The 117810-nt window shown below is 40.7% G+C and overlaps 1 protein-coding gene and 1 pseudogene across 2 annotated transcripts; one reads left to right on the plus strand and one right to left on the minus strand.

Annotated features, from left to right (window-relative positions):
- Positions 1–680: 680 nt before the first annotated feature.
- MAP3K21 (mitogen-activated protein kinase kinase kinase 21) lies at positions 681–55140 on the plus strand. Of its 2 annotated transcripts, none has more exons than XM_050769794.1 (10): positions 681–1798; positions 19411–19591; positions 23642–23790; positions 25333–25508; positions 32198–32438; positions 42419–42541; positions 46269–46419; positions 46788–46885; positions 49310–50089; positions 52304–55140. In XM_050769794.1, exons 1-10 carry the CDS (start codon positions 982–984, stop codon positions 52708–52710), a joined length of 3123 nt encoding a protein of 1040 aa, XP_050625751.1. In that variant the 5' UTR covers positions 681–981; the 3' UTR covers positions 52711–55140. The 2 variants fall into 2 exon arrangements, with proteins under 2 accessions (XP_050625751.1, XP_050625740.1); XM_050769783.1 differs by having other exon boundaries at positions 693–1798; positions 49310–50107.
- Positions 55141–116116: 60976 nt separating this feature from the next.
- LOC126944378 (uncharacterized) lies at positions 116117–116182 on the minus strand (annotated as a pseudogene).
- Positions 116183–117810: the final 1628 nt, after the last annotated feature.

The following is a 117810-nucleotide window of genomic DNA, read 5'->3' on the forward strand; positions in this document are numbered from 1 at the left end:
TTGGTGACTTGCCACACGCACTGGCCCAGATCTGGCACTGCGCTACAATTTCTTCTGCAGCCCGTTCTGAGATTCCCTGTCACTCTCCCAGAACTGCAACTCTCCCTCTCCCCGCCACACCCTAAAGCCCCACATCTTCTCGACCCTCTCCCACCGCTTCTTGGAGAAGCGTCCACTCCCTCAGTCTTACTTTGGCTTAATTTAAACTCTCCCGAAAATGTATAGCGGATGACGGCCGACCCCGCCTCCCAGGCCACGTGGGCGCGGCTCACCATTGCTCCTGGGCACCTGCGGCGGGGGCGGAGCGGGACCAGCCAGGCAGGCCCAGGGGGCGGGACCCGCCCAAGGTGGTGGGGGACGGGCCCGGGCGCCAGGGGCGGGACGAGGCTCTGGGGACTGGCACAGAAAAGGGAAGTGAACCTGGCGAGGGCGGGGCGGGCTGGTGCAGTTGGTGGGGAAAGGTGGGGCGAACCCAGGAAGGCGGGCCCATAGGGCGGGCGCAGACTGAGCGCCCGGGACGGGTCAAGGAGGGCGGAATGAACCTGGAGAGGGCGGGGCGGCTGGGGGAGGGGCGGGAAGGCCCTGGGGACAGGCCTAGGGGGCGGGCCCGGGAGGGGGGCAGCGCGGAATGGACCCAGAGGGGGCGGGGCGGCCCTGGCGCGGCTAGGGTAGGGTGGGGCGTCCTGGGATCGGGCTAAGGAGCGCGCGGCGGGCGGGCCGCAGGCCCTGGGCACGACCATGGTGGGACATCGCCTGCGGCTGCGAGGACCTCTGCGGAAGAAGAGGCGGCTGGGCAGGAGCGCGGGCCGAGGCCGGGCCCTTTGGGCAGCAAGCCCGTGATCGCTGCCGTCACCGATCGCGATTCCTTCCCCCTCGCCTTCCCCCGGCGCCGACTGCCACCCCGCCGGACGATGCGCGCCCGGGGCCGCCCGGGAGGCTGAGCCCAGCCTCCCGCTCCGCCTTCCCCGCACTGCTACCCCCATGGCTTTGCCCGGCGCAGAGTGCGCGGCCGACACCCCGGTGTCCTCGGCCCGGGGAGCCCCAGGCGGCTCAGCGTCCTCGTCGTCCACCTCCTCGGGAGGCTCGGCCTCGGCTGGCGCGGGGCTGTGGGCCGCTCTCTATGACTACGAGGCTCGCGGCGAGGACGAGCTGAGCCTGCGGCGCGGCCAGCTGGTGGAGGTGCTGTCGCAGGACGCCGCCGTGTCGGGCGACGAGGGCTGGTGGGCAGGCCAGGTGCAGCGGCGCCTCGGCATCTTCCCCGCCAACTACGTGGCTCCCTGCCGCCCGGCAGCCAGCCCCGCGCCGCCGCCTGCGCCGCCGCCCCCGCGGCCCAGCTCCCCGGTGCACGTCGCCTTCGAGCGGCTGGAGCTGAAGGAGCTTATCGGCGCGGGGGGCTTCGGGCAGGTGTACCGCGCCACCTGGCAGGGCCAAGAGGTGGCGGTGAAGGCGGCGCGCCGGGACCCGGAGCAGGACGCTGCGGCGGCAGCCGAGAGCGTGCGGCGCGAGGCTCGGCTCTTCGCCATGCTGCGGCACCCAAACATCATCGAGCTGCGCGGCGTGTGCCTGCAGCAGCCGCACCTCTGCCTGGTGCTGGAGTTCGCCCGCGGCGGAGCGCTCAACCGTGCCCTGGCCGCTGCCAACGCCTCCCCGGACCCGCGCGCGCCCGGCCCCCGCCGCGCGCGCCGCATCCCTCCGCACGTGCTGGTCAACTGGGCCGTGCAGATAGCGCGGGGCATGCTTTACCTGCACGAAGAGGCCTTCGTGCCCATCCTGCACCGGGACCTCAAGTCCAGCAACAGTAAGTGGGGCTAGGGGGAGGTGGGGGAAGACTACCTTCGTGCCAGCCTAGGGCGGGCTCCACAGGACATAGTACCAGATGGAAAGAGGCGGGAGTCAGCCTTAGGGCGCCAGCAGCAGCTCATGTCCAGGCCTTCAGGGCTTGGAGGTCCAGCTAGTCCTTGGTTATTTGCTTTGGGGCTGGTGACACGCTTAACCTTGACTTGCCTTTGGGTGCTTTTTATAGAAGCTCAGACCAGACTTGCTTGTAGATGAAACATTTGTAAAATACCTGGATCTACTAGAAACCTCAGGGGGCAGTCAGGCCTTTCAATACCAGAGGTGATTCATCTGGGTAGGACTTTGCAAACCGAGGCCTTCTGCAGATTATATGGAACCCATGACGGTCCTCGCCCAGTGGCCTTCATCAAAGTCCTCGAATGCACTCGGGGACGTCAACTTTACAAGTGCTGTATTGAAGTTACTGTTTGCCTATCCAAAATATGACTTTATGTCTCTTACCTTTTCCAAAGACTTTTTTCATTCAAATGTCTCTCTATGGACCGGGCGCGTGGCTCATACCTGTAATCCCAGCACTTTGGGAGGCCAAGGCGGGCAAATCACCTGAGGTCAGGAGTTTGAGACCAGCCTGGCCAACATGGCGAAACCCTTTCTCTACTAAAAGTACAAAAATTAGCCCAGCGTAGTGGCAGTCGCCTGTAATCCCAGCTACTTGGGAGGCTGAGGCATGAGAATCACTTGAACCCGGGAGGCGGAAGTGGCAGTGAGCCAAGATCGCGCCATTGCGCTCCAGCCTAGGAGATAGAGTGAGACTCTGTCTCAAAAAAAAAAAAAAAAAAAAAGTGTCTCTACGTGAAATATGATTTTGTTATTGGTTCAATGACTTCTTTTCTCCAGACGGGAGGCATGGTGTGCACCGTAATACACTTTTGGGTTAATAACAAGTGCATTGTCCTTGCACAGGTACTTGAAACCCTGAAGACCTGGCCAGTGTCATTGATTTTATTTATAAATCAGGGTGGATTTTCCAGATGTCAGTAAAGAACTGACAAATGACTTAAATGCAAATCCTATGAAACTTTGCTGTATAAAAGAACCTTATAGAATAGCTGTTTGATGTTGGTTCTTTAATATTGAAGATCACTTCATATTCTTAGAATGAGATGAAATCCCTTGAAAGGTTTAAGGATGCAGCCAGAACTGGCATTGGCCTACAATAGCTGGAGTCTTTCAATCCTGTGAAACCTGCTAGGACAGGAGCTAGCTCAAGTGAAAACATTGTCCCTAAAGAAGAGTGACAAGAAGAAATTTACTTGAAAATTACTAATGTAGCATTTTCGCTGGGAATTGTAAATAATTGGAATATTATAGCTAAGCATAAGCATTAGGCATTATTTCATGATCCTCCTTCCCCCCAAGTCTCTCTATAACTTAGACTGCATCTGCTTAGGCGATGAGAGCAAAGTCTAACAAAATATGTTATTAGTGGTAGTGGTAGTGGTAGTGGTAGTGGTGTATTCTTAGTACTTTGACAGACCACGTGAAGGACTATAGCATTGCTTGCTTTTGAACTATGTTATAGTAAAAACAGAGTGCAATTTCCTAAAATATACTTTTCTTTCAATAATGTAATTTTTTTCAATAAAAGAAATGTCTGACCAGGTGCTGCCATAGAATGGGTGACTTGTCCACGTGTCCCATACGCCCTCTTTCCAGTGGTGTCCTGAAAGCCTGTGACTGCTGGGAGTTTTCTGCAGAACCAGGTATTTTAAGGACATCAACAGCACCATTCATTCCTTCCCCTGCCTCTTGGTAGTTGCAGCAACTCTGTAACAACACAGAACCCAACATTTTACAAATGTATCCAAATCATCAACACAAACAAACACTTGGGTGGTACTGGTCCTTAGGCTAAAAAGTTAAAGGGCATAGGCCCTTTAACTTTTACATTGTACTTAGTTTTGTTTGGTTGCAATACTTTTCGAAGTTCACACAACACAGGGTAGAGAATGTTTGCTAGTGTTTTTAAAGCATGTTTTAAAAAATGTTGATCCATTCCTATGGATTAACAATCCATAGGATTTATGGATCAAACAACAATCCATAGCAATTAATGCAAATAGTAAATTTTTATAAAGTTCTATAAAAGATAAATGTTTAAAGAACTCCTAATATTATTAAATGGTAAAAAGAACTAACATGACCCTGGAACAATAACTATGGCCAAACAGTCTTTACTGACACCAGAAAAACTTGTATAGTGGAGTATAGACTACTGTATATTCAGTAGATATTACATAATTTGAAGGTGATTACATGCTGCTACTTAGTTTTTGAAAGACTTTTCAGTCTCAGAATAAATTGCCAAACTTCGTGGAGTATTTTAATTTCTATAATTGTCAGGCAAGATTCCCTTTGCTTTAAATTGTTGCACTCTTATAAAAGACTTAATTAGCTAGTCACTAGCCTGGCCAAGTATTTGTTACAATATGACCATTATCATAGTTATTCAATTACTATAAAGTGAAAAGTGTGACTAGGGTCTAGAATGTGCAAACCATGGTACCTCACACATGGTCTTTATCCTGAATGTCTGATTTTATTTGTTCAATGAATAAATGCAGAGTTGACATTCTCTGCTGTATATGAAGCTCTAACTTCTTGTTTATATAAAAACAAGTCATACAAAAAAAAAGTCATATAAAAGTTATATGACTTTTGAGTATAACAGATACTCAATTTCAGCATGTTTTGTTTGACTTTATTGGATATTTGCTAATGGTGGTAGTGAGTTAGTGATAATGTAAACAAGGTTTTAAAAATCAATATTGAATTTCATTTTCACTCCAAAGTGTACTCATGTACCAAAGAGCTAATAGAAGACTACTTGGAGCCAAATTCAGTGGAAATCACTTTTTTTTTTTTTTTTTTTTTGAGACGGAGTCTTGCTCTGTCGCCCAGGCTGGAGTACAGTGGCACAATCTCTGCTCACTGCAAGCTTCATCTCCCAGGTTCACGCCATTCTCCTGGCTCAGCCTCCCGAGTAGCTAGGACAACAGGTGCCTGCCACCACGCCCGGCTAGTTTTTTGTATTTTTTTTTAGTAGAGATGGGGTTTTACTGTGTTAGCCAGGATGGTCTCGATCTCCTGACCTCGTGATCCGCCCACCTCGGTCTCCCAAAGTGTTGGGATTACAGGCGTGAGCCACCGGGCCAGGCCGGAAATCACTGTTTTAAACAAACTTTTAAATTTGTCTGGAGAATATGTTATTCTTGACAGATTTTCTTTTATCTTTTCTAGTAGATCTTCTTAAGTTTTATCATATCTTGTGGGGGAATATCTATGTCTAGATAATAGCTGATATGTTGTGAATGATATAAACAACTTTGTCCTTTTTCTAACAGGTAGCAACAGATTGAAAGTTGTGCCAAGTTAGCAAGCTTTAAGCATCATTTATGTTTTAAATAAATACTAGGCCCTGTAACTCCCTCCTGGATGCAAAATAAGTGGAAAATACTTTATATAAGTCTACCTATATGCATTCCCCAGAGAACAATAGAAAGCAACTTCAGGTTACTGTGAAAATCATCGGTGTTATATGCATTTGCAGAAGAGAAAAACATTGTGGAGAGCTGGAACTCATTTAACACTTTTGGAATGCCCACCCTGTGCCAGTCACTTCTGGGCCTCAGGAACACATGGCAAGCCAGACATCAATGACAACAAATCTGCCATCATAGAGCTTAGTCTAATGGGGAAGATAGATGGCAGTCACGTAATCACAAATAGATTAGTAAGTGCCGTCAAGAAAATTAAGCATGGTAAGGGGTGGAGAGTGGTAGCGTGGAGGATGGGGGTGCTGTTTCACACAGTGGCTCTCCAGGGAAGGCACTCCGAGGAGGGGCCACGAACTAGTCAAGCAAAGACCCAGGCAAAGGAAAGAGGAAGCAAAAATGAGCCTTCCGTATTGGAGGTGTGAGGAGAAGGCTGGTGAGGAAAGGCACGCGTGGGGCGGGCCTGGCAGGCCTCCCTCTGCTGTGCACATGGAGGTTTCACTCTGAGTGACGGTACTGGCCTCTGTGGAGAAGGGACTGCAGTGGGCTCAAGTGATGGCTTTCAAGGTTGTCTGTATGAGAGGGGCACCGACTCTGCCCAGAGTGGTAGCAAGGGGAGTATTTTGCAGAGAGGTTCCCAGGGGGCAGTGAAGATAAAATCTGCAATATAAGAATTACTAAGGATGGTTTGAAATATTAGAATTTCATTTAAGAGTTTTAAACAAAAACTGCAGAAGTACAGGATTGAAATAGGATTGTGTGGCATCATTCACGAGCCGAGGCGGGTGGATCACGAGGTCAGGAGTTCGAGACCAGCCTGGCCAAGATGGTGAAACCCCGTCTCTACCTAAAATACAAAAAGTTAGCTGGGTGTGGTGGCAGGTGCCTGTAATCCCAGCTACTTGGGAGGCTGAGGCAGAGAATTGCTTGAACCCAGAAGGCGGAGGTTGCAGTGAGCCGAGACCACACCACTGCACGCCAGCCTGGGCGACAGAGTGAGACTCTGTCTCAAAAAAAAAAAAAAAAAAAAAAAGATTATGTGGCATCATTTATGGTTTCCTTTTTCTTTTGTGATATTGCTTATTGTGTTCTATTTTCTTTTTTCTTGAGAGGAAATAAGCTTTCCATGGGGAACTGAGCCACAAATTATGGTAGCTACTTACTTTTATACTTTTTATTTCAATGATTAAGTATTTATTATCTCAATGTTTTTAGTCTTTCGGGAATAATTATTATCTATCTACAGTATTATTTACAACTACAACTACATCTACAATAGTTGTATTTATTATGAAATGCCATTTGGAGCTCTTACTATGACAAACTGCAAAAGGAATATAAATTTTGCTTTAGCTTTTTTTCATTAGTACTGTGTAAATAAAAGAACTATCTGAGAAAATGTAATCTCCAAGTAAGATGTTTAAATAGCTCATCAGGGTGATTTGGGGAAGCTATTAATTTCACTATTATCAGTTATAAGACATAAGTCCCCTTCTCTCTTCTGTTGTTATACTCAGGACACGTAGCTTCATGCTATAGCTGCTTCCTGTTCCAGGAGGCACAGAGAAGTCAGTCCGGATGTCCCAATCGTAACTGAGATCTATATCTGCTTTTGAAACAAAGTTAGCAAAAGGTTAGACTTTTAGAAGAATAGCAATCACAGAAGAGTCACCACATCTTCCCCCATCATTTTCATGCTTGCATATTAAAAAGTAAGTAGCTGGCCAGGTGTGGTGGCTCATACCTATCTATAATCCTGGCACTTTGGGAGGCCAAGGTGGGAGGATTGCTTGAGCCCAGGAGTTCGAGACCAGTTTGGGGAACATAGTGACACCCTGGACTACAAATTTTAAAATGTTTTTAAAAATAGGCAATGCCTTATTTTTTGTAGTTGTGAGGGGTATAGCTAGTTAGTTCTGAATTATGCAAACTATCCATATTTGATCAGTTTCGTAATCACTGGCAAGTATATCAAAGCAGGGTAAAGGAGACGGGAAAGTATTTTATCTACTCTACCCATTTAAGAAGGTCATTTGTAAGCCCTGCTTTCTCACACTAGCATTTAAGTGCTAAACTTACCAGAATAGTGCAGCTAAGGGAAAGAGCATTGGCTTTTTTTTTTTTGGTAATAAAAAGTCTTGCTATGTAGCCCAGGCTGGTCTCAAACTCCTGGACTCAAGCCATCATCCTTCCTCCTCAGCCTCCCAAAGTGCTGGGATTACATGTAAGAGCCACCACCTCTGGCTCTATCTAGCATTGCCTTTAAAATCAGTCAGGTCTGGATTTGAATATCAGTATCCTCATTTACTAGCTGTGTGACCTTGAGCAAGTTATATAACTTCATTGAGCCTGATTGTCTTGATTTCTGATACTGTATTCGTTTCTTGGGAGATTTGTCAGAAGTCCTGTAGGAAAAATCTGTTTAATGTTTCCTAACCCATTAGAGGCAATTAGGTAAATACTGGCATGAAAACATATGGCTTTTTCAGGGAACAATGAGTCGTTAAGTGTAACTAGAATGAAAAGTGGAGAAAGGGTTTTTTGTGGGGGAAGGAAACAGGCATTTAACATGTGGTCAGGCAATGAGTGTCATGGATGCCATGCTAAGATGTATGGACTATTTAAGAGACAAGGGAGAGCCACTGATGGTTATTGAGGAGTAGTGTAGTATGGTCTGCTGCGAGAAGACAAATCTACAGACAGAGAAACATAAGCTTGGTGTCATTTGCTTTATGACTGTACTATCATAGATTGTCAGAATGGCAATAATAAAAACTAAAATAATTTACTTAGACATTGGTTTGACCACATCGTTTATCATTTACAATCCAAGCCTACTTTTTAGCATCGCAGTTTGTTTACTGAATTAATTTAGACCACATTTTCTCTCTGATTTCTAACTCCCTCCAAAATTAGGAAATATTCTCTAGCTTTACCATGTCAGGCCGATGATCTTAACTCCAAATGTTAATGACTGTCCCCAAACCCTCTGAGGCTCCCCAAACCCTCTGAGGTAATCCAGGGCTCCCGAAAAGTAAAAGCACCCCAATGAAGGAATTTTAACAGGCAGAAGGTTTTGTGGGGGACCTGGGAGAGCTGTGATGGCATTATTTTGGAGCCTGAAACTTAAATTTGTACAGTTGACTGCTAGGCTATGTAAATTTAGTTTTTAAAATTCATCTTCTCCAAATATTGCTTCATGTTGAGTGCTTTTAACTAAATGATAGTATTAATCATTGCAAAAACCACAATTACCTGTGCACCAACCTAATAGTAACAAGATTAGTTGTCAACATTTATTTAGGGCATACTAGATGCTGAGCACTACTCACAATTTATCCTCATTTATTTGTCACTACAACCTTTTGAGGTGACACTCTAATTATCCCCAACTTACAGGTTAAAAAAAAAAAAAACTGAACTCAATGATTAGTTGACTTGATCAAAGTCATTCAGCCCATCAAAGGGTAGAACTAAGAATTGAATCTGGGACCTCTGATCCTGGAACTTGTGTTTTATTGTCTCTGTATATTGCCTGGATTAACAGTTCTTGTATATTTGCTTTCAGGACTCCCAAAGAGCTTTGCTTTATATCAATTGATATTTATCATATTAGAAATTTAAAATGATACATTTTAAAAATGTTTAATAATATGAATATAACGTAGACTCCATTACATCTTAACATGGCATTTGTAATGGGAAAACTCCCATATTTTCCAAAACAAATTTAATGGGGATGGTGGCATTTCTTTGCACTTGTGGAGTTCACTTTCATGCCAGACTGTGAGAGAAGACAGACGGATGTTCATATCTGCTTCTGCAGTCACATTGTTGCCATCTTAGGGAACCCTGGGGATCCCTAGACCATACTTTGAGAACCTATAGGCTAAATGATTAGTTCTGTTGATACAGACTGACACTCTTTAGCAGTAGTTCCCACACCTATTGTGGCATCAGAATCTCCCTGAGAACTTTTCAAAAATCACATGTTCTGTCTCGTTTTGGGATATTCTGCTTCAGTGAACCTTAGGAATAAGCAATGCATTTTTTTTCCCTAATATTTTATTTTGAAAATCTTGGAATATATAGAACCGAAATCATTTTAAGTGAAAATTAAAATTTTACTTAAGGCTGGGTACAGTGGTTCACACTGTAATTCCAGTACTTTGAGAGGCTGAGGTGGGTGGATCACTTGAGGTCAGGAGTTCGAGACCAGCCTGGCCAACATGGTGAAACCCTGTCTCTACTAAAAATACAGAAATTAGCCAGACGTGGTGGTGGATGCCTGTAATCTCAGCTACTTGGGAGGCTAAGCAGGAGAACTGCTTGAACTGAGGAGGTGGAGGTTGCAGTGAGCTGAAATCGTGCCGTTGTACTCCAGCCTGGGTGATAGAGCCAGATGCTGTCAATAAATAAATAAATAAATAAATAAATAAATAAATAAAATAATTCCCTTAAAATTATTCACTTACAAAAATTATTTCACTTATAATCCTACTGCCTAGATTCTACCATTAACATTTTACTAATTTGCTTTAACATAGATTTAACCCTTAGGCATCCATTAATCTATGTTACTTTCTGATGAGACAATAATTTTTCTTTGACGATTACAGATGATTCAGATATAGAGCAAAGTTTGAAAGCTGCAGTTCTGAGGACCAGATTTGTGGATTCCTTCTTATATGTTATCTGGGTTGATATAGAAATTCTTCCATTGGCTATAGACTATATCCAAATCAAGTAACTATCTGCTGATAAGTGTATGGTGAGTCGTAGCAGGAGCCAGGTGACAGTATGCCTGATATATTCTGCTGTTATGACTCTGAGAAAAGGTACATCTCAGAGCATTTGTTCTTTTCACATTTGAGGACAAATAGTGTTGTTGTGGTAGAAGGTTTGAGCTCTGTCTGACTCCACTAGCTTTCTGAATAGGGTGACGTGACGATTAAGTGAGATAGTGTAAGTCTGGGGTTGGCAAATTTCTCCTGTATAGGGCCAGATAGTAAATCTTTTTGATTTTGCAGCCCATATGGTCTCTGTTTGCAACTTTGTAATTCTGCTGTTGTAGCCAAAAACATCCTTGACAATATGTAAACAAATGAGTGTGGCAGTGTTCCAATAAAACTTTATTTACAAAAGAGGCATTGTGCTGGATTTAGCCTGTGGGCTCTAGTTTGCCAATTCCTCATAAATGTCACAGAATTTGGTAAACTGTAAGACAAAATGTAAATGCAAGCTGTCGACTATATTCATTTTAATGTTTTACTTAGAAACACTTCAAAGTGTTTTACATTTAAAATATTTATGCTTTAAATATTTCCTAATGTGTGTATGTGAACTCATTGATACCTAAACATTTTCTACAACTCTTTGCAGCCTAATAACATTATTATTTTTATTCATTCTGCAAAATCAGGTGTCGCTTAATCAGGTATTTGTTCATTTTAGTTGGAGATGAGAGTCTTTTTAATTTGGCTAACTTGGGTGATTCCAGGCAGCCTGCAGTATGAGGAAACAGTTCAGAGCCTTGTTCCCTGCAGGTGCGCTGAGATCTGTACACTTTGGCAGGCCTGCTTGTGACTTGGGTTGATAAGTTGGGTCAAGGTGAAGGCATAAAGTATTAAATTGCTCTTGTAACTGTTTCACTACCAGGGTTCATTACTGGTTTGTGCATTTTTTAAGCTATTGGAAAAAGAGCAAATCATATTCCATTTTGGAAAGTATCTTGATGGCATATAGGATGTTTGAATTATTACTTCTGAAGATCTGGCTTCACGTGATTTTAAGTGGTTTATTTTGTTTCAGGTTTTCTGTAAATAATGCATCGGTTGTATTAAACATGTTACGTTCTTACTAATATCTTAATGTAGAATATTATGGAAGATTTTTGCCTCAGTTTGCTTTATTATGTACCTTGACCATTAAAATGCTAACATGATAGAAATTTAGAGCTAGACTTTACATACAATGAAATGTAAGTGATTTTCTCATTAAAACTGTGTATACTATGTGTCCATGAAAAGGCTTGTCCCATGAAAGATGGATTTTATTTCAGTATACGAGCAATGTGAAGTTCTGTTTTAGCTTACCACATCTGTTTTTTCTTTACAGAAGCCTTTCTTCTTGTATTCAGTATGCTAGCTCATTCATTTATACAATAGTTACCTGTTGATCATATACTATGTACAGAGCTCTCCTAGGCGCTTGGTATTGAGTAGTGAACAAAGCAGACACAAATTCCTCCCTTAAGGATCTTGCATTCTAGTGATTGAGACAGACATTAAGCAAAATAAATAATAAAATGTGTGGTATCTTGCAGAGTGGTAGGTGCTCAGTATAAAAATTAAAGTTGCAAAGAAGGATGGAAATGTTGGGTTAAGCAGTCAAAGATTGCGTGTCTAAGCCAAGTCTTGCAGAAAAGATGGATTTTCAGTAGAATCTAAGTAAGTGAGGAAGTGGGTCATCTGGGAAAGAACATGCTTGTTACAGGGAACAGAAATTGCAAGATTTCTAAAACAGGAGGCCAGTGTGCTGGGAGAAAAGTGAAGGTGGCCAGAACAGCAGGACATGAGGGAGAAGCAGGGATCCCTCAGACTATGCAGTCCTCGGGGCCTACAGGGTCTTTGACTTTTACTATGACACAAGAGAGTTTTGAACAGAGGAGAGCTGTGGTCTGATTTACATATTAACAGGACTACACTGGCAGCAGTTTTGAAATTAGATGAAGGGGAACCAGGTTAGAAATATGAATGTGAGAGTCATCAGCATGAGAAGGTATGTGAAGCCCTGAGATTGACTGAGATTATCTAGGGAGTGAGAGTAAATAAGAAAAAACTCGACAGAGGTCCAAGGACTGAGTCCTAGTAGTCTCCAGTCTTTAGAGGTCAGGGAGATAGGGAGGACCCAGGAATAGCTAGAAGTAAAGGGGAAAATCAGGAGTGTGGAGACCAGTGAAGAAAGTGTATCAGGGAAGAATGATCAGCTATGTCAAATGCCACTGATAGATCAATATTCAAATAACTGTTTTGCTATAATTATTTTTAAAACAATCTTCCTTTCTTATTCTTCTTCTTCTTCCTCTTCTTCTTCTTCTTCTTCTTCTTCTTCTTCTTCTTCTTCTTCTTCTTCTTCTTCTTCTTCTTCTTCTTCTCCTTCTCCTTCTCCTTCTCTCTTCCTTCTTCCTTCTTCCTTCTTCCTTCTTCCTTCTTTCTTCTTTCTTCTTCTTTTTTTTGAGACAGGGTCTTGCTCTGTTGTCCAGGCTGGAGTGCAGCAGTGCTGTCACAGTCCAGGACAGCCTTAACCTCCTGGGCTCAAGTCATACTCCTACCTCAACCACCCAAATAGCTGAGACTATAAAGGCGAGTGCCATGATGCCCAGCCAATTTTTAAATTCTTTTGTAGGAGGTCTCACTGTATTGCCCAGATTGGTCTTGAACTCCTGGGCTCAAGTAATCTTCCCACCTTAGCCTCCCAAAGTGCTGGAATTACAGGCCTGAGCCACCGCATCTGGCCAACAGTCTTCATTTCTTAATGTCCAGGATCCTAATACTTCTTTAGGAGGTTAGAGGTGAATCGATTTTTTGTAATTAGCAGCTGACTTAGCATGAAAGGAAAAGCTTATAATAATTTGTCTTCTTCATATTCATTCTTCCCCTAAGAGTATTCATTATTAATTTCCTCATTCATTCAACAAACACTTGAGCTTGTTAAAATGCCAGTTGCTGTGCAGTATTGAAAAAAGATTAATTAGGCACAAGTTCTATCCTCAAGCTGCTTACAATTTAATAAGATGAGATTATAACAAGGAAGACAAGATAGGATTTAAGTGTAATGGGCAAGGTACAGTCTAAATGTATTAGAATGCAGAGAAGTAGCTGAGGTTAGGCAAAAGGCAATGGGAAGATGTTGCTTAAAGACTCATCTAATATTGGAGCAGGAAGTGTTGCGATTCCAAAGGCCAATGGACTTGTAAGTGGCTTCACAGTTAATGCCATGGAGGTCTGGACTAAGAGCTCAGTGCTGGTGCCCTGATTGAGTGGAAGGTCCAGTAGGAAGTGTGAGTTTTATAGAGGGCAGAAGAGGAAGGCATTCCATGCTGTAAGGAGGCACATGGAGGTGGGGAGACAGAAAAAGGCAATGCTGTAGTTTTGGGAAATGGCACACGGAATTGTTAGAATATCGGGTTCATTTGGGAGAGTACAAAAGAGAGCTGGGAAGATTACTTGGGGTCTGGGGTGTGAATCAGGAGGCAAGGAAGTGTTTTGAAGCCTATTTTCATCAGTCCTTTCCCATGTCTGCCTGTCTGGAGGTTTGTAAGAATGGGGAGATAATGTGTATAAAAGTGCTTTGAGAAACAAAGTTTTATAGAATGAGATTGAGAAGGGACGGAGGCCAAAATGAAAGTGTGGGCTTTATTCCATAGGCTGGATAGTGAGTGGGGGATATGTGTCTGGAGTGGGAGTCGGGGGAAGTGGGGAGGCAGATGGTGCTGGAGTGAAGGGGAACTGGTGCCGCTGGAGAATGGGTAGAAAGAAATATGAGAAACATTCTATGCTATATGTAAATTTAGAAAATTATCATTCATTCCATATAAATTGTGGATTGTCCTCAAAGTTGAAATTTATAAAGTTTGGTAAAGTTTTTTGTTAATATATTCTTTCACATTATTGCTTTTCTCAACTTGTTTTCTTGCTTATGACATTTTTTTGGATAATACATTTCCAGTTAAAGATTAATCAAAACTCATTTGACTCATTAAATGGAATTTGGACACAGTGATCCCATCAACGTTGAGAACATGGTGTACATAGTAATTGCTTTTTAAAAAAATATACGTTATATACTATAATTCTGAAAATACCAATGTGAAACTTCAAAGGAGCTGAAAAAAATTCAGTGCCTCATGGTTGAATAAGTAGGCTAAGTACAAGGTTGTAAAGGCCAGTTGTTAAAGAATGGGGCTAACGAGGGTCAAAAATCTTGACTGAAGTCACAGGAAAGGGTGCTCAAACAGTTGTTGCTAGGATACTTACAAGAATTTACCATTTCAGTGGCCAAAAAAGTTGGTTTGCCTGGTTTGTACATTAAAATCAGTGGTGACCAGCTAGTGCACCGTGGTTCTGCCTGCGTGAATGACAGGAAGCGGAAGTTGGCTGCCAACCACGTGTCTTTAGGCTGAAACCTGGCAGTGTGCCCCATTATGTTACCTGTTGTGGGACGGGCTATTTTTGGTTTCAGTCACATTGCCCAAAAGATATGGCATTCCAGGAATTCTGCTGAACACCTCTGAAATGGAATCCAGAACAATGGGCCTTTCATGGAACCCTAAAGGGTTGACATTTGGAGTGTGATTTGAACTTCTTTTCTGTGAGCCCACAGTGTGGAGGTACCTGGCTCCTGTGGAAACTTTGGACCGAGGAATAGGGGCTGCTGTTCTGAAACTGTCAGAACCAAGCCTGCTAATATCATACGCTGCCATCACATTTATTTGGGAATGATGTTTGTTAGTGTTTGGTTTTTAGTTCTCACTTTTGATGCTGTTTTCATTATTTAGAGTAGACTTTCTTTGACCTTTGCATCGCAAGGGCTGCCAGCCCTTACTTGGGGTCTGGGGTGTGGACCAGGAGGCAAGGAAGTGTTTTGAAGCCTATTTTCATCAGTCCTTTCTCATGTCTGCCTGTCTGGAGGTTTGTAAGAATGGGGACATAATGTGTATAAAAGTGCTTTGACAAACAAAGTTTTATAGAACTGCAAGCCATTTTGATCGTTAATTTGGGGTCTTTTGGTGGCAGGAACAATTATTGTTTAAAGGTGAAATTAATGGTATTTCTAGAAGGAAAAGATAATGCAGCTGATGAAAAAAAAGCTAATTAATTCCCCTGTATTCTTTTGTTATTGTTTCAGCTTCTTTCTGTGGTTTAAGTACATGGGTTTAAAGGATTGGGGACCTAAATCTCTTTTTCTGTAGGTATTTTTTTTCTTTATACTCATAGGGAATAAGGACCAAGACACAAATATGCCTTTAGCTGATGTGGATGGAACATTCAAAAATTAATCTCACAAAATGAGATTTCTGGTTGCTTTGCCCTCTTCTTATAACCAATAGCTTCTGAGCAGCACAGAAGAGGGCTGGGGATGAACTCCAGCTCTGTGTTTTAGCTCTTTGATCTTGGATAACATTTCTAGGCTCTGAGCTGGAGATTATATTCCTGCCTCATAGACTAGTGTCACGATCAAGTGAAATATTAAATGTGTGGAAACAACTCTGCATAGCCAAGAGTTGGTAAATGGTGGGCAATATTCTTATTATTTGAATCAGTGATAATTATCATTAGCAAAAGATATTCCATTGAACATTGTGATGTACAAGGCACTATGTTAGGCGATATGGAGGATTCACAGAATGCTATAAAATACAGTTCCTGAGATTAAGTAGCTTGTACATAACAGGTAGAGAAGTCTTAGGTAAAAAGATAACTGACAAAATAATGTCATATGTGAGTAATAAATGATAGGGAAGATAAAATCATTCACAATTTTGTGCGATGTTTAGGGGGTTTTTCTAAGGAAGCTGGTCCTTGAAAATCAGGACAGTATAGATGGATAGGAAGAATGAAAGGCTATTTCAAATGGAAGTGGGTCTCTGATTTCTCTCCTCCCTGCCTCTCTCCCCCTCCTTTTCTCCATCTCTCCCTATGTAGTACAGCATTAAGAGTAGGAATGGTAGCATGTTGACCTTACTGTTTAACCACTGTATAACCGTGGGCATATAGCCATCCTAAATCGGATTCTATATCTATAATGGAAATAAGAATAGAACAGATGGTTCTTGCTCTCTAAATTTCAGTTACAAGATGACACGGAGAAAAAAGTTATAACATAACAGTATTTATTCAGTATTGATTGTTTATCTAATAAGCCTTTACTCAAATAACCCTCCACATTTAAACCTAGTCTTGGTTTCCGCCAATTGGGTTCCCTCCAATTACCTTAGCTCCTATGACTGCCTGATATTGTAAATGTTCGACAATCCAATCCAATCAAAATGCACATCCACTGGGAAATCTCAAGCCTTGAAAAAGAGGCAGGATTTCCTGAAGTTCATGAAATTGATTTTGAAGACTTGCTAAAAACACTTTCAAACCCATTGATGAAAGTGTGTGTGTGTGTGTGAAATTCTTACAGATTGCTTACTGTGTCTCAGCCACTGTTCTGAGCACTTTATATGTATTCATTTACTCATCCCTACAATCTTATGATATAGGTACTATCATAATTCACAAGACAGGCAAGGAAGCAGAAGCACATGGGATCCAAGCAGGTGGCCCTAGAGGGCTTGCAGTTCATCGCCACTCTACACCGCCTCTGTTTAGATCAGTTAATAATTGACCAATGACAGGAAATCAAAAGGGAGGAGAATGGGCACCTGAGTAGAGAGAGATTTCCAACGGATAAAGAAAGATCTTGTGAAAAATTAGTAAAAGCTATCAACTAAATGTGTACACAGTGGTTAGGACCATAGGCTCTGGAGTCAGACTAGTTGAACTTCACTGCTCCTTAGCTCTGTGACCCTGGACAGATTACTCAACATCTCTGTTCCTCGGTGTCTTTATGTATACAGTGGAGATAATAGTATCAACCTATAGCACTGTTGTATGGGTTATGTAATTAAAATACCTATAACCTCACCTGACAAGTAGAATATACTCAGAAGTGTTAGTTTTTACTAAAACTAACATTTGAAAAAAAAATGAGCCTCTTTATGATTATGTTCTACAAATCAGATACCCTCTCCTGTCTCTATAGAAGGGATTAGCTAGAGGAGAGAGTGGCAGCCTCCAGCTACATTACAGCCTCGTGGAAAACCTAGGGAACATTTCTGCGTGGGTCTAGGCAGAGGCAGATCAGCAAAAGGGAGAGAAGCTGAAGGTGCTGGGAAGGGCCAGGGAGGAGGGTGCAGGTGAGGTGTGAATGAAATGCTCGTGGATACGAAGAATCAATATCGTGAAAATGGCCATACTGCCCAAAGTAATTTATAGATTCAATGCCATCCCCATCAAGCTACCAATGACTTTCTTCACAGAATTGGAAAAAACTACTTTAAAGTTCATATGGAACCACAAAAGAGCCCACATTGCCAAGACAATCCTAAGCAAAAAGAACAAAGCTGGAGGCATCACACTACCTGACTTCAAAACTATACTACAAGCCTACAGTAACCAAAACAGCATGGTACTGGAAACAGGCAACCTACAGAATGGGAGAAAATTTTTGCAATCTACCCATGTGACAAAGGGCTAATATCCAGAATCTACAAAGAAATTAAACAAATTTACAAGAAAAAATCAAACAACCCCATCAAAAAGTGGGCAAAGGATGTGAACAGACACTTCCCAAAAGAAGACATTTTTGCAGCCAACAGACACATGAAAAAATGCTCATCATCACTGGTCATCAGAGAAATGCAAATCAAAACCACAATGAGATACCATCTCACACCAGTTAGAATGGTGACCATTAAAAAGTCAGGAAACAACAGATGCTGGAGAGGATGTGGAGAAATAGGAACACCTCATTACTGGGCATATACCCAAAGGATTATAAATCATGCTGCTGTAAAGACACATGCACACGTATGTTTATTGCAGCACTATTCACAATCACGAAAACTTGGAACCAACCCAAATGTCCATCAACGATAGACTGGATTAAGAAAACGTGGCACGTATACAACATGGAATACTATGCAGCCATAAAAAAGGATGAGTTCATGTCCTTTGCAGGGACATGGATGAAGCTGGAAACCATCACTCTGAGCAAACTATTACAAGGACAGAAAACCAAACACTGCATGTTCTCACTCATAGGTGGGAATTGAACAATGAGAAGAATTGGACATAGGGTGGGGAACATCACAAACAGGGGCCTGTCATGGGGTGGGGGGCAGGGGGAGGGATAGCATTAGGAGAAATACCTAATGTAAATGACAAGTTAATGGGTACAGCAAACCAACATGGCACATGTGTACCTATGTATCAAACCTGCATGTTGTGCACATGTACCCTAGAACTTAAAGTATAATAATAATAATAATAAAAAAGAAAGCACATTTTTTTTTTTTTTTTTTTTTTTTTTTTTTTTTTTTTTTTGAGACGGAGTCTCGCTCTGTCGCCCAGGCTGGAGTGCAGTGGCGCGATCTCGGCTCACTGCAAGCTCCGCCTCCCGGGTTCACGCCATTCTCCTGCCTCAGCCTCCCGAGTAGCTGGGACTACAGGCGCCCACAACCGCGCCCGGCTAATTTTTTGTATTTTTAGTAGAGACGGGGTTTCACCGTGGTCTCGATCTCCTGACCTTGTGATCCGCCCGCCTCGGCCTCCCAAAGTATTGCAGCTGCAGAGCTACACAAGAGCTCAGGGACAGATGCTGGCATCAGCTTTACTCCTGGGAGTTGCCCTTGTGCATCCTCTACATTGGCAGGAGGCTGGCATTGGGAAAACCAGCAACTGGATGACCGCTGTGTTTACTTTTTGCTATATTTTGAGCTCCAGTAAAGCAATTATATCTCCTACATTATCTTTATTAGTTAAAGAATCTGTAAGCCCTTTCCAAATTTAATGTAAGATAATGTTTGATAATAATGAGCTATGGTAATATATCATCTAATTTCAGTATTCTCCATTTCTGTAGAAAAGATTCTGTACTTAGGTCAGAAAATAATATATTTTTTTCATATCAGGTAAATTTTTACAGACTGCTGATCCTACTTGTAATATCTCAGGAAATGTTTCTTGCTCTTAGAAATCATTTACTTTCTCAGAAAGAGAACTACTCATAAAGAGCATTAAATTGTATCTTAAAATAACTTGTAACTTCAGGCACAAATAACCCACTAAAGACTATAATAGGTGTGCTGTAAGTAAAATGGTAAAATACCAGTTTATTCTTGTTTATTCTGCCAACTGCAGTGAAGATTGTGTTTTACATGCCATAGAAAAATTGTGACAGAAAAATTAAAAGAATGTGCAAATGTCTCTCACTTTTGATTTTTCTTTAGTTTTGCTACTTGAGAAGATAGAGCATGATGACATCTGCAATAAAACATTGAAGATTACAGATTTTGGGTTGGCGAGGGAATGGCACAGGACAACCAAAATGAGCGCAGCAGGCACCTATGCCTGGATGGCCCCTGAAGTGATCAAGTCTTCCTTGTTTTCTAAGGGAAGTGACATCTGGAGGTGAGCTTTTCCTTTTGCAAACATCTGCAGAAACTGCTTGCTATGCTTTATTTCAGTGAGTCCCAAAGTATTCAGTAATTCTCAGCATAAATAGTCTAGGCATTTTTGAATAAATTTTATGGTTTTGATCAAAATAATTGTAATGACAACAGAACAGATAATTTGATGTTTGTATTGTCATATGACTGCATTTCAGAGGAGAACTTCCTTGTTAAATCACAAGTTTAGTTAAAACTAGTTATAATTTGAATTAACACCAAATGCCCAAGATTTTGTAGGATGTGCCAGTAAATTAAAGTGAGTTTTCTGTGATGCAATCATGGCTCATTGTAGCCTCAACCTCCCAGGCTCAAGTGATCTTCCCGCCTCAGCTTCCTGCGTAGCTAGGACCACAGGTGTGCACTACCGTGCCTGGCTAATTTGTGTGTGTGTGTGTGTGTGTGTGTGTGTGTGTGATATTGTTATTTCTTATTGTTGGATTTTTTCTGAATATTTTCCATACATGGTTGCTTGAATCTGCGGATGTTGAGAGTTGACTGTATTATGAAAAAAACTGAGAAACTACCCATTCTTGGAGCTGCTTAGTTGTAGGGTCAAACATCCTTGCATATCTCCATTCATGTACAAAAGCACATTGTAGGACATCAGGATGGGCAAGAGCAGGGCAGGTCATCTCTTTGAATTATAGATACCATTGCTGGGAAGTCTCTTTTGATGATATTTCCATAAAAAAAGTTTCATTCAAAAAGCATGGCTTTACCTATGCAATGCTAGGGATTGGTGATTTGATATTTCTTGATTTTCTTCTCCTTTCCCTTCCTTCTAACAGTTACTATACTACAGAGTAACTGTCTTATGCACTTAGATATTGTCATCTAATTTTTACAGCTCTTATTATCCTGGTTTGGCAGGTTAAGTAGCCGAGGCACAGGAAAGTTAAGAAATTTGCTTAGAGTTGTAAAACTAAGAAGCAGATTTTAGGTCCAGGACTGAGATCCGCGACTCCCGACACCACAGCCCTGAGTCATTACACTTCTTGAGTTCTCAGGAGAGGGCTTCATTATACTGTATTCTACCCAGTTTAAGAGAACAGAAAAATGTGTACTATACTTTAGAAGTAGTTCAATTGAAATAGTTACATTTTTTTTCACACTGGTTTTTCATGGGATAAGCCCTTCTCTCTCTGGAAAAATGATCCATCCTAGATTATCCATTTCCTGAAACTTCCAAGAAGCAAAGTTATATTGCTATTCTTTTAGTTTTGTTATTTTTTTAATAGGAATTTCTTTGAATTTAGATAATTTTAGTTATTCTATGTAAGATTTTTGTTTTTGTTTTTGTTGAATGATCTATGAGTTAAGTTTACTTATTTTTGAAATTATGAAGGTGTCTCCTGTAATGAACTATAATATAGATAATTTTTAAGAAAATTATCAAAAGGAAACACATAAGCTTTGGAAAATAGTGATTTTAACTTTAGCTAACAGTTATAGCATTGTATAATTTACAAGTAGTGCATTATATATATTATATTATATATTTCCTTTTTGAAATAAAACAATATTTTGAGATGGTAGAGCGGATCTCACTATTATTTGATAGAAGAGTTCACTGAAGATCAGTTTTAAGGGCCTTGTGAGTGGAGAAATAGCTAGTGAGTAGTAATACCAGCACTTTCGGAGGCCGAGGCGGGTGGATCACAAGGTCAGGAGTTCAAGACCAGCCTGGCCAATATGGTGAAATCCCATCTCTAATAAAAATACAAAAATTAGTTGGGCATGGTGGTGGACGCCTGTAGTCCCAGCTACTTGGGATGCTGTGGCAGGAGAATCACTTGAACCTGGGAGGTGGCGGAGGTTACAGTGAGCTGAGATTGTGCTACTGCACTGCAGCCTGGGCGACAGAGTGAGACTCCATCTAAAAAAAAAAAAAAAAAAAAAGGTTATATGTAACCAACACATATGAAATAATTCAGTGGCCTCTAAATTTCACATTTTTAAAAAAGTTAAAGCTAACAAGGTTTTAAAAGATTAGGAAAGTGAATAGAGCTTCACTAGTTCTATTAGCAGAATTTAAAAGGAAACCAAATATGACTGTTCCTTTTAATTAATTTTTATTTTATTTATTGGGTGAACAGGGTCTTGCTCTGCTGCCCATGCTAGAGTGCAGCGGTGCCATCACAGTTCACTGCAGCCTCATCTACCTGGGCCTAAGTGATTTTCCCACCTCAGTCTTCTGAGTAGCTGGGACTATAAGCACCTGCCACTATGCCCAGCTAATTTTTGTATTTTTTTAGAGATGAGTTTTGCCATGTTGCCCCGGCTGGTCTTGGGCTCAAGCATTCTGCCTGCCTCACCCTCCCCAAATGCTAGAATTACAGGTGTGAACTGCCATGCCCAGCTATTTTTATTTTTCAAATGACATAATCATACATATTCATGGGGTACATAGTGATGTTCCAATACATACAATGTATGGTGATCAGATCAAGGTAATTAGCATATCCTTCATCTCAAACATTTATCATTTGTTTGTGTTAGGAACATCCTCTTTTCTAGCTATCTGAAACTATATATTATTGCTAACTGTAGCCATTCTACAGTGCGTTAAAACAGGGGTACTTAAGTACTTATTCCTATTATCTGGCTGTAATTTTGTGTCTTTTCTTTTACTTTTTTTTTTTTTTTTTTTTTTTTTTTTGAGTCTTGCTCTATCACCCAGGCTGGAGTGCAATGGCATGATCTCAGCTCACTGCAACCACTGCCTCTGAGGTTCAAGCGATTCTCCTGCCTCAGCCTCCTGAGTCGTTGGGACTACAGGCGCGCACGCCACCACACCTGGCTCATTTTTGTATTTTTAGTAGAAACAGGGTTTCACCATGCTGGCCAAGCTGGTCTTGTACTCCTGACCTATGGTGATTCACCTGCCTTGGCCTCCCAAAGTGCTGGGATTACAGGTGTGAGCCACTGTGCCCGGCAATTTTGTGTCTTTTGACAAGACAGTATTACTTATATGGTTATGTGTTTCAATTTGAAGTCAAGGGCATCATATGGAGTGACTCTCATTCTTTAAATTTACTTAACAAAAGATATCTGTGTGTACTTTATGTTTTGAGGAAGAATAAGGGAAAATCAAGGTACTGACTTGGATAGCAGAAGAGAATAAATATATACAATGCAGAAGGCTCATGCCTATGTCCCTGTGTACTAAATTGAATTTGGGGTATCTCAGTCTGTGGTATGGAAGTGTAGTGAAATTCAACCCTTCATGGTAAACATTCATTTAGAAATCCTCTTCTGTGCTTTTGCTTGTTCTTGTTTGTGGCTGCATCTGCATCCCATGTGATGATGCTTTGGAGAACTCAGGGACTGTAGTTGTGCCTTGCTTTTTATTTCCATTTCACCCTGGCTTCCTCTATTTCAAAAAAGAGACGTATGTCCTGCCAGCAGGTGCAAGGCGGCCCACACTGATGTCTTTCTGTTCTTCACTGTTCAGCAACATGATAGAAACATTAGTAACACACCTACATATAAAGAGAGAGGCAGGAAGATCAACAGTTTCAAAAAACTATTTAAAAATAGTTAATCAACATGATTCCGTGTCAGCCCTGTGACATGCACCATGAGATCTCTGTGGGGCTGTGCTCTTCGGTGTCCTAATAATCCTCAAGAGGTTTTATTTAAGTGTGGAAAAAATGAGATAGAAAGAGAAACAGCAAAATAGCCACCTTACTCCTAAAGTGTGACCTGGTTCTGGACCCTGTTTAATTCAATTGTGTACTACTGTTACGCTTTTCTATTCATTAAGTAGTTTAAATTCCTAGAATGAATGCATACTTGATTTCTGGGATGGAATGTATTTGCATGTGTTTGAATTGTTGACGGGAAGAATCCACCTCCCACTTTGGGATGTCAGCCACTTAGAGGCTTTTCTGGAAAAGAGTGTCCTATTAGGAGTGGATGAAGGTACCGAAGTGTTTATCTCACTAAGTGTGTCATAAGGAAAAGACACCATCTAGCCCATTGAACATATGAAATTCTTGCTTTCTAGCTATGGAGTGCTGCTGTGGGAACTGCTCACGGGAGAAGTGCCCTATCGGGGCATTGATGGCCTCGCAGTGGCTTATGGGGTAGCAGTCAATAAACTCACTTTGCCCATTCCATCCACCTGCCCTGAGCCATTTGCCAAGCTCATGAAAGGTATTTTCTGTGTGTGTGTCTTTGTGGGGGCAAGAATTTCTCATTGGAATATCTTTAAAAAAAAAAAAAAAAAAAACAAGGCTGGGCGCAGTGGCTCATGCTTGTAATCCCAGCACTTTGGGAGGCCGAGGCGGGCGGATCACGAGGTCAGAAGATGGAGACCATCCTGGCTAACACGGTGAAACACCGTCTCTGCTAAAAATACAAAAAAAAAAAAAAAAAAAAAAAAAAAAAAATTAGCCCAGTGTGGTGGTGGGCGCCTGTAGTCCCGGCTACTCCGGATGCTGAGGCAGGAGAATGGCCTGAACCCGGGAGGTGGAGCTTGCAGTGAGCCGAGATCGCGCCACTGCACCCCAGCCTGGGCGACAGAGAGAGACTCCTTCTAAAAAATAAATAAATAAATAAATAAATAAATAAATAAAATAATAAATAATAAAAATAAAAGTAAAAAAAGCAATTTCTGTGACTCTAATTTTCAAAGTAGAGGCCTGGCACAGTGGCTTATGCCTGTAATCCCAGCACTGTGGGAGGCCGAGGTGCGCGGATCACCTGAGGTCAGGAGTTCGAGACCAGCCTGGCCAACATGGCGAAACCCCATCTCTATTAAAAATACAAAAATTAGCCGGGCATGGTGGCGTACACCTGTAATCCCAGCTACTTGGGACGCTGAGGCAGGAGAATCGCTTGAACCTGGGAGGTGGAGGTTGCTGTGAGCCGAGATCATGCCACTGCGCTCCAGCCTGAGTGACAAGAGTGATGAAATTCTGTCCAAAAAAAAAAAAAGAATTAGAAACCTAGTCTTTGATCTAGAATGTCTGGTAAAGTTTTAATGAACTAAGTAGCTTAAATACAATCCAGTTTTATCAGTGACTTATTTAATGTATGAAACTCAAGTGAATAGTAAAAATGTTTTCACTAAGTACATGAGTAGAGTTCAAATACAGTATTGAATTGGCCCCTAATCTCCTATTTTAAATTTGACTTAGTGAACAGAAATGCCTTATGGTCTTAACAGGTATGATTTTGCCAGGACCATGTCTATTTGATCCTTATCTTTTAGAAATTGTTAACTAACTCTTTTTGTAAGCCTCAAGTTACCTTCCTTCATTGTTAGGCTATTTTTTAGAACTTCTCATATGGATATAACATTTTAGAGACTTTGAGTTACATGACTCCATATCAGTAAATCATCTGGTTGTGGTGGCTTAACCCCCGAAACATGGTATCCGTAGTAAAGCATGGGAAGCACACATCTATTTATTAAATGTGGTATCATATAGACAGCAACAGCCTCCTCTAATAGTCATTATTCTGCATGCCTGTGACATGAACACTGTGTAAAATAAACTATTCAAACTATTACCAATGGATTCTTAATATCTCCAGGAGCAGGTACTATAAATGAAGGCTTTCAGTTTGGAATGACAAATTGTTAAGTTGAAATACACTTCCATGTAAAACATTTCTTAGCAACTCTGATGTCTTGGGGATAATCTGAACTGTGTTGAGAGATGGAATTAATGTGATTCTTGTTTATTTTAGAATGCTGGGAACAAGACCCTCATATTCGTCCATCATTTGCCTTAATTCTTGAACAGCTGACTGCTATTGAAGGGGCAGTGATGACTGAAATGCCTCAAGAATCTTTTCATTCCATGCAAGATGACTGGAAACTAGAAATTCAGCAAATGTTTGATGAGTTGAGAACAAAGGAAAAGGTGAGAGAAATTTTTAAATAGCATAATGTACTCAAATTTATGAAAATTGTGGAAAATATGAGGCGAGAAGCACTGTTAGCATTATCTAAAATATTTTTAGATATCAATATTTGTTGATTCTCACTTTCAGGGAAGTTACTCAAAGTATAAAAAGAGAGAGAGAGAGCGAATAGCATAAGAGACACTTTGTAGGCATTAATCAACTTCATTTTTTGTCATTATTTTATCATTTTATTTGTCTCCCTTCCCCATTATCTCTTGGCATGCTGGCATAGAAATTAATAACAGGTGTGTCATAGGCATTCCCTGAAATGCAGAATATTTTCTTAAAAATGTGATTTCAGAACCCGTCTGTGGGAGATTGTTTTGAGTTTCAGTGTTAGGCTGTCTTTCTTACTACAGGCTAGAATAGTGCCACAGTCCTAGGACTCGGAGATGGATATGGCGTTTGTACCCTTGAATGATCCTTTGAATGCCAGGCTAGTGATTTGGACCTTGTTGACAAGTTTTCAAAAGGGGCTCCATGTAATCTCTTGAAGCCAGACATTGAAGTAGAAGCTCCTCCCACTTCCCCGTGCCTTCTCTCCTTCTTTCCCTTATTTGCGATAATGGGATCACTGTTCTCCCAGGTACCCAGTCTCAAGGGTCTTTTTACAATGTTCCCGTGGTTTTCTGTGTGACAAAGACCCTCAGGGGCAATTTTCTGCCCTAATCCCTGCCAACCCCACTCATCACCAGCACGGCTGCTGGAGCATCCTTACTGGACACTCTCTGTCCAGCCTTGCTTCCCTCATCTGCCCCCTTCTCCTTCTAAAATGCAAATCTGATCAGCCTTGCTTCCATTGCCCACTTTTTTTTGCCACGTTCACTCCCTTCCTCCTTACATATTTTGCCTTAAATTTCCACTGCCTCTGTCCCCAGCCATACTGAATTTCTTCCAGTCCCCATGATGTCTTGCTCCTGGCCTGTAACCTTGGCACATGTTCTTTCCTCTGCTGAAGATCCTGTTTCCTCCCTAGCTTCTGTGCCCACTTCATGAGTGGTGGCCCCTCCGTTCTCAGTCCCTGATAGCTCCCTCCCCTACTCTACTCCACCGGGTAAACTGTGGGTGATCGGAGTGTCTTGTGCTTCGCTTATCATGGCATAAGTCATACTGTATTAATACTTGCTAATGTAATTGTTCTTGGTCTGTCCTTTCTGCTAGATAATAAGATAATAAATTCATGAACTATGCTTTTACATTCTTGTTCATTTGCATACACAGCATTGAACACAGGACTCAGCACATGGCAGGTATTAAATGAACCTAAGTACAACTTGTTAATATACTCCTGATATCTAATTTAATCATTGAGATAGTGGCAATTATTACTGTTTTAATGAGCAATTATTATTATTGTCGTCATTGTTGTTGAAAGCAAGCAATGAATTTTAAAGTGTATACATATTCCTGTTATGAATCTTATGCCGTAATAGAGGCATGTGACTCAGCTGTTCCACTTCCGCTTATAGATTCTTCAGAAACTCACACATGTGCACAAGGAAACATGCTTAAAGTTGTTCACTTAGGCATCATTTGTAATACTGCAAAGCTTAAAACAACCCAGATATCCATTAACAGGGGAATAGACGCCTAAACTATTGTATTCTTATGCAATGGGAAAATGTATAGTTCAGTAAGTCCTCACTCAATGTTGTGGATAGGCTCTAGGAAACTGTGACTATAAATGAAATGATGTATAATGAAACTAATTTTACCATAGGCTGATTGATAGAAAGAGTTAAGTTCCCACGGCGTATTTCTGGTCGCAAACACATCTCCAAACTTCGAATTAAAGAACAAAGCCCTTCTAGTATTAAACATTGAAACAAATGTGAGCTATACATAACATTTCAGAAAGACTAATGGCCAGGTGTGGTGGCTCACGCCTGTAATCCCAGTGCCTTGGGAAGTCGAGGTGGGTGGATCACCTGAGGTCAGGAGTTTGAGACCGGCCTTCTTCTAATTAACTTCTTTTAAAGTCATTTTTTAAGTAGACATACAGATAATTCACTCTGTCCCTGAGATTTTTCAGTATTTGGTTACACTGAAAAATGCACAACAGGTAAATGCAACCCAAGACCATGACACCACTAATGAGTACTTGGAGTTCATCAAGGAGAAACAGCAATCCCATCCGCCCTGTTCTGCTCAGACTGACAGAGTGACGTCTGACTGCGAGCATCATGTCTTAAGGAGCCTCCTGGCGTGGCACGGGAGAGGATGGGGAAGCCTGGGAGTCTAAGCCCAGGAAGGACACGCAGCACACAAGGGGGTGGGGACCGCTGGGGCTGCCCATGCGTGGGGAGGACTTTCAAGTAGGGAAAGAAGACACCAGTTGCATGTTATTCCAGAGGGGCTCAGTAGGATTCTGGGTGAATGCTGCAGGGATGGCAAGCTGGTCTCCAAGTCAACGACTTGCTAGCCCTTGGAGCTGGCTGGTGGAGAAATAGACTGCTTGGATGACCGCCTGTTTCCCTTCTCCAGGACGGGACTGAATGGGAAGTCTCTATGGGATTCCGAAAAATATGATAGGCCTCCCCCACCCCCTGCCAGCCACCACCAACCCTTTTGAAAAATATTAAGTCTTTTGCGAATGCCAGAATAGCAGCCTAGTGTAGTGGTAAAGACCAGGAACTCTGAGCCAGACAGCCCTGTTGGCATTCGGGCTCTTGTGCCTGATGGTTTTGAGGCCTCTGACTTTGTTACTCTGTGCCTCCTCATCACTGGAGCCATCACTGCAACGCTGTGTCCTTCAGGGCTGGGGCGGGGCTTAAGTGAGTCCTGTATGCAAAACCGCCAGAGCCCTGCCTCTTAGTAAGTGCTAAATAAGGATCAGTCTCAGAAAACAAAAAAGAAAGTGGTGACATTTCACAGAAGCTGAGTTTGCCTAGCCCAGGCGTTCTTGGAAAACTGGCTGGAACACCACTGACTGGAATAGGTTTGACATCCTGCAGTTCTTTGAAATATTACTACCAATGATATCATTGACATGTTTCTTGGAAACTTTTATGTACTTTGTTGACTTAAAATGATACAGGAAAGACTCTTTTTTTTTTTTTTTTTTTAAGACGTCCCCAAATTGTTTTCAGGAATTCTAAAATTAGGCGTTTAATTACAAAAATGAAAAAGATTTTGAAGAGCAGGAGAAGACTTTGAGAAAGAAATAAAGCTTCAAATCCTAGAATTTAAAATTTGGAAGTGACATTACTCACAATTAGTTACTGGCTAGGTGTGATGGCTTGCAGCTGCAGTCCCAGCACTTTGTTTAGGGCCGAGGTGAGAGGACTGCTTGAACCTGGTAAGTTGAGGCTGTAGTGAGCTATGACTACACTGCTGCACTCCAGCCTGGGTGACAGAGCAAGACCCTGTCTCAAAAAAAAAAAAAATTATTATTATTGTTATTATCTGGAGACAGAGTCTCACTCTGTCACCCAGGCTGCAGTGCAGTGGTGCGGTCTTGGTTCACTGCAACCTCCACCTCCCGAGTTCAAGTGATTCTCCTGCCTCAGCCTCCCAAGTAGCTGGGATTACAGGCACCCACCACCACAACCAGGTTTTTTTTTTTTTTTTTTTTTTTTTTTTTTTTTTGTATTTTTAGTAGAGAAGGGGTTTCACCATGTTGGCCAGGCTGGTCTCAAACTCCAGATCTCAGGTGATCCTCCCGCATTGGCCTCCCAAAGTGCTGGGATTACAGGCATGAGCCACCAGGCCCGGCCTTATTTTAACCTATTTTAATTATTGACAACTGTTTATAAAACTGGAAGATACAGGCATCTTCAGTGAGTTCTTAATTATATGTTGTATTAAAATAAAAGCATGCTTCCAGGGTGGATGTCAGCTCTTTCTCTACTTTGGGATTTATAGTAATTTATTTTTTGGTTGATTTTTGAGCTATCATGTAGTGGTGTCTGTTTTTACTTTGTATTTTATCTTTGTGCATTGCTCCTTGAAATACAGCATTTATGGTATCCTGTAAGCCTTTGGATTTACAATTAAAGAATATATAATACTTTTTTTTTTTTTGGCTTAAAAGTTTCCAGCTGCATCTTTTTTGAAGAAGTAAAAAGCATAGTGTACGTGCCCTATCTGCCTTTCTTGTCTGCGGATTGCTTAAGGTAGGAGGCATGAGACTTGGAATTAATGGTCAGTAACTTGACTGTGGTCTGTGTTATTCAGTAAGCCGTAGCCTCCATAGATACTGGGCCCTCCCTAAACTCCTGGCTCCTTATCTCTGTGTGTCTGTATTTGTGCATTTTGTGCATGCACCTGTCTGTGACCCCCCCACACGGAGGCATGCCACCGTTAATGATTAACAGCCACTGCCAGGGACCTGGATTTGCCATTACCAGAGTGGCCTGTGCCAAGCAATTCAACAAATATTACTGCTAGTAATCTCATCAACCGAAAGAATGTTTCTGTGCTTCATACTTTCGAAGTAGTCAAAGGGTTCTCATACCCCAGTTTTAAAATTTACTTTTGAATGTGTTAATATGTATTCAGAAGGAAGAGTACTTTTGCTGCTTTCTCTTCAATCTTATTTTTTTGTCTTCTGAAGTCTTAGGCAAGTGATTTCTTGTTTATTATTTACAAAGTTGTTCACAGGGATTCATGATTTCACTTGGTACCTGGAATTAAAATTGGTTTTTTATTCAATTACTATCGTAGCAACACACAACCTAATTGGATTTGCTGTTCTGATTGCTTTCTCATGCCATCTCATTTAACAATAGCTAATTGGAATGGTATCAACACCAGTGAAAAGTAATATCTTAACAAAAAGTTTTAATGAGTTAGAAATTGAAAAGTGACTGGAAATTGTCCTCTGCCTCCAAATACACTATAGTAAAATGTCCAATTTGGACAAACTAGTTGAACAGAAGTCACTAGTTAAAAAATGGATTGCAGATTTTTTAACATGTAACATTTTCCCCTTTTTTTCAAGTAGTAAATAATAATTTATATCTGACACAGTGTAATGAAGAAGTACTCATCTGCTGTATAAATAAAAACCAACTGATACATATTAGCTGAAGTGATTTAAACACCATGTGGTCTAAAATAAATCATTTATCCTGCAGTTTTGCTTGCAAAATTTGTTTGAAAAAATAAATTTAAAGAAAGTTTCAGGACTGAATTTCAGTCCACTTTGGTAGAATTACCCCAAATTCATAATCAGTTTGATCTGAATAAATACATTTCTTTATTATTAGCACTCCCTAGTCTCTTCGTGATATTGTCTCATTTATTTGTGGGAGGATGGTCTTCCATGTTTATTTTCTTTATGATAATTGTACTGATAGGCTCAGATTACTCCTTGAGTACGTCTGTAAAAAGTCCAAATCATTAGTAGATTTGAGTTGCATTCTAGTCCCTTGGTTTGGGTCTAGTTTCTTCCAGGAGCCCCAATCTTACTGTGTTTTTCATGGATCAGCATTGTTGAGGTGGGCCTATTTAAAGTGTGGCCTGTTTATGTAAAGTACGAAATGTTTGCACAGTACTCATAGCTCTTAAAGCTCACAGCCCAAAGCTCCACCTGAGAAGGCCTCTGCAGTTTCTAACAAAGATTATGGTATTAGGGTATTCTCAGATTAAATTTGTCTGGAGCAGTGGAAATAAAAGCTTGCAGATGCTTTGATTTTTATGTGAGTGCTTGATTTCTTAGCAGAGTAATTTAGAATAGAAAGTAGGTCAGCACTACAAAGAATATTTATGTCTCTGGTAAAGAACAGAACACTTCATAGAAATGAAATCAAAATGGAGATATGATTTTAAAACTTTGTAGAGTTCTCAGTTTTACTGTATAATAAGTTTTCCTAATAGGAATAAAAGTATTTTTAGTTCTTCGATATTCTCTTTCTCAGAAGTTCAATACTTCAAAAACCAAAATCAAGAGGAGGTCTAACTTTAATCGGTATCATAAGAGAGGAACTTTTATTGGCTAACTCCTGAGATCTGTAATAAAGTGATAATTTCCATGTATCAGTGGGATCTGAAAAGTTCTTTGTATACGGAATATATTTTCCTTTGGCTTGCAATTTTAGAGGTAGCTTCATTTTCATTTCCAACAGGCCTTCAACAGACTCCTAACACCTTAGCTTGAATTCTCCACCAAGATGTTTTATTCCCTAAGCAAAGTTGTAAATACCCTAAGGAAGTTCTAAGTCGTCTGAACTGCAGTCTTGTGTAACTAAAATAATTATGCTTTAGTTAATTGAGCTTGAACTTTTGGCTTTATTTTGAAATGGGTCATTCACATCTGCACTTTGTTGCCCTTTGTTAATGTCTATTTTGTGGGTCAGGTGAGAGATGGAGAGGGAGAAATGTTAAAAACCAAGTGTAGAACATTTATGATGCCTCTTTTAGGATCATAAAACTAACAGAGGAGGATGGCGTTTGCGCAGAGGCTTGGGCTTTCATTTAAGTGAATAATCCGCTGAAAAGGTTTCAGCTGGGATTGTCCTGACTGCAAAGACCTTCCTGCCATGAGGACCTGAGTGACAAGGGCTTGAGCAGAGGAAGAGGGAATTTCAGCTTCTCCTTGTGCACAGGGGTGCCCGTGGCCGAGGGGTTGCCGGTGTAGTGTCATAGACGGAATTCCATTCTTCCTACTGGGAATGAGTCCGATGGGTGTGAATCTTTGTCGCAGGAGCTGCGATCCCGGGAAGAGGAGCTGACTCGGGCGGCTCTGCAGCAGAAGTCTCAGGAGGAGCTGCTAAAGCGGCGTGAGCAGCAGCTGGCAGAGCGCGAGATCGACGTGCTGGAGCGGGAACTTAACATTCTGATATTCCAGCTGAACCAGGAGAAGCCCAAGGTGAAGAAGAGGAAGGGGAAGTTTAAGAGAAGTCGTTTAAAGCTCAAAGATGGACATCGAATCAGTTTGCCTTCAGGTATGATCCTGTTTTCATGTTTTTGAAAGATTTGTGTGTGTCCTTTTTTCTTTTTTTTTTTTAAGTTATACTTTAAGTTCTAGGGTACATGTGCACAACGTGCAGGTTTGTTACGTATGTATACATGTGCCCTGTTGGTGTGCTGCACCCATTAACTCGTCATTGACATTAGGTATTTCTCCTAATGCTATCCCTCCCCCTTCCCCCCACCCCACAACAGGCCCTGGTGCGTGATGTTCCCCACCCTGTGTCTGAGTGTTCTCACTGTTCAATTCCCACCTATGAGTGAGAACATGCGGTGTTTGGTTTTCTGTCCTTTGGCGATAGTTTGCTCAGAATGATGGTTTGTTAATCAGTTTTCTTTGTTTATCAGAACCGGGAAAGAGATGGGGAAGTAACTTTGTAAAACAGTGAATGAATGAGTATCTTCAGTTGTGGGCTTAGATTCATGGTTCTAATGTAATGGCCTAATGAGATTCCATGTAGAAAACAGCGTTAAGAGCACATCGTAGTCACAGCACACAGGGATCTAACTCTCAGCGTACTTTATTGATGGATTAACTGATTGACTCCTTTTGAAATTGAGGCAGAGTCGTATTTTAGCTGAGCGTACTGAACCAACATCACGTGGCATTGTGAAGATCCAAAACAACAAAACTGTTAATATTTCATCGTTAAGTTCATTGCTTCCACAGGGATCTATGATGTCATCCGCTATCTGGGACACTGATATTGTTGTCAGCACTTTCAACAAAATGTATCAAGTCCCCTGAGGTACTTTCCCATGAAGGTTTAAAATCCTTCAGGCACAAAAATCACCCAGTAAATCTAGGGAAGCTTTTTAAAACATTGTGATAACAACATACAAGGATGACTAAATCATTTTAGTAATGTGTTAGGAGAAACTAAAGGGAATAGAAAATCAATCAATATGTCAATCAATCAATACATATAGATATTATTGACTGATAATCAAAATATATCGATCAATAATAGCAGACATATATTGATTCACTAAATTAAGTTCTTTAATATTATGTAGTCTACTTGTTGTAAGGAAAAAACAAATACCTCCACGGTATTTAGTGATTCTTTCTAGTGCCAGAGCAGGATGATGACCGAGCAATGCAGATTTCACTTTTATAGAATCTGTACAAAATATCTGTATGTCAACGTCTATACCTGTCTATGGGTATATGTATTATGTATTAGAGTGCTCGGATGGATTCTAGTGTTTTCCTCAGATGTTTGTTAATGGCATGGTAATTTGATTTAAAGTGCAACAGTGACAGTTTTCTGTCGAGTGTGTATAAATTGTCTTATAAAATATGTGTTATGAAACACTGGAAACCTTGCAGCATCCTGTGACTCATTTAGGTTATTGCAGGTGTCCTCAGTTGATCAGAAAATTGCTAGTATGACGGCTGGGTGCAGTGGCTCACGCCTGTAATCCCAGGACTTTGGGGGGGCCGAGGTGGGTGGATCACCTGAGGTCAGGAGTTCGAGACTAGCCTGGCCAACATGGTGAAACCCCCTCCATTTCTACTAAAAATACGTGGTGGTGGGTGCCTGTAGTCCCAGCTACTCGGGAGGCTGAGGCGGGAGAATCGCTTGAACCTGGGAGATGGAAGTTGCAGTGAGCCGAGATCACACCATTGCACTCCAGCCTGGGTGACGAGAGCGAAACTCTGTCTCAAAATAAAGAGAAAGAAGGCTGGGCGTGGTGGCTCACACCTGTAATCCTAACACTTTGGGAGGCCTAAAGGGGCGGGTTGCCTGAGCTCTGGAGTTTGAAACCAAACTGGGCAACACGGTAAAACCCTGTCTCTACTAAAATACAAAAAAAAAAAAAAAAAAAAAAAAGTTAGCTGGGTGTGGGGGCGGGTGCCTGTAATCCCAGCGACTTGGGAGGTGAGGCAGGGGAATCTCCTGAACCCGAGAGCTGGAAGTTGCGGTAAGCCAAAATTGTGCCATTGCACTCCAGTCTGGGCAACAGAGTGAGACTCTGTCTCAAAAAAAAAAAAAAAAGAAAGAAAGAAAAAAAATTGCTAGTATGATGTGGTCATGATGAGAATCCAGTATATGTTATTGATTATTTGGTTTGATGAGGTGAGAATAGACTGTGGATGCTTATCACTTTTACCTTCAACCTCTCTGGGGTTGGGGGTCGGGGAAGGTCCTTTTCCAGGCTGTCTTCTGACGTTTTCTCTTAGCTGGAGGGTTGCTGGCAGGGTCACTGACTGGTCTGTCTTATGTGTCAGTCAGCCATAATTAGAGAATACACTATTTTTATGAGGAGGCTTCTGCCTTCACACATAGATGAAAGAAAAATCCAGAGGTGCACTAGATGTGAGTTTTCTTCTCCATTTTTCAGCTATGTCAGTTTTCTTCTAGCTGTGATTTGATTATGTTATCAAAATTAATATTTATTGTTTCCCTTGGGAAACTTTGGGGGAGGTGGAAAGGATTAAGAATCTGGTGGAAAGGGAAGTAAATTTGGAAGAAAAAATGAAAATCATCCCAGTGATTCTTTACTCTTCAGTGGTAAAATGATTAAATCAAAATCTTAGCATTTCTGAGGTCAGATTTTCACTCTTGCTTTTCTTCTCAAATGTTCCTTGGCTAATACCCTGAGTTTATTCAAAGCAGACTGAATAGTATATGACTATTTTTACTAGATTTTTAAAAAAATCTAGTAAAATCTAGCTTTAAAATCTAGCTGTTCTTTTTCTGAGAAGAGAGGGGAAACTTTAGTTACACATTTATTTACTTTTTGGCATTTAATGAAAGATTCCCAGTTAAAACATAACCAAGAAATCTGCTATAATTCTGACCCAACACCGAGGAATGAAATTTGGTTTCTGGAATTTTTAGCATGTCAGTTACCTCTTCTGCCCACAAGATGGCACTAGATTTCATCTTAATAATAATACTGGTACCAATATGGAAACTTTCCTTAGGATGCTCCAACCCTAAACACACACACGTGCACACATATTTACCTGTACAACATCTTAGAATGGGACAGACATCAAAAAAGGGAAATGATAACTATAAAAATAATAATTATTTTTTCTTGAAGAATTCCCCTTAGTATAGAAGAGAAAGCAAGCATATGTAACTTAAAATCAAGGGAGTTAGTTGCATTCAATATTATCTGCTAGAAATTCTTTAAGTTAGTACTGTTTAATAGGGGAAACAATTCAGGACATGGGCCTAGGCAAAAATTTTATGACTAAGACTTCAAAAGCTCAGGCAACAAAAAACAAAAATAGATAATTGGGACTATATTAAACCCAAAAGCTTGTGCACAGCAAAGGAAACAATCAACAGAGTGAAGAGACAACCCGTAGAATGGGAGAAGATATTAGCAAATTATTCATCTGACAAGGGACTAGCGCAGAATATACAAAGAACTCGAATAACTCAATGGCAAAAACACAAATAATTTGATTTAAAATTGGGCAAAGGAACTGAATAGACATTTCTCAAAAGAAGACATAAAAATGGCCAGCAAGCATATGAAAAAATGCTTAGCATCACTAATCCTCAGGGAAATGCTAATGAAAATCACAATGAGCTATTTCACCTTAGTTAGAATGGCTATTATCAAAAAGATGAAAAATAGTAATTGTTGGTGAGGATGTGGAGAAAAAGGAACTCCTATACACATTCTCTCATAATTTTTTCCTTGAGAGTTATTACTCATCATTTTAAATCTTATGGCTATTTATAGCTATTGGAAGTGTAAATTAGTACAGCCATTGTGGAAAACAGCACGGAGGTCTCAAAAAAGCCCTAAAAATAGAACTACTGTGTGATCCAGGAATGCCACTACCAGGTATTTCCTCAAAGGAAAGGAGATCTGTATATCAAAGGGATATCTGCAATCCCATGTTTATGGCAACACTGTTCACAAAGGCGAAGACCAGGAATCAACCTAAGTGTCCATCAGTGGATGAACGAATTAAGAAAATGTGGTGTGTTTACCTGATGGAACACTATTCAGCCATAAAAAAGAATCAAATTCTATCTTTTGTGGCAACATGGATGAGCCTGGATGACATTATGTTAAGTGAAGTAAGTCAGGCACAAGAAAATAAATACTGCATGTTCTCACATATATGTGGGAGTGAAAAAAAAAATGGAGCCCATGGAAATAGACAGTAGAATTGGGGTTGTTAGGGGTGGGAAAGGCTTGAGGGGAGGGGAGGTTGGAGAGAGGTTAGTTAATGGATACCAAATTACAGCTAGGTAGGAGGAATGAGTTCTGGTATTCTGCAACTTTGTAGGGTGAATACAGTTAGCTATAATTTATTGTATATTTTCAAAAAGCCGGAAGAGAGGATATTGAATGTTCACAACACAAAGAAATGATCAATACCCAAAGTGATACATATGCTAATTACCTTGACTTGATCATTATAAGTTGTGAACAAGTACCAAAGTATCACTCTGTACCCTATAAATATGTGTAATTTTTATGGGTCAACAAAAAGACGAAGAGAAACAAATTCTAATACTGTTAAGTGGCACACTGTTCAGGGAGAAACATCCGACAAGTGGTAAACGGAACAGCGACGCTGCCCTTTCATGGAGTTACCAACTTCTTGAACCCCTTTTGCAGGATTTTTCCCTTTGCATGACAAGCTTAGAGAATTTCTCCGAAACACATTCAAGAGTCCTCCAAGCTGACCTTTAATATTTGTGCCTGCAGCTCTTTCACAAATTTGGTATTAAATATGAATAATTACGTTCTCTTGTAACCTTGTCCTTGAGAATTACTGCTGATTATTTTTAATCTTATGGGTATTTATAGCTATGGTGACTTAGTGATGGAAACCTCAAATTTGATTTTTTTTCCTCCTGGAATTTCTCCATGGCTGGCTACCAAATAAGGAGGATTAATGTTTAAAAAGTAAGACAGTAATAATCTAGGATAATAATTTTAAAACAATACTTTGTGATTGTGTAGTATTTTTCTTGGAATTTGCAAGAGAAAAAAGCATGGTCGTAGTGGGTCTTTTTATTATGTGAGTACTCTATATCGATTGCTGCTTCTGTTTATGTTTATTTTTAACTGAAGTTGTGTTTTTTGGACACGTTAATACAAGACAAAACTTTAAAGCCTCCAAAAGTTGGTATGTCGCTAAAGCAGTGGCATTCTAACTTTGCTTCAGAAGTGCCCAAAGCCTGCAAAAACCATCCACCTCACAGGTATGCGAGTGAGTAGAAGGGTGGATGGGAGCGAGCATATAACCTCACCTGGATTCTTTAGAGAATACACTGCTTTTCATCTGCAAATGGAAGCCTCCCACTGAGGCAGTATTAGCTTTGTTAGTGAAATGTTCATATTGCCAGCAAAAATACTAGGATAGGTTTTACTCAAACCTGTGATTGAACTATAGCTGCTATGACCAGGCACCTTTAGAACCATTATTCTAGTGAGTACAAAGAAAATCTGAGCATGGGCCACAGGCATTTTAACAATTCAGCTTTAGTTTTCCTAAATGTAGCTGGCACAGACTCAACCTTTCCCTGCTTCAAAGGGACAAGGATGTTTATGATAAAGAATGTTGACTGGGCGTGGTGGCTCACACCTGTAATCCCAGCACTTTGGGAGGCCAAGGCGGGCGGATCACCTGAGGTTAGGAGTTCGAGACCAGCCTGGCCAACATGGGGAAACCCCATCTCTATTAAAAGTACAAAAATTAGATGGGCATGGTGGTGGGCACCTGTAATCCCAGCTACTCAGGAGGCTGAGGCAGAAGAATTGCTTGAACCCAGGAGGCGAGGTTGCAGTGAGCTGAGATCTCGCAACTGCACTCCAGCCTGGGCGACAAGAGCAAGACTCTGTCTCAACAACAACAACAACAACAACAACAACAACAACAACGAATATTTTATTTTTGGTTACAACATAAAGCGTGCTTTTTAAGTGGAAGTATTCAGGTGCTTTTGGAAGCTCGGAAGCACTCTGAATGTTGGGTGTTGTTAAAATGCAGCCTTTTATCTTTACGGCTCGCTTGTGGGTTTCCACGTGTTCCATGTTGATTTCCTGATCTGTACTTAGCATTTATTGTCCCATCATTTGTTCCAAATAACTTGTCAGTCAAATCTTGTGGCTTGGTTCTTGGCTTTTCTTCTGCTATTGACAGGAGGGCTCCTCTTGCTGTAAAAGTTCTCAGCATTTGTTTCTATCGTGTTATAGCAATCAGGTGGCTAGATGAACATTTATAAATGACTTTAGTCTAAACTGTTTCCTTTCTATGGTTAAGAATATTTTTTTCTTTGTCCACCTCTTTCCCCTAACTACCACCACCTAGTCTAGTCAATTCTTTACCTCAACTGCTCTGCCCTGGTCACGTCTTTCAAAAGGAATGACTCGGGGCCAGGTGCAGTGACTCACGCCTATCATCCCCAGCACTTTGGGAGGCCAAGGCGGGTGGATTGCTTGAGCCCAGGAGTTCAAGACCAGCCTGGGCAACAAGGTGAAACCCCATTTGTACAAAAATATACCAAAATTAGCTGGGAATGGTGGTGCATGCCTGTAGGACCAGCTACTCAGAAGGCTGAGGCAGGGAAATTGCTTGATCCAGGGGAGGTCAAGGCTGCAGTGGACTGAGATTGCACCACTGCCCTCCAGCCTGGATAACAGAGTGAAATCTTGTCTTAAAAAAAACAAGTATGGCTCAGCAGATGGAGGAGCCTTCCATTTGGGCTTTCCTTTCTGTTTGGTTTGTCTTCCAAATCTCCCCTATCCTGCTGTGTATTCCTCAGCAACTCACTTCAAGCACCAGCGTGATCCTGCAGATGAACCCTGCGTAACTTTCTCCATCAACAAACACTTGAGGATCTGCTGTGTCCCCAATACTAGGGGTGATGATAAAATATATATGCAGTCTCTGCACTCATGTCTCTCACAGAGAAAGTATTCATTCAGCAAAGTTTGCTAAGTACCTGTAATGTGCAAGGCACCGTGCCAGTCTGAAGTCACGGAGACCGTCATGGTCTCTGCCCATAGAGCACTTACCTTATATTGAGGGAGGGGGCAGAACTTAAGCTAATAATTAAATACTTGTTTGCTTTCTATAATATTAGCTGCTGTGAGGGAAAAGTCACATGACAGTGATTAGTGCAGATGTAACCTGGTCTAAGGTGATCACAGAAGGCTTCCTAACGGAGTTGAAAACCAGCCTGGGCAACACAGTGAAACCCTGTCTCTAGTAAAATACACACACACAAAAAAATTAGCCAGATGTGGCAGTGTGCGCCTGTAATCTCAGCTACTCAGGAGGTTGAGGCAGGAGGATTGCTTGAACCCGAGAGGTGGAGGTTGCAGTGTGCCTAGACTGTGCCATTGCACTCCAGCCTGGGCGACAGAGCAAGACTCCATCTCCAAAAGAAGAAGTAACATTTAAATTGAGACTCGATACGGGAATTTACCAAATACAGAACATGAAGAAAGAGAATAGGCTGAGAGCACATGTGGAAGAAACTTGGTTTCTTCCAGGAATTGAAAAAAGTTCAGTGTAGTTTGAACAGGGCTCAGCACACTGCCCTATGGACCCAATCCCGCCTCTACCTGCTTTGTACAGCCATGAGCTCAGAATGGGTTTTACACTTTTAAATGCTTGAAAAAAATCAAAGAGGAAGAAGAATACATCATTGTACTTGACATGATATGAAACGGATATGAAATTTCAATATCCATAAAGATCGTTTTACTGGGACATATTCATCTTTGTGTTGACTGTGCCTGCTTCCCTCACGTCGGCGGAGTCAGGCAGTTGTTACAGAGACTGTGCAGCTCACAGAGCCTAAAATGGGGCATTTTGCAGAAGGAGTGTGCTGACCCCTCTTCTAGACCATGACGAGTGAGAGGAGAAAAGGGCAAGATGAGGCTGGAGCAGAGAGAAGAACTCAGACTCAGGTTTGCAGGGACTTACAGAATGTGTTATAATTTTAATCTATAACTTAAGAATCATGAGATGCCTTCGAAGGATTTTAAGCAGGGGAATGACGGTTAGGCATATTAAAAATGCATCTGGCTGCTGTGAGGTGGACTTGGGGGGCCAAATGTGGATGCAGGAAGATGGACACAAGGCATTGTAGCAGGCTAGGCATGACATGGTGATGGCCGTGCAGATGAAGAGGAAAAAAAAAAAAAACCATTTATTTAGCATTTAGCATTTATTATGTCCCAAGCCCTGTGGTAAGTACTTTTTATACTTCTTTGCACTGAATTTTTCATACCAGTCCTGTGAAATAGTAATAATTGGTTCTTTTCCATTTTTGTCAGTAAAGATACTGAGACTTCAAGACCTTCAGTTACTTTCTCAAAATTCATATGGCTGTGGTAGAAATGAGATTCAGATCCACGTTTGCTAACTCCATAACCTGGAATATAAATTCCTCTACTACAAGAAAAATATATAGCACAGAATTTACCTGATATTTTGTGCTTGGTGGATATGTGGGGTAATGGAAAAGATAATATCAAGAAAAGTATTCAGATTTCTAGTATGAATAACTGGATAGCTGTCTTTGCTTACCAACTTCCGAATCCTCTTCATCTCAAATAGCAGTTCGTTCATTAAAGTTCTTTAAAGTATAACTTCCAAAAAGGTAAGTTATAGGTCTCTTGCAAATATGCAATGGGCATATGTCAAAGATTTTTATTAAACTCATTAATCATTGAGGAACCAGGTAAAACCAATTCAAATGAGAATTTGAAGAGTGAGGTATTTATGGGCAAATTAATAGAGGAATGCAGGATTCGATTGCTGGGTTAAAAGCAAACCTGGCTGAGGTCTAATATGGCAATAAACCATTTGGGATTGTCTTTTTCTCCAGACAGAAGTTATTTGCATCATCACCAGACAAAATCTACAAGTTAACCTCTGCTCTCACCTAGTTATAAAAATAACTCAGTCAATAGAAAAACAATCAATCAAAGGTTAAGCTCAGCTCTGCACTGAAAGAATATCCAGTAATATCATTTACCTCCTTCCAAGTTGTTAATGATTTTCCTGATAGTTTATAAAGTTTTCCCTGACACACCCCTCTTTCCTCTGGCAATATTGCTTTCTCTTCCATATGAACCTATAGATCTTGGTCTATCTCTACCGTACTACAGCTAGATAATAAGAGTCAGCATTTGTAGAATGCCTAGAGTACAAAATGCTTTTAATTTACATTTTCTGTTTTATTCACCACCACCACAACCATGTGAAATATCGTTGCTCACTTTAGCAGGTGAAGAAACAGGCTCAGGGTAGTTGCTTACTGGTTTGAGGTCCATAGCTTGTTATATTATGAGAACCAGGACTCATTTAAATCCAGGGCCATTTCAATTTAATTTAATTTATTTATTTATGTATTTATTTGAGACAGAGTCTCTCTCTGTTGCCCAGGCTGGAGTGCAGTGGTGCGATCTCAGCTCACTGCAATGTCCATCTCCCAGGTTCAAGTGATTCTTCTGTCTCAGCCTCCCAAGTAGCTGGGATTACAGGTGTGTGCCACCATGCCTGACTAATTTTTGTGGTTTTAGTAGAGATGGGGTTTTGCCGTGTTGAACAGACTGGTCTCAAACTCCTAGCCTCAAGTGATCTGCCCACCTCAGCCTCCCAAAGTATTGGGATTTCAGGTGTGAGCCACCACGCTCAGCCTTAATTTTATTTTTAACTATCTCAGACTGAATGCAGATAACTCTTTTTTCCCAATGATTCGTGACTTTCATATTTTCCTGTGTGTGTGTGTGTGTGTGTGTGTGTGACTATACTCAACACATAAGTTCTGAATCATTATTTATTACTTAAATCCCGAGAAGTAAGAAACCAAAATAAGAAATCGATTCTGCAATATATTTTGCAGTGAGGGTCTGACCATTTTTGTTTTGATTGCTGTGCGCCAAAGACATGGCTATGAAGATAATGGAAAACCATGAAATATCAGTTTTCCCTTTTTGCATCCAACAGATTTCCAGCACAAGATAACCGTGCAGGCCTCTCCCAACTTGGACAAACGGCGGAGCCTGAACAGCAGCAGTTCCAGTCCCCCGAGCAGTCCTACAATGATGCCCCGGCTCCGAGCCATACAGTGTAAGCTTTCTGCACTGCCACGGGGGCTCCTGTGTTGATTTCTCTCCTTTGACTTGACTTGGATTCAAATTGAGCAGATGTGTTTTCATAGCAGGTTGTAAATGAGCGTGGGACATTTCATAGGTGCCACGACTATTAGAGAAACAAAGTTTGAGCATAGGTTCCTTAGTCTAATTTCTACTCACAACAAATGAATTTTAGATGCTAGGCAGTTGGTGATGCGACCTGGCCCTGGAGTAGAAAGTGAAACACCACATCTCGAGACATTTTGTTAAATACTTGCATGCAGCGTTAGCATAGCCTGATTATATCACCAGCCATTTGTGTCAGGATACTTTGAAAAATGAAATCAGGACTTCAGGATTACTTCCATTTCTTTCTTTGTTTTGTGAGGGGAAAAAATTGTTGCCTTTCAGGATTCAACTTTAATTCACTTTAGGTTTGACCAACCTAATACTTAAAAATTCCTGGTAGTATTTTGGTTTTAGAACAGGCATTCATCCTGGAGGGGAGAGTACAGACAGCTGATGTGCCTGGCACCTTTGCATTGTGAGAGTTTCAGTGAGGCTATGAATCAGAGTTTAGTGGATGAAATAAAATCACTAATTTTTTTCAAAGGTGAGTCCAAATAAACCCCTGAAAGTAGGCTAAGCAAAAGAAGAATGTGATTAATGCGTGTGTCTGTAAGTAATGTGGTAATTAGCCTAAGTTTGTGTTAAACCATGCATTTAGATCCTCTCTTTTCTCCACCAGACTTAATTCCCTGCTGTTTACCCATCCTTATTTGGAGAAAAAAAATCCAAAAGAAAATTTTGTCTAATGAGGCTTGCGTGGAATCTCATTTTTTTTTTTCCTCTTTTGATAATGAAAACCTTGGCACTGGCAGAGATTTCTTTTGCAAGTTCCTGGACACCAGGATCCCCACAGAGAAACAGGATCTAAATGAGGCTGTAGTTTTAGAACTTAAAGGACTGTCATTTATTATAACTGATTTGTTTCTCTGAGAATGCATTTTGCATAAAGCCATACCTCAAACCTTGCCTTTGCCTAGGCAATGGCCTAATTAACGGAGGCAGAAAGGGCTCCCAGGCTGTTCTCCCAGCTCCACAAAGGGACGAGCAGATGGGACACTGTGCCAACCCCGCTTTTGCGTGGCCACTCCTCTGCCCTCTTTCCTGTGTCTTCACCTGCTCTGGGGAAAACCACCTCACAGAAGCCAGGAAGTGGTACTGGGCAGGCCAGGCTGGGCCCAAGATGTGTACCAGTTAAAGCAAATAATTCGGGATTTCAAATGAATTCCAATCCTCTAAAGTTGAAATGCAGCCAGCTTAGGGAGGTGCATCCTTGGTGCTCCTTCTCAGAAGTCACATGGTGGAGAGGTTCTAATCCAGCCTTCCACACAGGACCAGCTCTGTGTGTGGCAGCCGTTGGCTCAAGTTCTCCAGCCCGGATGCTGCTCGTCTTCACTGGGACTGTCTTCGTGTCTGTGCACACCCCCATTCAATTCTGACAGCCTCATCGAGTGGACCCTTTTATGATCCCCAAATAAGGGACATAGAAGTTACCACTAAACTGGCCCAAGTTGGTAGCTACTAAGTGGTGAAGCTGGATTCAGACACATCTTCTGAGAGTAGAGTTCACCATCCATTTCCGGCCTCTTAGTACAGGAAAAGTTCAATCAATATGGAAACAAAAGAGAAACGAGGAGCAAATCAAGAGGGGAAGGAAAATAGGAAGTGGGAGGAAGGTGAGGAGGCTAAAGCTGAGAGTGTAGATAGCTCTGGGAGTGTAGATTGGTCAGTCAGTCCTACAGCTGAGATGAGCTCCGGTCTAATAACCCCCGGCTGAAAGCTTTTCCAGTTCTGCTGCCTTCACTTAAATGAAAACTGCTCATCTGTTTATCGCTCATTCTACTGTAAAACTATTTCAATAAAAAGAATGAACAACTGATTCAAGATTGTTACACACACACATATACATTTAGGCATGCATCCACGTTTTTTTTTTTCTTTGAGATGGAGTCTCACTCTGTCACCCAGGCTGGAGTGGTGCCATCTCGGCTCACTGCAACCTCTGCCTCCCGAGTTCAAGCAATTCTCCTGCCTCAGCCTCCCGAGTAGCTGGGATTACAGGTTCCTGCCACTACACGCAGCTAATTTTTGTACTTTTAGTAGAGACAGGGTTTCACCACCTTGGCCAGGCTGGTCTTGAACTCCTGACCTGGTGATCCACCTGCCTCGGCCTCCTGAAGTGCTGGTATTACAGGCGTGAGCCACCGTGCCTGGCCTAAGCACATTTATATGCACAGACACTTGTATATACACACATATATGTATATTTTAAAATTTGGAAAATATAGAAACATAAGTAACCAAACATCATCCACAATGTGTCCAATTTTACAAAGTGATATAAAGGAGCTAAATTTCCCTCTACATAGCAATCCTCTCTATTAAATTTAAACACTTTAGTAGGTTTGGTATCTGTGTTTAGTAATTTCTCCTCTGTGTATGTATGTGTGTATATACAGGCATCCATAAACACATAATTTTTAATGAAAGTGGATTATAGGTAATATTAAATATAATATAAACATTATATATCATTATCTGTACCTCATTTTTATTATAGTCACAGAGTATTCCACTGTATATCAAAATATTTCAAACTGTTTTTAGAACATCTAGTATGTTTCAGATATTTTTCCCGTAAGTGTGTGGTAATAACAGCAATTTTCCCCAGTGATTTCCAAATCACTTTTTTTTTTTTTTTTGAAACGGAGCCTGGCACTGCCCCTGGGCTGGAGTGCAATGGTGCGATCTCGGCTCACTGCAACCTCCGCCGCTCCGCTGCCTGGGTTCAAGCAATTCTCCTGCCTCAGCCTCCTGAGTAGCTGGGATTACAGGCACCCACCACCACGCCCAGCTAATTTTTTGTATTTGTAGTAGAGACGGGGTTTCACCATGTTGGCCAGGCTGGTCTTGAAGTCCTGACCTTGTGATTCGCCCGCCTCGGCCTCCCAAACTGCTGGGATTACAAGTATGAGCCACAGTGCCCGACTGCAAATCGCTTTCAAGTGCACTTAAATTAGAGGGGTGGTATGTAAGTGTTTAGTAAAATGTGGATATTAAAAATGAATATACATCATCCTGTGAGGTAGTGAAAAAAGCAAGACATGGAAAACTTAAATATTTTCAAGTTTTAAAAGACAACTGTAACCAAAGTGTTGTCATGACTGAGTGGAATTGTGAAGACCAAAAAATAAATAAATAAATTGTGATGACCAATGAAAAATTAGTTGAGATTACAATTTAAAAATATATGATGTTTGTGTCTCTAGTTCCAAACTTTAACTGATTTGGTTAAAAAATTAGAGTACTAAGTTCATTTTAAGTTACATGTTTAGTTTGGTGTCCCCTCCCCCATTACAATGAAATCCTAATTGTTGCAAAATGCTAAATAAATAGATTAAAAGGTAATCAAATCTTTGCTGCTAATTTATCTCGAATTTGTATCTTTTCTGTTAACTTACTCCACTTTTCTTGGTGTTTTTATGATCAGAGAAAGAAACTTACCAGAGATTGCGTGAAATAAATAATTTCTCATTGTTTTCGTGTTTTGAGTAAGGTAGTTTCACAACTGATATGATTAATTTAGCTTTTTTAACAAAGCCAGTATTGGTTAATATGATAGTTGTGGTTAATATTGTTAATAATGTTCTCTTTAGTGACTTCAGATGAAAGCAATAAAACTTGGGGAAGGAACACAGTCTTTCGACAAGAAGAATTTGAGGACGTAAAAAGGAATTTTAAGAAAAAAGGTTGTACCTGGGGACCAAATTCCATTCAAATGAAAGAAAGAGCAGATTGCAAAGAAAGGTGGGTGTGTGGTATCTGGTGGTATTCATTGTATAATGTGACAAATCCATTCCTGTGTTAATATCACATCAGCCAGACTTTCAAAAAGCAAGTAAATTAATACAGAGATTTACAAATATCAACTTAATTTTCTAGGATGAATTTATCATGCCACATTAACTAGTATTTAGTTAAGCAGTTAGAATATTTCTGAGATTTTTTTTCCTGTCTCACTTTCAGGTATTATTTGTACTTTGTCAGCCCTTCAAAACTGAGTACAAATGTATTCTCTTTGCTACCTTAAAAATATTGTTGGCCTGTATCCACCAAAACCTAATTGGTGTGCTGTGTGCTTCTGTCTTACGAAAAGAAACATTTTTCTCTTGTAGGATAAGACCTCTCTCCGATGGCAACAGTCCTTGGTCAACTATCTTAATAAAAAATCAGAAACCCATGCCCTTGGCTTCATTGTTTGTGGACCAGCCAGGTAAATGTGTTTCAGGAGGTAGGATTTGCTTGAGCCGTCCTTGGCATCTGATTGCGCTGAAGCTTTGCTTTTATAGTCTTATGTGGTCATTAAAGTAGCAGAGGGGAGATTAGCAAGTAATGGCATTTCTTACAGCTTTACTTAAATTCAGAAGTTATTTTCCATCAAGTCTTTATGGCAGGAAGTAATTAGGCTTCACGTGGTTTTGGGAATTTGTAACTCCTCTTCCTTACCAGAAACGTTATTATCGTAATTAATTATGTAAAACCAAATTAATTTAGTATAGGAAAGATTAGATGTAAAAATACAGACCCCCCGTGAAAGTTCTGCTGAGATTAAGGGGTATCCCTCCTTGCTATAGTGCCACCTGTTGACATGATGAAATTCAATGAAGCAGATTAACTATGAAAAACTCACAAAAACTAGCCGGCATGATGGTGCTTGCTTGTAATCCCAGCTACTCAGGAGGCTGAGGCAGGAGAATCATTTGCACCTGGGAGCCAGAGGTGGCAGTGAGCCTAGATTGCACCACTGCACACCAGCCTGGGCGACAGAGTGAATGAGATTCCATCTCTAAATAAATAAATAAATAAATAAGAAAAACAACTGCTTGGAGAGTTTTACATTGGAATTTCTATTTAATTTAAATGAGTCATAATTATTTACTTTAGATATTCAGTATTTGTGTTCAATATTCAGGTTTAAAAGATTGAAGAGATGGAAATCATTGAAAAACTTAAGCACGATTACTAACACAGAAAATAAAATTGGTCTTTATACTTGATCATTTAGGCAGACTCTTTGGTACTTTGATCAAAGTAAGGATGCTTTAGCAAGACACAATGTAAATTTCTTGAATTTGTTATTGGTACTGTGCTCAATTTCAGAAGCACCTTTGCACTCGCTACCTGGGTTCAGCTTCTCCTTCTGAAGGTTCTCCTTTATGAAGGAAAAGGGAGCTTGGGTCAGCAACGTCAGGGAGTGGAAGGAGTAGGAATGGAGGAAAAAGAGGGCACCCCAAGGAAAAGGTACCACAGGGAAGAGCACAGGGTTCTTTGGAGAAAGAAAGCTGGCATCTCAAATTGTTTAGATCAGCAGTCCCCAGCCTTTATGGCACCAGAGACCAGTTTCGTGGAAGACAGTTTTCCCAGGGACCAGTGGGGTGGGGATGGTTTCAGGATGATTCAAGCGCATTACATTTATTGTGCACTTTATTTCTATTATTATTACATTGTAATTCATAATTAAATAATTCTACCACTCTCCATAATGTAGAATCAGTGGGAGGCCTGAGCTTGTTTTCCTGCAACTAGATGGTCCTATCTGGGAGTGATGGGAGATGGCGACAGATCTTCAGACGCTAGATTCCCATAAGGAGCAACCTAGATCCCTCGTATGTGCCGTTCACAGTGGGGTTCACGCCCTGTGAGGTTCTAATGCCACTGCTGAACTGACATGGGGTGGAGCTCAGGTGGTCATGTGAGCAATAGGCATTGGCTGTCAATACAGAAGAAGCTTCACTCGCTCACCTGCTGCTCACTTCCTGCTGTGCAGTCTGGTTCCTAACAGGCCATGGTATCAGTCCATGGCCTGGGGTTCAGGGACCCCTGGTCTAGATCATCAGGCACGTTTAGATATACTAGGATGTAATGTTGGAAAAAATTACAGATGTTATTTGGAAATCAGATTAATGAGTTTGTTGTTTAATTATGCACTGTTAAGCACATATGTGATAAGAATGTTGGCTTCCTCTTAAGCGGGTATAATTTGTAACCTTTGGGATTGTGTGACCTCTTGGGAGAATCTTCTATTTTAATGGTCCCCAAACTTCAGTAAAGTCTTGCTGAAACACAGACCGCTGGACTCCACTCTCCAGAATTTCTGATTCCATAGTCTAGGGTGGGCCAATGATTTACATTTCTACAAATTCCCAGGGGATGCAGATGCTGCCAGTCCAGGCCACACACTTTGAGAACCGCCGATCTGCTACAGAACCGTTAGTTTACACGCAGGAAAGCTGTAGATAATGGAGCCTGACACATGTATTTAGGTGAAGTGAGGAAAAGAGCACATTTGGTGACATATTTAGTGATTACGTGCCTATGGTTGTGCATTTTTGTGTTTTGATGACTGTTTCTACGATAGTGTCTAATATTGATAATGATGAAGAACAGCTTCTCGAAGCACAGGAAACAGGAGATGGCTAGCTTGCTGGTTGCTCTGCAGGGAACCTTAAGTTGTAGGGCCCTGGAGACTTGTTCCGTGGAGCCCTCCTAGATAAATCATTTGTAAAAATGAAAAGGGCTGCATGTGTTTTGATTTAAAATATGTATTTATTATATTTTAGCTTTACTTTACAATCTTGTTTAAATGACTTTTACAGTAAAATGATACTACAGTGTGTGTACTTATACCTTAATTTAGGGTCCTGTGAAGAGCCAAAACTTTCCCCTGATGGATTAGAACACAGAAAACCGAAGCAAATAAAATTGCCCAGTCAGGCCTACATTGATCTACCTCTTGGGAAAGATGCTCAGAGAGAGAATCCTTCAGAAGCTGAAAGCTGGGAGGAGGCAGCCTCTGCGAATGCTGCCACAGTCTCCACTGAGGTGACTCCTATGAATAATCTGAGTAGATCCCCCCAGAGAAAGAAAACGGAGTTGGCTCTGTACGGGTGCACCGTCCTGCTGGCATCAGTGGCTCTGGGACTGGACCTCAGAGAGCTTCATAAAGCACAGGCTGCTGAAGAACCATTGCCCAAGGAAGAGAAGAAGAAACGAGAGGGAATCTTCCAGCGGGCTTCCAAGTCCCGCAGAAGCGCCAGTCCTCCCACAAGGCTGCCGCCCACTGGTAGGGAAGCCAGCAGCCCACTGTCCCTGCCACGGACAAGTGCCCTGGGCATCCTCTCCACGCCGTCTCTCTCCACAAAGTGCCTGCTGCAGATAGACAGTGAAGATCCACTGGGGGGCGGTACACCTGTCACTTGTGACTCTGAGATGCTCACTCCGGATTTTTCTCCCACTGCTCCAGGAAGTAGTCGTGAGCCAGCCCTCATGCCAAGACTTGACACTACTCGTAGTGTATCAGGAAACTTGCCCACTTCCTTCCTAGAGCAGACATGTGGGAATGTACCTTACTGGGCTTCTTCAAAAGATAGACCATCACATCACAGACGGACCATGTCTGATGGGAATCCGACCCCAAGTAGGTTGCATGAATTAGGTAAAAGCATAAAACACTGCTGTAGAGATGAGTATGTGAAACAGCATGGATTTATGATTTTTATCTTTTCCTGGGGATGACATTTAATAATTTGTTTTTACTGTTCATGTAGATCTTAGAATCTTACCCGTCTCTTATTTGATTTTAATTTAACTGTGATTTGGATTCTGGGAAAAGTGTAATTGAAGTTCAGTAACTGAAACCTATAATAGCATATCAAAGCAGAAAGAGCACATGGAGAATAAGCACCCAGCCCCCTTGCATTACGAAAAAGACAAGCCAGCTGCCCCCGTTAGAACCACGGGTGAGTGGGAGGGCTGGAAATGAAACTGGCCTCTCGCCTCCCACAGGCCTTGTCTGCTCCACTGCTGCACACATCATCGCTCGGTTTCTGTTGGAACTGCGCGTAGCAGGTGTATCAGCTTGCTAGGGCTGCCACAACAGAGTACCACAGCCTGGGGGGATGTTCAGCAGAAACTCATTGTCCAACAGTTCTGCAGGCTGGAAGTCATATCAAGGTGTCTGCAAGGTTGGTTCCTTCTGAGCTCAGCCTGGCTTCTTGACTTCTAGACAGCCATCTTCTCCCTGTGTTCTCACACAGTCTTCACTCTGAGTGCATCTGTGTCCTAATCTCTTCTTAGGACATCAGTCACACTGGATTAAGGTCCACTCTAATGACCTCATTTTACCTTAATCACCTCTGTACAGACCCTATTCCACATACAGTCACATCTGAGGGACTAAGGGTTAGGGCTTCTGCTTAGGAATTTTGTGGGGACACAGTTCACCCCATGACAGCAAGTATTACCCTGTTGATGTATGTTACAACAGACAGTTCCATGAGGTGTATGTCCAGATATGGAAGCTCTGAAAGAAAAGAAAATCAAATTTTTAAATAGTTTTTTTAGTCTATTCAACAAGAGGGGCTTGGGCAGAAGGCAACCAGTGGTATTTCCACAGCACTTTATAGATGTTAAAGCCCTTGGACATAAATTGTCTCTTAGTTTTTATGGCAACTCTATTATATGCAAGAGAATTCAAACTTATGGAAAATTAATGTTATTCAAGATCACACAATTAGGAAGTAGTGGTGTCAGAATTTAAACCCGGGATCTTTCTGCTGTATCACAGTGTCTCACTCCTCCTCAATGCACTGTTTTTTCCATTCCTAAAATTCATTGAGTATTGACGTGACTGGATCATGCCATCGTGTGCTAGAACGTATTCAGCTTTGAGATTTCTGGGGTTAAGTGGCACTTAAATACGACATTTGAGGAGATAATATGGGTACTTTGGAAGAATGTGGGATTTTGAGTCATAGGACAAAGGTTCAAGTTCTAGTTGTACCATTTGGTAAGTTTGTGATGCTGGGAAAGTTATGTAGGCTGCTTTCTTGTTTGAATGTCTTAAAAAACTTTGTAGTGCCATGGTTAATGGTATGGAAGCTATCTGGGCTCAGATCTCTGCTCTGCCACTTATATGCTGAGTGAATTTGGGCAAATCACTTAAACATTTTGTGCCTCAGTTTCTTCATCTATAAAATGGGGACAATAACAACAATGTATCTATCTAATACTATACTTACCTAATCTCTACAATTGAGATTGTGGTAAAAGTCAAATGGCACACTAAGTGCTCTGTAGAGCTTGAGTATTATTTATTTTGTAGGTGAACATAATTACAATAACCTTATATACTTGTCATGAATATTAAGTGAGGTAATATATACAAAAAATGCTTTTTAAATTTTAAAATGCTATGCTAGCATTGGTTATAAAGCTATATTAAGACAAACTGCTTCCATTCTTTTTATTGTTCTCTTCTTTTTAAATATTATTACATCTGGATATTATGTTTGCCATATTATTGTTCATCACCTTTAGATAAATTGGTTTATTATCTTTCTGTAGGTCGGTAAGTATTGGTAATTTATAATTGCACAAGGAAAAATTCTAGCACAGTAATCCCATATGAAAGCGTATTTTTCTCTAACTTATAAGCCAATAATTATTTGCTAAAGTGGTAATGACATTAGTCAGTTCTTCAGTACAAACAAGAAAAGAGGCAACATGTAAAAGTCCAACCACTTTTCCATTTTCATCAGTTTTGTCAAATCATAATCTACAGTGAAGTTTATAATCATGTTGACGATCAAGTTTCTTTCTAACTGCATACTGTCTTGGCTTTCTCAACCAGCTGGTGCAGCTATTATCTCAATCACTGGAGCCTCTGCACTGCCACTGTGCCCCTCACCTGCTCCTCACAGTCACCTGCCAAGGGAGGTCTCACCCAAGAAGCACAGCACTGTCCATATCGTGCCTCAGCCTCGCCCTGCCTCCCTGAGAAGCCGCTCAGATCCGCCTCAGGCTCACCCACAGGCAGCAGTGTCTCAGCTGGCACAGGCTGCCTGTGTAGTGGGTCGCCCAGGACCACATCCCACCCAGTTCCTTGCTACCCAGGAGAGGACTAAATCCCATGTGCCTTCATTACTGGATGCTGACGTGGAAGGTCAGAGCAGGGACTACACCGTGCCTCTGTGCAGAATGAGGAGCAAAACCAGCCGGCCATCTATATATGAACTGGAGAAAGAATTCCTGTCTTAAATTAAGTGCCTTACTGTTGTTTAAGCATTTTTTTTAAGGTGATCAAATGAACACAATGTATCTACCTTTGAACTGTTTCATGCTGCTGTGTTTTCAAAAGCTGTGGCCATGTTACTAAATTAGTAAGGTATATCCAACTTCTCAAAAAATGTATATGATTGCTGTTAGCCATGTCTATTGTTTTTCCTCTGGATTCTTTTCTTATAACTTGGAATATACAAAAGTGTAAAACAAGAGATGTGCACCAGTGAAAACTATGCTGGGTGGAATTACCTTCAGCACAATGTTAATGTTTTTGTTCTCATTTGTGTCTTTGTCCATTTGTACACAACAGAAATTGTAATGAGCTTCACTATTGTTGCTTCTTTCCTTCCTTTTTTTCTTTTTCCCTTCTTTCCTTTTTCGTGTCTTGTTTCTTGTTTTTTTCTTTTCTTTTAGTTTCTTTTCTTAATTGTCATTTGTGCAACAAAAAGCCAAGAAAGAGCTTTAGTTTCTTGGTAAGAATAATGTGATATTAGTAAGTAAAGGTTTTTAAGAGTCTGATGACTGGAATAGGTATAGAGTCCTGTTTAAACTACCTAACCTTGGCTGTGGGCCGACAATGCATAAATATGTCCAGTTCTAACTTACATTATGCAATGATATTTCTCCCTGAGGAAATGATATGGAATGTAACTTATAAAAGCTTTACTGAATTTAAGTTATAAATATTTTATTCATTAGAACTCCAAAATAGATGTTCAAAGTTCAATCCTTGCCATTTGGCTGAGACCACATGGTGTGCCCCTGAGCGAGGCTAATCTTTCCATTTTTCCTATAGAAAACATTTTTCCTTCATCCGTAGCCATTTATTTGACATTCAGAAGTGGAAAGCTTTTTCATTCTCCAGTAGGACTTTTAAAAATTGTTACAGATACCTAGCTCTTCACAGATATCATGTATTGTAAACAGTCGTGTGTTTTAATTTTATTTTTCTCTATTAAATGCATAATTATCCTAATAATCCCAAAGACACTGACAACTCAAGGAATAGCAGTACAGTACTGTTAGAAGTTAAATATGTTGTTGTTATTTCACATTTCATTTCATTGTTGATGAATGTTAGACATCTGTTGAAATAAGCTTATATGGTGGAAATGGCAACTATATTATGAATTATTTTCAGAAATGGACCTTTGAATAGCAGATCAGGATTTAAATAATAAAATTATTTATGAATCACTTTTATGGTCATACATATATGACACAAACCTGGAGTTACTGGTGCAGAAATGGCTAGCTGAGGGCTTGGTAAATTTGCCTGGGTTTCTTACGTTAAATGTATTGTGCTTCCCTTCTGCCTCTAGAATATGGCTCTTTAGAAGATGGACAATCGATATTTAAGTTTTTCCAAACAATGAAAAACTAAATTAAAAACATCGCTTGATGTTTCATTCAAACTTACACCTTGCTAAAGGTTTACTGAATAACTGATATGTCAGCAATTTAAAATAAATTCAATCATATGTAATAAAATATCACCTATAATAGAAGAAAAGGAAAATCATATTAGTTGGCAATTTTGAAGCATTGTGGTTGCCTAACAGGTATATCCAGCAGACGAGAAACAGTATGAAAGGATTGTATTACCATGGTGAGTTTTGCCCCTAGCAAAACTACGTAGCATTCTGGATTCTTGCAGTAAAGTTTCAGGTACTTAATACATTTTCTTATTTTATCATCCATTCTATGATTCGGCTTCACTTTGGGTGGTTATTGAATTATGTAACAGAGATTTGGTTTTCCCAACATGTTATCATGTTTGAAACTATGATTGCTTTGTATTCAGTCCTTTTGGAGCACGTAGCTTCCAGCTCAAGGGTAGAGGAAATATATACCTAAAATGATCAATACATGAAAGAAAAAGGATAGAAACTATGTCCTCAGTTTCGCTTCTACCAAAATATCTCCTGTATGTGTGTGCATGTGTGTTTGGATGTGTGTGCATATTAGTAAATGTGTATTTGCACGTGTGTGTTGGGGAGTGTATGTGATCTGGGTGTTTATCTCTGTCATTCCTCTTTAGCTTTATTTTAGTCAACTCTACGTTATGATGAATTTCAAAATGAAGCTGTATTAAAATAATTGCAGTATAACAATTCAATCTCTCATGTTACTGCAGATAGTTCACTTTTGCTGCAATCTATTGTACATTTGCAATTTTCTGTGTTAGTAAACTTAGCAGAATCTGGTTATTTATTTTTGCGTAGGCTTAATGTTCACTGAAAGATAAGCCAATTACTGTTAGTAAAAAATTAAGGTGCTCCCACTGCAGAGATTTAAGGCCTGGGCCTAATGTGCTGTATTATGAAGCCTTGTGACTGAAAAATATGTTTACATATGTTGTCTATTTTTTTAATAAACTTTTATAGCTGGTCTATTTGCTCAGTAGCTTTGATCATCTGATTATTGTGACTATAGTTTGCAATGGTTTATTTTGTATTCAATAAGAAAAATTATGTTAATAAAGATTATTGTTTAATAAGCCAGGTATTAACCTGCTAAATTTATTAGATTGAAAATCACTAAATGAGTCATTCAATTAAATACATCAAAAAAGGTAGAATGAAATGTTTTATTTAAAATTTTTTTGGTTTACATATGCATTGAAAGGTTGTATTTCACGGTGAGCCTTTTGCAAGTGCAGCTTTTCAGAAGACACACTTTTGCACAGTGAAATTAGGATGTGAAAAAATTCTCAGTGATTAATGAGACATGCTGATTTTATTGTTTAATTTTATATTTAAATCAAGAATTTCGAACACCACCTAACATGTAGAAATTCTTACTAAGTGATAAAAGCTTGAGTGAATGAGGAAAGCAGATCACAGGACTTCGTGCAGATCATAGCATTACCCCACCATATGGGAGGGAGCGAAACGTAACATGCATTGAATATCTGCTAAGTATGGGGAACCCTCCTAGATGACTATAGAAGACACCTCCTGTAATTATCTTTATTAAAAATTGTGAGATAAGGCCGGGCACATTGGCTCACGCCTGTAATCCCAGCACTTTGGGAGGCCGAGGCGGGTGGATCGAGAAGTCAAGAGATTGAGTCCATCCTGGCCAACATGGTGAAACCCCATCTCTCTTAAAAATGGAAAAAATTAGCCTGGCGTGATGGCGTGTGCCTGTAATCCCAGTTACTCAGGAGTCTGAGGCAGAAGAATCGCTTGAACCTGGGAAGTGGCGGTTGCAGTGATCCGGGATCGCGCCACTGCACTCCAGCCTGGTGACAGAGCGAGACTTTGCCTCAAAACAAAAACGCAAACAAACAAGCAAACAAGCAAAAATGAGATAAGTAATACTACTCCTATTTCATTAGATATGAAACAGACACAGAAAGGTTTGGTAAATTTCTAAAGACCCAGTCTGAGTCAAATGATCACCATCTACCTGTTCATACCTGTGGTTAATAGTTGTAAGCATGGTGTAGAAGATGAGGACAACTTGCGAATGAGCTTTGTAAATGTTATCTAAAGCTAAGGTAGTTTCTCTCTCATCAAAAAGTTAAGAAATCTAAAAATGTATGAGTACTGTTGAAGTCAAATAAGATATAGAGATGAATGTTGAAATTTGAAATGTTTTATTTAGGAAGCAAGAATTGCAATTCAGGGCATACACAGAGACCAGGCAATCTTCAGTATGTCCAAAGAACAAAGAGATAGTTGGGAGTTTTATTAGAGAATTGTTACATACTGTTTTGAAACAAAGCTCATTGGCACTAGAGAAGCTTTTGGACTCTGGCAAGCTCTGGTTGGTGAGTGACGGCAGGAGTAAAACAAGTCTTAGAGTCACAACTGGTTGCTTCAGCAGCTACTGGGTAAAACTGGCCCTGGGGTGACAGCAGCCCATTTCAGCCACTGTGCTTGTAGAAAATAAATTCGTGGAGTAGGTGCTATGTCCCCCAAGTGTGTTTTCCTCCCTGGCCCCTCAACTCTGATTTAATTGAGTATGTATGGCAAGAATTACCCAATTTGTATTATTAACTTTCACAGTACTTATTTAAAAATGAAACACTATATTAGCTAACAACAGTTTATACAATGGAAAACTTACTAAGTAAGTGTAAAATGCAATAGAAAGGAGTAAAATATGCATATCTGATAGATCAACTCAGAGAAATGAGGTAATCCGTTCAATAGGTTCATAAATGCCATGTTCTGAATATGTCCCTCAAAATTCCTATGTTGAAATCCTAACCCTCAAAGTTTTGGAATTAAGAAGTGGGTGGTGATTAGACCATGAATTCTCATGAATGGGGTTAATGCCGTTTTAAAAGAGGCCTGAAAGAACCTGTTTTCCCCTTACACCATGTGAGGACACAGTGAGAAGTTGCTATATATACACTAGGAAACAGGCCCACAGCAGACACAGAGTCTGCCAGCACCTTCATCTTGGACTTCCCAGCCTCCAGAACTGTGAGCAATAAATGTGTGTTGTTTAGAAGCCACCTACTTTATGTTATTTTGTTATAACAGCCCAGATGGACTAAGACAATAAATATGGTGAAATTATGTAAGAACTGCAATAGACACATAAAATAATTTAATTGGGCTTAAGCTGTCTCTATTTTTTACTTCTGGAAAGATCAACATGCTGAAACATAGTGAAAGATGAAGTATTTGTGAATGAAACAATGCAATCGGTACCATAGAGTGGAACAAAAACTAGCTATTGTTTTTACGACCAAGCAAAATATAGCAGGTCCACACATAACATTGTTTCCTTCAATGTCATTTTGTTATAATATTAATGAGGAAGAAAAATTGATTCCCAGCTGGGGCTGCTGTCTGTGGGGTGTGCACTTTCTCCCCATGTCTGTGTGGGTTTTCTCAGGGGACTCTGGTTTCCTCCCACAACCCAAAGACATTCATGCCAGGTTAACTGGTGTGTCTCAATTGTGTGAGTGTGAGAGTGTGAGTGTGTGTGTGTGAGTGTGCCCTGCCATAGAATGGGGTTGATTCCACCTTGTGCCCTGAGCTGCTGGCATGGGCTCCAGCCACTTGCAACCCTGAACCAGAATCATTGGGTATATAATTACTTTAAATGGTTTTTGTTAATCTTAGATGTATGTATAGATCACATTTATTGAAATGTTTAGTATTAGAAGTGTTTGCGGTCTTTAGAGATTTAGTGGTGTTTTCGTGACCAGAAATATACCCTAGGAACTTAACTGCTGTTTTTATTAATTTACCTACAGTGAAATTGGTTTTGTGTTACCTTGTTTTGCTTAAAGTCACAGTTTCCAAATACCTATATACAATGTTAAGTGAGGACTTACTGTAAGTAGTTTAGATTAAGGAGCTTCCATACACTGACAAACTCATTCAGTGGCTACTGCGTTAGGCACCATGAAAGAGACACCAGATTAGCAGAGAGCAAGGAACATGAGGCTTGTCCCCTGCCTGGATGGTTTTAATGAGAAACTGTGCTCAGGGCAACTTCATGGACATCATGTGACTTGTCCAGTCACACAGAGCCTCTCACTCAGCTAGTCCCTGAGCCTGACTTTAGTGCTCTGAGAACATCATCTTGAAATTTTTAATAATTTTTAAAGAGGGAGCCCTCATTTTTATTTTGCATGGGCCCCCATAAGTTATGCAGCCAATCCTGACAACAAGTGAAGGGAGTGTTATAAAAGGTGGAGCTTTGATGGCATTAAAGGAGTTCATCTAATCTTGGGTAGGTGGTGGGTGTCAGGGAAGTGTCTGAGGAAGCCAGGATGTCCACTGGATGAGGGATGCTCTGTACAGAGTTGCTAGCTTGTCAAAAGTCCTGGGTCATTTTTCTTGTGCTGTATTCCATATTTTCTCTTTTTTTTTGGCTCTTAGCATCTTTGCCATGACACATCTGGTTATGGATCTCTTTGCGTATGTACTTCATGGAGTTTGTTGAATTTCTTGAAAGTGTAGATTCATGTTTTCAGCACATTTAAGAAGTTTTCAGCCATTTATCTTCAAATACTTTTTCATCTCTTTTTCCTCTCTTCTTCTGCTACTCCCACTACACATACTGGTGTACTTAGTGAATCTAGCATTTGTCTGTGGCTCTGCTTCTTTTCATTCATTCTTTTTCTTTTTCCAGATCATATGATCTGTATTGATCTCTCTTCAAACTCTGATTCTTTAGTTCAAATTTAGTGTCAAAACTAAATTTTTCATTTGGGCTATTATATTTTCACCTCCATGATTTCCATATGATTCTCTTTTATCTCTGTATTGATATTTCTCTATTGGATGAGACATTGTCATCAGACCTTCCTGTACTTCTTTAAACATGTTTTCCTCTAGTAAACTGTACAAATTGATAATGGCTGCTTGGAAGTCTTTGCTATTAAATCTGAAATCTGGGCCCTCTCACAGGCTATTTGTTTGCTTTTTCTCCTGGTGTACAGGTTATGCTTTCCTGTTTCTTTGTATGCCTCACATTTTATGCTGAAAACTGAACACTTTAGGTAATTGTGACATTGTGAAATATATATTTGTTCTGCATCCCCGTCTCCCTGCATACAACTTTTAAAATCCTTGCAGTCTCCAAAATGTTAACTGCTTTTTTGTATGCTAATGAGTTGGCTAGTGGCTGTCAGCTCCTAGATGGCTTCAAGATGGGGGCTGGTCACTGGAAAGACCAAGGCATGATTTGAGGGTTGAGGCCTCACCACCCATCACTAGTGCTGAAGGTTAAGTTGGTTGCCGGTGGTCAATGATTGAATCAATTATGTCTATGTAATGAAACCTCCATGTAATCCCAAAAGAACAGAGTTTAGGAGCTTCCAGAAAGCTGAACATGTGAAGGTTTCTGGAGGGTGACACACCCAGGGAGAGCATGGAAGCTCCACAAGCCTCTCCCCTGACCTCACCTTAAACACGTCTTCATATCTCTCTTTTGTAACATCCTTTACAGTAAACAGAAAGTGTTTTTCTAAGCTCTGTGAGCAGCTCTAGCAAATTAATTGAACCCAAGGAGGAGGTCCTGGGAACCCTGATTTACAGCTCCTAGGCCAGAAGCACAGGTGAAAAAACCCTGGAGCTTGCTATTGGCACCAAAATTAGGGAGCAGTGTTGTGAGACTGAGCCCTCGACCTATGGGATCTGACGCTATTTCCAGGTAGATAGTGGCAGAATTGGGCTGAATTAGAGGACACACATCTGGTGTCTGCAGCAGAAATGATTACTTGCTTGATGTGTGAGAAATGCCCCCCAAGGTCCATCTGGTGTCAGAAACATGTTGTGAGTGCACAGTAGAAAAAACTGAATTTGTTTCTTCCACTCAGTAACACAGTTGACCCTTGAACAACACAAGTTTGAACTGCACAGGTCCACTTATGCTCAGATAGTTTTCAATAAAGGTAATACCTAGTGCACCTGCCTCTCCTTCCTCCCCTTCCACCTCCTCCACCTGTTCTGCCTCTGCCACCTCTGACACAGCAAGACCAACTGCTCTTCTTCCTCCTCCTTTCCAGCCTATTCAGTACGAAGACGATGAGGATGAAGACCTTTATGATGGTCTACTTCCACTTAATGAACAGTAAAGACATTTTCTCTGCCTTATGATTTTCTTAACATTTTCCTCTAGCTTACTTTACTGTAAGAATATAGTATAAGATACATATAACACACACAATATGTGTTAATCAGCTTTTTACGCTATCAACAAGGCTTTCAGTCAACAGTAGGCCATTAGTAGTTAAGTTTTTGAGGAGTCAAAAGTCTTGTGTGGATTTTCAACAGTGTTGGGTATTGGTGCTCCTAACCTTCATGTTATTCAAGGGCCAACTGTATAATGTAGCAGCTGTGGATACTAATACCCTTCACCCTCTCTCCAGGTCTTGTTTTTGTTGCTGTTTGCTCATTTGTATGGTGATTTGCTAGACTATTTTAATGAAATATATTTCCTTTACCAAGTGAAGCCATTGAAGCCTTTGGTGTCATACCTTAGAAGGTTCAGGCTTGGCCTTGCACACAACCCCCTGGGATGACATGGTTTTAGCACAGCTCTCTTTAACTGTCTCTTCTTTCCCTCATTTCTCTAATAAGCTGTCTGCTTCATTTCACATCACACCCAGTAATTGCTGGCTGATTGCTCTATTATTTTTGCTTATGCCCTGGGGCATACCTTGCTCCACAGTCTACTCCCATTAATTTCAGGCAGGGGTAGTTTGGGGACTGTCTTTAAGGCTTGTTCTGACCCAGGAGGGCTCTTGTTAGCTGTCTCTTTTCATAATTCTCTCTGATAAACTCCATGGCCTATGGTTTAGCTTGTTGCTCTTACTGAACAGCATGGTTTTTGAGACTGTTCTGAGGCTTGAACTTCACCACACTTTCACATAAAATCAGTTGCTTTGGTGACATCTTTGGAACTCTCTGTTCCTGTGAAACATCTTTCTCTCTAGCCAAAATATTTGAGCCATACATGGAGGGTTGGGTGGGATGGCAACTTCTAATCTTCTTGGCTTGCCTCTCCCAGAGTGCAATCTCTGCTCTCCAATTGAGCTCATGTGAGGACAGTTGGGAACCCAGGATTCCTCCTGGGATAGAGCCTCCACACTGTGAGTAGAACCTGGGTGGAGGAAAGGAGACTTTGACCTCTTGGTCACACTCACCAGAAATTTAGCCTCTTAAATGTGGAGTTGGAAGAGATAAGAACGGCTGGTGTCCTGTGTCACCCAGTGAAATACCATATCCCATGGTTGCAAGCTGAGGGAAGAGAAAGTCCTGTCTTTTTGTCCAAACCTGTCTGGAGTGGAGTTTCTGCCAAGCTGAGTTGGGATTGGGGGTGGGGATGTAGTGAGGAAGATTGCAAGGAGTTTAGGGGTTGTATGCAGGGACACAGGGAGTAGAACATAGCTCAAATGTCATGGATTCTTGCTGTTTTTACCAAGATTTAGTAGGTTTAAAAAATAAATAAATAAAAATGTCTTCTTTTGCTGTATGTCCTTAAGACAATTTCCATAGGCTTTAAATGTGTTCGTTTTTCCAAATAGTTTTTTTTTTTTTTCCTTAACGAGTTATGCTTGTTTCCCAGGAGAGCGGGTTCAGAGTTCCTCACACTGCCATCTTGTAAGTTGGTAATATTTCACAAAGCTGATCACAAATTTCTTTTTGAAGTTTTTTTTCTGATTGGCCCGTGTTAACACCACACATCTAAATTCACGTTTTTTTAATCCCATGGCTATAAATACATTTTTCCCCCAAATTTCTGTCTCTAGACCCATCCTATTCTTAGGACTCCACTTGTGTATATCCCGCTGCTTTGCTGTTGCCTCTTCTTGAATATCTAAGGGACATCTCAACCTGGACACGGCCCAGATTAAGTTCTGGATTCACTCCCTCCAGTGAATTTTCTCTTCCTTCAATCTTCTTAGTAAAGAGCAACAGCATCTAGAAATTACAGGTCTCCCTTTACTAAGCCACTCTGAATTTGCAACATCATGAATGTATTTGTATCATTAAGAATTCTTCAGTAAGTTTTTGTAGAATGATTGAATGAATTATTCCCATTTTATAGATGATGAAATGGAAGCTTAGGGAGATCAAAGAAATTGCTGGATTTGAATCCAGCCTGAACAGCAATTATTATTATTATTATTTGTATTATTATTATTTTTCTTCTCTTCCTTCTTCTTCTTCTTCTTATTTTTCTTCTCCTCCTCCTCCTCCTTCTTCCTCTTCTTCTTCTTGTTTTTCTCCTCCTCTTCCTCCTTGTTCTTCTACTTCTTCTTATCTTCCTCTTCTTCTCCTCCTCCTCCCCTTCCCCTTCTCCTTCCCCTCCCCATTCCCCTTTTCCTTCTCCTTCTTCTTCAGGAGTTCAAGACCACCCTGGCCAACATGGTGAAACCCTGTCTCTACTAATATATATACACACACACACACACATACACAAACACACACACACACACACATATACAAAAAAAATTAGCCAGTGTGGTGGTGGGCACCTGTAATCCCAGCTACTCAGAAGGCTGAGGCAAAGAACTACTTGAACCTGGGAGGTGGAAGTTGCAGTGAGCCAAGATCATGCCACTGCACTCCAGCCTGGGTGACGCAGCAAGACCGTCTCAAAAAAAAAGAACAAAAATAATGGAAGAAAGGAAGGAAGGAAGAAAAGAGGGAAGGAAGGAAGGAGGGAAAGAAAGAGAGAGAGAGAAAGAAAGAAAGAAAGAAAAGAAAGAAAAGAAAGAAAGAAAGAAAGAAAGAAAGAAAGAAAGAAAGAAAGAAAGAAAGAAAGAAAAAAGGAAGGAAGGAAGGGAGGGAGGGAGGGAGGGAAGAAAGAGAGGGAGGGAGGGAAGTAAAGAAGGAAGGAAGAAAGAAAGAAAGAAAGACAGAGAGAAAGAAAGACAGAAAGAAAGATAGGAAGAAAGAAAGAAAGAAAGCAAAGGAGAGAAATTAGCTCACATGCTTGTGGAGCCTGGCAAGTCTGAATTGTGCAGGGCAGGGCAGTAGGCTGCAGACCCAGAGAAGAGTTGCTGTTGCAGATGGAGTCCAAAGGCAGTCTGGAGGTGAGAGATCCAAGATCAACCAGATCAAGGTGTCTGCAGAGCTGGTTTCTCCTGAGGCCTTTCTCCCTGCCTTGTACTGTGTCCTCATATAGTCTCCCTTCTGTATGTGTCTGTGTCTACATTTCCTCCTATGAGGTAATTAAAGTAAAATGAAGTCATATCAGCCCACCCATAAGACCTCATTTTTCCTTATCACCTCTGTAAAGGCCCTATCTCCAAATACAGTCCTGTTCTGAGAGGCTGGGTGTTAGGATTTCAACATATAAATTTGAGGGGGACACAACTTAGTCCATAAAAAACAACGCAGCCCATAACAGAGTGCCATATTATTTAGTATGTCAAGTAGATCTGAGAAGGGAAAACTGGAGCCACTGAGGAGAAATTTTTTAAAATCAGCTTTTCTAGCAAGAATAAAGAGGACAGGGATATGTGAGAGGAAGCGCTCAACCTCCAAACAGCACAACTGGCTGTGGAAAGCAAAGAACAAGAGGTTCATTAGGGCAGAACGCCGAGTCAGTTGGGAGACTGTGGGCCACCCAGAGGAAAGGACACATGAGGAGATTGGTGCTTGGTTTTGGACAGGCAACGTCTGCAGTTCTGAATGGTGGAAAAAGTGAGTGGTAGCCAACAAGTAGGTGGAGCTGGAATTTGAGACAGACATCGGAGTTGGACAGAGATTCTGGAGTCATCGGAATTTTGGTGATAGTTGAAGATGTTACATTCAGGGAAAGAATGTAAAGAGAAAAACACTGAGGAAAGCTCTTGTGGAAAGAGTAAAAAGAACCAGAGGAGATGCAAAGAGGAAGGATAACTTATGGGTAAGAAAGACTCAGAAAATAGAAAGCAGTGAAGATCACATCAAACTTCTCAAACACTTAATTCATAACAAAACTTTTTGGACTAATATTATCTAAGAATTAGGCCTCTCCCTGGAGCTATCAGCACTTACGTCCCCACTAAGTGGAACTGGGAAGAGAAGCTGGGTGTGCATTGGGTTTATTAAAAGCAGCAGCCCTGTGAAGCTCCACCTGCCTACAAAATCCCAAGGGGGCAATGTCAATCCAGAAATACATACCATGACTTAGACCATGCCACCACTCCTTACTTTTCCTCCTTCCTGTTCTTTTCTCAAATGTACAGAAAGAGTGAGCATAGTGCACACACCATATTTAAAAGTTCCGCATTCCCCAAAACTGTAGGCCAGAGAACCAATATTATATTTGATCATCATTTGACCTCAGACATAGTGATTAATTTTCCAGGCCTCAGTGGCCACCTTGCCCCATCTGCTGCCTACAGATGGCTGCAGGATCTCTGTCAGCAATGTCATGTCCCTCCCGGTGTTAGTCTAGCCTGGCACTGGTTACTTAGCAGCAAGAGATACTGCTATATCACACATATAAAGGTAGCCAAAATCCAGACTACCGACAAGGATCCAGGAGGTACAATTTTATCACTCTAGCTGTCAAAAAGTCAGAACATATTCTAATATACCCTCTCCAAAAAGTTTTAATGTATTCTATTAAGGAATGTTTTCTACAGAAAATACAAATCTAAATGTATTGCATAAATCTATAGGAAAATGTTATTTGTTTGAAAAAAATATTCTGTCACAAGAACAAAAAGTTTTTTACTTATATTTGATCATGTGAGCCATAGTTGTGTAAAACTGGAAAAACGTTTATGTCTTATTGCTTAACAGGTATTGAATATTTCAAATAGCCAAGTCTTTTTCTCTGAAACAGGCAGGTATTTATAGAAGGGCAAACATGATTTTGTGAATTTGGTAATAATTGTTCCTCCCATCTCTTTATTGCCCAAACTCAACATGTCTGTTTGCAAACATGGAAGACTCCTGTGGAACCCTTCTGGCTGGGTTTCTGCTGTCTTCTTTCTGATCACTAGATGGCACTCTATCCATATTACTTCACGGATGAGGAGGCCCAACACTGGATTATGCCGAAGTTATAGCCTTAGAAGAAAAGAGCATAATAATAGTGGATGTGATTTAGAAAGACACTGGAAAGATGAGGGAAGCAAAGGAAGTGGTTTTTCAGTAATAGTTACACAGAAACAGCAAGGAGGTGTTTATACATGTATCTTTTCTGTACATCTGCTCCAAGTAAGGAAGGCGTTTCCTAGCTAGGTCAGATCTCCAAATTCAGCCTAGGTGGAATTGAACCAAAATGCTTGAAGTAGTAGGTGGCCCATCACCCTCAGACACAGGATGAAAGCGGACTTCTCTGCTGCACTCAACAACCCATCTAAAAACAGTACCTCCTTAGGAAATGTCCTCTAATAGTCATTTAATCAATGAAAACTGGTCACAGGCTGTGTCTTATACAGGACACTGGGAGCACACAATACACACTCACAACAAGCTATTTACTTAGTAGCAACGTGTGCGGAATTGGTCTGGTGAGTGTTACAGTTCTTAAAGATGGTGTGTCTGGAGCTTGTTCCTTCAGATGTTCAGATGTGTCTGGAGTTTCTTCCTTCCGGTGGGTTCGTGGTCTCGCTGACTTCAGGAATGAAGCCGCAGACCTTCACAGTGAGTGTTACAGCTCTTAAAGGTGGCGCGTCTGGAGTTGTTTGTTCCTCCCGGTGGGTTCCTGGTCTCCCTGACTTGAGGAGTGAAGTGGCAGACCTTCTCAGTGAGTGTTACAGCTCATAAAGGTAATGCGGACCCAAAGGGTGAGCAGCAGCAAGATTTATTACGAAGAGTGAAAGATGAATCTTTAGAAAGATATGAAGAGCATCAAAGATAGTAAGTCCGTTGTAAATAACCCATATATTAAAAACATTTTTCCTATTCAAAAAAACTTTTGAAAGGTTATTTACTATTTACAGCAAAATAATAAAGTTTTGTTTTGTTTTAAAATGTTTTAGTTACACATTTCACTTCTACATGTTTTGTAAAGGTTTCACAAAACATATAGAAGTGAAATGTATAACAATGATAGTGCAAAGGATTACAAGAAGAAATGGAATTATAAAGTTATAAAGTGTTTAGATTAAATGTGAAGGGGTATAATATTATTTAATTATAGACTGTGATAAATTAAACATGCATATAGCTAACCATGCAGTTATCATTATGAAAGTAAAACGAGGTAAAACTAATAAGACAATAGCCGCGATAAAGTCGAACACTAAATATCAATCAATTAATTCAAAACAAGGCAGAAAAAGAAAAAAAAACATAAAAAGGAAGAGAATACAGATTTATTTTAACCATACTGATATTTGCAATAAATAGAAATATTCAAAACATATTAAAAACAGAGAGTGTTAGTCTGGATTTTAAAAAGTAAGTCTTTCTGAAAGGAACCCAGTTGAATAAAGATCTGTCACACAAACATAAGTATGCTGGAGGGACTACAATAATACTGGCAAAGTAAACTTTAAAACAAGGGTTATGGCTGGGTGTGGTGGCTCACACCTGTAATCCCAGCACTCTGGGAGGCCGGGGAGGATGGATCACTCGAGGTCAGGAGTTCGAGATCAGCCTAGACCACATAGTGAAACCCAGTCTCTACTAAAACAACAGCAACAACACAAAAATTAGCTGGGCATGGCAGTGGGCACCTGTAAGCCCAGCTACTCGGGAGGCTGAGACAGGAGAATAACTTGAACCTGGGAGGTGGCGATTGCAGTGAGCCAAGATCGCACCACTGTACTCCAGCCTGAGTGACAAGAGTGAAACTCCATCTCAAAATAAATAAATAAAATGAAACAAGGGATGTTACCAGGAATGAAGGGAGACATTCCATAATAATAAAGGAAACAGTTCATGAAAAAGACATAAACATCCTAATTACATATGTGTCTTTGATATTCTTTGAATATCTGTCCCCTCCAAAACTCACATTGAAATTGGATCCCCAGTGTTGGAGTTGGTGCCTGATGGGAGCTGTTTGGGTCATGGGGGTGGATCCCTCAGGAATAAGTTCGTGCCACCTTGTGGTAATGAGTGAGTTCCCACTCGATTCACTTCCACGAGAACAGGTTGTTGAAAAGAACCTGGCATCTCCTCCCCCATCTCTCTACCTCTCTCTCTCTCCATGTGATGCTTGCTCCCCTTCACTTTCCACCATGAGTGGAAGCAGCCTGAAGCTCTCCCCAGAAGCAGACGCTGACGCCATGCTTCTTGTATAGCCTGCAGAACTGTGAGCCAAATACTCTTCTTTTCTTTATAAATTACCCAGCCTTACATATTTCTGTATAGCAACACAAACGAATTAAGACAACCTGGTAACAGAACTTCAAACTCATGAAGCAAAAATTGATAGAATTAAAAGAGAAATAGACAAATCCACAATTATAGTCAGAGATTTCAACCCTCTCTCAATCCTTGACAGAAAAAGTAGGCAGAAATTTTAATAAGGATATAGAAGGCTTATCATTTGACTTGGCCTAACATTTATATAAAATTTGATTCCAAACCCAGAAACTACACATTCTTTACAATTGCATGTGAAATATTCATCAAGATAGACGATATTCTGTAACATGAAACAAGTCCCAAAATATTTAAAAGAATTGAAATTATATATTGATTTCTGACCACAACACAATTAAAAAAAATTGCAGCAGAAAGATATTTAAACAATCCCCAGATATTTGGAAATGAAGCAACACATCCAAATAATCCATACCTAAATAAATAAGTATTATTTATCACAATAAATCACAAAAAGTGAAAAATAGTTTGAATGGAATGAACATGAAAATGAAATGAATATATGAAAATTTATGGGATGCAGCTACAAAGGGAAATTTGTAGCCTTAAATACATATTATAGGACAAAAAATCTGAAATCAGTGACCTCAGTTTCTACCACAGGAAGCTAGCATAATAAGAGCCAAGGAAGAAAATAATAAAAAAGAGTGGAAATCAATCACCTAGAGAAGGTCAGAAAGTGGAAACCAAAGCCAGTTATTTGAAACAATAAATAAAATTGGTGAGCCTCTTTAGAATAAGAAAATTACCAATATCATGAATGAACTACAGGATGTGATTATATTTCTGACAGGTATTAAATGCATAATAAGAAAATATTATGAATGGCTTTATGCCAATGATAAGCTAGATGAAAGGGACAAATTTTTTGAAAGTCACAATTACCAAAATTGACTCAAGGAGAAATTGAAAACCTGTTCTACATAAATTAAGTAAATCAAATTCGTAGTTAAAACCTTACAACACATTAACTGCAGATTCAGATGGCTTTGCTGGTGAATTTTATCAAACATTCAAGAATGTGGTATTATCAATTCTACACAAATGTTTTAAAAAATAAAACGAAAGAATAAGAAACACTTTCCAATTCATTTTATATGACCAACATCTTCTCATACAATAGCCAAAGATAAGAAAAGCAAACTATGCACTGATATCCCTCACTAATATCAACACAAAATTCCTTAACAAAGTGTTAGCAAATCTGACCCAGCTAAATATCCATAGGATCAAACCTATCCAAGTGGGATCACTTGAATCATGTGGGATTTATCCTAGAATTCTAAGGTTAGCGTAACGTTCAGAAATTAGTGATTGTAACTCACTGAATAGAAGATTTTTTAAACACACCTATATGATCACCCCAACAGATGCATAAAAAGCATTTGATGAAGTTTAGCACTTCTTAATAATCAAAACTAAGCAAGTTAGGAAAAGAAGAGAACTTTCTCAACCTGATAGTGGGAATCTATGCAAAATCTACAGCTCATATCACAGTTAATAGTGAAAGACTGAATCCATGAGTCTAAGATCAGTACTAAGAAGACAAAGATGTTCACTCTTGTCACTTGCCTAGGAGGTCCAAATTGGGCAATTTGACAAAGAAAGGAAGCAGACTACACACCTACTGGGGAAAAGGAAAAAAACAAAAAACAAAAAACAAAACCTGTCTGCATTAACATAACATAAACTGAGAGAAAAAAGCCAGGCAGTACATGTTGTATTTAGACCTCACGAAGACAGTTGGCAAGTCATTTGAATTGCCTGGGGCTGGAGGTGATACGAAGTTTGACTGGAAAGTGACAAAAGTGATAGACATGTTCCATTTTTATATTTTGGTGGGGGGTTATATAGGTGTACATATTTGCCAAAATCCATTGAGCTTCATGTTTAAAATATATGCATTTTATCGAACGTAAATTGTATCTCAATCAATATTCTTTGTTCCAAAAGCACACATGCAGTTGAAAAAGTTAGGTTTATTGTTCATTGTAGCAAGGGAGAACCCACAGCATAGGGACTGTGGGGTGTCTCTGAAAGAGGCTGTTAGAAAGGGCATATAGGATTTGGGCTTGCATTAGGTGGTTTTGGGGAGGGTTTAAGGAAGCAGAGTTTGCCCTGGAGAGTATAGTATCGGGCAGCTGGAGTAATTCTATTTTTGTGGCCTGAGCAGTGTGCATGCTTTGCACGTGTTCAAACATGATTATGAAATTGTCTGGTTTATGTCTTGATCCACCCCAGTCACACAGTAGCCTTGTCTGATGTTGATGTCAGGCTTAACCAAGGCTTACCTTTGAGTGCATGTCTGCTCACAGCTACACTAAGACCTGGAGGCGAGTACCAGGCTGGCTCCCAGGATCAGAGGCTGCTTTTCTGCTTCTTATCTCAGTAAAGTGATTTTAAAACTTCATTTTGAAACAGGCAGAACCTTCAAAGCATCCTGAGAATGCAACCTAAAACCATACGCTAAACTCTTCATGCTTACTCTGTAGGCAAGATCCTGTGCACCGGGCAGATGTACTCGCGGTATTTACTGCTCTAACATCAGATTCTGAATTCCTGCTGATATTTACCAGCTACTGGCTCAAGTTGCCTAGTAATGATGAATATTTCTCTTTCATTGGTGTACACATTGTGAAAAATTCATTCTTCGTCTAGCTTTTGTCTATCATAACTCTTGGTGGACTTTTAATACCAAAACATATTTAATTCAGTGACTCTGTGTCTTGAGGGGAAACATTGTTTTCTGGTATGCAATTTATATTCTCATCACAGAAGGAATCTTTAACACTTAATGTAGCCAGTGAGTTTCCTGCTGAATAACTAAATGTGTAACACAAGAGCCTATAGATATATGTGTGATGTCATTCTTTTGAAATTCTACAACACTGTGTTCTGAGTACTTTCATTCTGGCTAATTCAGATAATTCTCATTCTTTAGATGAAATATTTAAATGCTGCTTGTTGTCACTCATGTGGTGGAATGACACATTTTCTTTACAAGGAAATCAGGGTTTTGAACATTTTGTTCTCTTGATAATTGAAAATAAGTTTCAGAAATTTCCTACTGCTCCAAAAAACAAAGTGTTCAAAAGTCTATGTTGGGCAGGTGCAGTGGCTCACGCCTGTAATCCCAGCACTTTGGGATGCCGAGGGGGTGGATGACCTGAGGTCAGGAGTTTGATGGCAAAACCCCATCTCTACTAAACATACAAAAATTAGCTGGGTGTGTTGGCACACGCGCCTGTAATCCTGGCTACTCGGGAGGCTGAGGCAGGAGATCGTTTGAACTCGGGAGGTGGAAGTTTCAGTGAACCAAGATTGCACCTCTGCACTCCAGCCTGAGAGACAGAGCGAGACTCCACCTCAAAAAAACAAACAGACAAACAAAAGGATCTCAGAAATTAGCAGGTCTTGTTTTGTGCCCCTCCAATGTACCACCTAAGAATGAAGGGCCAGAGGAGAACTGGTGTTTCCTGTCTTATCTATACCTCATCAAAATCATCTTGAATAAACATGCAATCTAAATAAATAGTGTTCTTGCCTTGGCCTTAGCTGCCCTTGACCTTGGGACTTAATAGTGCCTAGGGATTGGGTAGTTATTTCTACTTTTCCCTACCTTGTCTGAAACCAAAACTCAGATACCCTTTGAGGTTGGAGAATTTAGAACTGTGAGTGACAAATGGTGGCTTCAGCAGGGACCACTGTGATGAGTTCCCTCTTGGGGAGGCCTGTGGTGTTTCCTGCCAACCCACTCACTTCTGCCAGGAACATCTCCAGCCTCTTCTAAGAGAAGGGTTGATTATTACAGGGAGGTCTATTGGTCCTGAAGGAAAATTTCCCTCCTTCTTTCCCAGTGATCAGCATATACTGAGAGGTATCAGCAAAGTAGTTTTGAAAGAGTTCAGATCCCAAAAGGCCTTTCTGCACATTATCCCTAGGGCAATGATGACTGATTTCCAACCAATAAATAAGAGGGATCACTTAAATGATTCATCTCAGTTATGTTTCCCACCTACACAGAGAAGCTGTGGTAACAATACTCATTGCTGAAAAACATTTTTAAAGGAAAATTATTTCTAAACAGACACCCAGCTATACTAATAGTCTTTTATCAATTATTGGGAGAAAAAGAAAATTTTTTAAAGCTTATAGATTTGTGTGTGGGCAATAGCCTATCTCAAGAATGTTAAAATTATTGAGACTGCTGACCTTCGAAATGTTGACTTGTATCTCCTCTTCCCAACACATCTGGTGCAGGTTTAAGTATGGGTAGAGGCCCAAGGATCTATGATTATTTAATTTTTGTGGGAATTCAGATCACTTGTAAAGGCACCAATCAAACATCCACAAACATTTTATTTTTATTAAAATGATAGTTCTTGAAGACACGTTCCCCTCCAAGTGAGCATAAAATGTCATTACATGCAGTGATAAACACATGAAATTTGAGAAATATAAAATAGTGCATTAAATTTTAAATTCCTTATGTATCTTCTGCCATGCTTCTGTTAATAAGTCAAATTTGACCAATATCACTGTTTTCCACTTATGATAATAATCTCTGTGCTAATGTGGTTAAAGAGAAACCACATTGCCTATAAGGTTTAAGTCAAACTATGATGGCTTCCTCTGTTTATGAAGTATTAATTTTCCCTTCTCTTATAATGATATGGCTAATTCTAAAACTACAAACTATAACTATCCAGACATTGTGGTATGTTATAAAGATAAACATGTAGGTTGAGGGAATGTAATTGAAGTTCAGAAATAAATCCTTACATTGATGGTCAATTATTTTTTACTAGAATTACAAAATGATTCAATAGGAGAAGAATAGCCTTTTCAACAGATGGTGCTGGAACAATTGGCTATCCACACTGTTAAATTAAGTTGGGCCTAAAGCTGTTTGCTTACTTACTTTAAGTACAGCCTAAAGGTTTCTCCATACATAATGAGTTGTAATCCAACTTGATGTGTAAAGAGACTATAACCTATTCTTATAACAAGTAGCTGAGTCTCTTCTGTCAATCACATGCAGCCAACTCTTCAAACCAAGTTAAAATAAGGCAGACTCTGAGCTGTACCTCATTTCCATTTTCTGTAAGTCACTTTCCTTTTTCTGTCTATAAATAGCATCTGATCATGTGGCAGCTCTGAAGTTTCTCTGAACCTATTCTGGTTCTGGGGACTTCCCAATTCATGAATTGTTCTTTGCTCAATCAAACTGTGTTACATTTAATTTGTCAGAAGTTTTTCTTTTTAGCAATACCTAAATGAATATATTTAGACCCCTACCTCACACCGCATACAAAAACTGACTCAAAATGAATGACAAACCTAAATGTGAGACTTAAGATAATAAAACTTAGAGATGCCTATGACCTTTGTGAACTTGGGTTAGAATATGGTTTCAGAAAAGTGCAAAGAGGCTGGGCATGGTGGCTCATGCCAGTAATCCCAGCACTTTGGGAGGCAGAGGCAGGCGGATCATGAAGTCAGGAGATGGAGACCATCCTGGCTAACGTGGTGAAACCCCATCTCTACTAAAAATACCAAAAAAGTAGCTGGGCATGGTGGCAGGTGCTTCTAGTCCCAGCTACTTGGGAGGCTGAGGAAGGAGAATGGCATGAACCTGGGAGGCAGAGCTTGCAGTGAGCCAAGATTGTGCCAGTGCACTCAAGCCTGGGAGACAGAGTGAGACTTCATCTCAAAAAAAAAAGAAAAAAAATGCAAAGAATGTTTTCTTTCCTGCATGAATTAAAAACTTGATGTCTCAGGAATTAAGGAAGGAGATTATAAATAAATACTCAACTATGACAGACAGGAGCAGCCTTCAAACCAAGTCATCTCCTCAGAAACATTTTACAATGTACAGGGGTTAAAAGTAACAATATGAAATTAAGGAAATCGGTACAGAAAAAAGGTAGCAAGATCTGTTTTTTATTTTATTTTCTAAGTATCTGTAGGTATTTGTTTTTCTTCTTCTGGCCAGAATTTTTTATTTATAGCACAAATCTTAGTAAAAACAACCCTGGCTTTTTCAATATATTACATTCCTTCACCACAATTTTTGTTACTATAGTTACTTTTTGCTTAGAGCATGATATGGTTTGCCTCTGTGTCCCCACACAAATCTCATCTAGAACTGTAATCCCTATGTGTCAATGAAGGGAGGTGATTTGATCATGGAGATGGTTTCCCCATGCTGTTCTCATAGTAGTGAGTGAATTCTCATGAAATCTGATGGTTTTATAAGGGGCTCTTCCCACTTCGCTCTTTGCTCACTTTTGCCTGCAACCATGTAAGATGTGCCTGCTTTGTCTTTCACCATGATTGTAAGTTTCCTGAGGCCTTTCCAACCACATGGAACTGTGAGTCAATTAAACCTTTTTCCTTTAAAAATTATCCAGTCTCTGGCATTTCTTTATAGTGGTGTGAAAATGGATTAATACCGAGTGCATCACTGAGAAGCCAAATACAGGCCAGGCGCGGTGGCTCAAGCCTGTAATCCCAGCACTTTGGGAGGCCGAGACGGGTGGATCACGAGGTAAGGAGATCAAGACCATTCTGGCTAACCCGGTGAAACCCCATCTCTACTAAAAAATACAAAAAGTAGCCGGGCAAGGTGGCGGGCGCCTGTAGTCCCAGCTACTCGGGAGTCTGAGGCAGGAGAATGGCATAAACCCGGGAGGCAGAGCTTGCAGTGAGCTGAAATCCAGCCACTGCACTCCAGCCTGGGTGACAGAGTGAGACTCCGTCTCAAAAAAAAAAAAAAAAAAAAAAAAAAAAAAAGGAGAGAGAAGGCAAATACCAAAATATTTAAACTATGCCCCTACCCTGAAATAGCTTTGTTTCCTTTTTTATTTTCCTCTTTTTATCTTTAATGCCTTTGGTAGTTTTTATTTTAAATATAGTGTGAATATAATCTGTGTCTTTCTTCTTTTAACATTTATGCTTCTGTCTCACATCCTTGATACATGCAGTCACTTGTGTAGTCATTGATCTTGCTGACAAAGCCCTCACTCTATGTGTGTTTCCTGTTTTGCTTTTAATTGTATAAAATTGTATACTCTCAACACGTAACTAAAAAAAAAACACTTGTAGAATGTAAGAATACTTTATTAACTACTCTTATTTTAATCCATTCACCTTTTTCTTCTAAAAATGGTCCCAATTCTATTGGTAGATTTGCTATTGAATACATAGCTGATTATTTTGAAATAATTCTTCTCAATTGTAAAGTAATTGGGTGAGTAGCTCTGAAAAATTTTGCAGCAGCAGCTAATTTTCTGCTGTTAATGCTGACTACCACCTCTTTAAAAATCATTTCCTGGTTCCTCTTCTCAGTGTAGTCACACTCTGGTAGGAAAATCTACTTGTGCTGATTATAGGAGAAAAAAGTAAAAACAAATATATGCCAGTTTTCTGCTAGCATTTTCTCATAGTTTCCAAGAATGTGCCTGTTGTCAGCTTTTATATTTACTTCTGCTTGGTTTCTATTTTGGTTGTTTTTCTCTGGGTCCAGAGCTCTAGTTTTAGAATCTACCATAATGGTTTTATTTCTCATCTGAAACTTAATCTCACCCTTCCTACCTGATTGAAAACCCTGGAGTCCAGTCATGTGAACCAACCTACTCCCTGCTGCTTCAGAAATCGACCCCAGCCTGCCACCATGGAGACCATCTTCATGTTCAGCATGAGTTTGGAAATCAGCATCATAGAGAGGTGGTGGAGGTGCAGATGAGATGACACTTTGTTGAAGCTGACTAAAATTTTACTACCCAAGGAAAAAATAACACAACATCTTAACTAGGGAATTAGGATAGAATCTGTGGACACTGAGGGAGATCATGACAATATGAAAAATTATTTTAGAGAAAGAAGGATTAACAGACTCTCTTCTCTTTTAGTCAAAGTTTGCATTGGCACCAAGACAGACTTTATCAAAATGGTGAAGCTATTGATTCGGGCATAGCTGAAAATCAGAAAGAGTGGCTAAAAGGCACATTGGATGTTTGGTAGAAAACACCTTTTATTTCTAACTTCCACTGGAAAATTGTATAAGTGTAAGCTATTGGAGATGTTTGGAATGGTAAAACCAGAAGCTAAGTTTTGATGTCTTTAGTTTTATAGAAGTTTGTTGGAATGATGGTAATATTTGATACACTCTTATGCACTCAAATCAATACATTTGTATTTTCTCTTGTTTCCCCTCCCCACTCACCCTAGTGTATATACAAGTGCACACACACACATATGCACAGTTTTTAATATTAATAAAGAATTAATATTCTTTATTGGTGACTATAAGATGGCTAGAAAATCAGGGCTCCAGGTTTCCTTCCAATTGCTTCCAAACCCTGCATTTGACCACACATCTTAGTACCACTCTTGGACCCAGGAAAGCTTGCCTCCTATCCAGGTCTTGTGTCTGAGGACCACCCATCCCCAATGCATTGGAGTATCTTCCTTGAAGAAATACCCTCTCCAGTGCCCGGGACTTGGTCATGTGTGGGTCCTGGTTGCTGAAAGTGTCTTCCTAGAAAGTTCCTAAGGCTGCATTCAGTGCCTACTCTGTATTCCTTTCCCTCCTGACCCAAACACATAGTTCCTGTTGGCCAGCATGGTATTTCTTTTGTGGGATTGTGTAAAATTGGACTGTAAGAACAGTAGTTGGTTTGGGGTGAGTCACACTGGAAGTGAGGAGTGCAGGGATTTGGATTTCAACAGTCCACTGCCTACTTTCGCATATTGAGCCAAGTTTGGGCCAATCTGTTGACTTCCAACTGACCACAGGCCCTTCTCATCTATAGCCCCAAGGCACTGGGGAGGGGGTGTTGGTAGGTATCCTTTACCCTGTACTCCCACTCCCCCATGGCAGGGACCCAGGGCAGTCCCCTTCTGCCCTCTGCAGACTCCATACCATATCAGGCAGTTTTCTGGGGATGGCCTTACCTATATTTTCTGCACCTTCTCAAGGCTTTCAACATCATTGTCCATAAGCTAACAGTCCCCTCCAACTGATGTCCTCTCTTGCCTCCAATTGATGTAGTGATAGCATGCTCTTCCCGGAAGTCTTAAGGCATTCCAAATGAAAGATGGACATTCCATGAGTAAATGATACTGGTCTTCTATACTTCCTTGCTGGTGTTGGTGGGTAGAAGGCAGGGTTTAATCCACACTAAAATAAGTCACATCCTAGGAATGCACCCCGCTTGGATGGCCTACAGAGTTGAAAATAAGACACAGTTGGAAGTTTTATTGTTCTACATCTATGCTAAAAAATTCCAAACAATACATTTAACATGACCAAAAAAAAAAAAAAAGAATTTTAATTCAGATTTTCCTGCAGGTAAGAATTGCATTTAGTAGTCATTATCATGGAGCATGACAGCAACCTTGGTGAGAACTACTGACACCAGTAATCATAAGTGACATGGTGGGCGGAGCAGTGTCGGGAATGATGATATACCCAGCATTAAATACATGCTATTAGGGAACTGCAGAAGCAGGAAGGGTGATATCGCTTCAACACAACAGCTTCCAAAGAGCCATGGCATTGTGAGCAATAACAGCATTGCTACTTCTTTCTTGATGATTGGAGCTATAAAATGAGCCACGAATGACACATTTAACAACAAAGAACATAGTAATAAAATGATAGCTATAGACCTGTACCAGAAGAAATGATGGCCAGACACTACAGAGAATCTTCATGTTCACAAATAGAACAATAAACATCATTCTAAATCTTCATTAATAAATCAGTATACCTCATATGAGCTCAAGAACTTTGCAATACATTTTAAAAAAATAAAATTGTGTATATAAACAGGGGCCCAACCTCTATATGCTGAGTCTAAACATGCCAATATGGAGATGAGAGACCTGTTCCAGCCCCTGTGGTTTTCATATTCTCTCTGAATTCATTAATCCTCTCAAAACAGTGTTTATTATCCACCCCTAGTCAATAGACAAATACATAAAAATCAAAAGGGAAATAAAGCATAGGCTTCTTTCTTAATTGGAAGAGAGCTGTGAGCAAGATGAATGATCTATGGAGAACTCCACTGCAAGTTATAGCAGAAGGCTTGCAATTACTTACAGAAAGAAATTGCATGTTTATAATAATTGAGTAGAAAGAAGCATCTCAATGCTGTGCTCTCTCATATTCCATGTGGATAATTTGATAGGATTCTTTAAAGTAGTCTTGGTTATGAACTTTCTGTCTTGTATAAAAATGTTTCTAAGTCTTTCTACCAAAATAAAAAAAGAACATTCACACTTTTGCAATCCTTGGTATTAACTTTTTCCGCGGCAGCGATAATCAGGGCACTGGAGTTGTGATTTGTGAATCCTGGATCTGCTTTAGGGATAAATTTTAACAGAAACTTCAGGCTTTAGTTTTAAATAATATTTAATTAAATAAATCATTAAATGCATGTCATGGTTAATACTGAGTGTCAACTTGATTGGATTGAAGGATGCAAAGTATTGTTCCTGAGTGTGTCTGTGAAGTTGTTGCCAAAGGACATTAATATATGAGTCAGTGGACCGGGAGGGGCAGACTTGCCCTTAATCTGGGTGGGTGCCACGTAATCAGTTGCCAGCACAGCTAGAATTAAGCAAGCAGAAGAACGTGGAAGGACTAGATTGGCTAAGTCTTCCGACATTCATCTTTCTCCCGTGCTGGAGGCTTCCTGCCTTCAAACATCAGACTCTTTAGCTTTTAGACTCTTGGATTTACACCAGTGATTTGCCAGGGGTTCTTGGGCCTTCAGCCACAGACTGAAGGCTGCAGTCTCAGCTTCTCTACTTCTGAGGATTTGGGACTCGGACTGGCTTCTTTGCTCTTCAGCTTGCAAATGGCCTATTGTGGGACTTAACCTTGTGATCGTGTGAGTCAATTCTCCTTAATAAACTCCCTTTCACACATACAGATATCCGGTTAGTCCTATCCCTCTAGAGAACCCTGACTAATACAATGCATTTAATATAATTTAATAAAATTTGATTAAAATGAAAATGGCAATATAAGACACAGACCCAAGGAGACCAATAATTTGTTTACTCTTTAGGGTATTCAGACACAGAATAAAATTAAGAAATTTAACAATTGATTTGTGATTTTGGTAGCCACTTTCCAAATGAATGTTCAAACAAACGCATTTCTTTTTCACTCAGAAGAATTGGATTTAGTGGGTTTCCATCCCTAAAAATACTAACTTTTTTATCTTGAAATATGAAAAGTTATTTATTCCCTTGAATGTGCCATAGCTTCCCACCTCTGTGCTATAGTTATCTCTGAGTGGCTCCTGTCTTAATAATCTGCCTTAACCTGTTGGTGCTCAGTTCTGTGATTTCCCTTCTTTGCCAAAACTTTGTGTCATCGAACCGATCTTTCTCTCCTTATTCAGTGTATTTCTATCTATTGAGTCTGTAATGGTTAATTTCATGTTAACTTAACTGGGCCAGGGGTGCCTAGGCACTGGGCTGGACATCATCCTGGGTGTTTCTGTGCAGGTGTTTCTGGATGAGTAAAGCACATTGCCTCTCTGATGTGGAGGTCCGGGGGCCCAATCCAACCAACTGAGATCTGAATAGAACAAAAAGGCTGAGAAGAGGGAACTCTTCCTTCATGATGGCCTTCAAGCTGGGGCATTATTTTTATTCCTTCCCTTGAAACTCAAACTAAAACATCACTTTGGCCTGAGTCTCAAGCCTGCAGGCCTATGGACTGAAAGTATGTCATCAGCTCCCCTGGGTTTCTAGCTTGCAACTCACTCTGAAAATCTTGGGACTTAGATTCCATAATCTCATGAGCTAATCCCTTATAATAAAACTCTTTTGATTTATCTAATACAGGGTCATTTTCTATATTGAAAAAAATAAAGAAAAGAAAAATGAGTGAGTCTTGTTACTTCTTACCAAAAGAAAACAAAACAAAAAACCAGAAACAAATTTATAATTTTATTGGACCCCAGTGCCACCTCTTGTCATCATCTTCATTTTTTGATTTATTCTCTATCTTAGGTGTCAGTGGTCTGTGGCCACAATCGCATTTCCTAAATGCTGGGTTTTGGATCCTTTACAAATCTGGCTTCTCCCCACTCCACGGAAATTGTAGTTAGGAGGAAATCAATGGCCTCTTGATTGCAAAGACCTTTGTTCCCTTTTCAGTTCTTATTCTTTTGGCCCCTTTTGTGTTAACATTGCTAGTAAAATATTCCTTTAAAATTACAAAAGGCCAGGTGTGGTGACTGTCTCATGTGTCCATATGAAGAGACCCCCAAACAGGCTTTGTGTGAGCAACAAGGCTGTTTATTTCACCTGGGTGCAGGTGGGCTGAGTTTGAAAAAGGAGTCAGCAAGGGTGGTGGGATTATCATTAGTTCTTATAGGTTTTGGGATAGGCAGTAGAGTTAAGAGCAATATTTTTGGGGCAGGGGGTGGATCTCACAAAGTACATTCTTAAGCGTGGGGAGAATTACAAAGAAGGAAGGATGGGGGAGATCATAAAGAATCTTCTTAAGGGTAGGGGAGATTACAAAGTACATTGATCAGTTAGGGTGGGGCAGAAACAAATCACAATGGTGGAATGTCATCAGTTAAGGCTAATTTCACTTCTTTGGTGGATCTTCAGTTGCTTCAGGCCATCTGGATATATATGTGCAGGCCACTGGGGATATGATGGCTTAGCTTGGGCTCAGAGGCCTGACGTTCGTGTCTTCTTAGATTAATAAGAAAATTAAACAAAATGGTGGTGAAGTGTTGAGGTGGCAAAAAGTTTTGGGGGTGGTATGGAGAGATAATGGGTGATGTTTCTCAGGGCTGCTTCAAGCGGGATTGGGGCAGCATGGGAGCCTAGAGTGGGAGAGATTAAACTGAAGAAAGATTTTGGGTGAGGTGTGATATTGTGGGGTTGTTAGAAGGAGCATTTGTCATATATAATTATTGGTGATGGCCTGGATGTGGTTTTATATGAATTGAGAAACTAAACGAAAGACACAAGGTCCAAATAAGAGAAGGAGAAAAACAGGTATTAAAGGACCAAGAATTGGGAGTACCCAGGACATCCAATTACAGCGTGTCCAAGGGGGTTCAGTGTAATTACTTGCTTGGTTGGCACAAGTTTAGGTTCTATCCTTGTGTTTTTTTATGTTGTCATATACCATGCCAGATTGATTTAGGTAAAAATAGCACTCCTCATTGAAAAATATACAGAATCTCCCCTTCTTTTAGCAGTAAGTCGAGGCCTCTGAGATTTTGGAGGAAAGAGAAATGCAAAACAGCAACTGTTTGTTAAGGATTATAAACAGCTAGGAGAGAGTGAGATTGATAGTGTGATGGAGATAGCTGGGGAGAGGTAGAGGGTGGCATAAGAACGGGAACCAGAATAAGAGTAAGTATAAAAGTGAAGAATACGATTTCATTGGGGCGAAAGTATTGGAGGGTACCTTGCCACTGAAGATCTTCTATCCACTTCAAGAGAGACTTAAGGGTGGTGATTTGCAGTAAAACCAGGAGCCACTAAATACCAAGAGCCTGAGAATCTGCTTGGGTGATTTGACTAATAAAGGCCGATCCGTTGTCAGACTGTATAGAGGTGGGAAGGCCAAACTGAGGAATTATGTCTGACAGAAGGGAAGAAATGACCATGGTGGCCTTCTCAGACCCTGTAGGAAAGGCCTCTACCCATCCAGTGAAAGTGTCCACCCAGACCAAGAAATATTTTAGTTTCCTGACTCGAGGCATGTGAGTAAAGTCAATTTGCCTGTCCTGGGCAGGGGCAAATCCCCGAGCTTGGTGTGTAGGGAAGGGAGGGGGCCTGAACCCTCTCTGAGGAGTAGTAGAATAGCAGATGGAACACTGAGAAGTGATTTCCTTGAGGATAGATTTCCATGATGGAAAGGAAATGAGAGGTTCTAAGAGGCGGGCTAGCGGCTTGTAACCTACATGAAGAGGTTATGAAATGAAGAGAATAGAATAGAATGGGCCTGTGAGACTGGAAGGAGATATTTTCCTTGGTCCAAGAACCATTTGCCTTGTGTGGGAAGAGATAGGTGGAAGTTTCAGTGAGGGAGTAGGTGGGAGTGGCCAGATGAGAAGGAGAAAAGCTGCCGAGAGGGATAGAAGTTGGAACACTAGCTGCTTTTTTAGCTACCTTATCAGCATAAGTCTTGCCCCTGAGCGACGGGATCTGATGCCTTTTGATGACCTTTGCAGTGAATGACTCCAGCTTCCTTTGGAAGTAAAGCAGCTTTGAGAAGAGTTTTTATTAAAGACACATTAATTATGGAGGACCCTTGTGTAGTGAGGAAACCTTTCAGCCCATAAAACAGCATGGTGGTGCAGGATATGGGGTCATTATAAATATTGACGTGTAGTCCCTTTGCAAGAGTGAGGGCCTGAGTTAAGGCAATGAGTTCGGCTTGCTGAGAGGTAGTGGAGGGGAGCAGAGCAGTAGCCTCAATGATAGATGTGGAAGATACTATAGCATAGTCTGCCTTTGCTGGTGAGTGGCGATTAGGCCTGGTGGAACTGCCATCAATAAACCAAGTGTGATCAGGGTGAGGAACAGGAAAGAAGGAAACGTGAGGAAATGGAGTGAATGTCAGGTGGATCAGAGAGATACAGTCATAGGGGTCAGCTGTGGTATCTGGAATAATGTGGGAGACCGGATTGAAGTCCGGGCCAGGAACAATGGTAACTGTGGGAGACTCCAAAAAGAGTGAGTACAGCTGAAGGAGCCAGGGAGCAGAAAGTATATATGTCAGGTGTGAGGAAGAAAATAGATTTTGGAAGTTATAAGAACTGTAGAGAGTGAGTTGAGCATAGTTTGTGATTTTGAGGGCCTCTAAAAGTATTAGGGTGGCAGCAGGCACCACACACAGACATGAGGGCTAGGCTAAAACAGTAAGGTCAAGTTGTTTGGACAGAAAGGCTACAGGGCACAGTCCTGGCTTTTGTGTAAGAACCCCAACTGCACAGCCCTGCACTTTGGCTGTGTGTAATGAAAGGGTTGGCATGAAGTTAGGGAGTTAGTGTGGGGGCTGTTTTTAAGGAACAGAAAGAGGAGTGGTGAAAGGATTTAGGATCTATGGGGTCAGTTAGTTTTGGTGCTGTGAGCTTACATAATGGTTTAGTCAGTATGGTAAAACTAGGTATCCAAAGGTGGAAGTAGCTAACCACGCCTAGGAAAGAAAGGAATTGTTTTGTAGAAGGGGTTCAGGTTTGGGAGATTAGCCAGACATGATCAGCAGGGAGAGCAGGCTTGTTTTCATGAAGAATTATGCCGAGATAGGTAACAGATGAGGAAGAAATCTGGGCTTCACTGAAGTAATGGGGGCCACGAAGCCTTGTGGCCATACAGCCCAGGTAATTTGTTGAACCTGATGGGTGTTAGGGTCAGTCCAAGTGAAAGTGAAGAGAGGCTGGGGTGAAGGGTGCAAAGGAATAGTAAAGAAAGCACGTTTGAAATCCAGAACAGAATACTGGGTTGTGGAGATGTTGTGGAGGGAGATATTGAGGATAGGAGAGTACATGGGTTTGGCACCGCAGGGTGGATTGACAAGACAATTTGGTTGATAAGGCGCAGATCCTGAACTAACCTGTGAGACTTGTCCGGTTTTTGGACAGGTAAAACGGGGGAATTGTAAGGAGAGTTTACAGGCTTTAAAAGGCCATGCTGTAACAGGTGAGTGATAACAGGCTTTAATCCTTTTAGAGCGTGCTGTGGGATGGGATATTGGCGTTGAGCAGGGTAAGGGTGATTAGGTTTCAATGGAATAGTAAGGGGTGCCTGATCAGTCGCCAAGGAGGGAATAGAGGCAACAGACGCCTCTATTGGTTTAAGGTGGGGAGATACAAGGGGAGGATGTGAAGGAGGCTTTGAACTGGGGTAAAAGGCAGCAATGAGGTGTGCCTGTAGCCCAAGAATAGTCAGGGAAGCAGATAATTTAGTTAAAATGTCTCGACCTAATAAGGGAGCTGGGCAGGTGGGGATAACTAAAAAGGAGTACATAAAAGAATGTTGTCCAGGTTGGCACCAGAGTTGGGGAGTTTTAAGAGGTTTAGAAGCCTGGCCGTCAATACCCACAACAGTTATGGAGGCAAGGGAAACATGCTGTTGAAAAGAAGGTAATGTGGAGTGGGTAGTCTGCATGTTGATTAAGAAGGGGGTGGACTTACCTTCCACTGTAAGAGTTACCCAAAGCGTCCGTGATGGTCCAGGAGGCTTCCGAGGCAATGGGGTAGCGTCAGTCTTCAGCCGCTAAGTGGAGAAGATCTGTGAAGGAGTCAGTCAGAGCCTTGGGCCTAGTTGGACAGTCCAATTTCCAGTGGGGTCCCTCACAGATGGGACACTGCTTAGGAGGAATCCCAGGCTGCGGGCATTCCTTGGCCCAGTGGCCAGACTTCCGGCACTTGAAGCAAGATCCTGGGGGAGGCATGAGACATCAATCAAATACCTTTAAGAAATACATTGGTTTGGTCCACAAAGGCCAGACAACTCAAAATGGAGATGGGTGGATGGGGGTGGGGTGGGCGGGGCTCCAGGTTATAGGTGAATTTAAACATTTTCTGATTGACAATTGGTTGAGTTTGTCTAAAGACTTGGGATTGATAGAGGCGAGTGTTCAGGTTAGTATAAAAATTGTGGAGACTGAAGTTCTTTTGAAGTCTTATAGTGGCTGCCATTAGAGACAGATGACAAATGTTTCCTATTCAGATCTTCATTAATCTCTTCAGGATTGGGAGGGTGTGAAAGAAAAAGATCTAGCTACGTTAATAGAGATTCTTTACAGATGTAAATTTTCCCCCACAATGAGCAACTTTGCAGGACCATTTCAAAATATGGCAAATAAACATGTTTTGGGGGTAAAATATTTGTATTTTCTTCCTTGTCTCATAATATTATGCCAGAGTCAAGTTGGAAAGTAAGTCATGATATATAGGGTTAAATAAAACCCATCTGATGAGAATTTGTGATTTGTAGGACATGACTCCCCAGACCCCTTATATAGGAATTTGGACAAGATAAAAAAATTCAGAGTTTAATCCTAGGTTTCTTACAGATTCTCTTGGGAGAAGAGCTGGCAAGGTCTGAATTGGACATTTTAGGCCCCTGGACTTCTCTATCATTCTGTCCTGAGGCGTGTCTAGCCCAAAGAGTATGAAAAACATACTTCTCAAAGCCAAATCAATGCAGAGTTAAGATGTATTGGGGGTTAAATGACCAGAAGAGTGGGCTTGGCATTGGGAAAAATACCTTTTTCTATCTTTGGTTTAGTCTTCTATTCAGGAACATTCTATCCTGGAATAAGGTGGGAGCTTTGACAAGTCCTGTGAATGCTATTAGATAGAATTTTAGCATAGAAATAGATAGCTCTGGCCGGGCGCGGTGGCTCACGCCTGTAATCCCAGCACTTTGGGAGGCCGAGGTGGGCGGATCACAAGGTCAGGAGATCGAGACCATACTGGTTAACATGGTGAAACCCCGTCTCTACTAAAAATACAAAAAAATTAGCTGGGCGTGGTGGCAGGCGCCTGTAGTCCCAGCTACTCGGGAGGCTGAGGCAGGAGAATGGTGTGAACCTGGGAGGCGAAGCTTGCAGTGAGCCAAGATCATGCCACTGCACTCCAGCCTGGGGGACAGAGTGAGACTCTATCTCAAAAAAAAAAAAAAAAAAAAAAAAAAAAAAAAAGAAAAAAGAAATAGCTCTGAAGGAGTTAATTTGCCTCTCTGGGTTTCCATTTTCTAGAATCTAATGTGAGCATGTGTGTTGAGACATTCTCTAAGATTCCTTCCAATCCTGAAATTTTGTGACCTTGTGCACAGAAATAAATAAGTTCTTCTTCTGACTCGTCTCATCTGCATGAACTCTCCTGGCAGCTGCCCATATCTAATTATCATGTTTCAAAGAAACACGTAGTGATGGGCCATGACATCCCTGGTGGAAACTGGGTTTTCACAAGAGGAAAGGACAAACTGATAAGCAGCAGAACTTTCTGGGAATTAGAGGAGCCAAAGTGGTGAACTTTATCAGATATAAAACAAGAAGGAAATGAGTAGTTTGGGTTACTACAGTAAGGGTCAGTGGAAAGGTCCAAGCTTAGAATCAGTAAGCATGAGATTACAGAAAGGCATTCTTTAAACCATGGTTTTTCAGCCTTGGCACTACTGACATTCTGGACCTGATAATCCTTCATTGTAAGGATATATTCCATTTTCCTTTAGTAATAACATATTGCAAAACTACAGTATAATATAACAAGCAGGATACTGACACTGACCCATTCAAGAAATAGCATTTCCATCACTACAAGGATTTCTAATATTGTTCTTTTATAAACACACTTGCTGCTGTCTGCATCTCCTCTTCCCCCAATCCTTACCCCTGGCAACCAATTATCTATTTTCCATTTGTACAGTTTTTTCATTTTAAAAATGTAATACAAGTGGAATCATACAACATGATGCTGCCTTTTAGGATTAACTTTGTTTACACTCAGCATATTTCAGTGGTTTGTGTGTATCAGGACTTGATTCCTTTCCTTTTCTGAGTAGTATTCCATAATATGGTGATATCACAGTTTGTTTAAACATTCACCAATTGAAGGAAATCCAGATGGTCTCCAAATTTTTTTTTTTTTTTTTTTTTTTTTTTTTTTGAGGCAGGGTCTTGCTCTGTCACCCAGGCTGGAGTGCAGTGGTGTGATCTCGGCTCACTGCAACCTCCACCTCCCGGGTTCAAGCGATTCTCCTGCCTCAGCCTCCTGAGTAGCTGGGATTACAGGCACCCGCCACCATACCCAGCTAATTTTTGTACTTTTAGTAGAGATGGGGATTTACCTTGTTGGCCAGGCTGGTCTCAAACTCCTGATTTCAGATGATCTGCCTCCCTCGGCCTCCCAAAGTGTTGGGATTACAGGCGTGAGCCACTGTGCCCAGCCTCCGGGTTTTGACTATTATTAATAAAACCGCTATATGCAACTGTGTTTAGGTTTTTACATGAACACATGTTTTAATTTTGGGGGGTAAATATCCAGGAGTGTAATGGCTGAGTCATATGATAGCTGCATATTTAGTGCTTTTAAACACTGCCGGGTTGTTTTCCACAGTGGCTGTACCATTGTATATTCTTATCAGAAAGGTGTTAGTGATCAGTTTCTTCTCGTTCTCACCAACATTTGGTGTTGTCACTATTCTTTTTTTTCAATTTTAGACATTCTAATAGGTGTGCAGTGATATCTCATTGTGGCTTCAATTGCATATCCCTACTGGCTAATGGTGTTGATCATCTTTTCATGGATTTATTTGTCATCTGTATGTCTCCTTCAGTGAAACATCTCTTCATGTCTTTGTCTATTTTCTAATTGGATTGTTTGTTTATTTATTTATTTTACCATTAAGTTAGGAGGGTTCTTTACAAAGTAAAGATACTAGTCTTTCGTTATATATATGGATTGAAAATATCTTTGCCAGTCTGTAGCTTGTATTTTAATCCTCTTCTCAAGGCTTTACACAAAGCAAAAGTTTTAAATTTTGATGAAGTCCAATTCATCAATTTTTCTTTTTATGAATCATGCTTTTAGTGTTCAGCCTAAGAACTTTGGCTTAGCTCTAGAGCCAGAATACTTTCTCATTTTTTTCCTTTTAAGTTTTATAGTTTTACATTTGACTTTTAAGTCTATGATCAATTTTCGGTTACTTTTTTATTAGCTATGAGACTTTGATCAGGGTTTTTTTTTTTTTTTTTTTGACTGTGAATGTGCACTTGCCCTTTGTGCCTTTGGCAAAAATTCATTTGGGAATATTTGTACTGGTCTGTTTCTTAATTCTCTATTCTGTTCCATTCATTTATGTGTCGATCCTCCTCTAATATCATACAGTCTTAATTACTGCAGATACATAATAAATCTTGAAATTGGGTAGACTGATTCCTCCAATGTTATTATTTTTCAAAATTGTTTTACTATTCAAATCCTTTTGCTTTTCATGTAAATTTTGGAATAATCTTGTCTCTATCTACAAAAAATCTTATTGAGTTTTGATAAAAATTTAATTAAACATGTATAACAATTTGGGGAGAACAGATATCAGTAAAGATGTTGAGTCTTTCAATCCATGAAAATCCAAGTCTCTCCATTTATTTAGTTCTTCTTTGATTTCTTCCATCAGCATGTCATAGTTTTCAACATACAAGTCCTGTACATATTTCGCTAGATTTACATCAAAGTATTTCATTTTTCTGAGCAATTACACATTTTTTTGTATTTATAATTTTGGCGTCCCTTTGTTTGTTCCTACTATGTGGAAATACAATTGATTTTGAATGTTTATATTGTAATTGTGTGATTTTGCTGAATTCACATATTAGATCTGGAAGGATTTTGTACATTTCTTGAGCTTTTCTATACGAATAATTAAATCATTTGCAAATAGGGATAGTTTTCATCTTTTATTTTAGTTTTTCATCTTTGCCTCTTTGTATGCCTTTTATTTATTTATTTTTTTCTTGCTGTATTGCACTGGCCAGGACTTCCAGCACTATATTGAAATAAGGAGGGTAGGAGCAGACATCCTTGCTTTGTTCCTACCTTTGGAGGAAAGCATTCAGTCTTTCACCATTAAGTATGGTATTATTTTAGGGTTTATGTGTATATTCTTTATCAGGTTGAGACAGCTCCACTTTATTTCTATATTGCTGAATTCAATATGATAGTATTTAGTGTCTATAACCACAAGGAATATTAGTCCATAGTTTTCTTTTGTTGCACTATCTTTGTCTGGTTTTGGTGTCAGGATAAAATTAGTTTCTTAAGATGGATTGGGAAGATGTCCCTCCTTTTCTATTTTGTGAAAGAGATTGTGTAGAATTAGTATTAATTATTTAAATATTTGATAGAATTCTCTACAGAACCTATCTTCCTTGAAGATTTCCTTTGTAGGAGTTTACAATTATTAATTTCCTTAGTAATTATGGCATTGTTCAAATTATTGGTTTCACATTTAGCAACCTGAATAAGTTGTGTGTACATGTTTAGAGATTCGTCAATTTTATCTAAGTTACAAAATTTATGTCTGTAGAATTTTTTGCAGCATTCCTCTTTTATCATTTCCATGCTTCAGGACCTGTAGTTATATCCCTTGTTTTACTCTTGATTTTGGTAATTTGCATCCCCTCCCTCTCTTCCTCTCTCTCAATCTCTCTTTCTCAGTCTTGGTAGGGGTTTGTCAATTTTATCTATCTTTTTAAAGAATTAGCTCTTTGTTCTTTGTTTTTCTCCCGGCTTCTCTGTTTTTAATTGCATTGATTTCTGCTTTTATCTTTATTATTTCTTTTCTTCTGCTAGATTTTTATTTTGCTCCTATTTTGTAGATTCTTCAGGTAGGATTTAAATGATTGCTTTGAGACTTTTCCTGTTTCTGAATATATGTATTTTAGTGCTGTGACTCTCTTTCTCAGCACCACTTGAGCTGTGTCCTACAAAATTGGAGTTTCATTTTCATTCAGTTCAATGTATTTTTAATTTCTCTTGAAATTTCTTCTATGAATCATTTATTATATAAAAATATTTGTTTAGTTTCCAAGTGTTTGGAATTTGTAATCTTTTTTTTTTACAACAATTGTCTTAGTTCATTTGTATTGCTATGAAGAAGTACCTGAGACTAGGTAATTTATAAAGAAAAGAAGTTTATTTGGCTCACAGTTCTGTAGGATATACAAGAAGTATGGTGCTCACTGTTCTGCAGGCTGCTTGGCCTGTGGTGAGAGTGTCAGGCTGCTTTCATTGTAACAGAAGATGAAGAGGAGCCAGTGTGTGTGCACAGGTTACATGGCAAGAGAGGAAGCAAGAGAGAGCTGTTAATAACACAAACAGACAAAAACAAAAACAAACAACAACAACAAAAAAAAACAGATCTCTTGGGAACTAATAGAGTGAGAATTCACTCACTGGTGCAAGAAAGGCACCAAGCCATTTGTAGGAGATCCACCCCCATGACCCTAACATCTCCCACTAGGTCCCACTTCTAACATTAGCAATCAAATGTTAACATGAGGTTTGAAGGAGTCAAACACCCAAACTAAACTAACAATATATCAATAGATTAATAAATCAGTTGATGTATTTATTAACAGTAAAATAATAGGTTTCTCATTTGATTCCATTGTGATCAGATAACTTTTTAAAATTATTGTAATTCTTTTACAATTTTTGAGGTTTTTTTTATGGCTCAAGATATGATATATATCAGTTATGTTTCATGGGCAATTGAAAATAATGCATATTCTGTTGTTTAGGGTTGGAATGTTCTGTAACTGTCAAGTATAATTTATTGATGATTTTGTTGAATTTTTCTATATTGTTGCTGATTTTCTGTTGCCTTTTTTTTTTTTTTTTTTTGAGATGGAATCTCGCTCGGTCGCCCAGGCTGGAGTGCAGTGGCGCAATCTTGGTTCACTGCAAGCATCGCCTCCCGGGTTCACGCCATTCTCCTGCCTCAGCCTCGCAAGTAGCTAGGACTACAGGCACCTGCCACCACGCCCGGCTAATTTTTTGTATTTTTAGTAGAGATGGTGTTTCACCATGTTAGCCAGGATGGTCTCGATCTCCTAACCTTGTGATCTGCCTGCCTTGGCCTCCCAACATGCTGGGATTACAGGTGTGAGCCACCGCATCCAGTCTGTTGTTTTTAAATCAATCATGGAGGGAGGGACATTGAAGTCCCCATCTATACTTACAGATTGTCTTTTTCTCCTTTCATTTCTATCAGTTTTGCCTCACATATTTTGCAGTTCCATTGTTTGGTATATACACACTTAAGATTGTTATGTCCAGTTGGTGCATTGATCCCTTTATCATTATGTAATGTCTGTCTCTGCCTCTGGTAAATTTTTTTGCTCTCAAGTCAACTTAATCTGATTAGTATAGCCATTCCTACTTTCTTTCAATTATTGTTTGCATAATATACTTTTTTCCAGTTTTTAACTTTCAACCTACCTATATCTTTACAGTCAAGGTGAGTTTCTTGCAGATAGTACGTATTTGAATCATGTTTTCTCATCCACATTACTAATATGTCTTCTAATGATATACTTGACTATTTACATTTAAAGTAATTACCGGTATGTCAGGACTAAAGTTTGCCATGTTATTTTTTATTTTCTGTTTTTACTTTTTTGTGTAGGTAAATTTATATAACATAAACTTTATTATTTTTAAGTGTACAGTTCTACAGTATTAAGTACATTCACACTTTTGTGTAACTGCTACCACCATCCAGCTCAAGAAATGTTTTATCTTCCCCAACTGAAACGCTATACCCATCAAAGATCAACCCCCATTCCTGAACCCCTCAGCCTCTGGCAATCCCCATTTTACTTTTGGTTTCTATGAATTTGATACTCTAGATATCTCAAGTAATTGGAATCATACAGTGGTTGCCCTTTTGTGACTGACTTATTTCACTTAGCATAACATCATCAGGATTCATCCATGTTGTAGCATGTGTCCGCATTTTCTTTCTTTTTCTAAGGTTGAATTTCACTGTATGTGTATATAACATTTTGTTTATCTTTCTATGTGTGAATGGACAGGGGTTGCTTCCCTCTCTTGGCTATTATGAGTACTGCTGCTATAAACATGCATATACAAATATCTATTCTAGTCCCTGCTTTCAATTATTTCGAATATACTCAGAAATTGAATTGCTGGGTCATACGGTAATTCCATGTTTGATTTTTTGTAGAAACTACCAAACCATTTGCCATAGCAACTGTACTTTCCTACATACATTCACATCAGCAATGCACAATTCTCCATATCCTTGTCAACTTATTTTCTGTTTTTTAAAACTAATAATCATCTTTCTGCTATTTTTCATTTCTCTAGTTTTCTTTTTCCTGCTTTCTTATATGTTATTTGAATATTTTAAATAATTTGCTTTTTAATTATCTGTGGTGGTTTTGAGGGTATCCTTTTACAGAACTTATTTAGTGTTTGCTCCAGGTATTACATTGTATAATTTCTCATAGTGTACTCGTGTAGTCATTTTACCAGTTTGAGTAAAGTATAGAGACCTTTCCATACTTTATATATCTTTACTTTTCTCTGTTTATAATTGTTTTAAATATTTCCTCTATATTCATTTAGAACTCATCAGATAGTACCATTTTTTTCCTTACAACATCAAACATAATTCAGCTAACTAGAGGGAAGAACGAATATGTATCATATTTACCTATATTTTTGCTTACCATATTCTTTCTTCCTGCTGGCTGTCCTGATGTAGAGCTGCAGGTTTTTCTGTGGTGTTTAGCTGAAATAGAGTGATTCTTGTCTAAAAGTATTCTGGCTTGATAGGCTCCTCCGTTCCTTCTTTTATTATTTTCTTTGTGTTTACATTATTTTCTTTAGTCATTCTTTTAGAGTAGATCAGTCAACAACGAATTATGTTTGCTTTCATTTGAGAATGTCTTGATTTTTCTGTCATTACTGAACATTATTTTCACTGGATATAAGATTCTGAGATGGCAGTTCTTTTCTGCCAGCACTTACAAAAAAAAAAATGTGCCACTTCCTCCAGATCTCTAGTATATTTGATGAGGAATTGGCTAGCACTCAACTTGTTTTCACGTATAGATAATGCATTGTTTTCTCTGATTGCTTTAAAGGTTTTCTTTGTCTTCGTTCTCAGATGTTTAATTATGGTATCTTGACGCATTTTGGGTTTATCCTGTTGGTGTTTGCTCAGCTTCTGGGTCTACCGGGTTATATCTTTTGCAAAATTTGGGAGATTCTCAGCTGTTATTTCTTTGAGAACTTTTTCAGCCTCACTTTCTTTCTTCTCTCTCAAATGGCAACGACATGAATGTTAGATCTTTTGTTACAGCCTTACCTAGACCGGGGGTCTTCATGTTTTGTTTTGTTTCCAGTCTATTTTCTCTCTGTATTTCAGATTGGGGAATTTCTGTTGATTATCTTCCCATTCACTGATTCCTTCTTCTGTCCCCTCCATTCTGCTATTGATCCTGTCTCCAGAATTGGTGGGTTCTTGGTCTCACTGACTTCAAGAATGAAGCCACGGGCCCTCGAGGTGAGTGTCACATTTCTTAAAGATGGTGTGTCCAGAGTTTTTTCCTTCAGACGTTCAGATGTGTCTGGAGCTTCTTCCTGCTGGTGGGTTCATGGTCTCGCTGTCAGGAGTGAAGCTGCAGACTTTTGTGGTGAGTGTTACAGCTCATAAAGGCAGCATGGACCCAAAAAGTGAGCAGCAGCAAGATTTATTTCAAAGAGCAAAATAACAAAGCTTCCACAGTGTGGAAAGACACCTAGTGGGTTACTGCTGGCTGGCTTGGGCAGCCTGTTTTTATTCCCTTAGCTGACCCCACCCACATCCTGCTGATTGGTCCATTTTACAGAGAGCTGATTGATCCGTTTTGACAGAGTACTGATTGGTGCCTTCACAATCCTTGAGCTAGACACAGAGTGTTAGACAGAAAAGTTCTGGAAGCCCCCACTAAGTTAGCTAGACACAGAGTTAGCTAGATACAGAGTACCAATTGGTGTATTTACAAACCTTGAGCTAGACACAGAGTACTGATTGGTGTATTTACAAACCTTGAGCTAGACACAGAGAGCTGATTGGTGTATTTACGATCCTCTAGCTAGACATAAAAATTCTCCAAGTCCCCACCAGATTAGCTAGATACAGAGTGCTGATTGGTGCACATAGGATACTCTGGCTAGTTATAAAAGTTCTCCAAGTCCTCATCGGGCTCAGGAGCCCAGCTGGCTTCACCTAGTGGATCCTGCACAGGGGCTGCAGGTGGAGCGGCCGGCCAGTCCCCAGCGGTGCCTGCACTCCTCAGCCCTTGGGTTGTTGATGGGGCCTGGCGCCATGGAGCAGGGGGCGGCGTCCCTAGGGGAGGCTGGGGCTGCGCCAGAGGCCACCGCAGCTGGGGACCTCAAACATGGCAGGCTGCAGGTCCTGAGCCCTGCCCGGCGGGAAGGCAGCTAAGAATTTGAGAGCAGCCCAGGCTGCCGGCACTGCTGGGGGACCCCAGGCAACCTCCACGGCTACTGGCCTGGGTGCTAAGCCCCTCACTGCCCTGGGCCAGTGGCCCAGTGGGCCACTCCCTGTGCTGCCTGCTGAGCCTCAGCTCACGCCTGACCCGCACTGACCCGCGATCGCCCATACAGCCCTGGTTCCCGCCCGTGCCTCTCCCTCCACACCTCCCGGCAAGCAGAGGGAGGCGGCTCCAGCCTTGGCCAGCCCAGAGAGGGGCTCCCATGGTGCAGTGGCAGGCTGAAGGGCTCCTCAAGCAGGGCCAGAGTGGACGCAGAGGCCGAGGAGGCGCTGAGAGTGGGGGCTGCTAGCACATTGTCACCTCTCAATCCTATCCGTGAGGCTGTTTTTTTTTTTTTTTTTATGAGAGGGGAGTTTCACTCTTGTTGCCCAGTGCAATGGCATGATCTCGGCTCACAGCAACCTCCGCCTCCCGGTTTCAAGCAATTCTCCTGCCTCAGCCTCCCGAGTAGTTGGGATTACAAGAATGTGCCACCACACCAGGCTAATTTTGTATTTTTAGTAGCGATGGAGTTTCTCCATGTTGGACAGGCTGGTCTTGAACTCCAGATCTCAGGTGATCCACCCGCCTTGGCCTCCCAAAATGCTGGGATTACAGGCGTGAGCCACCGCTCCTGGCTGATTCTATCCATAAGTTTTTAATTTTTTATGTCTGTATGCTGCTAAAGAGTGTCTAATTTTGATCATTGCATTTTTCAGTTCTAAAATTCTCATTTGATTTTTCTCTATATCTTTCTATTTCTTTGCTGAGGTTCTGTTCTTTGTTTCTTCCAAACATATTTGTAATTATTTATGGAAGCATTTTATGATGGCTGCTTTGTTAGATAATTTATCAGATTTGTTAATTTTGTAGAATCTGCTACGTAATATATTTATCAGATAATTCTAACATACCTGCCATCTTGTTTTTGGTATCTATTGATTACCTTTTTTTCATTCAATTTCAGACCTTCCTGGTTCTTGGTAGAATGAGTGATATTTTTATTGATAATTAAACATTTTGATTATTATGTTATAAGATTCTAGATCTTATTTATATCTTCTGTTTTAGCTGGTTTCTTCTGACACTGCGCTGACAGGGAAAGTGGGTCACGACCTTGTTATTGCCAGGTGGGAGTAGAAGTCCGTGTTCCCTACTTAGCCTCCTTTGACAGTTAAAAGCCCTGACTCTTCACTAGGCCTCCCCTAATCCCAGCCCAGCAGGAAGGAGAGGGACATCACATTACTGTTGGGTGGGGGTAAATGGAAGACCAGGCTTCCGACATGGTCTCCACTGACAGTTGAAGGCAACTTCATTACCACCTTGTGGAGATAAAAGCTGTCGCTCCCTAATAAGCCTTCTCTGATACTATGTCAGTGGGGGAGTTGAGGACCCTCTTTATAACTGGGCAAGGGTAAAAGTCTGAACTCCCTACTTGGCCTTTGCTGGTAGGGATGTGAGTGGAGGTACAGTTTTACCTGAGATATTTGTTGAAGTAGAATGGTAGTTGTGTAAAAGTTTTCTTGTTTGCTAGACTCCCCTTTTTCTAGGCTTTTGTAGGAACTTTTGTGTCAGTATTTGATGACAATTCCAGGTTGCTGGCTTCTTCGTCTGTAGGTCTGGAATATACAAAGCAAAAACAAAACAAAACAAAACAAAAACAGAAGATGAAACAAACAACCCCAGGGAACTCACCGTCATGTAATCATGTGATTCTTTGGATCTTAAGGTCCCTGGACAGACTGCCTCCTTTTTGTCATTGTTTAGAGTCTTCTGATATTTGTTTTATATATAACTCTCGGGGTGGCGGGGGGCAGGGAGTGGTTAGTGTATCTAGTAGGAGGAAGAGGTAAAAGTACATCTACTCCATGGAAACCTCAGCTTAGTTTTAACTTCTGTCAGTAGGTAAGAAGGTCTTCCCTCTTTCCTTCTTCTTCATGGGAAGTAAGAGCTGGCATGTTGAGATAGCAGCAAGAATGTGAGCTTAAGTCATGTGCCTCTTATGTTAGATAAGATAAACTTGAATAAGCCTTTTCTCCTCATTTCCTCTATGGTAAATCTTAAAAATCATATTTTAGTTGCAGCAGGGGATTAAACCAAGAGTTAAGGCTACAGGAGCCAAAGTCAATTTTTCCCATTTAACATTTCTACATTGGCAATTCAGAGTTTGTGGCAGGCAGCTTTTGAAATGAATCCAACAACTCTCCCCTTGGAGTATTTGTATCCTTATGCAATTCCCTACCCTTGAATGTGGGCTGGTCTTAGTGACTGACCTAGTGACTGCTCTAATAATGAAGGGCAAAAGTCATTGAATGTTACTGCTTAGATTGGGCTACAAAAGACCATGTCCCCTTTTGCTTACTCTTTCTTGCCTTGCCCTTGCTGATGGAAGCCAGCTACTCTATTGTGAGCTGCTCCGTGAACAGGACCACAAGACACAGAACTGAGGATGGCCTCAGATCAACAGCCAGTGAGAAGTTGAGGCCCCGTAGACCAACAATCCTAAAGGAACGGAGTCCCGCCAACAACCACTTGCATGAGCTCAGAAGCAGGTCTATCCCAATTCAGGTGCGTGTTTCTTAAGGCTTCCAGCATTCCAGCTACCTTGGGGCTTATCTGACTGAGTCAACACAATGTCCACAATGTACAACAACAATGTGACGTTCTGCAGGATGTCCAAATGGCCTGGATCTCATCTAACTATATTATGATGGAGGGTGGAAGAGTAAGCACAGCATTAGAGCAAAACTGTAAATGTCACATGCTGCAAATCAAATCTTAAACCAAAAGTCCGTATACATGTAGATATGTGTCTGAAGTCTAGTTTGCTCTATTTGTTTATTCTTTCACTAGTGCCAGATTGTTAATTACTGTAGTTTTAAATAAGTTTTAATATCTTGTATTATAGGAATTATAACTTAGGTTTTTTCCTTTTTTATTATTCTCTGCTCTTTATATTTCCACGTAAATATTAGAATCAGCTTCCCAGTTTTGAGACACACACACACATGCACACACACACATGTTATAGGATCTTTTAAAGTTGGGATTGCATTGGATTTACATCAATTTGTGAATAGTTGACGTCTTTACAACATTGAGTCTTCTGATCTACAAACATAATAAGTACTTATATTTATTTAAGTTTTCTTTAATTTCTATCAATAATGTTTTGCAGTTTTCAGTGTTGAGATTATGTCTATATATTCTTAGGCATTTGATAATATTTTATACTATTGTAAGTGGTATTTAAATTTTTTTCTTACTTTTGTTATTGGTATGCAGAAATAGAATTGCTTTCTATATTGAATAAGAATGCAATGATTTATTAAATTCATTTGTAAACTATAATTATCTGTAGAATTTTTTGGATATGCTATTAAAATGATCATGATAATATTTTTCATTTCCAGTATTTATTCTGTTATATATTTTTGTTGACTTGTTAAAGTCATTAAGACTCCAGGACAATGTTGAATAGAAGTGGCACAGATATGTAACCTTGTCTTGTTCCCGATCAAGGTGCAAAAGGTGGAAAGGTGAAAAGCTTTTAAAAACTCATCTTTATAGCAGGGCACGGTGGCTCATGCCTGTAATGCCAGCACTTTGGGAGGCTGAGGTGGGCAGATCATCACTTGAGGTCAGGAGTTTGAGACCAGCCTGGCCAACATGGTGAAACCCCGTCTCTACTAAAAATACAAAAATTAGCCAAGGGTGGTGGCAGGCGCCTGTAATCCCAGCTAGTCAGGAGGCTGAGGCAGGAGAATCGCTTGAACCTGGGAGGCAGAGGTTGCAATGAGTCGAGATCATACCACTGTACTGCAGTCTGGGCGACAGAGCAAGATGCTGTTTCAAAAACAAACAAACAAATAACCCCCCCCCAAAAAAAACCCCTCATTATTACAAATGATATTCGTTGTAAGTTTTTGTTGATATCTTTGATCAGATTAAGGAATTTCCCTTCTTTTCCTAGTTTGATTCCAAAACAGGTGTTGTAGTTTATCAAAAGATATTTTCTTTATTTAAGATAAATGCACCATTTTCCCTCTTTTTTTTCTGTTAATGTGAAAGTCACATTGATAGATTTTTTTTTTGAATATTGTACCATGTTTGTAATTTCAGAATAAACTAATTTGGTCATGATGTATTTTTCTTTTTATATAGCACTGGGCTTGACTAGCTGATAATTTATTTAAGATTTTTGCAACAATGTAAGTAAGGGTGATTGGTATATAATTTTATTTTCAAACCCTTGTTAGGTTTTTAAAATTCCAGTTTGTATTGTTTTCTTAGCAAGACTGTTAATTTCAAACAGGTTAACCCAGCATTGTCATAAGCAGAAAACAAATAGCTCTGGTATCTTCCATCTCCCAATAGCTAAAGCATGGCTCCATTACTTGAAGAAATTAACATGTCCACTTATCCACAGGTAAGTTACTTTTTATCTTTCAAATCATTAACATACAGAAATGGATTTTGTGGCATAATTTTCCTCTTCTATACTCAATTATTGAGGTGACATTTTTATTCTAACAATTTTATTTTAATTTTACTCATCACTGATATTAAAGGAACTAGGAGTTGAAGACAAACGTTGGCAGGGTGTTGTCTATTAATTGCCTGCTTTAGTAGAGAATATTTATAAAAGTATCAAAATGAGAAACCAGAAAGCCTGTCTTTGTCTTAATGATGACTTTTTTTTTTTTTTTTTTTTTTTTTTTTTTTAACCCCAAAAGAGCTATTTAATGAGAGATTAGAATTCCATCACACCTGGCTGGATGCAGTGGCTCATGCCTATAATCCCAACCTTTTGGGAGGCTGAGGCAGGTGGATCACCTGAGGAGTTCGAGACAACCCTGGCCAACATGGTGAAACCCCATCTTTTTAAAAATTACAAACATTAGCCGGACGTGGTGGTGTACGCCTGTAATCCCAGCTACTCGGGAGACTGAGACAGGAGAATCGCTTAAACCTAGGAGGCTGAGATTGCAGTGAGCCGAGATCGTGTCACTGCACTCGAGCCTGAGCAACAGAGTGAGACTCTGCCTCAAAAACAAAAACACAAACAGAATTCTATCACAACCACACTGTTGCTATCATAAAATGGTGCCACTCTAACAGAAGACAAAAAAGAAAGGTGAAGTAGAAGAAAGCCAACTGAGGAACACTCTTGCCAAAGAAAATGTCTATGAAGAACTTGAAAGAAGAATGTTACTGACCAGCAAGTCATGGAGGAAGGAAAAGACAAAGGGAAAGTCGGTGCTGCTGTTCACCAGCTGATAAATGTTCCAAGTATTGACAACGTGCTGTGAATATCAGGGCTAGCTACACAATTTTATTTTACATTTTAGAGAAGGAATTCTCTTATGTTTGATAATATATCGAAGCCCAAATTTCATTTATTTATTTTTGACAGTTTTATAATCTTTATTAATTTTTTTTTTTTTTTTTTTTTTTTTTTTTTTGAGGCAAGGTCTCAGTCTGTCATCCAGGCTGGAGTGCAGTAGCATGATCATGGCTCCCTGCAGTCTCAACCACCCTGGGCTGAATTGATTCCCCCACCCCTGCCTCCTGAGTAACTGGGACTACAGGTGCACACCACCATGCCTGGCTAATTTTTGTAGAGATGGGTTTTTGCCATGTTGTCCAGATTGGTAGTATCAAACTCCTAGTCTGAAGTGATCTGCCCACCTCAGCCTCCTGAAGTGCTGGATTATGGACATGAGTCACCATGCCTGGAAAAAAATATAATTTTAGATTCATGAGGTACATGTGTGCAGGATTCTTATGCGGATATATTGCATAATGGTGAGTTTTGGGTTTTTGGTGAACCATCTCCCAAATAGTGAACATTGTACCCAATGGGTCATTTTTAAACCCTCTGCCCCCTCCCACTTTCCCACTTCTGAAGTCCCCAGTATCTATTATCTCCATCTGCGTGTTCATTGTTTGCTCCCATTTATAAGTGAGAACACAGAGTATTTGATTTTCTGTTTCTGAGTTATTTCACTTAGGATAATAGCCTCCAGCCTCATCCATTGCTTCAAAGGACATGATTTCATTCTTTTTAATGGCTGCATAGTATTCCTTGGTGTATATATTTTCATTATCTGATCAACCATTGATGAACACTTAGGTTGATTCCATGACTTTGTTATTGTGAATAATGCTGCAATCAGCTTATGATTGCAGGTATCTTTTGATAAAACAATTTATTTTCCTTGGGTAGATACCCAGTAGTGGGATTGCTGGGCCAAATGATAGCTCTATTTTCAGTTCTTTGAGAAATCTTCATACTATTTTCCATAAGGGTTGAGCTAATTTATATTCCCACCAACAGCGTTAAGTATTTCCTTTTCTCTGTATCCTCACTGACGTATTTATTTTTTGACCTTCTAATAATAGCCAATCTAACTGATATGAGATGGTGCTTTTTTGTACTTGTATTTCTCTGGTGATTAGTGATGTTGAGCATTTTTTCATATCTTTGTTGGCCGGTTGTATGTCTTCTTTGAGAAGTATCTTCAGATCCTTTTGATTCTGTATGGTGTCTGTTTACTCTGTTGATGGTTTCTTTTGATGTACAGAAGCTCTTTAGTTTAATTAACTTCCATTGCCTTATTTTTTGTTGTGTTGTTGCATGTACTTTTGAGGTCTTAGTCATAAATTCTTTGCCTAGGCCAAACTCTAGGCCAAGAGTTTTCCCTAGGTTGTCTTTTAGAATTTTTATGGTTTTAGAACACACATTTAAGTCTTTAATCCATCTTGAATTAATTTTTGTACATGATGAGAAATATGGGTCCAGTTTCATTCTTCTGCATATGAAAGCCCACATTTTGGCTGAGAATCAAGGTACTATGGTATTTCCTTGTCCCTGTTCCCAGTTTTTCCTTTCTTTAATTATCTAATTCTTGTATGCTTTTTCTTTTCACCGTAAGTAAAAGACTGTCAGAGTCCAAATATCACTAGTCTCTAATTCCTGGAAATCTGTGCTCATTCAGTCAGTGAACATCAGTTGTCAGCCAGGTCTGTGCTGGCTCCTTATGGAATGATAATAGCACTTGTTTGTCAATGCCAAGCACAATTTCTCCAGATCATCTGCAAAGCCTTTTATTAGAGAGTTTAAAATTGCCTGAAGTCTGCTATCTCAAATAGGTGAGGCATTGATTAGCTGCCAAGATCTTCTTCTTTGGGAATCACTGGGCTTTTGAAAAAGAGAAAAAATGTAGCAAATTGCCATGACTCAATCTATGTTCCAATGTCTTAGAAATTAAACCCTCCAGACGAGACAGCACTAAAGAATTTCACTTATCAATCTGCTCTAATATCCTTATCCAAATGAATTCCTTCAAGCTTAGGTTATGCCACTTAAAATAAAGAGTCAACTCTATCAGCTAAAAGCCCATGATGCAGTAAAGTCTGCTTAGTAGTTTTTAATTCATATTCAAAACACTCAAAATTCATAAAATAGATAAAAATCAAGTAGATAATCCTTTGCCTTACAAAACATTAAGCTTTTGAGTTTTTTTAAATATATATATTTGCTTTTTGGTTCTGGATTGCCTTAAAGATGTTAACCACTGATAGGAAGGCACAAGGCCCCTGCAGCTTCCAGGGGGTGGAGAGTCAGAGAAGTTACTGCTGAGGGAAAGTTAATCAACATGATGATGTAACTGCCCAGATAGAGCTGATTTATCATGACAGGGGAATTGCAATAGAGAAAGAGTTTCGTTCATGCAGAGCCAGCTGAAAGGGAGACCGGAATTCTATTATTACTCAGTCTCTCTGAAATTTCAGAGCTTAGGGTTTTTCAAGGATAGTTTGGCAGGCCAGGGAGTCATGCACACAGGAGTAGAGGGGATGGGGGTGTGGTTGGTGGGGGTTATAGGTCCAGGTGGAGCCATTGGCCATCAGAAATGCAAAACCCAGAAAGACATCTCAAAAGCCCGATCCTAGGTTCTACAATAGTAATGTCATTTACAGTAGTAATTGAGGAAGTTGCATATCCGTGACCTCTGGAATAATGACAGGTCATTGTTTATGTCTACACCTTAGCAGAATTCAGGCTCCTGTCATCCTCCTAGTCTGGTTGTCTCTCATTACAAAGGTGGTTGAATTTGGGGGAAGGGCTATTATCATTTAAACTATGAACTAAATGTCTCCAAAGTTAGCTTGGCCCAAGCCCAGGAATAATTAAGGGCAATTTGAAAGCTAAAGGCATAATGGTGATTGGTTAGATCAGACCTCTTTCACTGCCATAATTTTCTCACTGTTACAATTTTTTTATTTTTATTTTTTGAGACAGAGTCTCACTGTTTCACCCAGGCTGGAGTGCAGTGGCACAATCATGGTTCACTGCAGCCTTGACCTCCTGGGCTCAATCAATACTCCCACCTCGGCCTCTTGAGTAGCTGGGACTACAGGCATGTGCCACCACACCCAGCTGGGACTATAGGCATGAGCCACCATGTCCAGCTAATTTAAAAAAATATTTTGTAGTGGTGGGGTCTCACTATATTGCCCAGGCTGGTCTTGAACTCCTATACTCAAGCAATTATTCTGCCTCGGCCTCCCAAAGTTTTAGGATTACAGGCATGAGCCACTGCACCCAGCCTGTTACAATTTTTGCAAAGGCTGTTTCAAAGATAGAGCAGACCCAAAATCAACTCTTAGGTATATGATGATAAATTCATAATAATAACGGTAACAGTGAACCTTCCTAAAACACAGTCTGATTCTGTATCCCTTTGATTTAAAACATATTAGTGGCTTCTATCAGTTACAGAATTTGGCAGTAGTTCCATTCGCTTGGTGTGGAGCTCCTTCATTACTGGTGGCTAGGGTTTTGAGCCATGCCTTCCACTGCTTTCTTATTCCCCCACGGTTCCAACTTTTGGCTCCCTCAAGTTGCAATGTGATTTCGTACCTCTGACCATTGCACAGACTCTCACATCTGCCTGAGCCACCTGTCCTAACTTTCCTCTGTCTCCTGCCTCTGTCTCTTCCCTCCTCTACTGCTAAAGTACATCTTGTTCTCCTGGTAAACTCCTACACATTGTAGCCAGTTGTTCTGTCTTTTGTAAGCACCCAATACATGTTTGCTAGATTAACATAAAAAGGCACACAAGTGAATCAACCCCAATTGTATAAACTCTCATAGTCCTGAATTTAAAATTCTCATAACTAGGTATTTAAATATGAAGTCTAATTTAGAGTCTTCAATAAAAAAAATGAAATAAATGTAATTTAATACTGTTTTCAGAGACTATTTGAATTTTCCACAGCAAACCTCTTAAAATGTCTTATTTTGTTAATTGGGGAAGTCAGGCTACCAAGCCCACTATGATTTACTGAAATGCTCCAATTTTATGGCTTTCTCAATACTGATAAGACACTCTTCTTTTTTTCTTTTTAAAAATACCATTAATTACATAAATCTAGACCTGAGTGAGCTTGGAAAGTTTCCAGGCATATCAACCATCTGGCTTTACTATGTACAGTTCCAGAATCTTGGGAAGATTGAAGCGAATGTAAAATAGGGTCACTTTCCAGTAGTTTCAGGTTGAGCTGAATCAAGGAGGATAATGCTGCCTTCTTGACCTTGCTCCCTGTGGGTAATTCACAATATGCTGTGCTGGTGATGACCTGAGACTATTTGGAATCCAATATTTCAAGGAATGGGGCTTGAACAATAAGTATATCGGTGCTTCTCTCACAAAGAGAGATGAGTAGTGATTAAAAAAATCGTTTGTAAGAGAAGAGGAAGAGAAATGAAGACACGCAGGTGGAGATACTGTAGATCTTATTGCCTGCCTAAATTTATATTTATTTCATTTTATTTTATTTTGAGATGGAGTCTTGCTCTGTAGTCAGGCTGGAGTGCAGTGGCACTATCTCAGCTCACTGCAACCTTTGCCTCCCAGGTTCAAGCGATTCTCCTGCCTCAGCCTCCCGAGTGGGTGGGACTACAGGCGCCTGCCACCACACGCACCTGAGTTTTGTATTTTTAGTAGAGACGGGGTTTCACTGTGTTAGCCAGGATGGTCTTGATCTCCTGACCTCATAATCCACCCTCCTCGGCCTCCCAAAGTGCTGGGATTAAAGCCATAAGCCACTGCGTCCGGCCCCTAAATTTCTATTCTAAAAGCAACCAGGTCAATGGCAGCAGTCCTGTACTTGAATAACTAAGCAAAGAGATCACTTTAGATTTGTAGCATCACAAGCAGCTTGATTAACTCACCATTTGACTTGGTGAAGGTAAAGGTATGTTTCCTTCTATTACATATCTCTTTGGTATTTCCAGATTACTCTATGCTATAAGTATTATCCATTGTTTCAGTTGGCTGAGCTGTAAAACAATGAGATCTGGAATTTGTTCACTCTGGTACCTCCAGCAACTAGCACAGTATTTGGTATATGGTAGGCATTCAGTAAATATCAGTGGGATTAATTGGTGTTTATATGATGTCATGTTATAGTTTTGTCTCTCTCACTTGCTACTGTATCTCTAGCACCCAAAACATCATCAGCAGGTTTGAAGTTCTCAAGAAATATTTCTTTCTTTGTTTTTTTTTTGAGACAGCGTTTCACTCTTGTTGCCCAGGCTGAAGTGCAATGGTAAGATATCACCTCACTGCAACCTCTGCCTCCTGGGTTCAAGCAATTCTCCTGCCTCCGTCTCCTGAGTAGCTGGGATTACAGGCGTGTGCCACCACGCCCGGCTAATTTTTTGTATTTTTAGTAGAGATGGGGTTTCTCCATGTCAGTCAGGCTGGTCTCGAACTCCCGACCTCAGGTGATTTGCCTGCCTTGGCCTCTCAAAGTGCTGGGATTACAGGCATAAGCCACCGTGCCCAGCTGAAGTTTTCAAGAAACATTTCACAGATGAGTGAGTACCTGTATTAGACATGGACTTCTCCACCCCTCATCTTTGAAACGAAGACATAATGCACGTGCCTAACACAGTGCCTGGTACATAAGAGCTACGCGCCATGTGTGTTTCTTCTTCTTGCCAGCTTTGAAAAGCAAATGAAGGTGGCCAGGTAGGAAAAAACAAATAAATAAAACTCTTTCTTATTAGCATATGGCAGACTCCTGGAGGGAAATGGCTTCCATCAAACAAATAGAACATTTATCACCTAAGAGAAAGATCTGTGTTTATAAGACCCTTAAAATTTTTATTGATATTTGATGTTTACAATGATAGAATGGGAGAGCTGAAAACACCCTAGGAGATGATGTAATCCATCCCTCCTCACGTAATCCATGAGAAAATGAAGGCCCTTGGGAGTGAAGCAACTAGCCACAAGTTCACGTTGATGGCTGAGCAGGGGACAAAATGCAGGCCTGCTGTCCTCTAATCTGGAGCTCTTCCCATGATACCAAATTGTTCTAATACTAACTTACATCAAGTAGAAAGAAAAAGGCCTTCTACTTATCACCTACATAGATGATTCCTATCTAGATATATTTTCCCCTAAAAGCAAGAGAAAAGGACATTATTCTAAATGTTTTTTTAATGTGAGTTGTTTTTGGAATTTGAGAGAGGAAGATAGCTGTGTGATCAACTTATATCTCACATGATTACAGATTTTAACATGATCTTAAAAGTGAAGCATTTAATAATTAGAGGTCTTGAAGCTCTCCCTCCAGCATATGAGGTGCTAGTTATCTGATGAGACTAAAATTTGTACTTTTCTTTAAATATTGTATCAGTCCATTTTCACTCTGTTGATAAAGACATACCTAAGACTGGTAATTTATAAAGAAAAAGAGGTTTAATGGAGTCACGGTTTCATGTGGCTGGGGAGGCCTCGCAATCATGGCAGAAGGTGAAAATCATTTATCATATGGCGCAGGCAAGAGAGAGAATGAGAGCAAGGTGAAAGGGTTTCTCCACATAAAACCATCAAATCTTGTGAGACTTCACTACCATGAGAACAGTATGGGGGAAACCGCCGCTACGATTCAATTATCTCCCACTGGGTCCCTCCCATAACACGTAGGAATTATGGGAGGTACAATTCAAGATGAGATTGGGGTGGGGACAGAGTCAAACCATATCAAACATCCACAAGGGAGCCTGAGGTATAAGAATTGTTTCAGAACAGAGAACCTCATTTAGGAGTAGGTAGGGAAATGATCTTTAAAGGATTGTAAGCCACTGCCAGGGGAGGGTTAGCCCCAAAAACTGATAATGCATTTCTGAAATTATGCTTATTGGAGGCAGAGAAGAGTCCTAATTGCAGTGAGGTTTTTGGAGTAGGAAAGACTGGAGTCTGAATTCCAGCTCTGTGTCACTTACTGCTTTACCTTGGGCAATATTTAAAATTTTCAAAGCTTAAATTTCCAAAATGTTTAAGTGCATATCATAATAACAAAAATTTGTATGAAGTATTCACTTCAGTGCTGGGCATTTAGTGAGGATAAATTATTGAAGATTTTAGTTGCAAAATATTCCATATGCATAGAAATTTCTAGAAAAAGACCTATTCAGTCAAGCCAAGTTCCACTCAGCAGGAACTAAATTATACATGATCCCCTGGGAGGTAAGGAGCCCTGGAAACTGACTTTCTGTGTGTAGATGGCTCAACCTGGCACTGAACACACAGCAGGTGATTTAAGGACAATTACCGATGTCATGCATTCCTCTTATCTTTTCCTTCACAAAACTCTAGTCTCTATCACAAGCAGAATGAACCTCAAATTCCTTAATTTGACCTTCTAGACTGACCTCTACTGACCTTACCTTTGCCTCTTTAATGTCCTTGGAGAGTGTCATGTGTAAAAGCCTCATCTTCCAGGAGTCCTTCTTTACCAGACAAGGGATGAGAAGGTATCATTTCCTCTCAGAATCTCAGCACCTCTGGATCTGCACGTTCTCCAGTGCCCTTGTAGCAGGACCAGCGGCAGACAAAACTCCTCAGACACCGAGTTACAGAAGGAAGGGGTTTATTCGGCCGGGGGCATCAGCAAGACTTCTGTCTCAAGAGCCGAGCTCCCCAAGTGAGCAATTCCTGTCCCTTTTAAGGGCTCACAACTCTAAGGGGGTGCATGTGAGAGGGTCGTGATCGATTGAGCAAGCAGGGGGTACGTGACTGGGGGCTGCATGCACCCGGTAATTAGATCGGAACAAAACAAGATGGGGATTTTCACAGTGCATTTCTATACAATGTCTGTGATCTACAGATAACAGAACCAATTAGGTCAGGGGTCGATCTTTAACTACCAGGCCCAGGGCGCGGCGCTGGGCTGTCTGCCTGTGGATTTCATTTCTGCCTTTTAGTTTTTACTACTTCTTTCTTTGCAGGCAGAAATTGGGCATAAGATAATATGAGGGGTGGTCTTTACCCTCATGGGTGGGAAGCATGGCCGTATTTTTTTTTTTTTTTTTTTGAGACAAGGTCTCACTCTCTTGCCCAGGCTGGAGTGCAGTGGTACAATCATGGCTCACTGTAGCCTTAACATCCTGAGCTCAAGTGATCTTCTCACCTCAGCTCTCGAGTAGCTGGTTCTACAGGCGTGTGCCACCACACCTGGCTAATTAATTTTTTTTTTTTGTAGAGATGGGATCTCACTATATTGCCCAGGCTGGTCTCAAACTCCTAAGCTCAAGTGATCCTCCCACCTCAGCCTCCCAAAGTGTTAGGATTACAGGCTTGAGCCACCATGCCTGGCCAGGGATGTATGTTAAGCACAGTCCCATTTTACTACAGTTAACTTTTTTTAAAAAAATATGTATATTCTATCTGTTACCTGCCATGCCTAAGTAGAAGCTACACATCTCAGGAGGCAGCTCACAGGCCTGTGAACATCGCGGAGCCCTGTCCTTGCCTTCTGAGCACAGCTGCCAGAAAGGGGAGGGAAAAGAGAAGAAACTTGATGTCCTATTTTTTGGAATTCTGAAGAAAAATTCCTGGGAAACCCACTAAATGCTGAATATTCTTGGAAAGGGCATCCATGAGTCATATTCACAACATCTGAAGAAAAACTGTTCCGTGAATCCAAAGAATGTACAAGTTGTTCAGAAGGCAAAAGAAAATAAGCATCTAATTTTCATAGATGCTTCATAGGGATGTGTTCCCAGGGGAAATTCTTGGGATCGGACCTGGGCACAGTGGGCCATATGTGGTTTGTTTTATTTTTGTGTGTGCTTTTTTTTTGTTTCTTGGGACAGAATCTTGCTCTGTTGCCCATGCTGGAGTGCAGTGGTGCAATCATAGCTCATTGTAAACTTAAATTCCTGGGCTTAAGTGATTCTCCAGCCTCAGCCTCCTGAGTAACTAGGACTACAGGCATGTGCCACCACACCTGACAAGTTTTTTTTTAAATTTTTTATAGAGGTAGGGTCACACTATGTTGCCCAGGCTGATCTCCAACTCCTGGCCTCAAGCGATCCTCCTGCCTCAGCCTCCAAAGCACTGGGATTACAGGAGTGAGCCACCATACCTGGCCTGTTTTATGTATGTTTTTACTTCCTGACTTTCCACTTTTGTCTCAGAGAACCTGAAAACCAACATTGGCTTAATATCTTTGTTCTCACAAGAAAAAAGCTAATAAATGAGTCTCGGTTGTTTAGGGATTTGAAGCTAAGTCAAGCTTTAAATGGTCGTGGTCTTGCCAGGCACAGTGGCTCACGCCTGTAATCCCAGCTGGCGTAATTTGGGAGGCTGAGGCAGGTGGATCAATTGAGATCGGAAGTTCAAGACCAGCCTGGCCAGGATGGTGAAACATCCTCTCTACTAAAAATACAAAAATTAGCCGTGCGGTAGTGGCATGTGCCTGTAATCCCAGCTACTAGGGAGGCTGAGGCAGGAGAATTGCTTGAGCCTGGGAGGCGGAGGTTGCAGTGAGCCGAGATTGCGCCACCGCACTTCAGTCAGCGTGACAGAGTGAGACCCTGTCTCAAAAAAAAAAAAAAAAAAAAAAAAAAGGTAGTGGTCCTAACAGTAACCCCTACATCCTTTTCCATATGCACACAGGTTACTGGATGTCTGATCTCAGAGATAAAGACTGTGGACAAAGGCAACTCTAACCCTCTAACTCTTCTCTCTCCTTCTTTTTTTGTAAGGCAGCTAAACCTTTCTCACTGCTCTGATAACTCAACAGAGAGTTTTTCTCTCACTGCTCTGATAACTCAACAGAGAGTTTTTCCGAAACCAAGACTCTTAGATGTGGTCTATAGATGTCGCTGTTGGATGCATCTTCGCTGGTTTCTCTGTTTAAAGGCAAGGTTTCCTGTGCTGCTTTGAAACAGAGTTTTAGAAGGAATGGCGCCTTTGGCCTCAAGGCTAAGGGCTCTGCTGAATGCTTGCTTCGGAAAGACTTTTCTCGGGAGGATGGCGTGAGCTTGTGATGAAGGCAAGAATTACATTTCTTTCAGTCCATGCTTCCTTAATTTAAAATAAGCTTGGCCTCTGCTGAACTTTCTAGCCTCTCACCCTCTGGGGCTAGAGGAATTACTGTGCAGTTCTCCTAATATGGAAGACCGTCTCTTGCCCCTAGGCCTTCACCCCTGCTGTTCTCTCTGTGGGGCACCCCTCCTTCCTTTCCCCTGGATGACTCTTGATTGTCTTTTAGCGCAAGTGCTTAAAGTATGGTGCACACACCAGCTGCTGGCCAGGATCCTTTGTTACTGGTTTATGACAAGATGAGCTCGGGTCAGATCCTAAGTGAACTAAATGTCTAAGCAGACCATTGATTTCAGTTCATTCCCTTTTTTAGTGAGACTCTCTTGACGAAGGAAGCAGTGTACTGATTCACGTTTTGACACCAGCTCTTGTCACAGCCTGGCGCTTTCAGTGAGTCTGCCTTGGTAAAGGGCTGAGACACTCTCCTCTGGGAGACCTCACCCAGTCCTCCCTCGACCCTTCCACCCTGACTGTGTTTGCACCCTCCTCAAAACACCTGGCACGCAGTGTTGGTAACTATCTGTTTTCCCCAAGGAGTTTATAAGCATCTTTGCATCATGGGTCAATTACCTGCTGAATGGGTGGATGAATACATTTTCAATATTTTAAATTCAGGTAATTTATTTAGTATAGGGTCAGAATTTTTCATGTTTTATGCAGTTTTGAATATTGCACTGTCTGTCTTCCTAATGTGTTAAAGCTGGACTCAGGTTTCTGAGATAGAATAGAGGTAGTTCTTTAAAATAATAACCCTTTCCACAAGTACCGTACAGAAGCTGGAAGGTTAAATCACGTTCGCTTGAAAAGGAGACACCTACTTATTACCACTATTTTAAGTTGTAAATATGGTTGAATGTGGTACCCAGGAAGCTGGCTGGCTTATCTGAGTTCTTGGCTTTCTCCCATCTCTCTGCCTAGCTCAGCCAATTCTTCCCTCAGGGCTGTGAAAGGAGGTTAAGTGCGAGCAGAGGTTTTATCCTCCCTTAATGCTTCCAGAACATTCCTGGTTTCTTACTAAAGCCTGGATTTCCTTAAAAAAAAGTCTGGAGTTTTGGGGGATGTATCAGGGACTTGCCAGAAGCAGTCATTTCAAAAGTGTGTTTGCTTTCCCATGTTTTGCTTCCCTTGCTCTCCCTTGATAAGCCCCCCTTCTCTAAGACAGTAGGTCACCCCGAGCCCCAAGTTTCAGAATGGTAACACACTCACTACTCATTCCGTCAAAGCAGTATCTCACCACCAAAACCAAACGGGTGAAAGAACATGAAAACTCCCCAAGAGAAAAACATCCATGGCTATAAAGAGGTCCTGATTCATCACATCCCTCAACCTCTGCCTCTTCACACAAATCTATGTGTTCATTTCTTCCTCCATGCTGTGTGTATTCATCCCAGTACTGTGTGTGTGTGCATGTACATGTGCAAGAATGCTTTAGATAAATACTACAGGTGCAGTCACAAAAATTGTTTTAATATTAACTCTCCCTATCCCCAACCCTGATTCACTACTAAGCATTTTAAGGCTAAAATAATCAGAAGAAAACTTGAGATGGTTCCTCTAGCATGTTAAGTGCTTCCTGGGTGTTGGTACACTCTGCATTACATGACTGATTCAATAAATTTATTTTTTTATTCCAAGTTCCTCAGAGGAAACTCGCTTTCCTTCAGAATCAGCCTTCCAGCCAGGAGGATCCTGGATTAAACTCAAAAACATTACTCAGTTGTTGGCAGCCTTTGAACTATTGCCAGAGGAGACTTTCATTAGCAACAATTATACAAATCTGACATTTACAAGGGAATTCAAAAATGTGTAAAGTAGTTGCATTGGTATTACTTCACCTGATCTTTCAAAACAGCATACATTTTCATCATTTTAAGAATGAAGAATTTGAGACTCAGAGATTTCAGGTATTTAACCCCAAATCTCACAGATAGTAAGTGGCCAGTCAGGTCTTAATGGCACACATGCTGACTCTGGTTCTGTTGTCTTCCTCCCATGCCTTTGGCCTAGTGAAAGGCCATGAGAGGCAGCCTCCAGAAAGCCTCTGGGAGCCAATGAGGAGCAAATGCCATGCTCATGACACATGACCTCAACCTGTCCTTTCTTCCCTAGTCAGCCAGGGTGGATTGAGAGAAACTAGCTCCTCCAGGCTGCAAGGGCAGGGGCTGATAAATGTCACTACCATGGGTCTGGTGAGCCTTAACACGCACCTGCTTCTCTGGAGCCTCAGCAGCTCTCCCGGGATAGGCCAGAGCACCTGCACTAGCTAAGACCAAGTCCACAGCAGCTCTGTCTGTACAGCCTTCCTTTTCTTCCAACGACAAGGATAACAAAATGTGACAAACAGCTACTCCCAATTGTCACTTGTCTTTAGTATACAAGATGAGTTTAAGGATTTGGAGATGAGACTAGGAGCAGCGGAGACTTAATCACACTTTTTTTGAGATGAGGTCTCACTCTGTCATCCGGGCTGGAGTACAGTGGCACTGTCTTGGCTCAGTGCAGCCTCAACGCCCTGGGCTCAGGTGATTCTCCCATCTCAGCCTCCTGAGTAGCTGGGACTACAGTCACGTGCCACCATGCCTGGCTCATTTTTTGTATTTGTAGTAGAGACAGGGTTTTGCTATGTTACCCAGGTTAGTCTTGGACTCTTGGACTCAAGCAATCTGCCAGCCTCGGCCTTCCAGAATACTGGGATTACAGGCATGAGCCACTGCATCTGGCCTTAATCACACTTTCGAAAAGTTCTGTGGGTACTATTAAAAAGTCAAACAACAACAGATGCTGGTGAGGTGGCAGAGAAAAGGGAAGACTTATACACTGATGGTGGGAATATACATTAGCTCAGCCACTGTGGAAAGCAGTGTGGAGATTTCTCAAATAATTCAGAACTACAATTCAACCTGGTAATGCCATTACTGGATATATATTCAAAGGAAAATAAATTGTTCTGCCAAAAAGACACAAGCACTCATTTGTTTATTGCAGCACTATTTACAATAGCAAAGACATGGAGTTAACCAGAAGCCCATCAGTGCTGGATAAAGACTGGATAAAGAAAACGTGGTGCATATACACCATGGAATACTATGCAGCCATAAAAAGGAATAAAATCATGTCCTCTGTAGTAACATGGATCCAACTGGAGGCCATTATCCTAAGCAAATTAACGCAGGAACACAAAACCAAATGTACTGCATGTTCTCACTTATAACTGGAAGATAAACATTGAATAGACATGGAAATAAAGATGGCAAAAATATCACTGGGGACTGCTTGAGAGAAGAGGGTGGGAGGCCTGTAAGCACTGAAAAACTGTTGGGTACTATGCCCACTACCTGGGGGATGGAATCATTCATACACTAAGCCTCAGTGACACACAATTTGCCCATGTAACACATCTGCACATGTACCCCTGGAACCTAAATTATAAGTAGAAGAAGAAAAGATTCTATACTTTTACTTAGAAATGATATGTCTTTGTTATAATTTCCTATGGAGCTCAGGATTAGCAGCTGAAATTTTCTTAGAATTAAATACACAGATTCTGAGTTCTCCATTAACCTTGTCAGTTGGAGGTAATTATTTCACTGGAGCTGTAACACAGCTGAAAAATATTACATCTTTCAACATGGAAAAAAAAAGTCTGGAAAAGTCTACTGAAAATTTCATCTGATCTCACAGAATTTGCTTGTGAAGGTTTGGGTGAAAAGGAAACATAATTACAATTAACATCTGAAAATCGCTTATCATTGTGCTTGCCCAAACTACACGGATTTCTGTCTGAAGCTCTGGAAACCGAATGTTTTTTAAATAATGCATTTGCTGAAAATGGATGAGGATAAAAGCTTTTGTTTCCCATTGTGTTTTGATTGATTATATTCCCAACTGTTGGAAGATTTCAAAATTAGTTTTAGACAGGAGCTGGACCACCCATTTCCCTCCCTCTAGGGCAACAGAGGCAAGAGCAGAACCCTCTGCCATCAGTCCTTTGGCCTCAGGGAGAGTTCGAATACAGAGTCTGCAGGAAGCAGGGGCCAAAATCAAATCAAAAACAAAAACAGGTGGAAATGGAAAAGAATTTAATTCTAAGAAGGTTTCAGCTACTACTATTGAACTTGGTAGAAAATTATAACAAAGGGTTAGTTTATAAATGAAAGTGTTAGACTAGGTAGTTAGGCAGACATTTGCAAGACAGGAGAGCCCCCCACCCCGCCCAAGGAATGTCAGGCAACCATCAAGAGATGGTCAGCTGGTTGTTAAACTGTCCGTCTGAAATGATAATCGGTCACAGCCAGCTCCAGGGGAAGATGGTCTCCCAATAGACAGCAAACACCTCAAGATGGTGATCAACAGCTTCTTGATAATATCTCAAGAGTTGGGTGAGCAGGCCCGTCCATGCACACTAAGAGGCAAAATGGTGGATGTATGACCTTCCTCTGGGGGCGTTCCACCCTTAAAGGAAAATCACCCCTAGAAAGCATACATACAACCTCAGTAAATGCAGTATGCGTTCAGTCACCATCCCGAGTGCTGACTGACACTGTGCATGTGGCAGTTAAGTGACAGCCCACCTGAAGGGAAGAATGACAGGAGGAAAAAAGAAAACCATGCAACCATGCCAATGTACCAAACCATGAGCCAAGGGTTGAATAGGGTGCTTGGATCTCAAGTCGCCTGCTTGGCCCTCTTCCAAATGTATTTACTTCCTTTTGCTCTAAAACGTTTTAATAAACTCTCACTCCTGCTTCCAAATTTGCCTTAGTGTCTCCCTCTGCCTTGAACCTACTTCTGCCCCTTAGCCGAATTCTCTCCTCTGAGGAAGCAATGATCAAGTGTGCTGCAGACTCACATGGATTTGCTACTGGTCATGAAAGTACAGAAAGTATAGAAAAATGAGAGACTGAAAGGAAAAATAAGAGCTCCAAACCTCAAAGTCAGCAGTCACTGGGGGCAGGAGATTTCCTGCTTCAGCCAGAGGGTCTGTTTTATGTGTGAGTCCCTCATCTTTATCATTCTGCCACATGAAGTCACCACTGTAGAAAGGGACAGATGATGGTAATGAAACAGGAAAGATTCCACTGTCCCCCTCACAGGGCCTGTGATGGGGGAGTGGCTTAGTTCTTCAGTGTCCCACTGCTCAAACCTCTAGGGGGGCATACAGATGGGCAGGCTGTGGGGCTCCAACCCCACCGCTGTGTCTAGAGGTGAATGTTTACAGCTCCTGAGCCTGAGGGCCCCGTGGGTGAGTGTTGCGGGGTGCTTTTTTAGTTTGCTGTCTATAGGGAGCTTGTGTTAATCAGCTCAATTCGACGCTCTACCTTGTTGCAAGGACAGAGGACCTTCCGTATCCTGGGTTCTTGCCTTGTTTTACCAGAAGAATCAGATCAAAGGCTTGGAGAATGAGTGAAAAGTTTTATTGAGTGGAAGCAGCTCTCCACCAACAGGGGAGCCAGAAGGGAGATGGTTTCCCCTGGAGCTGGGCCGCTCAGCGGCCCTGGCTGTCCTCCAGCTGCCCCAGCCAAGCTCCACCTCGTCCCATTGACGGATGGCCTTAGCATGCCGGTGTCTGTCAGTGTGCTCTTCCACTGGCGTGCTCCCTAAACCTACTCTCACCATCCAGCCGCTTGTGTCTTCTTCTGCCCTGGTGCTCCTTTCAACATTTGGAAGCCTGCGTGTCTGCCCGCTGGGACTTGGGTTTTTATAGTCCCAGGATGGGGGTGTGGTAGGCAAGGGTGGTCTTGGAAAATGCAACATTTGGGCGCGAAAGCAGGAGTGCCTGTCCTCACCTAGGTCCGTGGGGGTGGAGACCTAGCCAGGGACCCGCCTTTCTCTACCCATCACTTCCCTGCCCCACTCTTGTATCAGGGACACAGCAGCCAGGCTCCTGAGCAGGCAGAACTGCTACTGACCAGGGCCACATTAAACTTATAACCTCCAGCCAAAGCCATGCAGAACTATCAGGGTATCTAATTCTGTCATACAACACAGGGGGACCAGACTTTTGGACAGGAGATTACCCTATGTATTGTAACCAAGGACCCCCTCACTCCCATGAGATACCCTGCAGCTGAGAAAAAGAATAAATAAGTCTGTGTCCTGACAAGGAAGGCTATTCCTAAGAGACTGTTGAGAGCAGCAACCATATTTGAAAGATTCCCTATTATTTAATGTATTCACAATAATCGTATGTTGTTTAACTCCTTAAAAATACACACATATTTTGCAAAGGCTGTTTAAAAAATAAAATAAAATAAAATAAGTACACACATAGTTGGAGTTTCCCAAACTAAGAGAGGAAAAAAAAAAATAAATAAGCCATGGGCCTTTCTTTAGGTATTACACTTGACTGTACAGATACTTCTGTCTGAATTCTGCAGAATTGGGCAGTGAGTGCTGCCTTATGAGGTCAACTCCCAAGAGTAGCTCATCAATATCTCATCTCTACCCCTTTTCTATTTTATGCCATTTCAAAGAGCCCAACTGTCATCTGTGCGCACCAAAACTACTCTATAAATGCTGGTGGGATTTGTGGACCTCAGCTCCATACTGATACACAAATTACTGCAGCTGTTTGAGGTTATTTGTATTTATGAGGCCATGTGAACATTTTATTTCTTGGGCCAGTACAGCTAGAAAGACAAAATGTGGTCTCTAGTGAAAACCAATTGCCCATTCGTTAGAATTTAAGCCCACATTTTGCACTCAGCATTGTGTGAGATTTACAAGATCCATCAGGGATAATTGCTGCCTTTTGGAAATTTGCACTGTGAAAGAGAAAGCATGTAAGTATAAATAGGGAACATAGGTATCTGAAAAAATTTAAACTGCCCTTTGGCAGCTGTCCATTGTCACCAGAGAGGAGAGATTGCGTGATGTTTCCCCAGAGGCCTCACATGGTGGCCCGTCATCCCTTGGCAACTTTGCCAGGCCCAGCTCAGCCCACAAGCTTGGAAATTTAATTTTGCCCCTGTCCCTTAGAGGCAGGCTTATATTAAATAAGCTCAAAGAACTGATAGTAAAAGGCTGAACACCAACTTACTTATTCATTTGAGAAATTATTAAGGAAACAGAAGACTCACATTTGTATGACCAGTGGATTTTCTGACTACTGAGGGACTTAAGAAGCAGGCCTGCTCAGTTAGCAATAATCATGCCTTGGATAAACCTCACTGGCCATGATACTGCCACTTCACAAAGCTGCCAGCCTGCTCAGGATGTGAAGGCTGTTGAGGTGGGTAAAATCAGAACAATGGAAATTGATCAGACAAGGATTTGATGGCATCCCGCTGAGCTCCCCTGAGCATCCATCTCCTGTTGGGGATGGCCAAGAACTCACTTTGAGACCAAAATGCCCACGGAGGAGTGCCCCGTGGAGATGAGACACATACTAAACTGCATTGGTGAAGTAGGTCCTTATTATTATGGGGTCCAAAAGGAAAACATACAAAGGTGACTGGCCTCAAGGGGAAATAGCTATTGGTGGAAGAAAGAGAAATTGTTTTTATAACCTTCTTTCAAATGTTGGGCTGAATTCTATTCCTGATATTGCTGGCTAATAATCATGTCAATGGTAAATCGCCTCACGTGTTGATGCCTTAGTTTCTCCATCTAGGAATGAGATCTATATACTACCTTTCCTCTTCTGCTTGCTCAGGAGTGTAAGGTACAAAGAGGAGTTGCTTATACTATTACAGTAGGTAGCTAGTTAGGCATGAGTAGGGCAGGAGAGGGCTCCCCCCCACCCACCAGGAATGTCAGGCGACCATCAGGTGATGGTCCAGCAGTTGTCACACTTGCCTCTCTAAAATGATAGTTGGTGGCAGCCGGTGCCAGGGAAAGGCGGTTTCCCCATAGATAAAAACACCTGAAATTGGTACTCGGTAACTTCCAATAAGATCTCAGGAACTGGGCGAGTGGGCTTGAGCGTGCTCATTAAGAGGCAAAACGGGAGAGCATGACCTTCCCGGGGCATTCCACTGGAAAAGGGAAGAAAGCCTCAGGTAAGCATGCATACAACTCCAGTGAACACACTGAGCATGCTCACCTCCCAAATGCAAACAGGAAACCATGCATGTGAGTGGCTCACCCTAAGGGAAGAACCAAGGGAAAGGGGCGCAAGATGCTGGAAGTGGACCAGCTTATAAAATCCTGGGCTCAAGGTCAAATGGAACACTTGACCTCCGAGATGCCTGCTTGAGCCTCTTCCATGTGCATTTTCCTTTCTTTTGTTCCCCCGCCAACTTTTTTTTTTTTTTTTTTTTTTTGAGACAAATTCTCACTCTGTTGCCCAGGCTGGAGTGCAGTGGCATGATCTTGGCTCACTGCAACCTTTACCTCCCAGGTTCAAGAGATTCTGCTGCCTCAGTCTCCTGAGTAGCTGGGACTACAGGCATGCGCCACCACAGCCGGCTAATTTTTGTATTTTTAGTACAGACGGGGTTTCACTATGTCGGTAAGGCTTTTTATTTATTTATTTTTTTTAAAACCAATCATCCCAAGATTTTATCATGACTGTACATTAAGCAAGTGACTTGCTGTAGTGTCATCCGCAACAATCGTTCATAGGACATTTCTCAGAGCAGCTTCTTGGTTTAAGTATGGGGATTTTGTTTGGATTTCAAGTGTCAGGTTGAATTCTCTGCTACTTTAGGTGCCGCTAATGAATGTTACATGTTCAGAGGAGGAAAGAGAAATGCAATTCAAATATTCCATGGCACACAATCAAGGGTGTGTAATAGGGCCCCAGGAAGAGTCAAAGAGTAAATTTTGGTTTAATCTCTTTCACCCATGCCCTAAATCCTTTCTGATTTTTTAAAAAAATTATTAT

This window comes from Macaca thibetana, chromosome 1, assembly GCF_024542745.1.
Source record: "Macaca thibetana thibetana isolate TM-01 chromosome 1, ASM2454274v1, whole genome shotgun sequence".
Taxonomy (NCBI): domain Eukaryota; kingdom Metazoa; phylum Chordata; class Mammalia; order Primates; family Cercopithecidae; genus Macaca; species Macaca thibetana.

Coding starts and splice junctions, on each gene's coding strand:
- MAP3K21 (XM_050769783.1), top strand. CDS start 982: ATGGCTTTGCCCGGCGCAGAGTGCGCGGCCGACACCCCGGTGTCCTCG. Junction 1,799..19,410: donor GGACCTCAAGTCCAGCAACA/GTAAGTGGGGCT, acceptor ATTTTTCTTTAG/TTTTGCTACTTGAGAAGATA. Junction 32,439..42,418: donor TCGAATCAGTTTGCCTTCAG/GTATGATCCTGT, acceptor TGCATCCAACAG/ATTTCCAGCACAAGATAACC.